Here is a 144,179-nt window from a genome sequence, read left to right on the forward strand (position 1 = left end):
GGTCTATTAGTTTCATAAACAATACTTGTAAGAAATGTACCCAGCCTTAAGATCTGTATAATTCTTGTCCTGAAGTCTATGAGCACATGAAAGACACCAGGTTGAGAACTGTTTGGCTCAAGCTGCTTTATAAACTCTCTGAAATGGCTGGAAGTTTTAAGGTATATAAGCACTGGCAGAACACCAGAACTGCCATTAAAAGCATTGCTCAAATGGACCGTATAGCAGATTCTACCCTTTAAACCAGGCGAGATGCTACATGTGAGAGTTCTGGGCTGTCTGCTATTGGGCTGATTTGTGAATGTTCAAAAAACCACCAATTTAGCAAAGAACCCAGCATGCATTAAACATTATGCTACTGTACATTGTAATTATTTGACACCTCTGCATTCTGGAAATTTGCTTTTAAACACATTTTATTCAGACTGAAAACAGCCTAGAGCTCCATTTTAACAATACATTATGTGATGAATGCAGTTAAAGTTCTTATACAAAAGAGCTTATACAAATGGGCTCAAACCCATAAGCTGGGAACAAATAAGAAAAATATTTAAGTGGCTGGCAATAAATGATAAAATCAAGTATTTTTTTATTCTGAACTTGAATAACTAAATTATATTTTGGAAAATAATATCTGTTTCTAAATCTACTGTATAAATTCATAAGTTGTATTTTACTACTTTTTCAGATGTTGCTGTCAAGAGATTGGGCTGCAAAAGATCCTTACTTTGACAGAACAACCGGGCAAAATTTTCAGTCAATCCTTATTTTTAACTTAAAATGAGTTGCCAGCTGTTGAACTTTTTGTAACATGAAAAGGCAACCTGGCACTGTGGTCTTGCGACTTTAACAATACTTACATCATATATGCCACTTTCTTTTATCTTCGCGAAATGCCTGGCCAGTTTTTAAAGGCTGTAAAAACTATATTTTCTCTTTTTAGCATCGCAGAACTGATCCCTTTTAGCATTTGGTAAATCAGGGATCAAGGCAAGCTAACTTTTTGAAAACTAATGACAAAAAAACTTGAATGACCTGTTGATATTTTCTAATAAAACATTTTATGTATGGAAAACAGCCGTTTTAAAATTCTTTTTTAAAGTTGCAGCATACGGGTTTAGAATGTTCTGAGGACAAATGACTGGATTGTGTTTCTTGGGTGAACTATCCCTTTAAGAATAGGCTAGTTTATACACTTAAACGGTAACGTTGTGTTCTTTATCCGAATCATATAAAGATATTTTGGACTCACTGAAGCATGATTTTGTGCAACAAAACTATATCGTTTATTTTTAGTGAACAGCAATACAACAAGCACTTATTTGACTCATATGTAAGCTGTGCCATTTCAATACAGTGCTCTCGTCACTTGCCTTCTTAGAACTAGTTTAGAGCTAAAGATTTGGTTCATCCATGATGTCACTAAGAAGTGACATCACTACTACCGGAGAATTCAGCGTGGCTCCAGATTCACGTCTCGGTACTGAGACCGCGCGCAGTGCAATCGATGGGATGAAATGCGAATGACGCATACAGGTTAAGGGTTTCCTCCCCGCACAGTGAAGTGTGACGTCTGCCCCTCCGCACCTTTAACTTTCACAACACGCGAAACCTTGTTACCTACGTTGGGCGTCCGACGGGCTTCTTTCACGACTTCAGCTTTTGCGCATGATACTGCGGTTCCGACGCCACTTCACGCTCCAACTCACCTTGAAACGCGGTGCTCTCGGTTTTTACAAGGAGAGCGACGGAGAGGCGACCAATCCCCGCCCCGACGCCTCCCCCACCGGCCAATGAAATTCGAGCGGGGGCGGAGCTAACAGCTAAATTGTCATGCTTGGTTTCACGCAGGCATTGCCATCAAGCCGCGTCTGGCTGCCGTGCGCTGGTGCAGGTGCTCTATTTCATCGAGAGAGGATGCGAAAGGAAAGAAGGGGAGGGAAAGAATGAAGGGAACCGTCGGAGAAAAGTATGCAGGGCAGGAATAAAAGGGTATCAGCAGCTGACAGTGTGTCTAACGTCCAGGGGCTCGGCTAAGAATGATTTATTGAAAGGGGCACTTTGAGATATGATGAGGTTTCTCTCTGGTTGGCAATAGTACTATGATTTGGTATGTGGCCACTTTGATAGCAAGTGTATTCAGCACCAGAGGAACAGCTGCTCAAGGTGAGTTGAAGTGCAATTTATTATATACAGCCTTAAGTTTGCTGAGTTATTTTCTTCTTCTCCAGTATTTAGCTAATATATAAATATATGTTTCTGGGATTGGGTCATTATGGGTTATATTTAAAAAATATATTTATTTAAATGCTATTTTATTCATGTTGAATATTTTCTATATGAATGACATAGCAGTTCTGTTTTTTTATATTATTTTGTATCATAATTTTGTATTTATTTAAACATATTAATGCTGTGTCATCATTGCTTAGTGGCATTTCTTTTTAAGTGCTAGTTTTAAGTAATTTGGTCTCGCAAAACTGAAGGGTTTGAGCCGGTGCTCTCTTTTCCATCCATTTTCAGTAGTTTTTAATCCCATGAGCAACTTTGAGCTTGTGTACTTAAACATATTAAGTGTGTTTTATCAAATTAAGGGATTGATCACCCCTAAAATGAACATTTTGTCATGACTTACCCGCCAAAAGGAGATGGTATCATTGCATATGTATCTAAGGCTGTCATTTAGACTAGCATGGTTTGCATCCTCAGGATATTGAGTAAATTGTGACAAAATGGGTGAAATATCAATTTAAGCTCTGAAAATATACATGGTGAACTTTAATTACACATCTTAACATGCTTTTTATGGAGATGCTGTTATGTATAACTGGTATGTGCTCGATACTGATTATTATGCAGCATAAGTGTTTTTGGCTGTATGCAGTTTTGGTTATTCACTTTTTGAATAGTATGCCTTTTTTTTGACCTTGCAGACCTTTTTAAACGTGAGAGCGCTCCAAATGAGCCGTTATAATTGCAACTTAAAAAAAAGTGTTCTGTGAATCTGATTGCCTTTCAGACTAGTTTAAACAAGTGGCGTGTCTTTGTTTTAAATGTTAGGTTCATGGACTCACATAGCCCTGCAAATTCCAACTCGACCACAAGAGGGCTGCTAGTCGGATGGCAAGGAGCATCCAATCTAGAATCGCAAGAGAACTTTCTCATTGCATGAACTATGAATAATTACACATTGCCAGAGTGACCTATACCTGCTTCAATATAGGGCTGTAGATGTAGGTGTTATTTAACCCTGATGTTTTACATATATAAAGCATAACGCGATCGTCTTGCCTTGCTAAACTTGAGCTGTATCATCTGTTTAATCTGACAGCGAGACGTCTTTCACCTTGCTGTACTGACTGTGCACTTTGCTACGCACGCTCAGTGTCTCCCTCCTGTGTGTCAGGAGTCACGCTGCACTATCCCAGCCCCAATGCAGCTCTCTCCCTGCCCTCACCCTCCCGTCTCAAGCTGTCAGCTGGCAAACATGCCGGCAATCACTAGATACAAACCTGGCCTAGTGCCAGATCTCTACTTTGTTGCTCTGTCTAAACAGAGGGCTGGGAGACGGCAGACTGAGAGCCATGAGCTGATGCGCCCGCCCGGGTAGGCCCTCGAGGCTCAATGCTAGCTGACCGCACTGAACTTGTTGAGACCTCCAGCAGTCCACCTCAGGAACAGACCTACTTCCCTCATGATAAGAGCTTGTGCCTAACATCTGTCCCCTCTAAACACGTTTGTCTGTTCGAATGTCATTTTGGCAGGTGCTCAAATTGATCTTTTGTCTAAATTTTTCTAGATTGGCACCAAGGAGGTTTATACTAGAGAGAGTCGTCAGACAGCATTTCAGTTTATGTCTAGAGCTTTGAGCCAATCACCTGAGCCCTAAATGACATGTGACAATATAATATAATATAATATAATTAGTGCTGTCAAACGATTCATTGTGATTAATCACATTTAAAATAAAAGTTTACATAGTATATGTGTATATACTTTCTATATTAATTATGCATTTATGTGTTTAAGAAAAATATGTTGTTTATTATTAAATACACTTAATATATAAAATATAAGAATATACATGTATACATTTAAATATTTTCAAAACACATGCATGTGTTTTATTTATATATACATTATAAATATCCACAGTACACATACATGTATTATGTAAACAAAAACTTCACGATTAATAGTTTGATAGCACTAAATAATATAATATAATATAATCTATGAGCATGAGTAGCTGAGCAATAGCTGTGATTTTGCCTTTGGCACACTGTATATTAGTTATATAAAAATATTATTTATTGAACAATAATATATAAGTGAATAACAATAGCCATTATAAAAGTATAGTAAGTTTGTAAATAAACACAAGCAAACAATTCAGTCAAAAGTAGAAAAATATGCTCTAATACAGAATTTAATTACATAAAAATGAAAAAGATAACTGTAATGCCAAATTGATTTGCTCTGCTACAGGTAATAGATTAATAAGACCAGGAAACAGACCTTGGCTGTTTAATGCAACTAAAATGAATAAAACCTTGCATAACACCATCAACATAAGAGCCAGCATCAAATTCCCGAAGGACAAAATAAAACTATATATAATTGTTTTATCAATATGTGAATAATATTATTCTCAGTGGGTTTATGTGCCCCAAATGGCCGTTGTTTGGCTTGAAGCTTACATCTCCCAGAATTTCTAAACAAATTGTCAAATATTTGCTTAATCTATATATACGAGGACACCAAAAATCTCTTAAAACTACATTCTGTAATGCAAAAACAGTAATAATATTGTAAAATTATAAGTATATATTTTAGAAGTATCCATTTTTCTTTAAAAAGTTTGACCAATTTTGTGACATTTTCCATATGTATATTATATTGTATTATATTATCATTTTATCCTCCACAATGCCATAGTTACAGCGTCTACCAGAAGGTGGTAACAGGCCGGAGTAAGCAGCCAAATCTTCACTCTTTGATTTGAGCAGACAGGATGTGATTTGAGCTGATGTGGGTACATGCAAAATGATGGTGATTTGTTTTAGCAGTTAGCACCTGCTAGCAGACTAGATACTGCCGGGTTCTTAACCCTTAGGCGTTGTTGATGTAGCTGCCAGCTGGAAATGGGGAATCTAAAGAAAGCTTGCACTGGAGGTTTGTACCGGAGTCTATGTTTCATGGAAAGCCTGTTAGAGGAGGGCCAGCGGGGACCTGACAGCTGCTCATTTTTAAGCGGTGTTGGATAACATTGGATGTGTTTTCCAACAGTCATCATCACTTCTCTTTCATCCTCAGGCTGTGATGGCTTGATCCTCATCCAGCGGAATGATAAGCGTGTAGGCCTCTCTTCCTGTGGAAAAATTAAAATTGTTTATATAACAAACAAGCAGCCTGTCATCACATCTGGAGCAGTTTCCAACACCACTCACACGAGCATGCTGTTTTCATGTCATTTCTCTGTCTTGGTAATACAGAAAAAAAAAAAAAAAAAAAGAACTCTCAGATTGCTGTATTTCAACTCATTGGCTCTCTTGACCGATACTTTGATGTCTTGTAATTATGATTTATAATGTCAGCCATAATCCAGCCAAATCCATGGCAGGCGTTCCAATCAAACAATGAAAAGCAGCTGACTTGCACTGATTGCATGGAAAGCTGCAGAATGCGAACCACAGAGGGCACAGCTGAGGCAGCCAATTTCCAAATGCATTTTGTTGGCTCCAGTGATTCTGAGTGAGGCGTAATGCTTTGGGCAATAAAGAACAAAGTGGAGTTACAACTATAAGAATTTTTTTACAGTTACTTTTTATTTGTTTCTGGGCTTTTGCCCTTTATATATACACACACACACACACACACACACACACACACACACACACACACACAATGTTAACATTTTTAATAGTATAGAAAGAGAGAGTCCAACTTGCCTGCCCTTTTACTTTTAAATTATTAAATAAATAAATGAATTGTGTGTGTATATATGTGTATATATATATATATATATATATATATATATATATATATATATATATATATTTATATATATATATATATGTGTGTGTGTGTGCATGTGTGCTGTGTATATTTTTCATGTATACATAAATACAAACACATGCATGTATATATTTGAGAATTTTTTATATATTTTAAATATAATTATATATAACATATAAGAATATAAAACACTCTACACACACTATAATAAGAATATGGTCATCTTAGATATATTTTAGGGCACTGGAAAGTGCTATAGGTTGTGAATCATCAGGTTTTGTCATATTGAATATACATTTGGGATGTCTTGTTCAGTTTTAAACAGTAAAAACTGACAAAAATCTTCAAATAGCTCCCCAGCACTGTAGATTCTGATGTGAATGTCTTATCTATGTCTGTGGCTGGATTCCATTTCTACTTTCTCAGCACTTCAAAGGCTGTTTCTGTCTCTGATACTCTCTCTCCTCAACACTATCAGTCTAGTCCGGTACCACAGCCAGATATAAAGCATGTGCCCAAACAGACTCTACTGAGCAATAGAAGACTTTGTCTCATTCAGAAATTTGTGTTTCAGATCTAGATGTTTCTATTATCCACAGACCCGTTGAGCTGTTTGGAACTTGGATATAAAATCTGGCCATTATCTGAGCTTCAGTCTTTTGGGGAGAATAATGAAAGTATAAAATGATTTCTCTAACTTTGCTACCGAGCTTCAGCCTCTGTTGTTGGTATGATATTGTTGGTAAAATATTGTGATTCTAAAAAATGTTTGAAAGATTTTTTCTTAAATATATTTGTACAATTTTGTAATGCAAACATTTTAACTAAAATGCTTAATTTGTTGTATAAAAATATTAAAACCTTTACGTGCTGTAAAATATTATATTACTAGTTAAAAATATAATGTGCATATTTGTATATTTATGTGCATGTTATAGAACTATATAATATAATATAATATAATATAATATAATATAATATAATATAATATAATATAATATTTACAAGGCACAAACTGTTGATCACAGTTTTTAAAAGGTTTCAACACTTTTTTTTATATGGAGTTTTGTCTATTTAGTAATTGTTTTTTTCTGTAACAATATTTCATCAGTTTAACAATTGAACACCCTGGACATCTCTATCCTCACGGCTATGTTTTTATTACAGTCAGAAATTAAATATTGCTCTACCCTTAGATCTAAAACTTAAATTCCTGGTCTGTTAAGTTTTTTTCCCTTAATATCTTCCTCAATGAAATCACTCATCAAACACATTCTGCAGATACCCTGTGAACCTTGCATCAATTTTTCACCATGGGCAGACCTGTGTCCTGATTGATGTGAATAGGAAGTAACAGGCCACCGATGGCCCAGGGTGAAGGGCTCGTTCCATAAAAGTCACTAACCCTTATATGTCAATCAGCTGGTATTTGGGCCAGCATTGACTCAGGTCCCCCTCCCCCAAATACAATCTTCCTCTTCCTCTTCCTCTGTCTGTTAAATGCATGCAAGACAACACTAGTGGAAGATGTTCCATATATAGATACCTTCAAAAGAGCCCTGTGGAATTTGGTTAATTATGCATGACTTAGCTCTGACGTCGAAGTAAAGACAGTATGTTTCTAATTCAAGCTCATCAACAGATGAAAACCTCCCCTCCCATGTTGGAGAACATGCCAGATGACTGTTTTATTTATGTCTAAGTACTCACTGGCTCCATTTAAGTGTCATCAAAGATCTAGACTTTAAACAGCAGTGTAAAACAATCAAGCTTACATGTATGCATTCGGTAGACACTATTATCCAATGTGACTTTTACATCGCTACTTCCACTTAAAAAAACCTAGTTTACCTTTTAACCTTCTTGTTGGGTATTTTATGTATCGTCCACACTGGGAATGGAAGAACTGGGTTTTTTTCTATGCACTGTTCGTTTAGTCAATGAAAAGCAGACTCCTGGTCTAAATAAAAGCTACAGCTTAACATCTGGCTTTGATCGTTAAAGAATTGAGAGCATGGGCCTATTGATCGATACACTCTTTGCTCTTGTTCAGATCTGCATCTGTGATGCAGCCACAGCCTTCAGCACACCCTAAATATCATCAGTCATCTCAGAGGGCCGTCGTGTGTGGAGTACTGGTGTATTTTGTGGACGATGCTGTAATGCAGTGGTATCTTGAAACACTTCTTGATTTCAGAAACAGAAATGTTTCTTTTTGATTGGCACAACTGAAAGTGATGACACTCAAGGACGCTTGGAAGATGGTACTCCAGCAGTGCGGTTAGAGTGCTGACTAATGGAGGAGTGATGCTGGGCGGAGGTGTTTAGTCTGAGTCAGCGTCGGGAGAGCAGAGGAAGAATCATGATTCAGCACGTGGTAGAAACGTAGTTCAGAGTTTGAGACAGTGGAATATTAGGATAGCAATAGGCGCCAACGCTGATGAAAAAATACACACAAAAAAGCTGTATATGCTGGTTAGGTATGTTTGTTGCAAGTTCTGTTCATATTTTCTTGGGCCAGGATTTTGCAGATAAAGAGCATTTTGTGATATTTTGAACTTTTTATGTTTTATGTGGAGGCGGTGGATTTGTCTTGTAAATTCTGATTCTCAATTTCTCATATTGTCTGCTCATTGATGGCTAAGATATGAAAGCATGGTCAATATATCAGTATCGCATCTTGGCTAATTCGATTTTTATCAGCTTCCTTTTATCAGCTCATTTCCTAATCTAAGTTAAACTTTAAAACACTCAAACCCCTGGTTTCATAGAAAAGGCCTAGTCCCAGACTAAAATGTAAACCTGAGTTGTTCCAAGTGAAAGAAACTTGCACTGACTGATCTTAAAACATGTCAGTGCCTTTGTTTTGTCTCAAGATGCCCAACAATAATGCTGTTTTTCTAAGCCATATTTATAAAAATTGTTTAAATCTCCTAATTGAACTATGGCCTAATCCTGGCTTAGGCTAAGCCTTGTCTATGAAACTGGGCCATAATTTAATAACACTCTTAAATGTACATTATGGCAGATTTCAAAATTCATAACTACTTTTTATACTTTATAATGCTTAAACCTAAATTAATCTGCAGCATTGATGACTGTCACTTGTTAGTGATTTATTTTATTTAGTCAAAATATCGGTGACTCCCTAATAAGGAATGTTAGTTTTGCCCAGTGATATTTCAGTATGGGTGGGGCTTCTCAACACAAGGCTGCAGAAACAGTAGTTGATTAGAATAAAAAGTCTGAGAAACATGCCTTTTACCATGTTTCCACTTCACGTCTGCACAGCGTAACACAGACACTATCATCATCAGTCAGCGCTGAGATCGAGATGCCAGACTAAGCGTACGGTTTCAGATCCCGCTGTATCGTGTGTGTCAGGAAAGGCTGCTGGACTTCACAATGAATTGACAGAGATGTAGAGAGCATGTGTGAGCGTGTGACTCCTTTGACGTGCGTGGGCCCGGCAGGCAGCCAAGCAGCGTGCTGATCTCCTCTCTCCTTCCCCTGACTGGACCGCTTCCCCCCCATGTCTCATTTTTCAACTGTCCATTGATGCAGAGCACTCGGCTTCCTCCTGCCCGGCTCCACCATGTCCATTAAACATTCATACTCTGGCCATGAGATACTTCAGTACTGTACCCCAGGCTCTCTGCCCAGGATACTCTATCGCCGCCCCTCTCGCTTTTCTCTCCGGCCCTCGTTTTCCTCTCCTCCTTCACCGCCATCCTTCAGAAGGCAATCAATTCTGAGCGCTCGCTATCTGTGCATCCATCTCTCTCAATCTGTCTGGCTGCGCTATAGATCTGTTAAAATTAGATTCATCATCCACCACGAGTCTATGTGTTTGCTCACTGTGTATCGCGGTGGATGCCTGGCACGGGACGTGACGCAGGCGGGATGCTGATTGGCTGTGATGAATCAGGCCCTCCTGAGCCGCCTCCTCTCCTTCTCGTGGCATGGCGCCTACCTTCGATCAACTTTTCCCTTTAAATCCAACTATCCGACCTTCCACCCCAATCATATCTGCCCTGCCTCTTTTACTCAGGGGTCAGCCAGACCATTAATAAGATTTAAAGGTATATTCCGGATGATAGAAATGACGTTAATTAAAGAGGCTATATACAGTATATGGGATTTTTCAACCACTAAATGCCGCATGAGAGCACTGCCTCTCAGAGTAAAACAAACATGGTCTTTGGTAACACCTCATCCCTTCAGATCCCTGTGTTGCCAGTTGGTGGAAAACAGAGCGCATTTCATTTCAGTCATTTAAGCTACTGAACGAAATGGGCCCGGTAACCTTCATGTGTGTCAAGTTTGATTAAGAGGGGCCCTTTGAGTTTTAGTTACGTGTTGGTGATTTAAGTTGTAAAATTTAATATATATTGCAATATAAGATATAGTTTTACAAAAGAGGTAAGTGAGCATTTTTTCACACTAAGACATTTATGGCTATACTCCTTTTATTAAAAGAGAAGTGAAAGGAGCTTAATTTGTTTATGGAACATTCCTTTAATGTAGAAATCTCCACCAGGCCGGCAAATTTAAGAGCAGCTGACATACTAGACTGTGATAGTTTTTCTGTTAAATTAATATTTTGGGCTGAATAAGTAATTTTGTGCCCGTGTTATATAAGGGAGCGACATGGGACATGACACTTTTATCTGCTTCTTCACAGTGCTGTGGAGCCAGAGGGAAAGAAATGTTGTCAGGAGACATTCGCTGTGCCATCTTGCCATGCACAAAGTGTAATATTCTGACAGACTGACAGCAAGTTATCTGTTAGCCCCTGTGTTTGGGAGATGAAAAGACCATGCTGTTTGTGTTTTAATTTTGAGCAGACTGGAACATATGTCTGTTGAACTATGCAGATGAGTACTCGCAATGCGCCAGGTTCAAAAAGAACCAACCAAGCATTAGCCAACCAGTCTGAAACTTTTACTACTATCATTGCACTAACAAACCATTTTGGTTGAAACATCTTAGTATTGACTGTTTAGACAGTCGCTGTTACAAATGAAAACAGTTTGCTGAGCTAGCTTGCTACTGTTAGCGTGTTTTCTGGGCTCTCCTGTTCTCCAGAGTGCAGTGGAATGAACTACAGCATGCGAAAAGCATACTAGGTGCACACCGCGAAAAGGTGAAGGGGAGGTACACAGGAATAGCTGTCAGATAGAAATAGAGAGATATATTGCCAGAGAATCCAATTGCTGCTTATATAATGCTAGGCAGCGCAGAGAATTGTAGGTGTCTTCTGCCATTGCCAAACGCAAATGTGCGTGTGTTTGGGAATATATTTAGATACAGATTCTGTTTTTGTCTCAGTTATTTTTATATTCGATAGGATTAATGACCTGATACCTTGAAAGCATGTTCCGGGAATTGCTGTAGCGACTAGTGTTGCTTTCTTTGAGTAAAAATGGGCCTGTCTTGTTCTTTTTAAATGAGTCTCTGTATTGTTGTAATCCACATTTTCCGGTCAAAATCCACATTCCAGCATGGCAATAAAATAATTACAACAACTATTGTAGTAAAATATGAATTTGGATTAGCTTAAAACTGAAATCCTGCTTTTGAGAATCATTCAAAACCAGTGAGATGGTGTTAGCGCGTGCAGGTTTTAGGGGACAATAGGTTTTAATTGTCCAATCCCAGAAGGACAGTTTTCCCTTTTTTTTTTCCTCAGTGCACAAAACTCGGATACTCTCTGTTGCTTTATTAAATCCATTTAAATGTCACATGGAAAACAATTGTTATGATATTATGCCATCAAATTTCGTTTCTTTATTGGACATTTTACCTCAGAATTTCCTTACAAGGAGTCATAACACAACACAATTATTCTCTCTGAAATCTTAGTTATGCTGCCAGGATACCTCATTCTGGCAAATATATTATTCTTTATGGAAATTCTAATTATAAATAAACATATTTGATTTAATATTAAAATGTATGAGAGTTAGCTTAGCAACATGCTAACATCAGAATCACTTGTAAGATGAGTTTCCCATGCAGAGTGCAATTTGTGAGGCTTACAAGGTTTCTGCCGATGTACTAGAGCTTTCAGAATCGATTATTTAAGAGGCAGCATGACACTTTGGATGTTGGCGAAAGTAACTGCCTATTAAAGTTTTGAAACAGTTAATGTTTCACTTCTATCCTGTTTGGTATACAGAGCATGTGTAATCAGTAATATGCACAGATTTTCCAGGGAATGATTTTTGGATCTGCAGTCTCGGTTGCAGAAGTGATGCTGGAAGGCTGCAGATTAATCACTGACTCTTCAGCCATGAAAAGTTGCAGACTAAGAGGATTGAATACAGTCAACATTTCCCCAACAATATAGGATTAGCAGCCGATTCCTGCCATAGATGCCTGAGTATATTCACAAGCTCATATATTACAGTGCGCCCACTATTGTCAGATTTGCTGTCTTTGCTGGCAAATGAGTATAGTTTAGTTTAATAGAATTTCACAAGTACTTGTAAAAATATACAGTTTTGCCTACTTTTGAAAGAAGAATTACTGAAATAATATTCTTTAAAATAATACATTTAGGTGCAAACTGAATGTATTATCTGAAAGTACTGTTTATATATATAATAATCTATCAACACTGGAACTATAATCACTCTCCACCTCACATCTAATTATTAAATTACTCCGATTCATCTAGCAAAGCAAACCAGTACAGTATTACTAGAGTTTTTGTTTTCAGCTATGAACTGTGCAAAGTAATGACCGCTATAGATGGTTAGAATGGAATTTAGCTATAACTCCCGAATCAAAATAGATGCAAGAAAGAAATCCAGTCACCAAAGGCAACCGTACTGTCTTTTAAACATTGTAGTTACCTGAAATATGATTGTATAACCAATCATTTGTCAGTCTGGCAGTCAGTTTTTGGTTACTTGCCAGGAATCAAAAAAAGGCAATTGTCACAGAAGCTTTAAGACCTCATTAGTGGAAACCAATATTTTGTTTCTGTTTCTGCCTAGCCTGTTGTTGAGTCAGCCTCTAACATCATTACTACACAGTCATTTACACACATGCCTAAATGAGGAGCGAACACTGCCTGGGAGAGTTAGGGAGGAAATCAGACTATCCTCGGAGGAGTTTGTGGAGCTGGATCTTAATCATGTGGCCCCTATCTGGAGGATAGATTAACCTCTGTAGCCCTGACAACGCAAGCTCACAACAGCTGCGGGATATTGAAAAGAGAATTGGCAGCGAAACGAGAAATGAAAGTCGTCTAACAGGTGACACATCAAAAAAATCAGGAGAATATTTTTTGACTTAACACATAAGATTTGCGTGTTATTTTTTCAGCGTTGAGCTTCTCATTCACAAATGTCAAAAAAGACCATTAAACCCATTGCATAAATTGACCATATGGTGCTCATGCACCATGTGACAACAGAATATCTGTGGATTATTTTAGCTTTGTATAGGGAGCGGTTTTGCTGTTTACTATACATTTTTAAGCTGATGAGACTTTTTGGCCCTCTACAGCACATGCTGAGCTTTCTAAAGATCAGGTTTCTCGACCTCACAGCCAGCTTGTCACTCTCAAGACACTCTTTACAATAAACACAAATCAGTTCTGTGCATATTTAGTGCTTTAGTAAAACCAAGGTGTTATGTAGACTAGCACATCCCTAAATAAGTCAGCTAAATTGAGTAGTTTTTATTTGCCTGAACCACTAGTTGACTTATCTCTCATGTGAACTCCTGAAAGGTTTTATAGTTTTAAGATGTTTTGAACTTGTTTTATTCAACTTGATCAGCTCATTTGCATATTTTTGCACAAGATGTTTATTCCACACATTTCTGTACAAGTCACATGGTACAAATGCATATTTAGTGGCATGTTATAAAATTGTTTTAATGTTGGATCGTATTCATTTTTGTGGCTGTTTCAATGGGGTTATAACAGAGATGCACAGCATACAATAAAGGTTTTTAAACTGTCCAGCTGTTGACTGTCACAATTCAAGCACAGTTATGTGCTTACTTAAAAAGTAAATAAAAGTCATAAGTCACATGGGTATATTTGTAGCAATAACCAAAAATACATTGTATGGTTCAAAACTATTGTTGGAAATTATTACATTTCCTACTGTAAATATATCCAAATTTCCCATTTTGATTTGTAAGATGCACTGGTAAGGACTTCATTTGGGCAACTCTTTTTTCCTCAATGTTTAGATTTAGTTTTTTACACATATTGTCCTATCCTAACAAACCATACATCAATGGAAAGCTTATTTATTCTTTTATCTTTGTTGTCCAGGGTAACATATTTAAACCTGGTAAAGTTGTCTTTGTTTTCTCCTGTGTTTTTCTCAACCGTTGACAAAGCCACCAGCCTGTCTAAAAAAGACCTCAGTGGTTGTGCCCCTGCAGAGAACGTTGTAGGAACACTATATTAATTATATTCTCAATTTCCATCTCTTTGAGAACACTGTGCTAGAGGGCTGAAGGAAACAGCCAATTAAGTGATTTCCTCTCATTGCATTTTAAGTGTTAGGTCTTTAGCATTGTTGTTTTTAATGGGAAGGAAAAGCATCCATTTAGCGTTTCTGAGACATAGTCTGGAGTTCTCATTGCAGGTCAAATGCAGATGAGATTTGCCGAAGTAATTTCTAGTCATTTGCTTTGATTTGCTTCTTACTTTGCACAGCCATTCAGATTCGATTGCCTTGAAAAACATGGTTTTAGGCATTACTGCGTCTACAGTGTAGTCATTTTGAATTGACTTACATTAAGCATAAAAAAGCAAACGTATTAGGGAATATTAAGCAATATGTGCTGGTCTACCATGAAAAGTGCTGTGTCGTTCAGTCTGAATCTAATGAAAGAAAATGGATTAAACCCTTAGTTTAGATTAACTGCTCTGTATATCTCTGATACTCTTGTGCCAATTGGCCTGTGGTACTAAAGCAGATCGAAAACCATATCAAATAGAAAGGAAAGTTAAATGTATTATGTTAAATCATTAATGTGTCTGTCATACTACTGTATTGCCTTATAATTTTTGGGGTACAGAACATTTTCTACAGACTGATAAGATCCCGAGTCCTGCCTCTTGTCAGAATATTCCAGAAATATTTGTAGCTAGCAATAGCGACAGTAGCTAGCTATTTTGATGCAGTGTATTTTTAAATCAAAACAAAAAAGACTTCAAGCCAGGGCTAAGAAAGAAAGTCATTTAGGGATTATATTCTAGTTTAAGTCTTAAACTCCAGCTGACCTATTAGGTTAATGTCATACGTGCAGGGGTAAAGCTCTAAATGTGGTTGGCATGCCATTACTGTTCTTTCAGGAGACCAAGAGTTTGCTGATCCATCCTTAGCCATCTGCCCCTAATACTAGCATTCAGCAGGGGGTAAGAAGCTTGGTTTGGGCCCACATCTGCAATGCCCTTTAAACCCCGAAAGGCCAGATTTGTCTAACATTTGCATAATAACGCCATTGCCAGTTCTAACTTTAGAAAGATATGTGAAATTATATGTTCTTAATAAGTAACTGAACCAGGGATGTGTCTCCTGCCAGCCTTTAACCCAAAATGACCCCGATCTGACTTTGTAAGTTTGACACAGAGCAACTTTTGCATGCATAAACATTGCATTTCTTTCTAGTGTGTGAACTCATAAGCATAAGTCGTTAACCAGACAACCATGAACAAACATTTTAAGTTTTCATGTCTGCACATGAAATTCCATCTCACAATTTTTTTTTTTTTTTTTTTTTTTTTTATCAAGTCGAGGTAACCAGGGAAACTATATGATCTGAGAAGTGTGGGGGATACATTCTAAACCTTATCAGTCTGGCTCATGAATATTAATTAGGTGATGTAACCAGCAGATATAAAATATGACTGAATATATACACAAAATCTATTTAAAAAATGAATTTCTACTGCTTGGATACATCTACAACATTACAAATATTTACATTTTTAGATAAAAGAGTATTTACTGTAACTAGTCGCTTATTAGCATGCATATTATTTATTAAATATTTGCTGTTTATAAGTACTTGTGAAGCACATATTCTGCATGACCATATTCTACATTCCTATCCGATACCTAAACTTTAAAACTTCCTTACTAACTACTAATAAGCAGCAAATTTGGAGCATATTAAGGCAAAACATGTACTTAATGGTTTGTTAATGGCGAGAATTGAACCGTAAAATGAAGTGTGACCAATATTGTTATTAAAAATGACGTAATGCACCTCAAAAGTGCGTGTGATATAAATCAGTGACATTAACATAATAAATGGTCACATTAAGTATCAATCAATCATCCGAAATCTTTTAGAGAGCTGTCAAATGTGATATTCACCTTGAAATATGGGAGTAGCTGTGGCAGGTTACTGTGCAGCGATCAGTGTATTCATTAAGGATCCTGCTCACGTGAGACAGAAAGTTATGCACTGCCCCCAGTTCCTCCTTTGCAATTAGAGGTCTATCAACTCTTACATCTTACTCTGTGGTCATTACTTAGGAGTAATTTATAGTTATTTATAGAAGCAGGCATAAGTAGGTTCATCCTTTGCAAAGCTAACCTCTCAGAGGGTTTTTTTACGAGGCCGGTCATTACAGCTCAGGACCTGTTCATAGAAACATTAATAAAGTGATTCAGGGCGAACTGAAATAAAAATTGTGGTGAAGTGGTCGTCTTTTATTGAGGTTGTTTCTTGGCTGTGACTTTCTGAGATATACTGACTTCACTCCCCATAGACAGTTTTTCATTTTTTTTTTTTAAAAGAAATCACTTATGAACACCAAGGCTGCATTTATTTGAAAAATATAAATAAAATACAGTCAAAACTGTAATATTATGAAATAGTTTTACAGTTTAAAATATTTGCTTGCATTCTAATATATCCTAAAATTCATTAATATTCCCTTTGCCTTTCTCTTCAGTACCACGTCTTCCAGAAATCATTCTGAATTGGTAGTCTATATAGTATATATATATATATATATATATATATATATATATATATATATATATATATATACAGTTACAGTAAATGGGTAAAAGGAGAAGGAATTTGAGTTATCTCTGGCCTGCACACAGAGTAGCATGAAATAATCTAATTATCCACATTTGATCATGAGCTGAAGAATCGTATGCTATTTAGCTCAAGAGTCTGTTTATTCCGCTCAAGCTGTAATCATACGGTTAAAGTCACCTGAAATCTGAGTGCAGCTCTGCTAGAGGAGACAGAAGCTAGTAGCCTGAACCTCTGAGGGTTCTGTGTGAACTCTGTGAGTGATCCATGGCATGGGTGGTGTGATCCAGCCGATCTAGGTCAAGTCCTTCCCTTCCATTAGAGCGTCATTAGTTTTCAAAGCCACCATGGTATTTCGGTTTTTATCAGCCTTTTCAGAATCGTCTGATGCAGATGAATGGGAAGCTGCAGTCTATTGTTCACCAAGGGAGGTAATGTCATTTAATTCGCACTGTACCGCTGAGCTTTTTATTCTTTCACTTTGTGTTTGCCCATTTGCAGTCTTTTCTCACCTTTTCTTTTCTTCCCAAGTCGTACACAAACCATCTTAACTTGTCGTCCGGTTGTTCTGCCAGGCGATACACTCTTCTAGATGTAATTGCACAGTCAGGAGCCATCCTGTTTAGTTGCTGTGTGTGTTTTTTTACACTGAAAATCAGAAATTCTCATCACCGCTCATTAAAGTTATGCAACACTGACAAGATTGCCTCTAAAATAGTCAGATGCTCGATGGATGCTCAAACAGATGCTTAATTCATTTTCTTGAGCACAGCAAACAAATATGTTTTAAAACTGCTTAATAGTAACAGTTAATTGTACAGGTGTGATTTTTTTATTCATTTATTTATTTATTTAATTTTATTTGGAATAGTTTTTAAAGGCCTGGCACGATTATGAAAAACCCCTTACTTGAGCATTTCCTGTATATAGATTTTTTCTTTAATTAAGATTTCTCATTTGTCTTGCCATATTGATTTTGTTACTTGCGGAAATAGATGACAATATTATGACTCTTGGGTGTTGATTCAGTGTTTTCAAAATGAAGCACACTGTCCTGAATCAAATCCTTCACAATCTCGAAGCACTTACGGGTTACTTTGACCTACTTTTCTAAGTGGGATTTTCAAAGGAAGCACGGTGCCTCCAGCCTTCCGCTACATTTATAATGTTGAGCAAGATCTGTGAAGATGATGATATGCTGCAAGATCATTAATGTATGCCTAATATATTGATGCTTTCCATCAGTATATTCGTGCAAATTTGATGAACCTTCGAAGGAGTCTGAAAACCAAAGTATATATTATATTATATTATATTATTTTATATGTGACCCTGGACCTCTTATGTTCTTATGCTGCAGCTATGTTTGCAGAAATAACCAAAAATACATTGTATGGGTCAAAATTAACAAATTTTCTTCAGTGTAAAGACCCTGTCCATGAAGATATTTTATACATTTCTTACCGTAAATATATCAGAATTATTTGGATAACTTTTAATGGTGATTTTTCACAGTATTTAGATTTTTGCACCTCAGATTCCAGATTTTCAGTTAGTTGTATATCAGCCAAATATTGTTCTATAATAACATCAATGGAAAACTGATTTCTCAGATGATGTTTAAATTATATCAACCGATTAATCATGATTAATCACATCCAAAATAAACTGTTTTGTTTCCATAACAAACACACAAACATATATTATGTAAACAAAAACTTAATCATGATTATATTATATTTGGTTGCGTTACAATGATTTCCTAATTTGAAATATGATCAAGGCTGCTGGAAATATAACAAAAATATAAAAACCACTCTATTTTATTTGGGTGCACAAAACATTCCCATGATTATTTGTACTACTGCTATAATTACAATAATAATAATCACACACTGATATGTAAATACAAATGTAAATAATTAAGCAACTTTTACGTTTATTTTAAGTTTAGGGGCGCACGCTTCTGTCTTCTACCAAATAAATACTTTTGTGAAACAACAAGACTAAACAAATGATGTTTGGATTTGTAGTGCACAGAATGCTTAAGTCTCTCTGTTGTAAATGCACATCCTATTCTCTCAGGGCTCAAGTGGTTTGACTGGCTCAATCCCTTGTGTCTTTCATTGTAAACGGGAGTAAATCTGGAGGGGAGAGGAGAGAAGCTTGTTAACCGCTTGTTGCTCTCAGCCTTGCAAACAGTGAAGTCATACCTTCCAAGGCTTGTTTTGCTCTCGGTGATGTCACCAGCAGCCAATCAGCAGGCGCTGCTGCAGTAGGTAGTGGGAGCAGCGAGAGTCTTGGGGATACGCACGGGATCGCGCGCGGCGGCTCTCCGGCTCTCATCATCACATCATTACAGAGATGGAGAGAGAGAGAGAGATGGAGAGAGAGAGAGATGAGAGGGAGAGATGGAGAGGGAGAGAGAGAGAGAGAGAGAGAGAGAGAGAGAGAGAGAGAGAGAGAGAGAGAGAGAGAGAGGAAAAGCAGCAGCTGAGAATATCTAATCACAGTCGTGAGTCAGTCATTTGATTCCTCAGCTCTTTGTATGTGATGTGCCTCACAAAGGAAATTACATACTGAATAAATCAATTTTAGTTGACCTAGGTTTTGGATTAGGCCAGACTGTTTTATCTGTCTTATTAGGCACCTCTTAAAGAAGCTATCATACACTGATTATGCCAGTTTTCTTTGGCCAGTGACCTTAAGCCAAGGTCAGTTTTGCTCATGAGGAAGGCAAGACTTGGGTTTGTATCCCATATAATGCAAATATCATGTTTGATGAATCCTTTTTGATTGCCTGTTTATCTACTGCATGCAAGATAAGCTGGGATGTCATGGTTACTGTAGCGAAGGTTGAAAGGTTGATAGCAGTTTCTGATAGCAGTTAATACTGTGTCATTGCTTGTATAGCTTTCTGGAAAATTGTGATTTGATAAAACCTACTCATTTAAATCAATCTCAGTGTGGTTGTTGTTATTCACCTTTTCAGGTGTGTGCGTGACACACAGTGGGGTCTTACAATATGAGACACATTTTGAGAGGACTGAGAGATAATTGTTCAGAATCATTAAATGATACAGTTTACATTATAGTGTGTGTGTGTGCGTATATATATTTAATCTGACATAACTGTAACTCTAGTTTATTAATGGAGTCAGTTGTGAACACATGGCTCTAAATGATTCACTCATTTAGTGAATCTGATTCGAGACTGTTTCACAGAATCTTTTTGACTGCCTTATTAAAAAGAACAAAATATGTTTGTTGCCATGTAGAAACGATTTTTATTTTAAGCCTAATTATTATGATTTGAAAATAATCCAAAGAACATTTTATGCTTCAACGAAAGCAACAACTGAGTGACCATCTGTAAGAAATATATATATGATCAGTGTGAATTACAGAACACAGAATCATAAATATTTCTTATTTTATGTTTTACATTTTTAAAAACCTACAAAAACTTTTATTTCCAGCTATAATAAATATATAGGGACAAAAAAATCTATATTTTCTTTTGGAGTCCATTGACATTGTTGTTGTAGTTAATAGAGAATGAATGAGTGTGCGTATATTGATTAGTAAAATAGTTTCAGGAACCGGATATAGCTAATTTACACGGAATTGAACTTCAATCAATGCTTTAGTGCAGCACATAGTCTGCAGACTTACTTGATCTACTAACCAAAGTCTATTTTCAGCAGTCAGATGAATCATTGCTCCCTAGAGCAGTTTCAGTGTGCGGTTTGTACAGTCCTAAGTGTGTGTGATTGCTCATCAAAGTCCATATGTTTTCACAGGTGCCCACGGAGTCAGAGAAGAGCCCCAGTTTGTGACGGCCCGCGCAGGGGAGACCGTGATTCTGGGATGTGACGTGGCCCACCCACTCAACGGCCAGCCCTACGTGGTGGAGTGGTTTAAGTTTGGAGTGCCCATCCCCTTCTTCATCAACTTCCGCTTCTACCCTCCTCATGTGGACCCCGAATACGCCGGTGAGCTTGGATTTCCGTCTCACCGCCTTAAATTTTTCACATGAAAACAGCTACTTTTTATTATTTGGGCAGAATCGTAAGAATTGTTGAATGTTAATGATTCATTATTGCATTTAATACAGTAAACTCTATTTTATAAATCAGGTTTAGACTTGATTTATTTCAGGCAATGTTTTGCACTGAAAAATAAACGTCAAAGTGACATTTTTCTTTTTTTCCCGTTTCACATGACTTAAGCTTTTTCATGCCCCGATGTACTCATTAAATTGCACTGCAGCATAATTTGTGTTTTGTTTTTTCGGGTTCTGATTTGTCTCATGAAATTAGTGAACGGTAAAAGCGTGTTTGCTTCATTTGTAGTCTTTGTCAGATGAAAGAGTTTGTTTCAATATCCAGAAAACACTTGGATTGTTTAATCTGTTATATATATATATGAATTTAATTTACAATTTTTTTCAAGGTACTGTCTATACTAGCAGTCTGTACTAATTTGGTCAATCTTCACCTATTTAATTTTTTATTTTCATATGCATGGAATCACAGCAGGTCTCTCAGTCATGTGTTTGACTCACGGAAATGGAGATTACTCAGCCCAGTCCAGATCTCAGTACATTTAATCTCTCTCATAGAGGTTGAAAGCTTTATCACAGGGCAAGAGCCGGTCGTGGTCAACAGATTATGAATCGAAAAGTGCGGGTTGGTTTGAAGAAAGCTCTTATCTTTGCTCCGGTGTATCTGGCGGTCCAGATCTGTGGACAGGTAGAAGAGGTGCTGATCTCAAGAGCGAAGCACCAGCTTGATACATGAAAGAGGGGTGGAGGGAAGTGCAGAAGATCAAATATGATCCTTTTCTTCCTAATTGAGATTGGAAATTACATCATTGATAAGGAGTGGAAACAGAAAGGGCATAATTTAAGAGCATGTCAGATTTATAAAAGCAAAGAAACTGTGATAGTTTATCAGACGTGGCTCAGGGCAAGATATGCAATTTTAATGGATCTCACTCAGAGTGAATGGTAATGAGATTGGAAAGTTTTTAACTTTCTTCTCATCCTGAATCCTCAGCTGAATTTCCAGCAGTGATCTTAACACATTGTGCAGAGCTGAGCTGTATTTTTAAAACATTTTAAGATATCCAAAAAGTTGTTCTGTTGGTGCTTGAAACCTGAGATTATTATTTATTATTTTAAATAAAACGTTTGAAATATTACTTAACAATAGTTATAATTATAATAGTATTATAATTTGCATATATTTTATTTTCAACAATGCCCACTTATTGCTTTTCTAATATGCATGAAAAATACGAAGCTATTTAATATTTAAATTCAAATAATGATTTGTTGATTAGGCCAGTAACACGTCACGCTTTCTTTGCAGTAATAAGCTCTGTACATACTGTTGTATTTGTATGGTTCCACACAGGAAGCACAAGTTCCACATGTCTTTTATCTGCTCCACTGATCAGGATCCATAATTACCATAGATGGCCTTGTGACCTGTACATACATGAGTTCTTGCATGAGGCCTCATTCAGCAGTGTATTTCCTCTGACCTCTAGTCTTATATTGGTCATCGCCTCCTCCAGATAAATAGCTCTACTCAGCAAATATACAGTAGCTCTGTGTCTTAGCGTGTGAGACCCCTGCTGTAATGGCAACTGGTCCAGCATAACTCATATCTGATGTCCACCACAAAAAGCCTGCTTGTTACCAAATGACTCTATATGAATCTCATGTATTGGGTCTTTGTGTAAGCAAGATACTGAGAGAAGATAAAGTGGATACATATGTGAGAGTCAATGTATTATTCATTAATGCTAGATGGAGTTGAAATAGCGATGCTTCAAAAAAAGTTTTAGTATCGTTCAACAGTTTTTTGAAAGCAATTTTTTATGTTTTAGTTAACATTAATAACAATTCGTTATTTACTCTGCTTTTGTCTTCCGCGTACAAGTTTGAACTGTGCATTTATCTAATAAGAGAGAGAGAAAGAAAGAGAAAAAGTGAAAAGAATACGAAAGAAGGAGAGGAAGTTTCGTGCTTTCATTTTGTATTGACCTCCAGCGTGTCACTTCCTGAGGACTGTCTTTACCCTACATTGCGTGTCAGCATTGTTTCTCGTTCTCCCATCAACACTCTCTCACAGCTGTAAAAATAGGCCAGGCGTTTGACCGCTCTCGTTTCGCTTCTGGTTCTCCTTCAGTGTTATTGATCTGCGACACTGGTGTGGGCTAAATATCCAGCCGCAACAAAAGCGCTGCTTTCTGTTTGAATGAAGAATATCTGAAACAATTTGTGAATGTGATATTATTTCAAGCAAAGTAAATATGCTTCTTTAGCTCGACTTATTTTTTTCTGGCCATCCAACTAATGCACATTTTCCTATATTGATGCGTATGTTTGCTAAATATTTTTTTATTTTGTATACTGTGGGACGGATTCCTTTCAGACTGTGTATTGGCCGTGGCAATTCCATTTGATTTGGGAAAAAAAATGTTTTTTGAGGACAAACACAGGCCCTTAATAGCCTTTAACACTGCTGTCTTGCAATCCCTCTGCCTGTGCTGATATTGTTTCCTGCCATCTGTCCAGCACTGTTGCCAGAATATAGAGAAAAAGGCATAAATCCCCCTCTCTGTTTGACCCTTGAAGACAGCCAGCTAGCTATATCATAGTGTCATGATGGATTTGCCCACGTCTGGCACGGTTAGAGATGTGTTTCTCCATGTGCTCACGGGAGTGTCTGGAATTACCGTGGGCCACTTTGGCTCTCACTTCAGCCGTCACAGACCTCTGGACCTGACACTGCTGTCGCCAAAACAACATTCATGAGTGAAGCGGCTGTGGACCCAGGCTGTGTACATTATCGCAAGAGCAAAGATAAACAATTAGATTTAATTAACTTGAATTAAATGTGTAAATGACCTTTGGCTTTTTTTGTCTTTTTTTACGTACCAAACCAGAATGTATTAGGATTTTTTTAAAGTCCCTGTTGGAAAGACCAGCTTGGTGGTGGTGTGAATAAAAAAAGTATAAAGTATACAAATTATTATTATTAAAAGTATATATATTTTTTAAAACAAATTTAATTTAGAGAAAATTTAACTATAATTTTAAATGTTATTTGGAATGAAAAAATTCACCCAATAATTAATCTCTCACTCCTGTCGTTCCAAACCCTGACAAATCCTGACAAACCGTCCAAGACCTTTGTTCATCTTCTGGACACAAATTGAGATATTTCTGAAGAAATCCAAGAGTCTAACCCAGAGTAGACAGCAATGTTTCTGAAATGTTCCCAGGCCCATAAACATAGGAAAGACATCACTAAAATAGTCCATGGTCCAATGGTTCAACAGGACGGTGACTCCCAAGGAGCAGAATAGTTGAATAAAAATGTTATTTTGTAGCTTTGTTACATTACAATTGACCCACTGGTGTCACATGTACTAGAAAGCTCTTGGATGTCATCAGAAATATATATTAATTTGTGTTATGAAGATAAACTAAAGTCTCACAGGTTTGGAACAACACAAGGGTTAGTAATGACAGAATTCTCATTTTTGGGTGAACTGTCCATTTCAATAATATTTGTGTCTCCAACTGACTTCCTGTACACAGTTTACTTGATTTAAACAGTTGACTTGTTGTTTTGAGGTAGAGGGATGTTTTGGATCCCGTTAGAGCATCTCTCACATCTTCTGTATCTCTGTATCTTTGAACTCCGCAGGCCGAGCCAGCCTGCATGGCAAGTCATCTCTACGCATTGAGAGGGTTCGCCGGAAGACCAGGGCTGGTATGAGTGCAAGGTCCTGATGCTGGAACAACAGTACCACACCTTTCACAACGGCAGCTGGGTGCACCTCACAGTCAACGGTGAGTCTCTGACGTAAGATCAGAAGTCACTCAGAGGAGTTAGTTTTTGTTTTTAGGCCGAGGAAGATGAGCCTGGATAAGGCTGAGAAAGGCAGGTTCGTGACAGAACATCCTGGAAATGTCTTTTCCAGATATGATACGATAAAGTCCATGCGCTGTTCTGATTGGCTTTTGCTGCCGGATCATGCCTCATGCGACACAGTGTCTGTCTTCCTGTGAATGCATCATGTCACTGTGCCTTCTAGATTCCGTTGCCTAGGTAGCAGACACCCAAATCCCCAAACCGGTTACAGCACATTAACTCCAGCTCATTGCTGTGTGATATACTCTCAGCCTCTTCTAATAGACAACAGCTGTGAATCAGATCACCCTTGTGCATCATTTCATTTGACTCTCAAGTTTTTAAAAGATGAAAAGCATCGCCTTCTGCAGTGTCTCTCCCACATTGTGTGTGTGTGTATCCGTTTGTGTTGTTGCTAGTCTCAAATCCAGCAGCTCAGCACACAAGTTGGAGTGTTGACAGGCCAGTTTATCAGCCGCGTGTGGATGTGTGTGTGTGACTGTGTGCCTTGCGGCCCTTTGTGACTAACACACTAATATCAGCAGTGTTTCTTCTATGAGACCATGACCAATCGGTCTAGCACTGGGAAAAGCAGCAGCATACTAGTCTCTTTACACAGTTTAATCAGAGACTAAACTGTACTTTAGGTGTACTGTAATATGTTTTATGTCTCATCTGTGTGTGAGGGGCAGGTCTTCACCCCTAGTTAGCAATTCCTGCTCTCTCAAAGGTTTTTCTGCAGGCTTTTTGAAAAAAAAAAAAAAAAAACTTCACAAGCATAAAGCTTTTTGCATATCTCTATGAATATATGCATGGGGACGGCTGATTAAGTGCTTTCTGAAGGGTATTGTGTGGAGTGCTGGCGTATTTGGGGCCATTTAAGGGGCGGTTAGCGCTTGTGGCGAGAGTGAGTGGCTCTCAGGAAAGAAATTAGCTCTATGTTAGCTGCTGTCGCTGTGTGCCTCAGAGCTGTTGTTTTACAGCTCTTGTGATATTTTCACACACACACACTCACACTTGTGTCGCTCGAGGTGCGAGGCACATGTCAAAAGTGCTAAGCAGGGGGAGAGGAAGTGATGTAATGGTTAATCAATCCAGCAGGGTTGAGCGCTCACTCATACAGGTGATTTTTGAAGCGACACACTGGAGTGCACCTCTTTTGGTCTGGCGTGTTTAAAGCAGTAACTCAAGCAGAAATCTAAATTCATTCTGCTGTGTAACACACCATAAGAAAGAAATAGGTGGCACTATATTTCAAGCCTTCAGAAAAACACTACTAGAAAAAAATGAAATAGGAAATTTCTCAATATGATGGAATCTCCTAGTGTTTTTTTTAAACAGGTTTTTTTTAACCTGTATTTATATATACATTTATACATTTTTTTATACTACAATAATATAGACAATAACAATAATAATGTAAAAAGTTGCTTTGTAATGTTGTTGTTATACATTTATTTAAATAATAGTTTGGGCTGTGTGTTCTCAGTTAAGCATTAAAGGAATAGTTCACCCAAAAATGAAAATTACCCCATATTTTACTCATCCAGAAGCCGTCCTAGGGGTATATGACGTTCTTCTTTCAGACAAACGCAGTTGGAGTTTTTATAACATTTATCCTGGCTCTTCTTCCAATTTTCATTTTCGAGTGAACTATTCCTTTGATGCTGTCTCTTATTCGTACACTCTTTCCTCCTTTCTCTCTTTAATTAATTAATGAATTAAATATATATATATATATATATATATATATATATATATATATATATATATATATATATATATATAATAACAAAAATACACAAAATAACAAATACATTTTAAATAACAAATAAATTAAAAAGCACACTGTTTCAGAATGGCCTGAGGGAATGATGACTACATAGGGAACTATTTAAAGTAACTAAGATCTACTAAAGGTGCCTGACTCTTTAAATAGAGAGTCTCCTCTGCAGTGCTGAACGTCTGTGGAGAGAATAAACTCCAGCACAGGGCAACACTGGAGATCCTCTGCTTTCTCTGTGATCTTACAGCAGATTTACACTCCACTGCTGGTTAGCACTAATCCTTTGGGTTTCAGATTAAACTTCTTGCAAAGTTGGAGAGGGGAAGCACAAAACTCTCATTGAAATCCAAACAGAAAATCGGAAATGTTCAGCATTGCCCTTTTTGGAATTATTTAATGTTTAATTTAGCCTTTGATTTCCAATGTTAGCCAGTTTCATCATCAAAAGCCTAGTCAGTGTGAGGCTAAAAATACATTTTCACAGGTAATGTGTGTATGGTTCTTTCCTATCCATGAGACATTTCTAAGGATTCTAGGGTGTTAGTATTTACATTCCTCATCAAGTACACTTAAACAACTTTTCTATGGAGCCTATTCTGTGATCAGTGACAGCTATTCAGCCCTAATTTGACATCACATACATGCCCTTAAGCTCAGTAGATGCTCCGCCTCTTTCAGTTTGAATGACAGCTGCACCCTGTATTCTGGGTTGTGATGTATACAGAATGGACACACGGTTATTTGTTTATTTCACCTTGTGGTGACTGTTATTGAAGTTAACTAGACTCTTAGAAGCTAGGAGGTCATGTCCTGGCCACAAGGTGAGAGGCTGGGTTGTCGTAGCATCTCGTTAATACTCAGATCTCTATGGCAGGGTCAGAGAGGAGAACAGAGCGGTTAAATCTATTCCAAACTGACTGTGAGCTAACGCTAATCCTGTGGGATTTAATGGGATACCCGCATGAGGAGAGAACGTCTGTTGCTTAGTCTCAGGGCAGTCCAAAAATCATATTGCATTTCCGCCACATCCTGTGACTTTGCATGATTGCTGGTGGCAGATTGCTTGCTGTGAATACAGTCAAGCCATACGGTTCACATATTCACCCGAATATCTAATGTTTGAACATATTAAGGAATGCATTTCTTTTAAGTGCTTCATCATGTTTTAAAGAATTTAAAAGAATTTAAAGAATATTTATTTAGTTGTTGGTTTGTTTATTTATTTTATGTATATATGTCTTTGTGTAATGCTACATTAATAATAATATACAAATAATGTTTTTATTTTAATTTTTATTTATTTTACATTTATTTTACACTTAATATAAGGCTGAATTCATTAAAATATAAAAACTAAATTGAATCATTAAAGTCATTTTTTGAGTTTTAGTTCTTTGTAAATGTATTTATATTTATTTATTTTAAATTAAGTATATAAACATTGATATATAAACAAATTTGGAACAATTTTGGCTTTGTTTCCTTTTCAGTGGTTATGAGATGTGACCAAATGTCTGTGATTTTATTTATTTGTTAGTTTATTTTAAATGTACAAATTTTGTCTCAATATGAGGTGCATGCACAATAATTATACACTGCATGCATAATAATTATAAACACACCTGATATAGCTGTTTACAACATCTTAGATTTAACATGGCATGTCAGCCTTCCAGTAGTTTGGCTAATGATCCATCTTACCGTTTTATATATTTTTTTTTTTATTTTTATTATTTTTTAAAAAAAAAACACATTTTAAAGCATTTCAAATGACTTACTTGCATCTACATTGTTCCTCTGTAGACTGAAATGAAAAGCAAAAGGATATAAGCATGATGACATTACCCTGACTCTTATGTTCAGCCTCAAAGATGAAGTCATTGTCATTTTAAACAGGTGCTAATTGCCTGCTAGACATCTTTGTGTTTAATTAAGAGCGTGCATTGTTGGTTTAGAGACTTGTGAAATAAAAGCTCATTCCTTTTCGAGCAGGTGAATTCATCCACAGCTTAGAAGTTAGAGTTCAAAAAAGCGCTGTTATATCAATCGGCTTAAATGAACCGCAATTTTGATAATGCCATTACAAATCTTCTTTCCCACAAAGCTTGTTAAGCGAATGAAGTTGCAGCCCCTTCGGATAGAGCACAAACCCTGATAAAGCCACAGAGACAAACGAGCACAGCAATTTTGGAGGTTTTCTGTTGGACTTCATTGACCTTCAGGGTGAAGTGTGGCTGTTTGGATGATACTGTTGCCTATGCTGCCATTCTAATTGGCTCATTATCAGGTTTGTGATGATTCAGACTGAGCCTATAGCAGAATCACTACAGGGCCGAGTTAGGAGCTGTCCGTGGTGCTGATGTTCTCGGGCCAGGAGCTGTCCAGGGTACTGATGGCCTGGTAATCTCATGTGGGCGCTAAATGCTCAGCACCACAAGGCCATATGCTTCAGAAACACTGCAGATGGCATCATGGCATGGGATAAAGGCTTTTAAACGATAGCGGCAGTAGGCACAAAATTCTAGAACTGGCAGAATTGATATTTGCAGCTCCGATTGTGACAGTCTGTTGACCTGCAGCATGTTTGTTGGTTTGTTAATGGGAATGGGAAGTGTGGGTTTAGCCACAGGCAGCCGACAGGCCTGGTTTTACAATTTTAGTTGAGGGATGGCCCTTGGTGTGTTGTCATTGGGTGTAAATAAAGCTGACAGCATGCTAACCCCTCGGGTGCCATATTGTTAAGAATGGTGCCATTGTGCACTACACTTACTAATAATGACTTACTGTGCTTATTTCGGTCTGTTCACTCATTTTATTGACAAATGTGTTGCGTGTTTGTGAGCGAATGTTTGATGGTTGAACTTCAGCCATTTCTATTGATTCTCTGACTTTTAAGCTATTGATAATTTCACTAATTAAAAACAGGAGACACCAACAACTTCTGCAGGATTTACACGGAATGGCAGCATTATTTCAAGACCCAGACTTTACGTTAGACATCAAGTTTTTTATGTGATTATTGTGATGTTTCATGCTCATATCAACGTTGTTGTTGTTAACTAAAGAAGTTTCGTTGATTAATTTTATGTTAGTTGAAACTAAATTAAACTAAATATTAAATTAAACACTTGAATTAAAAACAAGAAAATAAATATCACCTTGGCACTTAACTAAAATAAAAAGTACTAAATCATTTAAATGAAAAAATAAATGAATAAAACTATTGATTAAAAAAGTCACAGAATAACAGAGTTACTAAAACTTAAATGAAAATTGAAATATACAAATAAATTTAATGGGGTATTCAAATATTATAATTCACACATTTAGGCTTCATAACATTATAATGTATAAAAGATAGATTAAATTTGAGATTTGCTAAAGATTACATTAAATTGTATAGTGAAATGAGCTTGAACATCCAATACAGATTAATTAATAATATCAGCTGATGGTCAGTGCATCCCCACTGGAATCCTCTGCCCTATATCATGTTTACTTAACCTGAAACGGAATTGCATAATTAGCCATAAACTATACATCATGAACAATAACCAAGGAGGACAAAAGCCATGGATTACATGTGTAAGCAGATCAAAGTGTGTAAGGTGATTATATATGTCTGTAATATGAAAAAGGAGAATTAAAGCCTGAAATCTGCACGAGTCATTCTCTCATGCGTGTGTGAACTAGATACAGGAGCCAGGGGCCATTAGCTTCTAGAGCCTTTTGGATCATCTTCTAGATTTCCATCAGTGTGAGATAAAGAGTATTTTTACATTATGATTAGTGTTTCAGAATAGTGGTCTGGGGGATGGTTCTGGCTTTTATGTTTGTGCTTAATTAGCTTTGGGTATCAGTCCCTTTAAACTCCTCACCGGCTCTGTTTTGCTGATTTCTTTCATGTTGTAACAGGTTTCACAGTTGCACCATCATAACATAAACACACAATATGAACTGAGGGAAATTTGCCCTGCGGTTTAATATTACAAATCTCTACCTCAGGCTTCTTTGTTAGTTTACTGCAATGTGAGCAAGATTCTATATTTTTTTATAAATGGCCCACTGGATAAATTTTACTCTGTATAAATAAAGATAAACCTGAATGAAGTTCATAGCTGGAGTGGTTTATGTAACCTTTCCTTATTAGCTACTTTGAAACACACTCACACACTAATAGAAAACACACTCATTTACTGTACATAACAGAGTAGAACGGTGATGGCGAGCAATATTAAACTAAATGTTTTGCTTCAAGAAAAGACCCAGTGACTTAATGGTCTAATTTTTGTTTGAACTCTCATTCTGACGGCACCCATTCACTGCAGTGGATCCATTGGTGAACGATGTAATGACAAGTTCACCAAAATTCTACATCTAGGAAGTAAATATTCGGTAAATGTTCATTTCTGTGTGAACCATTCCCTTACTGCAATCTCTCGATGATTTTCACTGAGAATCATTAATTGCAGTGAACAAACTGATTCACTTAAATGAATCAAACTCACCATAGCTATGTATACAGATGCGAGAATAAAACACGTCCGCTTGCTGTAGCAGTGAGGAGAGATAAGTCTCAGCATTTGACACGGAAGGAAGTAACAGAGACAGAGAAACAGGAAGTGAGGGTCAGTTCTCTGGGCTAACTGAATCAGTGTTTTTTTTTTAGTACGGACAGAAGGGTTGGTTAGCAGAAAGAGCAGTGATACTCAGTTCTTTGTATTCGTTTTTGGGTTCTGTTGAAAAGCCTTCGTCCACCAGGCTTTCAGTTTCCTCTTCCAGCCTCCGGTGAGGCTCCTCTCTTCTCAGTATGCATCGCTCACATTTAATCTGTGTTTGACCAAGAGTGTTTGGGAGATAAGAAAATAGGTTTGCTCACCGATGGGCCCTCCGTATGTGACAGGACTTAAAATTTGGTTGCATTCACGTAACCTCTTATATATAAAAAATAAGAGTTTTCTTTTATGGAAAAGTGCTTTGCTGCTGCTATAATTGGCTCTTTGAATGGCCTCTTATCTTCCATCGTTAACAAAGACACTACATTTGTTTGAGCCGTTACAATTTGATGCTTTTGTTCAAGTGTGTTTTTTTGTTAAATATTAGAAATGAATCATAAAGAGGGATCTGTTAAGCGAATAAAATCTCAGCTGCTTAAAAAGCTTTTCGAAGGAGCATATGAGCAGCATGATCTAACGGTACGGGTCTGTCAGAGTTTGCAAGCTTCCGCATAGACGTAATATGTAATAATGACGTGAAGTGCTGTATTGAATGTCTCTATTGATTCACTTGAGTAGATCATGTGACCTTGATAGCGGCAACATCCCTTGAATTAAACTTAGCTTCCTGTCAAGGTCACATGACTACAGCGTGCATTTTAAACACAAATCGATTCATTGTTGAGTGGGCAGTTTTGCTACTAATGTTTCCCAGATAAAAACTAGATAGATAGATAGATAGATAGATAGATAGATAGATAGATAGATAGATAGATAGATAGAAATTAAAATTAGACCTGTTAAATGTACCATTATTACGCTGTACAAAAATTGGTTATAAAGTAATAAATAAAAATTGCAGAATAACATTATTTACAGAATAATACAGAATAAATAATAATTAATATTTGACATATTATTTGTGGAACTCTGGATTTTTATTTTTATACTGTGCTTTTTATTTTATTATCCTGACATTCTGTACAATGTATGACATGTGCATTCATACTAAAAGTACATTCCGTCTCATTTCAGACCTTTCTGCATTCAAAACTATCACTTAGCTTTGGATTCTCCCTGCGGTTGAGATATGTGACAGATAACAGCTTCATGCCGGTGTGTACAGCTGGTGCTGCTCACGATACTTGCATGTGTGTAAACGCTGCCTCACAAAGTGTAATCCAGCGAGCAGCGCTCACACAGATGCTCGACTTTGTACAGGATTCTAAGAGGAAGACGAGGAGGATGAAGATGTTCCTGTGGGACTAGCTCCACGCATCCCTCTCCACGCTTCTCCTGCCAATTAGCTCTCACTGGTGCAATGCGTGTGTTGTTAGTGTGTATGTGCACTAAAACATCTGCCCGTGTGGCCGGTGTAACCACAGAGCCTTATTATAGCTGAATTCTTCTCACAATCTGTGCCTGTGATAAGAGCTTGTGATTTTATCAGCGGCTGCCGGCTGACACACACGCTCGGTGCAAAAGAGGTGATGTCATCTTTCCTGCAAGCACTGGAAATATCGAAGGGATTATTATCCAGCAACGAAGACAAAACGTGTGTATGTGTGTTTCCGTAAAGGTGTGTGTGTGTGTACGTGCAGAGGATGAGCAGGTGATCGTTTGGCAAATTCGACAGTTCTATTCCAGGACTCTCACTATATAGGGACATAATTATGAAGACACAACCTCATGCTGTAACGGGGTTCAGTGAGAGGCTCTTGTTTGCTTCGCTCACAGATGAAACTGCCCCTGTTATGAACGCACAGATAAACACAACCTGTTGAAGGGCTCTGTTATGTCCACTTAGTGCTTCTCAAGGCTAGCAGGACTAACACTATAGCTAGGCAATACTACAAGCTCCCCTCTTAACCCACCCTTATACTTACCATATCACCAAACCTGTCCCTAACAATATCCATATCCCACCTCGATAGAAGTACACTATAAAAAAATGAAAAGTTGGCAACTCACTGTGCAGCTTTTTTGAGTTTACTCAACATTGAACCAAGTTGTTGACTCAACCCAAGTCACCCAAGTCGCATGTGTCTTTTTTGATCAGTTAACACACTTCATTATCTTGGCTGTTGATGAATGTTTTTTTTCTGTTCCTGGAAGTTCCTTTTGTAAGTTAGTCTAGCATTGTCTTTGTTTGTAGGACAAGATACAAGACTAAGGTATCCAGAAAAAGGACATAAGTCAGCATATTGGAAAGATTATGTGACACTGAAATCTGTAATGACTGCTCAAAACTCTGCTTTGCCATCACAGAAAAAAAATAGAAATAGAAAAATATTATTAAATATTATTATATTGATACGATTTTTTTAATTAAATGAAAACCAGTATTTCATTTTTGCTATTCAAGTTCACATAAAAATTAATTTTACTGATGACAAAATCAAAACATAAATACTAACTTTCTCCACTTGTAAAATTAAATCATTGATTACTCAGTGATAAAACAAGTCCTCACCTAAATAATTTACAAAAATGTTATTGGCTGTCCTCTGAAATGCATCACACACAAGCATGTCCTACAGCTCTATTATTTTAGCAACCAACCTTGATGGCTAAATAAAACACCACTGCAGTAATTTCACACTGACAGAATAAAAAGATTAAACAAATTCGGGATTATTCAGTAAATCACACAGTATTTTTTTCAGTCTGGCGAGACTTATTCTGAGTGATTTGTATACACAGCAGGTGTTGGGCAGTTGCTCTCCCTCCGTTTGGTGTGCTGTGGCAGGCATTTAGCTAATGTCAAGTAGATTCGCCTGAATGTTTAGCCACTAATGGGAATTTAGATTGAAAAGCAGAGGCAAACTTAGACGTCCATATCAATTAACATTGCTCTCAGTGACTATGAAACATGAAACAATCACAGATGAGGCTGTTTTTTTTAATGTCTTTTCAAGGCACACACATCCTCATCTTTAGCCTATAGAGAGCTTGTGCCTTCAGCATTTTTGTGTGTGTGTGTGTGTGTGTGTTTATGTTTAATCAACATCACAGGTCAGCAGTGTGTCAGAGTGTGTAAGGCAGTAAATGGAGACTCGCAGCAGATGGAGGCGTGTTTTGCACAGATGTCTCAGCGGCTGGCCTCAGAAATGTTGCCTTCAGCACTCTGGTCATGTGCCATCAAATCTGGGGGTTCTTCAAAACTGAAAACGCTTAGGTTTTAATTAACAGAATAAAGGAGTGCTAAAAATGGCATAACAAGGTATAGAATTGGTATTATAATCTGACCAGTTCAAATCCAGAAGGCTGGATCGAGGTGGTTTCACAGACAGTGACATTTAGAGCCGTGTATAATAGATGCTTGGCTGAAGAAGGTTCAGTCCAGGTCTCTGTAAGTGCAGAGATATCGCTAAACCCATATCTCCTGAGAGAGCAAGATGTTCCTGTGATCTGTGTGGTAATGTGTGACCCTTTTGTCTCAGTGCTGTCTTAAATATTTGAACATGTCTGAGATAAAAAAAAAAAGCTTCTGCCTAGTGTTCTTGCTCAAACGTCTATCATTGTGCATAGAAATAATTGAGTAACCACCAAATTAATTTCAAGAGACACAACAAGAAAATGATCAGTTATGCGACAAGTCGCTAGTATTTTGATGGTTTTAAATAAAATATTATGCAGCACAACATAATTCCCCCTTGTGTGTCACAAAACTAGACCCATTTCAAGTTATTGCACACAGGAGATGCGTTGAGCTGCAAACTGTAATCAGACAGTCTAACAAAATATGGTTGTGGTGCCACTTTATGCTCGCTTTACTCCATATTTATGCCTTATGCCTGAACTTTATAATTATCTGTGCATGTGTATAATTGTGTCAATTATTTGTCATTTTAAAATTAATATGAAATATTTTGTGAAATAATCACTTCTATCTATATGTGTGTGTATGTGTGTATACATATGTATATATATGGCCATCCCTTCTTCATCCTGATTTATGGATAATGAAAGGGAGATTTTAGCTTCTAAACCAACTAGCTGTGAACTAGCTGTAAATCAACATATACTGTATACTAAGAGCTCATAAATGAGCGCTTATGTATGCAGGAGGCAGATCCATAACCAGGAGTCCCTCTTATTCACAGCTCCGATGACCTTCAGAACTCCTATGGCTCCTATTAGCCATGAAGGGTCTATAAAAAAGAAACGTATATCATAGGACAAAATATTGTTATGAATGAACCTGTCTTATTTCAGAGAATAATGGAGAATTTTCACACGTTTCTCTGTGTCGCAGCTCCCCCAACTTTCACGGACACACCACCCCAGTATGTGGAGGCCAAAGAGGGTGGCAGCATCACTCTGAGCTGCACGGCCTTCGGGAATCCCAAACCTTCAGTCAGCTGGCTCAGGGAGGGAGATCCTGTACAGGACAGCAGCAAGTATAAGGTGAGCAAGCACATCTCTGATTTAGGAACTTGAACAGTTTGGCCGCCAGGCGTCTATTCTAAAGCTGTTATTTATTTTTACACATTTCTCAAACTTTGTTACAGCCTTCATCGGGGCAGATTAATAATAAATATGACAAATGCTGTTGCCCTATTCTCTTAGAATAAATGTTTTTTTCTGTGTTTTTAAGCACTTATGGATCTGTCCTTATATACATTATACATTTATTCAAATTAAACTACACTTCTTAATTATTGCAATCTGTTGCTTTGTCTTAGTTATGCAAAGTGCTGCAATAAGATTAATGAAATCAAGCCATTTAATTTACATACATATTCATTAAACTAGTTTTGGTGTGAAAAGACACTTCATTTGAGCCTGTTTTTTTTTTTTTATAATGAGATCTGGCAACACTGCTCTCTCTGTTTAAATTGTTCACCTTTTTTTCAAAGTTTGGGGTTGTTGAGGTTTGAAGTCTCTTATACTCACTAAGGTGGCATTAATTAAATAAAATACCATAAAAACAGTAATATCTGAAATAGTTTAAATAACAGTTTTATAGTTTGAATGGATTTTACATGCTAGTTATTACTGTAAATTCAGTAAAAGTTAAAAAAAACATCTTTTATAACCATATAAATGTCTACATTGACACTTTTTTGATTAAGAAAAAACCCCCATCTTTTAAATGGTACATTTTGGTTGTGCCCCTTTTTACAAATGCAGAAAAAAACATGCAATAAATGAAGATAAGCAGATGTTATTGTTCGCTTGTTAGCTTTAGACTCATAGATATTAGCTGCAATTGTTAAAACTAAATACAGGGACCATCATTAGTGCATTTTTTTTAATGATAAATTTTCCATTAAAACATCATGAGATAATGCAGCCAATTTAGATATAAAGATCATAGTTTCAAGCATTAGTAATGTGCCAGAGCCGAGGCTGGCTTCAAAAAAGCACACTGTCAGTCAGTTATCTAATTGAGTGAACAGGACAGTGAAGTTATACACGACAGACAGAGGCTATGTTCAGAATCCAGCGCTCTGACAGATGAAAAAATGATACATGTTTGTACCATCGACTCCGGGAGAAGAAAACATCGTACTATTATCTGCTCACTTCCTCTCAGCTGGGACAGTTCTGCCTGTGTGTCTGCTGAAGATACCAGCGCTTCAGTGGTCCAGCAAACCATTAGTGTCAGTGTAGTCAGTGAGTCACTTCTAACTGTGTTTAAGCTCTCTTAGTAGTAGAGTATAGACTAGTAAATAGTGTAACATCTTGTAAAAAGTCATTTTTAATGAAATGAGACGTAATTGCAATATGGCTTTATGTAAGCTTTTAGGTATTTGTATTAAAGCATATTTAGTTTTGCTGTGGTACATGAAATCGTGAAACTTTAGTATGTGACAGACATTAAGACAGAGTTCCTGTGGTGATTGATATCCTTCTCCGCACAAATAGAGGGTTGGAGTTGTCACTGTGAGGGCTCAGAATATTTGATGGCAGTGGAAATGACAGGTCAAAGGCACTTTGTCATTTTTTTTACTTGTTCCTGCCTTTGTCTGTCCCATTTACCACTGTCACAGCCCTAAATCCAGCCCTGCATGAGGTTATCAGCGGCACACCAGCTCAATAAATGTGCTGCTTCTCTGTCTAAACTCTAAAGAAGATCCACATGCAGCTCTCACTTACAGTTTCAAAGATTTTTGTTTAGGTTTGATTTAATTGTTGTTCATTTAAAACTTACAGAATGAATATTTCTTAAGAAATTTGCTCACCCCCATGTTCTCATATTTCTTTCTTCAGTTGAAAAGAAGCGTTTTGAGGAAAAACGTGGCAGGATTTTCCTTCATATAGTGGACTTCAGTGTTAGCCAGGCTGAGGAAACAGAAAAAACTGTCTAAGACAAATGCAAACTTTTATAAAACTGTTTGGACCTTCAACTCATTTTATTCCACTATTATATTCTATTAAGTCTATTATATGGAGAAATTCCTGAAATGTTTTTCCGCAAAGAAAATGATTTCTTTTGACTAAAGTAAGAAAGACATGAACATCTTGAATTTTTGCTCCATAATTTGCTAATCTCTAACATTGACAGGAGGAAAAATATTCTCTAGTCTATCAGTTCAGGTTTTTTGTATTCTGCAAGGATACTGTCACGGTTGTGTGGTAAGCACGAGAGCACACAACGAGATTAAATGAAAATAAAAGGGTTTAATTCCAAAATGGCAAAATAAAGGATATACAGACAGGCAGGTCGAACAGGCAGGCAGGATAAACACAGGTAAAGACATTAGGTAAGGACCTCGACGCTCGGACCAACAGAACTCAAAACACAGGACTTAAATACACAGGGTAATTGACGAGACACAGCTGATGACAATAACATAATTAACACAGAGGGAAGGTAGGGCACAGGGAGCACATGGCATGAAACAAAAACATAAACACAGAGTCCAGAGATGTGACATTACCCCCCCCCTCCCGGAAGGTGCGTCCTCGCACCTAAAGGGTAACAAATGAAAACAAACAAAACCAAAATGACTAGGATTTGGGGATACCGGGTCTTGGGAGGAGGTTCTGGTGGAGGACGGATCCCCAGGAGGGGGCAGGCAGAAGGCAGAAGGGTCCAAGGAGGTGTAGATGGAGGAAGGAGCCAGAAAGGAGACAGGAGGAGTCCGGAGCAGGAGGAGATCCAGAGCCCAGCTATGGTGGTCCACGGTGGAGCCGACGGAGGGAGGAGCCATGGAGGAGGAGCAGCCATCGACTCCATGGGGGCCGACGGCGGCGGCGGAGCAGGTGGTGGAGGAGACTGAGGCGGAGACGGAGAGCCAAGAGCCAGGGTGACGCCGAGGCGCTGGAGGTCAAGCGCGACGCCGCAGGCTTCGCGACTGACACGGAGACGGGGACGGGAAGGGACGGCGGAGCCAGAGCGACTGAGGACTGAGGAGAAGCCGGAGGGAAGGAGGAGCCTGACAGAGCCGGTGGGATGGAGTGACGAGGCAAAGCCGGAGGAGAGGAATCCAGAGGCGACGGATGGTCGACGACAGACCAAGGCGGAGCCGGAGGGACGATGGAGCCTGGTGGAGCTGGTGGACTGACGGACCACGGTGTAGAGGAGGGAGCTAGGAGCCCAGGGGGAGCCGACGGGTCTACGAGCCGAGGAGGAGTCTGGGTCTCGGAGGCAGGACGGTGAGGCGAGGGATCCTTCAACCTCGATGGCGATGGAGACCGGCAGACCCGTGGCGAGCTCCAGATGGTTTGCTGAGGATGAGCGCAGGGGCTGCTGGGATCCATCGACGTCGTGTGGCATGGGTGGGAGGGTGGGAAAACTTGAGGCGGCACTGGAGGAAGCGCACGGGGCGCGGGCACAGGAACGGGACGGAGCGCACGGGCGCGGGCACAGGAACGGGACGGAGCGCACGGGGCGCGGGCACAGGAACGGGACGGAGCGCACGGGGCGCGGGCACAGGAACGGGACAGAGCGCACGGGCGCGGGCACTGAACGGGACAGAGCGCACGGGCGCGGGCACTGAACAGGACAGAAGCGCACGCGGGCGCCGGGCACTGAACGGGACAGAGCGCGCGTGCGCGGGCACTGGAACGGGACAGACAAGCGCGCGCGGCGCGGGCACTGAACGGGACAGAGCGCGACGCGGGCGCGGGCACTGAACGGGACAGAAGCGCGCGGGCGCGGGCACTGGAACGGGACAGAGCGCACGTGGCGCGGGCACTGGAACGGGACAGAGCGCACGTGGCGCGGGCACTGGAACGGGACAGAGCGCACGTGGCGCGGGCACTGGAACGGGACAGCGCACGCGGCGCGCGGCACTGGAACGGGACGGCGCGCGCACGCGGCGCGCGGGCACTGGAACGGGGCGCGCGCGCACGTGGCGCGGGCACTGGAACGGGACGGCTGGGCGGAACCAGCGGGCTAACGGGACGGCTGGGCGGAACCAGCGGGCTAACGGGACGGCTGGGCGGAACCAGCGGGCTAACGGGACGGCTGGGCGGAACCAGCGGGCTAACGGGACGGCTGGGCGGAACCAGCGGGCTAACGGGACGGCTGGGCGGAACCAGCGGGCTAACGGGACGGCTGGGCGGAACCAGCGGGCTTACTGGGTAGCTGAACGGGAACAGGAACTCAGGATACAGGGGAGGTGCCCAGTCTAAGTCCAAGTCCAAGTCTACATCATCCAGCTCCCTTTGCAGATCCAGCAGCCCCAGGTGGATGATCAGCTCATCCTCAGCCGATGTGCAGTAGGCGGAGCTCCACCGCGCCTCATCGCAGTCGGCTGTCTCCACCGCGGGAGCTCCGTTGCTGGCTCGCGCACCTGGTCTGGACGATACGGCTCGGGTCCTGTTACGCTCCACGGCTCTGTCGCTCTCTCTGGCGATGGGTCCGTGGTCGCGCCGACTCCGCCCCGTGTCAGCAGTGGGCTCAGGCTGGGGCTCGACCATGCGGTGAAGGGATGGGCTAGGCTCTGGATCTGGAGTGGGGCTGGTGTCGTTGTCCTCAGGCGCAACCATCATGGTTGATTTGCAGGACACCAGCACCCACTCGACGTACGCGGCGAGGCTCTCTCGAGGACCGCTCCCGGACAGCTGCGCTTGGCTGGAGGTGTTAAGTCCGCGGAAATAGAGTTCGAGCAGAGAGCAGTCCGGGTAGCGAGAGTCGTTGGCCAGTTCGAGGAATAGTTCTGTATAGTCCTCGAGAGAGCAATCCCCCTGCTCCAGCAGGCGGATGAGGAAGTTTGGATCTTTAAACTGGGCAAACATGGCAAAAAAACAAAAAAAAAATAAGGGGGAAAATACGCCGCTATTTACACTTCTGTGGGTCCGAGCGTTCTGTCACGGTTGTGTGGTAAGCACGAGAGCACACAACGAGATTAAATGAAAATAAAAGGGTTTAATTCCAAAATGGCAAAATAAAGGATATACAGACAGGCAGGTCGAACAGGCAGGCAGGATAAACACAGGTAAAGACATTAGGTAAGGACCTCGACGCTCGGACCAACAAAACTCAAAACACAGGACTTAAATACACAGGGTAATTGACGAGACACAGCTGATGACAATAACATAATTAACACAGAGGGAAGGTAGGGCACAGGGAGCACATGGCATGAAACAAAAACATAAACACAGAGTCCAGAGATGTGACAGATACATTCATTTGATAAACGTGATAAAAAAGGTGGTATTTCAAACGCATGCTATTTTGAATGTTTCAGCTTTTGAGCTAAATTCTCCACAACATTAATAATAATTAGAAATGTTTCTTGAGAAGCAAACTGCATACTAGAATGCTTTCCGAAGAGCACTTTCAGCACCAATGGTGCAGAAAATTCAGTTATTAAAGCTTTCATAAAATGACTGTTTTACAGTATTCAAATAAATACAGTTTTGGTTGGCATAGGAGACTTTCTAAAACGTTACACAACTTTTTGACCTGTTGGGGTCACTAGAGAGTTTGACTTACTGACCATTAAAATTGCTACCAGTTCCATTTAAGCTGTCCCTAATAAGCTTGTCATATTTCAGATGGTTTTTGATGCTTTTGTCTAAAAGTGCCTTTAAGCAAAGCAGTTTGAATTTCCCTGCTGTATGTTTTAAGCCTCCTCTGTCAGATTGGAAAAAAATCAAGCAGCAGTTTTAACACGGTAATCGCACAGCTAATGAATCCCCCCTCAACCCTGTCATATTCCCTAGTCATTTAGCAGTAGCCCTCTGTCCATCCCGATGTTCGTAACTGTGCCCGTTTTAACTATATGTCGTATAGGCATCCCTTGGGCCTGTTATGTTAACAGTGATGTGCAATTAGGAACCAAATAAACCATCCTAGTATTTTTAATACTAGTGGAATTTCTAGACTTGAGTGGCGTCTTTTATATTTCATCCATTGAGCCAGCCGTGATATGAAACAGACTTTTAGATTTCCTTGTCAAAAACGGCGACTTAAAAAACACAAACGATCCTTTGATTGTGGCTCATCAAAACCGGCAAACCAAACATACTGAACCTAACCATCAAACGCTTCCAGAATATAAACCATCTGCTCGCTGAAGACTAAACGAAGAGATTCCTACAGGAACGGATGGCTCACTTCTCTCCCTGAAAAGAGTTTGATTTACAAGAGCCCATCGAGAGATCTCCATCTCCTCACACACAGCAGAGAAATGACAGCCTGTCAGCGACGAGCTTTGCTTAGTGATTGAACACTTTTGAAGTAAGGTGAGATAACATCAGGAGAGGAACAACAGTATTCGTTGCTTGTTAATTTGAATGATGGTGAGCTCTTTGTTCAGTCACAATAGAGCGCTGTTCTGACTGATTAGATCTCTAATGTTGTTTACAGAGGCAAGAAGACGAGTTCTAGTTGCAGTTGGTGAGGGTTTTTGCTGGATGTGTTTGAAGCTGAACCTTCTTTGGAAGGGTAAATACAGACTCGCCTCTTTTAGAAGCATTTAAAATAGAGGAATCCCGTCCTAAAGCAGTGTTTAACAGCTGTTTTCGTCACATGTCATTTTATAAAGTTCAACAGAGCTGGCCCATTTTTTCAGGCCATTATTTTCCTATTCCTATAGAGATTTTAAAAAATGTCTTTGTGAAAGAGTAATAAGCCATGAAACAAAGAAAGTAACGAAAAGGCAAATAGAAGAATGTCTGAAAGTTTGGTTTAAATCCACAAAATTTTAGATCAAAACTGCAAGAGTGATGTTCAAGTATCGTTTTACTGACTTATCGTTTTACAGCAACTTTTTTTTTTAAGTGATGCCCTAAAAAAGAGAGACAGTATCAGGGTTATTTATGAATGGAAGGTTGGGGTGGAGTCTTTGAATAATGCTAAATAATAGATATCGATCATAAAAAATATTTTTTTAATGACCCTAAAATGGTGTGCTATGATTTATTAGACACGTGTGTTGTTGTTGGGTCTGCCGTAGCCTGGCCGTGCATCTCCGTCTATGTAATTAGCGTAATTATGGAGTCTGGGATCCACAGTGGAGTCCCAGACTGCTTGCGTTTGTGGAGCAAATTAGCCGCTTACCATCATTTGTAGACTGAAGGCATGTATGTTCAATCTGTAAAAGAGGAGGAGTGTGTTTCTACATGTCAAGGGGTCAAGGTTTGGCTGGTTAGTATGGTCCTGTTAACATCTGCTGGGTAAATATTATAACTACAAATAAAAGCATCTTTCTCCATTGATGAGCATTCTAATGTAGTTTTTTACTGATGAAATACATTAATTGTAAGTTGCTTTTACCCATGTTACAATTGTAGTATATATTAATACTTTTGAACTTTTATATATTTTTTCAATTTTAACGGTTAATTAGTCTCTTTTTTTACATATTGTAGCTTAAATTTATATATTTATTTAATTTTATTAAAATGAATTCATTCAATCAAAGTTTTAGTATTATTTAACTGGTTCTTAGCAGTGCACACGTTTTGGGATTTTTTTCAAATCTAGAACTAAAGTCTAACATTTAACATCTAAGATGCGTGTAAGTCTTATATGGAGAAAGTCACACATGCTTGATATCACATGAACTGCGATGATAATGCTTGCTATTACACCGTATGATGGAACACTGAATAATTCATCAGAGAGCCCCCTCAGCAAAGCCTTTACTTTACCATGATTCAATGTCATCCGTCTGCACTTTTGCACTTTTTTTTTCCTCAAAGCACTCTTCACCTGCTTGGCCGGCAGCAGTAAAGTGACCCTCATGTATCGTTAACCGTCCAGTTCTGACAGGCCGGGGAGAAAAGATGCTCTGTCGAGTCCCTTACCTGTCAGGTCCGTCTACGGAGAGCAGCGGAACTGTTATGCTGTTCCAAGACTAGTAGTACCCGGTCACATACTTCCCATGAGATTGGCAGCAAATTGCATTCAAAATTGAATAAAGGTTTTTTTTTTCCCTTCCCTTGCTGACTTATAGTGTAATAGTGAATAGACTATTCATTTTAAATACAGTTTAGATTTTCTTTAAAGTGGTTTACTAATTGCCTATATTAATAAATTTGCTGCTTGTTATTAGCTTGTATGCTAGCTGTTAAGTTTAGGTGTTGTGTAGGAGCAGGGATGTAGAACGAGGTCATGTAGAATCAACCTTTAATATGTGCTTAATTACTACTTATAAATGGCTAATATTCTAGTAATATGTATGCCAATAAGCAACTAGATCTGAAAAAAGAGGTTTCAATAATAATAATAATCATATTTTTTATAATTATTTAATAAAACATTTTGGTAAATATTTTTATTTTCTTGTAATTCTAGCTTTTCACGTATGCAATGTGACATTTATTTCAGTTGCATTTTTTAAAGATGTCCTCGTTACAGTGTAATTATACATTTAATTACTAAGTGACTTTAATTAAGTACATGTACTTAGTATAGGGTTTGTTTTAGGGTTACTTTCATGCAGTTATGCATAATTTATTGTTATTACAATAGTAAGTACATGTACCTTGAAACAAGGACACCTTAAAATAGCGTTACCCAAAAATGTTTTGTAATGAGTTTGCTCGTAACAAAAACAAGAATATGAGAAATGGTTCTTAAAATGAGAATGAACTGTTGTTCTCCTGATACTTGACGGTAATGCCAGAAATCTTATTGCCATAACCTATATTGCACGAACAATTAAAATCTACAAAAGGCGGCATTATTTCATTGCTCAGTGATGTCAGCTAAAAAGAAACTTATTTCAAAGGTGAAGCAAGGTATTGCATTTTGATGAAAATTACAACGACAAACATTGGTGTTGTTGTTTTTTTTCTTTTGCAATAACATGCACTGATGAATCATGCATAGTGAGTACCCCGTCCCATACCTGCCCCTCTGCCACCAAACACACACTCTTGTACAGATTGAATCAATTATTCAGCTCACTCTCTGAGAGCATGTGCATGATTCAAGGCCAAAAAACAAGCAGAGACACTCTCCTCTCCTAAGTGCGGCCTTGTCTCGAAAGGATAATTGTGAAACCGAGCCAGCAAGCTAACCATCGCAGCTTGAAAGAGCTTCGGAGTTCATACAGGATCCTATTAATGAATTATGACTTGCATGTTTTATATCATTTCAAAATAAAGACGGGACGCTAAGCAGGCTGGACTAGTATTTTACTAAAAGCCTGCCCAAAAGAAAACTTCTTTGCTGTGCAAAAGGCTTAGCTCATGAATATTAACGAGCTTATCCGCAAATAATTTGAAATGACTTACGTAAATCAAACTAATAAATAAATAAGAAATGTAGACGTTCCCTCTGCATTAGAGACATCCCAGAAATTTAATAAAGCACAAAATTGGCCATTTCTAAAACTGGGAAATCCCTCTTATGGATGATGCTTTTGTATCCAAATTTCTAAAATGTTTTATAAAAATACCAAACCTTCCTCGGTCCACATGGCACGGATCATCTATCCAAGAAAAATCCAGAGCATATTAGATAAATGCAAGAACTGCTCTACAATTGGTAAAATGGAAATAACGCATGTGTGGGCGCAGAAAGAGAGATGCACATTGATCTGTAAGTCTCTGTTGGAGTGGCCTGGTTTGTTTGATCTCTCCTACGCAGTCTCTGCCTCTCTGTCTCCGGTTCACAACGCTTTCACTGCAAAGCGCTTTTGTTTGTACTGTGTACAAGACAATTTGTTTCGTCAAATTGTTTTAATCATTATGAGTTGTTTTGTAAGAGTAGCCCGTGTCATGATACATGGGTTGAATGTGGGTTTGGCAGCGGGAAAAATGGATGTCTCGTGGGATGCTGAGCATGGTTCCCCCAGCACATCATTTCTACTGATCTGTGTGTTCATATAAGAAAAAAGCCAAATCTGTCACAGAGATAAAAAAAAAAAGAAGAAGTTGCTCAAGACTTAAGGCGCTACTTTTCACTTGAAGCAAACAGACTTAAAAAAATACCTGAGCTGTTTAATAAGCAAAAAGGAGATTTACATCGACTTATTGATTGATTGATTGATTATTTTAATATATTTAAGTTTCAGAGACATCTTTCTGCAAAAAGCAATTTTCTCCAACCGTATTGGTGTCTTGTTTTCCAGAATACACACTGAATAATTGAAAAAAATCCTGAAAAGTATTTTATAATAATGTTTACAGACATTTAGGATAAAAACGGTGTGCGTAGAAATTTGCGTCCTGTGTCAGAATGTGTGTTTTTATGTTTTGATCTGTGTGATTCACCCCACTGCCAATTTAACCAGCAGTATTTTGACCCGGGTTGCCCAGTGGGGGAAAACATAGCGTATTACAGCTATGGAAGCAAACCGGTCGGGTCAGAGATTGCAGATCCCACCCAACATAAAAAGCCTTGAAAACTATCGAAAAAGCTTTATGACCAGAAGCATATTAAAAATCTACTTAAAGTGTAAGCTTGTCACCTTCCATTTTCAGTTGCACTCATTCACGACGTATGTCCTCAATCTTTTGCTTTATCGGTTTACAGTTCTGATCATTCATTTTGCCTAATAACCCATTTTTGTTTTCACAAGGAGCCTAACAACAGCCAGATCTCCACACAGAGATCCAGTCTGTGTAGAATGGTGCAGAAACGGAGTGGCAACATTTCAAAGATCCCTTAAGAGGCCTGACTGCAAAGCTACAGTACTGTTAAAAGATGCTGTCAAAAATTATGTCATAAATAGATTTTCATTATCAGTTAATTTTTAAATTGTTGCCATCCTTTGCGTTTAAAGCAGCTTTTGCCCTTGCGCACTTGCACATATTTATTCAGGTAGCTTTGCAGGGAGGTTTCTTGAAGCAGTTGGAGTAGTTGCCACAGTTCTTCTGGATTTTGTCTAGATAAAAATGCTGTTTTTTTTTTTTTTCTGAAGTATGTGACTGGAGTAATGATGCTATAATGTTACGACTAATAATATTATTTAATCAAAAATAGCTTCATTTGTGTTTAGAAGATGAACAGGTCTTGTGGCTTTGGGAACGACACGAGGAAGAGTAATTCATGACAGAGTTTTCATTTAGAATTGTGAACTTTAATGAGATTTATTTATGAATTTGGATGTCAGCGTGTAATGTTTTGACCTCTCTCCACAGGTGAGTGATGGCAGCCTGACGATCGTTTCCATCAGCCGCGAGGACAGGGGAGCGTACACATGCCGAGCGTACAGCGAGCAGGGAGAGGCCGTCCATACCACACGCCTACTCGTCCAAGGTAACTGCTCCAGGACCTTATCGATTGCTATTAACTGAATGACTCTACTATCATGTTGTTGGAGTGCTGTGTGATGTGTTTGTGTCTATGTATGTGTGTACAGTCATGCTTGCAAAGCCGCGTGCTGCATGGCACCCATGCTGTAGAGCTACAGAGATAATTGGACTCCATATGTTGGCTGTCTGGTACAGTATGAAGAAGTAATGGGTTCACTGTCAGAGAGATTTTTCTCCATAGTGCTGCCAAAAGCTTTTTTCCTGTTGGGATCCCTAATCTGCTCTGCGCCTGCCGCTTTTAGCATGCCATGTTAGCATGTAACCCGATAACACAGTGGATTTATAACTTTTATTGTCTATTTGTTAACGTTTTTTGGTGTGTGACTGTGGCCTACCCATAAGCATAAATACACTTTACTTGGAGAGATTTTTATACAAATGTAAGAGCTGTCAAAAGATTAAAATTAGATTTCAGTGCAATAGTGTTCTTTATTCACCCTTTTCACACTTCTAAACAACAATAAAGCACACATTCCTATTTTTGTCCCATCAAATGCCAATCAAACTAGTATCAAAAACTCAATGCAGTCATAAAATGACATTCCATTTTTTTTCTAAAACCACTTCTTTTGAATTTCTTTCTCACCCACTGTATGTAATGGTTCAAAAGTGAAACGTTATTTCGTGATTGTAGCCATTTCATTCTAATAACTATAATGCCAAATGATTTCATGTCACTGATTTGGTGTTGTTGGAGGCCTGTTTCTGCCACAGTTAAGTAAAAATTAATTTTAATTCTGCAATTTAAGGTAATGAGAATAATAATAGCCTGCCATTTCACAATAACGCAAAACTTTCACAGAAAAAGAGAAACTTTCTTGTTATAATGACTTTACAATTCACACAAATAACAATAAACATGAATCATTATTACAAGATACTAAATATTAATTATAGTTATAAGTTTCCCATTAATATGATACTGTGCCTTGATCATGAGTAAGTTTATCATTACTTCGACAATCATGATAACGTTTCTCATTATTATGAGATGCTTTGCATTAATCATGATAAATTAGTTATATTTTTATCTTATTTTATATCACTTAGTCATTACTCAAGAGATAACATCTTATTAGATATTAAGCATTAATTATAATACTTTTTGTGATTATTATGTAAAAGCAATATTATTATTATTTAAATACTGTAACTAAACATTAATTATAAGAAAGTTTCTGTTTATTATGAGATACTATGCAATTATCATGAAACATGAGACTTTCTTTTATGAACATAAAACCTCTGGTTACTTCACGTTGATCATTTAGTTGCTGGTCCTTTGCCAGAATGAGCATTGTGAACCAGATCAGGTAGGGCAGGAAACTTTGCCTGGTCTAGACTAGACTCTCATATTAAAAGATAAAGTGCGTAGTAAAAAAAAAGTGTGTTCATAAAAAGCAGATAAGTATTTAAAAAAATCAATGAGTGAAAGAATTTCCATTTTAATAAGACCTTCACTTAACAAAAGAGAAAGAAAGTTTTCTGTTAGTTTAAACAAAATCAACGGCTGAGTCATAAAAGTGGCAAGTTGCAGAAACACGATTGGTTTTGTAGACACGTTGGCTGTCTAGCGAGTTTGTTTTTGTACTGTAATGTGTGTGTGTGTGTGTGTGTGTGTGTGCTGTCGAGTAGGACAGAGAGCATCTGTAGAGTCCGTGCCTGCACGGGGAGCTCTCTGCAGGCTTTCTCCACAGAAGAGCCCTCTCTTTACACTGGCACTGCCAGCTGAAGCAATGCCCACAGTGGGCGGTAGAGTGAGATCTGTGGGTAGGCCGCTGGGTAAAATTCTTATCATCTTGGCCAACGATATTCAGATGAGACTGCTGATCCAAATATGTACGTTACAGCGGAGTGGTACCTTTATTAACTCGTTCAGTATGATATCATTCTTTATTCAGTCTGTACACTGCTGTAAATGTGGTATTGAATACAAATAAGTAATATTGTTGAATAGACAAACAGTATATATATATATATATATATATATATATATATATATATATATAGAGCTGAGAGATTGGAAACACTTACATTAAATGTTTTTTTTCAGTATTGTTGTCTTTAACCTTGAAGAGGACTGAGATTGCTATATGCTTCAATAGGATGTGACACATCCTGATACGTAATGCTGATTTATGATGCGTCTCATTTCTATTTCAGGACCCCCATTTATTGTCTCACCGCCAGAGAACATAACCGTAAACATATCCCAGGATGCATTCTTCACTTGTCAGGCTGAGGCGTATCCTGGCAACCTAACGTACACCTGGTTCTGGGAGGAAGATAACGTCTTCTTCAAGAAGTAAAGTTATGATCGGGTTCATTACTGTACCATACCCCCACTGTCCTGTGTCCATGTGGAGTTTGTCACAGTCCATGTAGTTTCGTCATCATCATTGAGGCATCAGTGAGTTTTAGGGACTATGGCCATTGTGATACTGTTTTAGGCTTTGGTTAAACATTTTGTAAACCCTTGTGTTGTGACATTTTTGTAGAAAACTGAAATGTTTTCATAGGTGCACAAAATGTAACTAAATAAACCACCACTACTGATTTTCTGCACACTACCGTTCAATAGTTCGGCGTCAGTTCGATTTTTTTTTTTTTTTTTATTGAGTTTTTTTAAGATATTTTATTATAATTAGTGATGTCAAACTATTAATCGTGAATATCTGCATCCACAATGAAAGTTTTTGTGTATGTAATATGTTTGCATATATTTTTATGTATATATAAATACAGACACATACAGCGTATTTTTTCGAAAACAAAACAAAAACTTTTGGATGCGATTAATTGCAAATTACTCATTTGACAGCACTAGCTATAATAATACAAATAAATTAAATGCTGTTCTTTTGAAAGAATCATGAAAAATATTACATCAGCGTTTACCCAGAAATATTAAGCAGCACTGTTTTCAGCTTAGAATTTTGACCTTTTCTTGTTTTTTTTTTATTCTGTTTATATCTCACCTCATTTTTTTCTACCATAGAGAAAAAAAGGAATTAGTCAGAACTGTGAGATAAAAACCCAGGATTATAAAAAAAACATAATTGTGTTATAAAAGTTTTTTTATTATTTATTTTTATTATCATTTATTTATTTTAATGATAGAAATAAGCTTTCATAGAAAACAGTTCTTTTAAATTCTCAAACCAGGGCTGAATTTATCTGATCAAAAATCTTACCGACCCCAAATATTTGAATGGTAGTGTTCATCTTTTGATAAACGGATGCATTTTTTAAAATTTACATTTGACCCATTTACACAAGGAGTTGTCGGTCAAAAAAGGATACACAAGTATGCATGCTCTCAACCCCATGCAGTTGCAAATAGGATTGGCAAAACAAGCTGAAATTTTGCTTGGGAAATTGCTTTTGCAAATTTTTCACTATATGTTTTTTACTTGTGTTTCCATTGTGTGCATGTGTCAGTGTCATTACACTTGCTTAGAGGTTCACACACCAGATAAAGTCTCATTTGTGTTTTGTTTGCTGTGTTCGAACAATCTGACGGACTGAAACACTTCGATGCCTTATAAGTGACTAAACTGGAATGCTAAAAAGCAACTCCTCACCTGAAGACCAATAGATTTAATTCCTCACTAATAGCATGGTACTCTAATAAGCATTAAAACACATACCACACACAAATATTACATAATACAGTGTGTCCTTCGTGGTAACCTTGAATAAGAAAGGGCACAAAATGATTTCCCACTATCGTCACTATAAACGACAAATGCAGCTTGGTCATACACCCTCTCGGGTTCTCATGGTCCACGCTTCTCCTTCTCTCCACCATGACAAGAATACCTAGCGACACGGCGCTTGTGTCATCATACGCTCCACTAGCACTGATTAGAAGTAGCAGTGCTCTAAGCCATCCAAGATGCCCTCATGCGTGGCCTGTACACTCTATAGAAAAAGGATATTATGTTTTTTCTCTTCTTTCTTTTTAATAGAGGCTCTGTGCAGCAGGACAGGTGGAAGCACAGGCAAGAATAGAGGCCACGCAGGCATTTTGTCCACTGGAGCGTTTTTTTCCTCTGATCTCTGCCTCGGACACTCCATCTGTTCTCGTTGAAAGAGTAGACCATAATTCACAAGGCTTTAAACTGTGCTTTTTTTTTTTCCTCTGGCTTTAAATTTATTTACTTGGACATGCATATTTATAGGGATAGCTTAGAAAAAATGTCAGTACTTACAAACTTTTATTTCGTTTCTGTAAGCGGAGTGTAAAAAAATATTTTGTTCACTATCTTTCAAAAGTTTGGGGTTGGTAAGATTATTTGTTAACACTTTACAATAAGGTGTTGTTTGTTAACATTAGTTAATGTGTTATCTAATATAAAAAAATACATTTATTACATTGTTTATTCATCATTTATTTATATAAGCTGTTAACATTAGTTAAATGCAATAATTAATTGTTCACGTTAGCATTAACTAATGTTAACAGACACAATCTGTGATTTTACTAATGCATTAGTAATGCTGAAATTAGCATTAACTAAGATGAATAAATGCTGTAGAAGTATTGCTTATTTTTAGTTCATGTTAACTAATGTAACTAATGTCTCGTACACTCTCCAAACTTGTGCTTATTTTATGTGAAATAATGAACATCGGAAAGCTGAAAATTGTTTTTCAAGAGAACAACATTTAATTGACAATTTTATAACATTACAAACATATTTACTATCATTTTTCCTTGCCGAATAAAATATTAATTTCTTTAAAATAAAACCTACTGACCCTAACCTTTTTAACTTGATTTATGTAGTAGTATTATGTAGACCGTTGGTATCATGACTACTATCGATTCTAATTCAACTTCTTCTTTTCTCTCTCTTCAGTGATCTGAAGCGCAGAGTGAGTATTCTGATCGACGGTTCACTCATCATCTCCCAGGTGAAACCTGAGGATGCTGGGAAATACACCTGCAGCCCGAGTAACAGCCTTGGGCGCCCACCTTCTGCATCAGCGTACCTGACCGTGCATTGTGAGTCAGTTTGCTGATACACAACTAGAGACGCTACATCTTTGTCTTTTCTGATGCCCCTAAAAATTCTCACTGCCTTGCACGGTGCAGATGCTAAACTACAGCTGCAGTATGTAGGCGAGAAACAACCAGAATAGAATCCGTTTGGTATTTGTTACAGTACTCTGCTGATCAGTGGAGTTGTCCAAAAAGCTTTTGTTTTGTTGAATGTGGTGATCATGTGTGTTATTATTCAGCATCTTGTGAGAATGACCTAAAGCATGCTTCTAAAACTAAGGGCATCTGACCTTTTGTGCACACGATCAGTGTCGCAAATGTGCTTATGTCAGTTTAGTTAGCTGGTAATCGTAATGAAGTAATTGTACAATTAGTTGTAAATAGTTCAAAATAGTATTTGATCAAAAATACAGAAAAAGAATGAATTTTGTTAAATAATATTGCAATTTACAATAACAGTTTTCTATTTGAATACACTTTGAAATATAATTTGTAGAGAAAAAAATATTTTCAGCATCATTACTCTAGTCTTCAGCGTCACTTGTTGCTTCAGACATAATTTGAATATGTTGATTTTTAATCAATGTTGGAAACCTGGACCTGTGATACTTTTATTTAGGGTCCTTTAATAGAACCGCGATTATTAAAAATTGTGTGTTACAACGTAACACTGCTATTCAGCGCTGCTTCACAGAAATGAGTTATATTTTAAAGTATAAAAATAAGAAACTTTTTTTGATCAAATACATACAGCCTTGTTTAAAAGATCTTACTGATCCCAAACCTTTAAATGTTAGTGATTTGCTGAAATGAAACCGAACGGTGGTGATGTCCTACATTACTTATGATACAATGACAACCTTTCACTGTAACAAATTCTTTTTAGATAAAGCCCAATTCCCAGTTGCCTATTGTATTACGTAATGTCATGACATAATAGAGGAGGAATTCTCCTTCATCCTGAATCTGTGACATTGGTCTCACTGGATTGAGCGTGAAAACTCAGTAACAACCTTCACTACTGGATTATGCCTTTTCATCACAGGCCAAATCATTATTGTGTTTTCACATTGAGACCATGTATGCAGAATAATGCGGTATAACAGTTTTTCTTACAGTGTGATCATTTATAATTGATGAAAGGGTTACTTTAGTCTCCCGGCGTATTCCGTCTCAGTACATTGGCACGAGGGTGTATTAGCTTCAACTGCCGCTGTTGGGCAGGCTGACGCTTTCTATTTGCAGCCGAGAGATTGGAATGGCCTTCTGTCCCCGGAGTCTGGAGCTGAATTGAAACAGTGACCTTGAGTCAGTAAGCTAGCAGATCACTCAGTCACGGCTCACATCCTCCACGCCAATAGACTGATGCAAAGACCATGGTTTTTCTAGACGATGTTGAGAAAAAAAAACACCAACAAAACCCAAACATGTTGCATTTGCAGTTAATAGTGACAGGGATGAATGCTGCAGAAGTGGCTGTGGTATCCAAGGCAACAGACATTTCATATTCCCTTGCTCAGAGGAAGCCTGTGTCGGACCAGTTCGAAGTGGCGGAAAGGGATTACATCATAGAATTCCCAGGCCGCGGGAATTTTCACCCGTCTTCCGAATCAGTCTCACTTGGTCTGGCCGCCCATGTGTGTAGCGAGCAGAGGCGCGGAGAAAGTGTATTTGACAGTAAGTGTGAAAAAAGGAGGGGGGTGTAAAAGGATGACATCATCCTGTGTGGAAACCCTCTTCTCTGCAGTGACGTCATCTGCAGACGCTCCGGCGGGCTGGAAGCGTGGGCGACGGCGGCCTCGTTGGACGGCTGACGGCATTGCAGGTCCAATCTGTGCGTCGAGATTGCCTGATTATTTTCCTTGCTTTTCGTTGGCAGCCCTGTGCTCCGTCCTCGCGGCTCGCTTTTCTTCTGTTGTGTTCTCAACTCTGGTCCACTCCTCCCATCGTCCCGTCCCTCAGCTCCACTTGTGCTAAAAATAGACCCGGGCTCTTTGCTAAGCGTTGAGATGGAGCAGTGGGTTTCTTCAAAGCGTTCGTTTCGGAACGCCGCTCCCTCTCGTTCTACGGCGTACTGCGGTTGGCTGATGTCTTCACTAACGAGAGGCTGTGATTTATGAGTCACACACAATTGAATCTCTTTTACAGCATTATTGATAGTCTTTGCTTTAGATGTTGTTCATGCAATATAAAGAAGGGAAATGTCATCAGAAATTATACTGTTGTTTATGCTTTGTGGCACAAAGGATCTAATGGGATAATTCACCCAGAAATGAACATCTTTAATCTCTCATCCTCGTGTCACGTTCCAAAACAGTAAGCCCTCGGTTCATCTTCAGAACACAAATTGAGATTTTTTTTTTATGAAACCTTTGAGCTGTCTGACCATCCCATACACAGCAATGGATCTTGCTCACAAAAAGTATTCTCAAAACTTCATAAAATCAAGTTTGAACCACTGACGTCACATGGGACTATTTTAATAATGTCCTTACTGCCTTTCTGTGACAGATGCGTTGCTATCTATGCAGGGTCAGAAAGCCAGAGGATTTCAGAAATATCTTAATTTGTGTTACTATGATGATTAAAGACCTTATGATATGTTTGGAATGACACAATATGTGTTTATTTTCTCTATTTATGTATTCACATTTCTTTCAAAAGGTTGGGGTTGTTATTAGATTATAAGACTGCATTTATTTGATTAAAAAAAAGTACAGTTAAAAGTAATTTTCATGTATTTTAAAATGCATTTTATTCCTGTGATGCTGAATTTTAACATGATCTTTCAGAAATCATTGTAATAAGCTGATTTGGTGATCAAGAAAGTGTTGTGAGATTTTAGTGGTAATTAAAAAAAAAAAAAAAATTGATGTAAAAGTTTAGCATGGGAAAAATTTGTACAAATTTTGCATTAATTTCCATTATTTTGACTTTAGCTATTGTTTCCAAGGCACTTATTGTGCTGTACTACTATTAGCTGAGTAATAGTCTCAATGTGAGTTAGTTCAGGCTATGTGAGAGCAAAAAGTTCTTTATAGTGTACTTCTCAATCGGTAGTTGACTTATTCAGAGGATTTGTGTTAATGTTCCAGACTAATGACTCAGAGAGACATCCGGAACAAACTCCTCTCATCTGTCTGACAGTTTAACAATGCACAAGAGCGTCACTCAGATATTTCAACATTTATGCCGTATCTCGTTTCTACTCTTCTTGTGTCTCATAGACCCTGCCCGTGTGGTAAACATGCCGCCCGTTATTTACGTGGCCATTGGACTGCCGGGGTACATCCGCTGCCCGGTGGATGCCAACCCGCCTGTCACTTCAGTGAAGTGGAAAAAAGACGGCCTGCCTCTGCGGATAGAGAAGGTGAGTCCAGCAGGACAGTGATCTGAGTGTTTTCACAGATGCTGTCGCTTGGGCCTGTGTGAGATGGGTTTCATTCACAGTTCACACTGATCTCATAGTCTCACACAGACAAAGATCGCTGGCTCCTCTACAACTATAAAGTCAAACTGAGAATAACTGACCTTACAGTGAAGAAACAGGATATCTGTTTCATTCATTCGAACCTTGGTCTTCCTCTGTGCAGTTGGCTCTCAAGAGTAGTGTCCATGCAGCTGAAAATATGTAGGCTTTTAAGGTACATAACAACAATTATCACAAAAGGATTTTAATCAATTCGAAAGCCTTTTAGACACTTTTTGTGAAAAAAATTGAAAGATATAGAAATTTAGGATGCATTATAAAGAAATAATCGTAGCCAGCCATGTAAAACGATAACCTACTAGAGACAGTCTGCTGGTTGGTTATGGTCTACTCCCACTTAGTGTGTCTGCTTTTCAGCAAATTAATTATGTGATTTAGAGATTGCTAATCACCTAATTAATATTCATTATTCAAGCTGATATGGTGTATAAAATGGCCCCTTCCCTTTTTTATTTTATTCATACATAAGTGATTTTATCCATTGTGTCTATTAGCTTCAAACTAATTGCATATCATTCTCAGATGAGAGACAATTTGCAGTTTATATAATTTCTTACATGTATGTAATTTTCTTACAGTAATATAAATGCTTTTACACAAAGCAATTTACTTATTAAAGAACTACTACTGCCCCAAACTGTAAAACGTTTATAATGCTAAGATTAATTCTGTTCATTTGAATATGTTATCACAAAAAAGTGGACATATCTCTCTCCTCTCTCTCTCCTTCAGAGACACACACACACACATTAACATACCTGCTAATGTTGCTAGTGCTACTCTTGATGACTTTATCTCTAACATCAACGGCGTTTCACGATTAGCCAAACACTTTTAAGAGATGCACAGACTCTGAGATAATTCACACACTTTCTCACTCTCTCTCTCCATAGTATAAGTGCAATAATTGACTCCAGACTGTTCAATTATTTGAAAAATAATTCACACTCGAGGTGGTGATGCGGCCATGAAATGAAGCTAGTTATTTTTCCAATAATAATCCTTACTTGAAACAGAAAAGTAACCAATGAAATTTTAATAGTATTTTAAAATAAAAATGTAGCTTTTGTAGATATAAGACTTAAAAAACAAATATCTTACTGACCACAAATTTTGAATGGTATTCTACAAAACATCTTGTTCAATACGTTCAGTAAAGAATCAAACATTGCAATGCTCTACTCTCTGAGATACAGGAATCGATTTCCCTGATTGTGTGTGTGCTGTTTCTGTTCCTGTTGCAGTACCCTGGCTGGAGCCAAATGGAAGATGGGAGCATTCGAGTGTCTGAGGTGACAGAGGACTCTCTCGGCACCTACACCTGCGTGCCTTACAATAGCCTCGGTACAATGGGACAGTCCCCTCCCGCCCCTCTGGTGCTAAAGGTAAAGAATGAAACATGGAGTTTCTTTTCAAGCTTATTTATCTCTTATGATATCATCTTTTTGCATTAATAAAACATGCTGTTTGGTGGTGTATAGGACCCACCCAAATTTCTGGTGGTTCCTGGAGGGGAGTACAGGCAGGAGGCTGGTCGAGAGCTGGTCATCCCCTGTGAGGCAGAAGGAGACCCATTCCCCAACATTACATGGAGAAAGGTAGAAAGCATCCTTATGGATCCTTAAATTGGACTCTGTATCATTGTCAACCCAACTGCAGCATTTGTTAGAGTTGTTTTCTTTTATTGGAGAAGGTAGGGAAGCCCAGCAGAAGCAAGCACAACGTCCTACCGAGAGGCAGCTTACAGTTCAAATCTCTCAGCAAGGAGGACCATGGGGAGTGGGAGTGTGTCGCCTCCAATGTCGCCACGAGCATCACTGCCAGCACGCACCTCCTAGTAATCGGTAGGAGGCGTTGAGACAAATGGCGCTACTCCATGACGCACAAACACGACTTGAGATAAAGTGTTTTTTTCATACAGCGGTGAATTTTGATCATGTTAGATTAAAGATTGTTGTTTTCGTTAAAGGTGCACAAAAACTTTAGTTCATATTTGCAGGACAACAGCGGTCTTCTGCATAACCTAAAATATCTGAATTATTTAAAAGTCATTGAAATTTCTATATAATTTTATAGATTATACTTTTTGGCTAATTACTATGTCTGTGCTCTTTTATTACTCATTTTCATTAGTTTCGTTTTCTTTAGCAACATTTCTGATATTCAGTTTTTTTAGAATATTTTATGAATACTAATATTTTATTTCAGCTTAATGCACTGCATTCGTTTTAGCTACATTTAAACTATGTTGAAAGTTAGTCAACTAAATATAATTTTTTTTTAGCTAAACTAAATTGATTGCAACCACTTTGCAACCAAAATTGTTAATTCACTTTTTTTTCTTTACACAGTGTATTGTTTAAACAAAACTGCTGTGCACTAAATCTTTGTAAAGTATTTCTCATTTATAATTACAGTATTGCGAACAAATAAGGGTGGATTTTATGAGAAAGAGTTAGTTATGATGTCCCTAATCATCCTTTTATATTAATGTAGCTCATTCCAGGGCACTGATATGACTTATCTCTTCATTTCATGTGAAGTCACATTAATAGCACATACCTGAATAGATTTTAGTTTAAAGATTACTTGCTTCGATACTTTGAAGTATATTCATACGCAGTATTAATAAGTATGTAATCTTATAGGATATAGCTTATAAATTCAGTAGAGAAAGGTAGCACAAATGCTAACATCCACATTGCCTCTTTCTATTAGTGAGTAGTGCAGCTGTGAACAAACCCTGCCAGCTTAGTCTTTATATTGCTCCCTGCTGTTTTGGCATGTACACCATTTTCTTGGGCACTGTTTGCATTTGTCTGACTGCAGTGAAACTGTCAGTTAAAGAAACTTTCTGATTAGCCGCCAAGCAGCAGCTGCTAGGCTAAACTGTTAGCTATTCAGTGAGTTCCTCTCAGAAAGCTTACTGTAGAAAAGTCCTTTAGTAGGTTGGATTTCTGTGGTGATATTATATGCTGTGAGCGGACTGCTACAAATGGTTTAGTGTCTTAGTATAAAGGGATTTTCCATAGGCTAACAGTTAGCTGCTAAATAAGAGATAAAGGATAAATGATGCACACGGAGTCTGTTTGTTTGTGTTAGCGCTAGTGTTTGTGTGAAGACAAGTGAGCTAATTGCTCTGACCGAGGGCTTTTTCACAGACAACATTTTAGGGAAATAAATGCGTGTGGCCTTAGCATTTGCGTACAAGTGTGTTTGTATTGAGCGTGACACAAGTTGTCGTCCTCCCACAGGCACAAGCCCACACGCCCCCGCCAAAGTCCACGTTTCGGTCTCGACGACCTCGGCCAACGTCTCGTGGGAACCCGGTTACGACGGCGGCTTTGAGCAGACATTCTCAGTCTGGTACGGCCATGTGTGAGTCATCCCAGCATGCTTTGCTTTCAGCTTCTTTTCCTAACTGTTGACCTGAGCTCTGCTGCTGCTGTGAGGCTGCTACATTTGGGGGCAATGGGTGGGATGGGGCAAAACCTTTATAGGGGTGAGGTGGCCAGGAGGTCACTCCAATATTGAGCTGGAAACACCGTTAATGTCAGTTGTTAAGTGTTATGGTCAGGACTTTGAATTAATGAGAGAACAGTCTAAGTCTTATTCATAACTTCCAAATAACTTCATAGTGAGAAGTCTTGAACAAAGATAATCATTCCGTGAGTAATACAGACCCACTGTTTTCTTTATTTAGTTTTTTTTTTTTTTTTTGTTCTGCGAGCGGTTAGCTAACATGTTGGCCTTGTTAATCTGGCTCATAACGATAGAATTGGAATGGAGTGATCAGGCAGTAAAATCCCTCCACAGAGTCGTTATGAGTCGAGCTGCATGCAAAGTACCTTATTAAGTTGACAAGACAATCTTGGTGTTGTGTGCAGTTTTAAACACTTCAGCACAATAAAAATAATGACATATATATGGGATTCGGAAGAAACAGTCTGCTGCTGAGTGTTTAACATCAGTTGTAACATTTGTTATGGAAAATGCATTTATGACTGTGTAAGATTTTTTTATTATTATAGTCTAAAACTCTCTCTAAAACTACTCTCTCAAGAACCCCTAAACTAAACTAAAATATAAAAGCAGCTTTATATATTTTCTTTTACATTCATGCACACAGACCCATTCAAAATCAATAGTATTGTTATCCATTGTTTATCAATTAATTGCATTTTATTGTTTATGTACTACTATATGTTTATTTTTTATTTTAGTTTGTCGCAATAATTATTTTATGTGCTTTTGTCAATTTTATTATAATTTACAAGTCCCTATTTAGCTTTTTATTTTAACTTAGTTTTTATTTTATTTTAGCTTTAATTTAATTTTAAAGTTGAGTCATTTTAGTTTAACTTATTTCAGTTAGTTCCCAAGAAAACATTTGCAAGTTCTTTTCATTGAATGTCCTTCAAATCATCTATGACTTTTCGGTGTAACAAGCATTTTCTTTCTGGATATTTTTTTTTTTGTGTGTGTGCGTAGAATAGAGTGACGTGAGTGTAAGTAAATGATGACAAAACTTTCATGGAAGCAACATATAATAGATATTAATCCTTATAATATAGAAAATAAGAAATTACACTGCAATGTTTAGAAATACTTCTCGGATGTGAACCTGGAGTTTATACATACAGTACAGTGGGAAGCCCTGAGAGATTACGGTGATTCTTATGCATTATACAGTATTTATTAATGCAAAGACTTTGACTTGTGCCTTCTCGCAGTTCAGTGCTAAAACGTTTGTGGTATTTTAACCGTACACAGAGAGCCAACTATTGCAAGTAAGTATTTACTGTATTATAATTTGAAAAGTTTTTATTACTTGCTTCAGTAAGGTGACATCCACAGTTTAAGGAGGTGCCCCTGAGGTACTTGATCCATAACGGCAACCTCTCGCTTCTGGCTTAATCAGCAGCACGTTCGTCTCCTCCGCCTCTCTTCATCTCTCTGCAGCCCATGCCAGCGCTTCTGCATCCCTGTGATTCTGCTCCCTGTGTGGTGCTGTCCTCTGCGATATTCACCCGGAATATCAGCATTCTATAGCTTTCTGTGCTCCTGCTCCTATAGAATGACACATGCTTCGCAGTAACCTTTGTATGTTTGCTTCGGTGGATACGAGCAAGAACATTTCAATCGTATGTCTTTTAAGGGTATGATTACTTGGGACTCACTCGTTTTAAAACATATTTCTGAATGTCACACCAGGTAACAGATGGCAGCAGTGTTTCGTGGGAATGTAGCATGAACAGGTTTAGCCCGTTGCGAGCCCTGGAGACAGATTTCACTTCTTTTTGAGCTATTAATAGTCATGAAATGTGGTTTTGCGTTTAGAGACACACATAGCTGTTATGGAGAAAACATAAGGGAAAGAGTAAGGATTATTTGGCCTGAGATAACTGTTTATTTTTAACACATTTTAATACATTTGATATTTACTCCTGTTTTTTTTTCTTTAATCAGTCATTACTTTATGCTTCAGTGTCACATGGTCCTTCAATTCTAACATGCTGGTTTTATACTTAAGAAACTTTTGTTATCATCACCATTGAAAGCAGTTGTAATGCTTAATATTTCTAGTAAAACATGGCTTAATATTGCTGTATTCTTTGAATAGAAAGAACATCATTGATTTGAAACAGAAATATTTTATGACAATTTATGTATTTATTCTTGTTTTGTAACTAAGTTGTTAATGCATATTTTTCTGGATAAAAATATTAATTCAATTAAAAAAATAAATAAATGAATCAAAATGTAATTTAATTTATGATTTTCTTCCTCATATAACGGAACCCTGTCTCTATGCGCTCAGTATTTCCTCACAGTTTGTACCTGGTACTAACTTGAGTCCTTCCGCTAACGCTGCAGTCCACACATGCAAAAGCTAAAGAAGAATAAAGCGCCCCATGGAGGATGAAAGCATGTTAATCCTCACCCAAGGGCCAGACCTTCCTCACGTTCCGCTTCCGACTTCTTCTTAGATCATCATTATCCTCTGGCCTGATGTGTCCACCACGGGTGCCGAGCAAACCTGTGCCAAGAGCTGACTAAAGGTGTCATTTGAAACATTGGGCAGTGTGACTCATGCTTTAAAGGTTGTGTATGAATGGCCTTTAAAGGTGACCCACGTGAGATTAAACAACAGCTCCCGTCAGCCTCATTGACGCAGATAGTTGGCGTGTTCCTGCTACTTCCTGTGCATTGCAGGAGAGGTGCCGAGCGACCGCTGAGATGCTGTGAATAACACACATCTCAAGAGCCTGTGAACTCTCAAGCTACAAGGGCACGAAGGAAGTAATCAATTAGACCTCAGTGGAATATTATGACTCACAAATAGGAACGGGGCGAAGAATGATGTATACACCCGATTCCTGACTGTTTTTTGTTTGAAAGTCATTAATATTCCAAACGCAGTGTCATTTCAATAACTCAAAGGATGCCTGGGGTTTAGGACAGCGATCTGTAAGAGAATTATATATGGATGATATGATTGATATAATAGTATATATTGTTACTTTAAATATTTAAACATTTTTAAGGAAAAATACATTTCACATTTAAGGAAAAAAACAACCTTTTCTCTCATGATGTATATGAATATTTTTCTTAGTTGCAAGTTTGCGTCTCACAATTAATTTATTCCCTAATAACGTAATACAAACTTGCAATTCTGAGACTCGTAATTGCGAAGAAGAAAAAAAAATGAATTGTGAGATAAAAGTTTATATATATTTATATATATATAAAGGTAATTGCAACTTTTATCTCACAATTCAGTTTTTTTATATATTTTAATATATTTTAATATATTTAATGTATTTAATATAACATTCATTATTATTATATTAGTTTCTATATTATACATATTACTTAATATGATTTACTTCTTGTTTAGGTGATCAGCGTTTTTAACATATATTCTTATTTTTGTGATGGATTTTCATATTTTAAGACTAGTTTGAATAGTCCTTAAAGGGGCAGTTTATTGCATGGTGTCCTTGCTTGCGTACAATGAAGGTCGAAGAAATTCAGCTTGAATTTAGTCGGGACGTCCAGTGGGAGTCGTTTCATGCATGCCAAGGGCAGCAGTTTATCAGAATGAAGCATGCTGGCTGTAAGTACAGCTACACAAAGTTTTGAGCATGCAAAACTACTTGCGATTTCTATCCGCAACAGGCCATGATGCGACAGTCCAGGGTTTCTGTAGTTAAAAAAAACAATTCATTATTAGCATAAAACATTGCAACCATTCTAGCGGTTTCTAGAGATAGAGATGTATTGTCCACAAGGCTCATTTCAAGCCATAGGTCATTCTCAAGAGATCCAGGGAAAAGGGCTGCAAGGCGTACAAGGCACACTGAAGATCGACGGGGATATTCTTGTAAAGATCAGCGGTCGAAAATGCATTCTTCAGAATTTCCTCTGGGAAACCGTGAGACAGTTTTGTGTTATTGGATATCACTGAGCATTCACACTGAGCCAAACAAGCAGTCTTTTTACGTTTAGCTGCAGGCAGTGCTCTCATCAGTATTGTGAGCGACATGGCGATCATTATAGGAGCGTATGCGCATGCGCATGTACGCTTGTGCCGTGCTGAACTCTTTCCATCTGTGACTCCTCCTGCAGGGTGAAGAGGGAGCAGTTAGGACCGCATGACTGGCTGTCCATGCCTGTGCCCAGCGGGCAGCACTGGCTCCTGGTGCAAGGCCTGGAGCCCGAGACGGCCTACCAATTCAGCGTCCTGGCCCAGAACAAGCTGGGGACGGGCCCGTTCAGCGAGGTCGTCACTGTGAACACACTAGGTTGGCCACCAGCACGATACAACTTACGACAACAAGATCGTCTCTGCCTGACAGAAATGCATTTCTTAGTAGGGACGGGAATGGGAGGGAATTTAAGGATTACAGTAGTTTTGATCCATGTTAGGATGATTATTTTAGTAAATCTGGCTGATACTGATAAGCTGACAATTTTAATGGTTTTGTAAAAACTTCTACATGGATATTAGTATTGGAAATACTACAAAATAGTATTGAAATAATATTTTGCCAAAATAAATGGGAAAGAATGCACTAAAATCTGAACTAGTTAAAACAGTTTAAATTTAGGCACCATAACTTTATATGTAAATATTAATTTAGAGATTTTTTCAGTTATTTGAAATTTACATTTAACGGTAAAATTAATAATGGTTTTAAGATTGTCTTGAACTGAGCAGTAGATACCAATAAATCTAAACGTTTAATACAATGATAAAAAACATCTAATATGATAATAATATTGTATATAATAAATGATATGGTAGGGTAATACTAAAATCATTACATATATCACTACAGTTCAGATGTTTGAACTGCATACAGATGTTTATTTTAATTTCTGTTAAATTTATAATACTATTTATATGAAAGAATTTTATTTAGCTAAGATGAATCAAGTTAACCAAAAGTGAACGTAGAGCAGTGCTTTGTACGTGCAATCATGATACTATTATAGTTTTTTATTAAAATTGTAGTAATTGTATTCATTTTAATTTTAGATCAGGTTTTAGTCATTTTGTTATCTATCTATCTATCTATCTATCTATCTATCTATCTATCTATCTATCTATCTATCTATCTATCTATCTATCTATCTCTATCTATCTATCTATCTATCTATCTATTAATACTATACTATTTAACTATTATAGCCCTGCTTTGAAGACATTTGCATTTATAATGCAACAAAAATGTCTAATAAATGCTGCTCTTTTTAATCTCCCGAAAAACATCATGTTTAAATGATCCAGTGGTTTACTTTGTTTCCCTAGTATTTCCTATAAGTACCCCAGAACCACTGGTGCTGCTTACCCCACCACGGTGCCTCACAGCCAACCGGACACAGCAGGGAGTCCTACTCACATGGATCCCTCCAGCCAATCACACGTCGCCAATTGATCACTACATCATGGAGTTCCGCCTCGGGGAGAGGTGGGATGTTCTTGATGATGCAATCCCTGCTGGAGAGACAGAGCTATTGGCTAGAGACCTGGTTCAGGTATGCCTGTGATAACCACTTCAAAAGATTGACATAATTGACATAATTTCTGCAGGTGAAAAAGTGTTTGAGCGTAAACTATGAACTTGCGTTTTCATGCTGTAGATCTAGAAGTATAATTCACTCGACAATCATCATTCGGTTTGTTAAGTGTTCATTCGGAGGGGAAAAAGCAAAGGTGGGAGGATCTCCCTCAAGGTTTTACACTAATGAAAGATTACAGTGTCTCTCTTTCTTCTATTTTTGTATATTTGTGACATTTTGCAAATGTGCTTAAATTACTTCACACTCCTTCAGAGTTTTCTAGCCATCTATTTAAAGGAAACATGCTGCACGTGTCATTGTTTTGCAGGAGGCCTGGTATGAGTTCAGAGTGATGGCAGTTATGGAGGACCTTGTCAGTGAGCCCAGTAATGTAGTGGGAGTCTCTAGCACAGGTCAGTGCTCTGAGGATTTTTATAGTCCATATGGGTTTTGAAAATGTACAGTGAGATTTATTGCACATAATATCATGTTATACTGTTATATTTCTGTGTAGGCCCACACAAGCATTAATGGAGTGAGTTGATTCTGGTCTGATGAGATTCTGCTGCCATCTTCTGGATTTAATATGAATTTGTCTGAAAGAGCAATGTGCTCTTTTTTTGTTTTAATATATATATATATATATATATATATATATATATATATATATATATATAGTCTCTATCTACTTCAGTGACTCTATTATTAGTCTAGTTGTATTGAAATGTTTCAATGTCTCAAACCTTCACATCAAAGAATAAATACTGTCCAAAGAAAGTATGTTAAATTTTGGAAGAATGCTTAGAATTTTGTGAAGAAGTCTCTTACGCTTTCCAAGACTGAATTTATTTATAACAGTAATATTATGAAATATTATAAAACAACTGCTCTCTTTTAATATATTTCTTGGATGCAAAAAAGCAGCTTTGATGCAGCTATTACTTTTGAAATCATTTTCAATGTTGTGCTGGCTGATCATTTTGTAGAAATGTATGCTTTTTCAGGTCTTCTTCAATTAAGTGTTTATTTGAAATAGATTTTTTTAACATATGTAAATGTAACATAAATATATATTACTGTCACTTTTTCATCAGTTTATTATACATTTATTATTATTATTTTATTTTATTTTCAATTTTACTAACAATCCTTATTCTGTCACCACTTTCCAGGGACTGACAGTTACCTCTGAATGACTGAATTTACTAAATAGATAGTTTGTGCTCTTCAGTCAGAATTCAATCACTACTTAAAGTCAAAATAAACACGAGGCTGCCATTCAGGCTTTGCTTTCATCTCTCAAAGCATCCCACAGTGAGTTTGAATGTATTTTGAATGTCTTTATGGATCAAGATAGGCGACTATTTCATTCTATTTCAATCTTTCAAATCGTCCCTCCTATTAAATAAATCATTCGGAACGAGCTGTATGGTTTATTGTTGAAACAGCCCACACTAAGAATGAAAGCTCTTGTGTGTGTGCGTGCTGAAGGCGAGCTTGTTTGTGTCTTTCAGACTACTTCCCGCCGCCTGAGGTGCCAGACGAGGGGCTGGCGCGGCCGGTGGTGGCAGGCATTGTGGCCACCATCTGTTTCCTGGCAGCAGCCATCCTCTTCAGCACGCTAGCGGCCTGCTTCGTCAACAAACAGAGACGGCGTAAGCTCAAGCGGAGACGAGGTCAGTGGTGCCCTCGCGGTCAGAATGCCCTCCTCTTTCTCATCCAACCCCATGCCCTTCACATCTGTTAATTTTTTTGAAAACACTAGAAGATTAAATAGCAGAAGATTAAATAACATCTACCAAAGTAGATTTTGTTTGAGCGCCGTGAGCGTTTCTGAGAAGCGTTTGAACTCACCACTAGATAAATTAACATTTCTGCGAGATGCGTTTAAATTCTATACAGAAATCTCTGTTGAACTCAAAAATTTAAAAATACGTCAAATCACCATTATAAAACCTGTAGATGGCAGCAGAGGAGCACTTTTCTTATTAACTTATTATTCATTCATTTCTACCTTTTACTTTATATTTTAAAATTTGTTTATAAAATATCAATATGTATTTTCTGTGTTTATTTTCTTTTTATCTATAAAGTTTTTGGTCAGGTCTATATAACACCATAGAAGAATAATGGTGAAATATGTAATAAGTACAAAATATAATGTTTCTGCATGAAAAAATACATTTTGCAGATGTTACTGTTGTTAATAAAATATATTTTTATAAGCTTCTCACTTTAAGCTTAGTGTTTTTCTATCAAATGTGTGTATGTATATATATATATATATATATATATATATATATATATATATATATATATATATATATATATATATATATATATAAATACTGTATATACACATAAAATAAATAAGAAATTAATTTGTATTATTACTAATTGCTGCACTTAGTAATGCAAAACTATAGAAATTATATATTTAAATTATTTATATTTTTAATACTCCCACACAGTACGCCCCTGCATTATTCAATCTGCTCCTGGTGCCACCATCTGCAGAATTTATATAATTTATAAGAATACTGCATATTGTAATTTCTATAAATTTAATCTATTTATTATCAAAGCATGTGGCAATAATACATTTAAAACAGGGAAATAATTTAACGATTGCATCGGCGGCTAATTTAAGGTATGCCCCTAAATTCTCTGCTTGTGCTCCTAAAAAAATGAAGTCAGGGGTTACAGTGCTCCTAGTAAAAATCATTAGCCTGGAGCCCTGAAATGAGTCTTTTTATGCATGTCTGAAGTCTGTAATCTGGTTTTCTCTTCAACAGATCCCCCTCTGTCTATAACACACTGCAGAAAGAGCGTGGAGACTCCGTAAGTAATGTCTTTTAAGAACTTCCCCCTTCTCCCCTCGCACCTCAGTTTATTCAGACAGAGAGTGGAGTGCGCTTCATAAATCAAGGCACCCGACAGAAACGCCCTCTCGTTTAAAGATCCTATTAGAAGAGCCATTAATTACTGCTCAGTGATAGGCCAGTGATGTAGTGTGTTCATGGACTAGACGGTCTAAGTTAATTTCATCAAAGAGCGGTTTCTTCATTTTTTCATTATTCAGGATTTCTAAATACTTCTCTTCCGTGTTTGCCTTGACGTGCTCTTTAGATCGATGGCTCCCCTATTGTCTACAACAAAATGTAGTAAATCTAGCTTATTTTCTGTAACTGTAATAATTACCGTATGATTAAAATTAAAAGTGATATGTGTATGTATATGTATGTATGACCGTTCCACGTCGGGAAATCACATCTTTAAAATTAGGCTTCTGGATTTAAACCCTGTTAGAATCCGATTCTTCAAATGAAAGAAAGAGGTATTGAGGGGCAAATTCAATAATACATTTCTTGATAATATAGCTTATTATAATGCTTGTTTTGTCTTATTTAAATCATTTTAAGTCTTCTGAAGCCTCTTTGAAATTAGCCCTGGCCACCTGCTAGAGATTTGCTGCTTTTGTGCATTCTTGTACTGGCTTATTCAAATCTTAGACACTAATCTAATTCTCTATATTCAGGTTTTGTGGTTATAGAGAATTAAAGCCAACTAAATGTAACATAAGCTACGCATTTTTGGAGGTTTAAAGATTTTAAATACTCAATTTAAAGACACGTTTTCTGCTTGCACATTGTCAGAAAATCTATCTGCCACTTTTATTACCAAATGAGAGGTGACAGAAAAATACAACCAAAGCTGCATCATTATCGGTGCATTACAGCATTTATTAACAGCGTTGGAGGTGATGCATTACGAATAACACATTTGATCCCATTTTAATTAACCAGTGTCTTCACTACTGACCTTCAATGGTCCAGTTCAACCTCACTACGCAAAAATGACACGTTCGTGTTTCATTTTTGTTATTTTGGAATAGTGTTGAATTTTCTTCTCCTGCGTCATGTTCTTCATGCAATTTGTTTGAGCTGTGCCCTCTGCTGTCCAGATATGAATTTACACTTTCTTCAGCCTGTGGTGTATTCATTTCACTTTTGTTGTGAAAGTTCTTTTACATTTGTAAGTTAATTTGTTATATAAAAAAACAAGCAGATTTAATATGTAACACATTAGTTTGCATTAAAAGTAAATAAGTAATGCATTTACTTTCATTTATTAATGACATTTGACATTCATTTCTATTTTTTCAGCAACTGACCTTGAGTTTTTTGGCTATTAATTGGCAGTTTAAGTTATTGTAGGGATAAAGTGCTGTTTGTGTGTTCCTGCTTGATAAATTGACTGGGGTTTTGGCCTGCTGTCTATGAATCTATATGGTTTCGATGACACTTACTACATTGGCAAAAGTACTGTAGAATTAGGGTCAGGTTCATCCTCATAGTAATTGGTTTCTGCACAGACAATGATTTAAAGTGACCTGCTGCTTTTGAGTTCCCATGGCAACAATCAGAAACCGAAAAGAAAAGAGTGTAAAACATGCTAGTACGGTACAAGCACTGTAAGCACTGTAAATGATATAAAACATTCATGATTTAAGTGTTTTTTAAAATCATTTTGTTTGCTATAATCCAATCGCATAGAATATCAGTTTATTGTAAAGATGAATATTGATCACATATGGAGTCTACATAATGATGTAGTCTCTGTAGTTCACCCAAAATGTGTTCTTGTGTGTCTCAAAACTGATAGAGACTGTATATACAATTTTTCATTGAATATTAACCTTGAACTGCTTATAAGCACATGGAGCATTTCAAGCATTGAGGATTTTGTGATTTTTTTTTCCTGAACGTTAAGCAGTATTTCATAATTTACCATTAAAAGCAGTGCTAATCGCCTTTCAAAATGACTAGTGCAACATGTAGCTTAACCCAGCATCAAAACCGTTTTTTTTTTTTAAAAAGCGATAATCCAGAGTTAATGTAGTATGAAAAGACCAGATGACTGATTTTTTTTTTTTTTTGTGAACTGTAATGACTTTGGCTGATAACAACAATATCTGTGGATTTTGTGCCATGGTAAATGTGCATGCTGTGCTGTCTCTGCTTCAAAGATTGTTTTTACAATGCTATCATGTATTTCTTTTGCATTTACCATGGTATACTAACACACTGCTCAAAAACAGGGAGGGTATTTTACTTTATTTCTCCGGTATACTACTGCAACAATCTCAACTTGTCTTAATTTACATTATACACTAACTCTGTTGTTTGTCTTTCTTCCCAGTGCTAATAACAGTGGACATCGGTGACTAGGAGTTTTGTATTTATATATTCAATAGTATTCATATTATTTCTTTATAATCTAATATTTAAAGTATTATCCTATTACAAGACTGCATACTGCTTTAATGAAGCGTAAAGAAGCTAATTTACTTGCATCCTTTGAAGTTCTCTAATGTTTCAGAAACACAAACGATGACATTTAAGTGAACAGAGGGCACGTAACAGTGCTTCTCTATAATAATACATATTAGACTAGTGATGTCTTAGATATTACATTTATAGTACTTGATCCTACACGCATCTTTCAGTAATCTAAAGCTAAGTGGGTTAACTCTGGTATGCTGTCAGTCATGTAAATTCCATAGTCGTGACATTTTAAAACATGCTGCCGTTTTCAGTTCACTTTATTTTATGATATGCTGGCATATAACATCTCTTCAGTGCTTTGGTTTTGAATTGAGCATTTTAGCTACTTATGTAACTGCTTTTATCTGCAGTATCGTTATGGCATCACGTATGCATTTTTCATAAAATACTCTTTGAGTTATTGTACTTATTTTTACATAGGCTTTTGATTTGCAAAATTATACAGTGGAGGCGAAAAGTCTGATATTGTTACAAAATGTGGTGTTCGGTGCCTAGATAGACAGACAGATGGGAAATGGCATTTCAGTAAATAAGCTAATTTATGTAATAATGAGCATTGTTTCCGCTGAGGAACAAGATGGTCTTTGCAGCATCAAATCATACTGGAGAACAAAGCTCACAAGTTTGTTTAAAGCCTGCTCATGCATTTTGACTCAGTTATTATTAAAGCAACCTTATTTATTTTTTCATCGTTCTTCATCAATTTTGTCGAAATTGGGAATACAATTATTTAAAAATGCAGACCCGAAAGAATTTATTCTCGGTCTTTGCACTCCACTGTATATCATCTGCTTTTGTCAGGAAACTCAAATAAACCACGAAATGTCTACTTGTATATCAAAACAAGGACACTGCATGGATCCAAGCTGGCCTTGACGTCCCTGCATGCATAGGCACTAAAATGAGTGAAAAATGATAAACTGTGTCATTTAAGAAATGAACAATCCAGTGCCCTCGATCATTATCCTTTCTTATGTCCTTAAGCTCTCCCTTGCTCTTTCCTTCACTTCTGTCTCTCCATGTCACAGTTTTTTTTTTTTCTCCTGCAATGTTATTTGTGGAAAGCAGCCTCGTTAATTGCCGACATGACCCTCCTCCCCATCCTTCCCATCTCTATTGTGTTTCCTGCCGCAGGAGTCCTCTTACCCCTCTACCTGGCATAGAACCCTACTGGGAAGGCCAGGAAAGGAGCAGCTACAGGCCTCCGCCCTCCAGTCCTCTGTGAGTGCCTGCACCTTGTTCAGCAGTGTGCACTGCCTTATGTCGCATGCGTCCCATGTGCGCTGCTGGGCACGGTTGTTTTGGCAGGCTGTGAACCCATGCGCTATACACACACACAGGAGACCCAAAGCTTAAGACTTTAAGTCACCTGCTGACTCGCACATTTACACTTAGGACCGTGAAATTAAAGGTGCTTTCTGGGTTATTTTTAACGTAATTTTAAAGTTTTAGCGTGTGTGACTATTTGTGTGAAGAAACCTTTACATTAATACACTTACAATGGAAGCAGAAAAGTGCGCCAGAGGGTTTCGCAGCAGAAATGTAAAGCTTTTTAATACATAACCAGCAACTGGTTATGCATTACAAAAATAATTATTCTATTTGGTTAAGGGATAGTTACATGGAGAAAAAAAAAACTGTATTATCGCACCGCTCGCTCTGTTTGTTTGGTTCTCTCTATAAAAATATGTGAACCCAATAGAATTGGTTGGTTTTTTGCTGCATTAATTGGTCATAAAATAGCAAAGGCAGCACACACTAAGCACATTGTTGTTGACAGGACTTGTGACTTTGCTGAAGATCAGATGGCATCCTATGACCAATTAATGCAGAGAGCAAATCCCAAAGATTTCACATACTTTTTCTGACCACTGTATTATATCCAACTTTGATCACATGCATACAGTATATTCTTATGAAATGGTATATACTACCGCGTACGGCAAAGCCTCCTTTTTAATTTCCTCACAAAATATAAATTAGCACATTTTGTGCAGTCATTTTGGAAATAAAAGAAGAAAATAGTTTCATAAGGATACACTACACACACCTGTTTGCCTCCTAGGCTTTCATTCTAGGTGTATTTATTTATTACTTTTATAAATTAAGGGAACTGTTTGTGAGAACCGAAAGCATACCAAACTTGCAGTCCGTAGGCTTTAGGTTGTAAATAACCTGGTGTGCACCTTTAATGTGATTAAAGCCTCAGTTTGTTTTCAGGTGCCCTGCAGAGGGCGACACAGCACCTTTAATTTGATTACGAGGCAGCGCATTAAAAGCCGAGGGATCCTTGTCACAGAACTGGGTCAAGTATGTCATGAACGCTTTTCATAACGCTTGCTTTATATGAAATTAAGCAGGCAACCAGACTTTAAATCAAATTTAGCCCTTTTTTGACATTTCACAAAAATATTTCACACACACAATCATCTCTGAATCAAATTTAACACAGCTCCTCAAACTCTCATCAAGTCACCCATTACATGGCTGGAAGTTTGCTGTCAGATGAAGGTGTGGATGTGAGTTTTGATTCTCTTGTGATGCAGTCACTTTCCCATTTAGTTAAGCCACTCCAGTTTACTCTTAGTTCTTCTTAGCATTATTTTAACTCCTGATGGGTCTCTCTGAGTGATCTGTTACTTTTTATCTCTCTCTGCCAATTACTTTTTTCTCCACAGGTACATATTAGTCTATCTATCTATCTATCTATCTATCTATCTATCTATCTATCTATATAGTAGTCTATCTATCTGTCTATCTATCTATCTATCTAGTAGTCTATCTATCTATCTATATAGTAGTCTATCTATCTATCTATCTATCTATCTGACTATATATCTACATCTGTGTCCGTCTGTCATGCATTTATAACATTCATGACAAACACACTACCAATGTTAAAATTTGAATGTATATATATTATAGTTTCAGTTTTGTAATAGTATTAGAACCTTTTATTTGCCGTATTCTACATAATGCATTGCATGTAAACTTTGTGCTTCCACACATTTACGGTAGTTTAAATAATATTGCCCACATTAAGCCCACTGGCTGCCGAGGGCTGGCTTGCACTCTCTTTCATGTGTCTTAACCACCCCCATAATGTTTGTTTCAGATTTCTCCCTCGCAAGCACCTGAACCACTGCCTGTATGTCACCAACACACCCTTGCACACCAGAGGTTAACGTGCAGAAGCTAAGCGTTCCTGCGTTCAGATTGTTGTTTTTTTCGTTGTTGTTTATAGTTTTGTTAGTGGATTTATCTTATATAAATGGTAAACATCACACGATCCTGGTATATTGTGAAGCTTATGCACTTTGTGTTGTTATTTTTAATTACTTTCACAGTGAGTGGTAACAGTAGATTGAGCTTTTAATGAGATATTCTGTGCCAAAAAACTGTATTAACTGTGGTATTACTGTATATTGCCAGACAATCATTCTTAAATGCTCAGCGTGATTAGTCCAGGACGATTTTGAATATTGTGACCTAAAAAAAGAACAACATGTTTGCATGTATTTTCCATGTGCCGTAGAAACTTGGTCTCAGTTTGAAGATTGTATTATGAGGTTTTAGGAGAATTAGAATGGAAGGCCAAGTAAAGCCAGAAAAGGTTTATTTTGGTGGCCCATCTTTCTGTCGGCAATCCTGAGGTCGTTATCGTTCGTCACAACATTTAGCAGGACAACAGCTTGACGTGATCAGCTGATAAGGAAAATTATAACTAAAACACAATGGATCTTTGATGTTTTATCAATGTTTTTAATAAAAACATGTTTACTCTAGCAAAATGTAAGCACAGCCTTGAGCCAGTAACCAATTAAACCTGTCTGTGTGTTTAGTTTTCTTTTCATTCTCTTAACAGACGTGTTGTGTATTATGCCTCTAAACATTTGTGAAAACAATTGTGGGAAGTTTCTTTGGTGACTGTCTTTTGCTAAAGAGTGTGTATTGTGTGTTACCTTCGCTTGGCTGGGGAAAAGCCTGCTTTACGGTGCACTGTATTGTTGCTTGGAGCAGGCATAACGTCATTGCACCTGAATGGTGGTCATCAATAGGCAGTTGCCATGGAAACCAAGCTCCGTCACCGCAGCCATTACAAGTGAAAGTGCATGGTGTAATGATTCAGCAAAAACAAAGCTTCAGCCATTACATGTATATTTGTTACTGAATAAAGTATTATGGCTCAACATTTTCTGATTTTCTCTCTTCTTTTCTGGACTATGCTTGTTATTTCTCGTTGTTTGGTCACATAAATACTCTCAGTTGAATATCTTGGAAAATGTCACCATCTATGATTAATGAGCCCACACACACTAAACACATTTCTTAAGAAAACAGTACTGTTAAAACAAAATTAGCTGTGATGTTCAAACACTGGTGACTGGAGAGTATAAGGCCTTAACAAGGATGAGTTATGACAAGATATATCCAGAAAAAAACAGTGAAAATTACAACCAACAACCAAACTCATTGTAATCATATGTAGTCCATATGTAGGGTGCTGCTTTATGGGGCCTTAAGTAATCTTATAATTTATCATTTTCAAACTGATTTGAAGATAACTGATTTGTAAGGTAGCACAACTAAATAAAGCACTTCAGCAATCATTCTGGTTAATGTTAAAAGAGCATGTTGCACTGAAAGCTTGAGGACAACTGAATATCTTAAGAACTTTTACAAATATATGTCAGAAAAGTTTCAGAAAACAATTCTTTGACTTATTAACAACGATAGCTGTCATTTTAAATAAATAAACAGTTCCTGGGGTGTATATGCACTGTTGGATTTCATAGCATGCTCACCTTACCTGTCACTTTGAGAGTCGTAGGTGTGATAAGATATCTTGAAGTACTTTGGGTGCTGAGACTGTCAGAGAATCTTTAACAGTACATGTTGGTCTGTTAGTGGTGTAATAAAAGTATATTTGAATCACTGGTATCATTAAATGAGAGCATTAAAATGAGTGCTATACAGCATCAGATTTATAACCAGTTGCCTAAGATTTATTTTTACTACAGTGACCGTGATGTTACTCATTATTTATTTTTCTTCTTTTTTTTCTTTCCCATTTTTATAGATCATCTTCTGGAAAGGTTAGTCCAGAAAGTGTCCGCTCCATAGGACCTCCTTCAGAATCCTCAGAGGATGGTTTGCGAGCCAAGAAGTTTCCTCAAAGTCCTGCCAAGGAGAAGGAGCTGTCTTTATACAAGAAGACCAAGAGAGCAATAATTAGCAAGAAATACAGCGTCTCTAAGCACGAGGCGGAGGCTACCACGCCAATCGAATTGATTAGTCGTGGCCCAGATGGGCGCTTTGTCATGGAACCTACAGATGCGGAAACTCCAGTTAAGGCAAGGCGCATCGAGGGCTTCCCCTTCGTGGAGGAGTCTGACCTCTATCCTGAATTTCGACAGTCAGATGAGGAGAATGATGATCCGGGGCCCATGCCGCCTATGATGGCTACCCTCAGACCCCATCAGATCTCGCCCATTTCTTCTAGCCAGGAGTCTTACTTGCAGCCCCCAGCCTACAGTCCCCGCTTCCAGAGGCCCATGGAAGGCATGACTATCATGGAAACTAGTCGACTCCAGGCTACAGGACAGATTCGTGGTGCTCCTCACTTCCGAGCCTTTTCCCATGGCCAGTTCTACAGCTACTTGGGAAGTCCAGGGGAACCTGAGCCTCCGCCTCCCTTCTACATGCCAGACACCAGCCCTCTCAGCTCAGTAATGTCTTCTCCTCCTTACCACCTGGAGGACCTTTTCGGTCATCCCACCATCCCGGAGGAAATCGGTGAGGGAGAGATTCAGCATTATGCAGTCTCTGGCTACACCCTTCCCTTGGCTCACCCCTCCACCTCACGCTCTCCAGACATCTGGCAGCGACCCGATTTTACCTTTGCCACAATCGAGGGTCCTCACTTTATTTTTCCACCCCCCCACCCTTTGCATCTTCATCCGGAACCTCCCCTTCCTCCCCCTCTTGTTCTTCCTCCTAGTGCACTCCAGCCCTCTGCCCTTCAAGTATCTCCGTACCCTGGTATCCTGCAGCTGGAGGCCCCAAAGAGCCGCCCAGGCAAGTCTCCCAGCAAGGTCAAGCCTCAGGGCCTTCCAGCCAAGCGTTTACCTATGCAAGAGGCACAGAGTCTAGGGCAGCTAAGACACACAAGCCACGGTATGGGTGTACCGGTATTGCCTTACCCTGACCCGGTGTCTCACATGGTTGGCCCAAGCTCGTTTGGAAGCCTGGATACGCGATGGTACGAGCTTACACCCAGGCTTAGCCCAAGGCAGCCCCGCAGGATGGAGCCCGGCATGGTAGTTCTACAGCCTTCCCGCCTCTCTCCTCTAACTCAAAGCCCGATTAGCTCTCACGAAGGCTCACCGGAGATTGTAGTGCGCCCCAGGCCCCGTCCCAGTGTCATCCAACCCCCGATCCCTCCTGAGATGTCTGAGATCACTCTTCAACCTCCTTCTTCAGCTAGTTTCTCTAGAAGGTCCTCCCCCTCCTCCTCTCCTGCTCAAGGCCAAGGCAGCCGAAGGGCAAGTCCCAGCTACCGATCCCACATGGCATTTGCCACCTCAGCAGCAAGCTATCCGTCACAGTCCCCTTCACCTCCTGTAGAAAGCAGCAACATTTTCGGGCAGATGCCAACTCAGAGGAGGACTGAGGAGGAGATCCTTCCGTCAGAACCCTCTCCACCCCAGTTATCAGCTTCAGGGTAGGTGCACTAGGCCTGTAGAGTGTGGATTGATCAACCATGTACCATCTGGCCTAAGTGTAACATCTAGGACCCTTCAGGGGGTCTTCTCAGTGCAGAAATAACCACACTTATTCTAAAGCTACTGTTTGTCCACATGGGCAAAATTATGTTTGCTGCTTGCCTTAAGCTGGTTTTAGTGATCATGAGATCATGTTAGAGATCATGCTTTCATAGAGACACTGCCCCAGATGTCTTGCATTATTCAAAACCATTCAAAGCCATTTTCTACATAGACAAGTTGTGCTATAGTTTTCTATGCCACTGATTCTGCTTTTCATGTCAGACATCCAATTTCATTCATAAGGTCTGTGAAGCACTTTAAAGCACTTGTCTTAGATCAAAAGCGAGCAACTATAACCAAATGTGGTTGTGGGGTAACAGATTCCAAGTCAAGATGAATTATTTGCTTCACAGACATGGTGACAGACCTTTTAGGGCTACGTGTCTGGAGAAGTTCCATTTTAAGTTGATTTAAAATGCAATAACGAAGCCCCTAAAAAGCCTGGAATCAGAGGTACACCGCCACAGGATCTCAGCCTTTCCATTCACTGTCATGCTTTACCCTGCCTTTCACCCAACAGGAGGAACCCCACATGTGCAATAAAATTGACCAATCCCAGTCCAAATGAAGCCCACCGTTTTGACTAACTCCAGGCTTTTTAGGATGACTCTCAGAATGTATGATGTGGAGGCTGAGGTTGGTGTGTCCGGCACAACAGGGACAGGGCTCTTCTCCTGTTCCAAAGTAACCTGACCGCATGATTGCCTTTTCCACACTCCCCCCTCTCTCCTGCCTCCTGTCACCCAGGTCACCCCAGCTCTGACTGCCAGGGTGAGGCTTGTTGGGCGAATCGTGTTGCAGGGACTGTCTGCTCTCATCTGTTGCAATGTCGCCATCATCTTAAATAGGGCATTTGGTCATTCTTGATGACTCCTCGAGTCTTACCTGCTTTGTTTTTGATTGATCTCAGCTATCTGGGCAGCGTTGTTGTGACCAGGTCCTCTACACCGCAATAGGTAAGGGTTGGATCCATGTCTGAAAGGGGGCAGCAGGTGGGGCTTTTATTCACCTCGTCCTTTAAAGGGAATACAAGTCTTTGGGTCTTGCTTTCCTTTCGTTTATTACCAAGTTTACAGATTTTTCTTTTTATATTTATTTTCAGATAGCCACATTTTTTTAGTTCTGCAGTCTTGAATCCTATATGCATTCTGGTTTTAGTATGCATATGTACGTTTCCCAGTTATTGATTAGGAAACCAGCACATTTCATTTAATCAACACAACCTCATGCTTGAGACGCAATAAAAATAAGATATGACAAGAACCTAGCTTTAATATTGATTTTATGAGAATCTGCCATTTAAAAAATACCTCACGGTTTGATTCATGGTAACCTTCTCAGTAAAAGTGCTGTTTATAAAATAAATGTGCTTTTAAATGAAGGTTTACATTAAATGACAACACAAACACTACTTGCAGTGCCTGGGAATTTGAACTCACCCTGGATCAAGTTCACCAGTTGCTAGGGATCGTCTCAAGCAGGAGTTGCATGTTATACTTCATTTTAGGTAGGTGCTTTTTATTACTTGAAACCAGTTCAAGTGATTTAAAAACCATGAGCCTTGTACGGACACCTTGTATGATAAAATGCTGCATTTTTTGTATAATCATGATTGATCTAGTGTACACACAGTATATGCATAAAACTGCACTTGTTTGGACTGCAGAACACATTTCACAATCATGCGAAGCAAGTTTTCTTCCAAAACAGTTCTTGCACTTCCTTTTCAATGGGGAAAGCACTATTAACACCAGAAAATGCTTCTTTTTAAGTTGTTGCTTTCACCCGATGAAGTGCTTTTCCAGAGTATTCCCCTTTAAAGTTCTGTTCCATGTGCAAATTGCCATGCATGCCATTGCTAAATATTGCTCTTCAGTTGAAAAACCAACAAATATCTGATTAAATTCTTGTTACATTTGTTGTCCAAGTGCTTTGTTTTATTTTTCATTATGTGACTGTTCCCAAGTAGCCATTTCCCCTCCCGCCATCTCTCCCCCTGTCAGCATGGTGAAGCCCATTGTAGACAGTATTCATGTCTATGAGCACATTTCTGACAATGCTTTGTCGCTGAGCTGTGATTTTCCCCCTCTACTAATGGCCTTTAATTTCTCTCAGCAGCCTCAACAGAAGGACTGCCCTCTATAATGCTATTTCTATTATTTTATTGTGCCTCATGAGAGTTGTGTGTGTGTGCGTGTGAGTGTGTGGGGCAGAGTATGCAGGCTGCCGGTTTAAGTGCCTCCATACTGTATTTGGATGGGAAGACTGTACATACAAACTTAAATGTCTGAGAATGAATTTGATAAAGTATTACATATATACGTATATAGAAATGTTTTCATAAGTAACATTTAAAGTACTTTACAGTTTTATTCTAATATGTATTTAAGTATGCTCATCCATTGTAATTACCCCAATCTATGTCATGATTCTCAAAATTTCTCTTTAAACAGATAATGTTGCCATATTGAGGTATTGTATACATTTTAAAACTAAATTCTTATTTTTCTGTTTAAATGTTGATTTGATCTCTAACTATTGAAAAACGTGCAGTTATAAATGTAATTCTGGGCAAGACATTTCTGAAAAACCTTTGAGTATACCTTTCTTTCCACTCAAATAAATGTTTTGCATCATACGTATCATGCTAAACTGGACCATGCCTGGTTTCAGATCATTTTGAGTGTAAGAGATTCATGGGTAATCTGAGTTGCCTGTAGGCCTGTACTAGCAGCAGTAGCAAACAAAGGCCATGTGATCACTACTATAATCAGTTTAACTCACATGGCGAGCCACTGCACTACCCTACCCCTGTGTGATGGCTTTGCCTCTCTTTGCTTCCTGCACAGAAAACGTCGAGGTGCACCAAGTGGCTCTGCAGGGTCTGAGAGGATAGAAGCACTGAGATATCAACGAGTGAAAAAGCCAAGAAAATCGGCATCAACAATAACAACTCCAAGACTAGACGAAGAGCGGGTGAGGAGCAAGTCACAAGCTACTCTAGTTCATATACTATACACCTGTTGTACTAAATATTAAGGTACATTTTCTCATAAACGTACTGTGAGCTCTGTTTTGTTGTATACTACCTTCTGTAGAAGAATGCTAACTGAAATGGAACATTGTAAATGACTGATTTGGGTCGCGATGGAGCAGCCTTCATGTCAGTAGCATATCTGTGATGGCTTAAAATGCTGTTTATGGAGACATTGGGACATTGACCTCACAAGTTGTTTAAAATATACCAGTTATGCATTTTATATTTGTAGGGCACTGAGGTGTGAGAAGGTGGTGTTAAGATACACTCTTCAAAACACATTAAAAGTGCTCTCTGTGCTTCTTTTAACACTATAGAACCTTTTCCTAGAATACAAGTGATCACTGGTACTGTAGTGATGAAAATTGCTGTATGCTGCTTTTTTAACAGAATTATCCACTTTTATTTATATTTATCCTGACCCATGATTGTTTATACCATACTTTATGCTCACATTGCAACATTTCATTATTACTTAGCATGTAGTGTGCAAGAAAAGACTTGACAAAAGTGTTTTTTTTTGTTTTGTTTTGATAAAATTTTTGTAGATGTAATACATTTTTTTTTTTTTACTGGATCTGCTTCATATTCCTGGCATGCAACACGTTTAGTTCATTATTGTGGATAAATGTAAGATATTATACACACACAAACACACACATACATATATATACATACATGCAGTGGCGACTAAAATTGACAGATTTGAAAACATTGTACTTTTTGCCTACAAAACTTGATTTAATTTTTATAATGTTCATAAAACATGCAGGCAGTTGTTCTGAGCACATCAAATATCAGATAAAGTGAGTCATGCTGTTTTTATCCACTTTTAAATTTAATATTTGACATATCCATCCTCTGCTGAAATAATATCAGCAAATGTCTCTAGTGTAGTGTCAATATATTTCCTGAGAACTTCAACATTAATATTATCCATACCTTCTACAACTCAGGCTTTCCATTGAATGTACAATGATGATTTTTGTCAACTACCTAAATTTGCTCAATAGGGTTGAGGATTTTGAGGAAGTCAGTCATTCATTTCCAATGTTCCAGCAGATTCCTTCTATAGCAGAGTAGTTCCAACGATAATTCATTTTTATGGGTATTATAATGGCTAATTCAACAAATACAACTGAATATACCAAGTGTTCTAACAATTTTTGGCCACCACTGTTTATGTAAGTTTGGGAGGGTAAGTAAGATTGTGACATTAGTAAAGTGACAAATAAAGACTTTTGTGTTGCAAAAGATTTATATTTAAAAATATTTGATTTATATTTTAAAAGCAAAAATTTGTATTCTTTAAAGAATCCTGAGAAAAAAATCTAGCTAAAAATTTTTTTAAGCATGCATTTTCTTTCAACATTGATAATAAAAAATAATTTTTTAACACAAAATCATCATATTAGAATGATTTCTGAGGAATCAAGTGACAGAAAGTGTCAGGAATGTTGGCTACAGAAAATTCAGCTTGTCATCACAGGAGTAAAGTTACATATATTTATGTAAGTTTACATATATTTCATGATGTTAATACTGTATTACACAGTGTATTTTGAAATAATTCTGGCTTAGTGAAAACCTTGCAACTCAAAATGTTTAAATTTAGTATAAAATACTATAATATTGCTTCAACTAAGAAAAAAATGATAGCAACTGTAACAATAGCTGGTGATAAATCTCAGAAATTTTCACTGCAACAATAAATGAGACACAAGATATTGAGAACCAGTTGCATTTACTGTTTTTATATTATGAAGAACTCTCAGTGTGATAAAGGGGCATGAAAGTAGAGTTGGTTTCCAGTTAAATTAAGACATTCAGAGAGATCTCAAATGTTTGCTACTTGTTTCTCCACCTTTAGCATCTTGCCTTACTTTTCAGCACACTTATGCGTCATCAGTTTTCTCTCTGTACAGGTGTGCCCCCTCTCAGACCCAGCAGCCCACCTCTCAGGTCCTCCAGCCAGGGAAGAAGCTCTCTACCTCGCCAAGAAGAAAAGAAAAAGTTGACTAACTGCAGGACCGATACGCCGCTTCTCCGCTCTGCTGTACACTTCGCCCGACCGAGAAGACCAGAAAGCCATTTTGGCTAGTATGGACCTGTGAGACCCAGACCCGCCACTCTCCTCTGAAGTCCCAGAGATTACAGGCCACCTCTCCCCAAACTCCAGGCTCTTCCACCTGCTCCCAGCCAGCCAGCGTCTTCACGTCCACACCCCCTCAATAGTTTACTCCTCTTTTCTTTTTAAGTAACGCTCAATGTATCACAAGAAAATGCTTGTGTTCAAAGTTTTGCTCTAGTCCATTTTACCTCCAAAGGATGGTCATTTTAAGATTAGAAGATTAAAAAAAATATCTTATAGTGCCTCAATTTATCTTTGGGTTAGTGACTCTTATCGGATGATGCAAGTCAGATAAGAGCACAGCTATCAAACTTCTGTTTCATCCTGCCAACAGTCTTGACCATATCTAGCAGATCCTGGGGTTTCACAGGTATACCTCCGGACACCACAATCTCAATTGCTGCTATGCCTTTTACGCAAACACAATAAGCGTTAACAATCCAAATATTTGTTTGTATTTATCAAATATGACATTCCACAGTGCGCGTTTCGGACATATTAACAAACCATCCGTAAGAAAAGTGCAATGGACACCTACCATTCAAAAAATGGAAGTCAGTATGATTTTCAAGTGTTTTTAAAATGAATATGCTTACTGCATTTATTTGATCAAAAATACAGTAAAAACAAAAATATTATTACAATTTGTATTTTAGTATATTTTATAATGCTGTTTATTCCTGTGATTGCAAAGTTGAATTTTCAGCTGCTATTAATGCAGTGTTCAGTGCCATATGACCTTTCTTAAATCATTTTAGTATGTGGATTTGGTGTAGAAACCTTTCTTATTGTTGTACTCCAATTGTACTCAATTGAAATCCAAGATTTTTGATGATAGAAAAGAACAGCATTTGTTTAAAGTACATTTAAAATTATCCATACTAAATAAAGTATTGATTTCCTTCACAAAATCTTACTGAGGCACTTTATTTTTTAAATGGTAGCATTTTTAAATATATTTTACCGTGGCTGTTATTGATGGTATTTGAGAAGCTGCAAAAAAGTATTGTCTACTCTCACACTAATGCTAATACTCCTTCTCTACATTTGAGGAGAAAATGGGAAACACTCATACAAAGCACAACAATTTTTCTGTTAATGCTACAGTGCAGGCAGAGACACTATAGAGCTTGGATGGCAATGGCAGCCATTTGAATAAAAGGGAACATTTCACCAATGCCATTTTCGATAAACATGCGTACCGAAGCTGCTATACTTTTCTGGCCACGCTTGAACACAAACTCGTACTGAAGAAAACCCCGTGATTACGAGTTATCGCCATTTGCCGCGACCACTTTTTCATTAAGTTTATTCGTAGGTAATGCCAAACATTACAGCTTCTTTAATCAATAAGCACTATAAACGTGTCGTACTACGTGAGGAGGATAGATTGTGCCATAATAAACTATAGTAGCTTTTGTCAAAACGCATGCCCTCACATAAAAGATACTGCCTTAATGTGCTCTCATCGTTATTCTCGTTGCGTTTTATTTGTTTGTTCATTTATGCCTGATTATGACAAAAATGAAATTACCGCTTGTAGTTACGATGCCTTTGTTTTTTGTTGTAAACAGAAATGTCAATTAGCGCCAGTCTTCTCCTTATGTGAAGACTCGGGGGAAAATTCGGGATGAGAGGAAGAGCTCAGTGCCAAAGCAGCTTTATTGTGTTTGTCATTCAACGGGCAAGCTTCTTTACAGAAAGACATGTATTATCACTCGAACAGTATACTGGCAAATGCAAGATTTTAAGATACAGCAGCAGCCATTACCAGGGATGGTTTGTTTGCCAGATGAGAGGTGGTATAAACCTGTGTTCATCATTTGTAATAGAGCTGTGAAGTCAGCTTGTACATTTGAAAATGTTCAGTCTCTAATAGTCGCTGAGTTGTAATAAACAGCCTGGGAAATAAAACTGGTTCTAGCAAGTAGGTGAATTCCCGACTTCAGACGCAAGTGTGCGGGGCGTGCGCGTGTTCAAGCTCCAAATGGCCGATCATCACATTGGAAGGCATTTTAACAGCCCACGTAGCGTTATAAGTCTTCAGATCGAATCCCGCAATACTCAATTTGATCTTTCACCGCAGATACGGCCGCCAGCGCCGTCATGCCTAATATTTATTTGGGCGAAAGCAAAATGGTTTGCCGTTCATTATCAATAAGTGCTGACCTACGGTTACTACCAAGCAGCTTTCGTTATACAGTGGCCGCATTTCAATGCCGTTCGTCATTTCAACACGCTCACACGCTTGGCAGTACTCGCATTTGCTCACGCAGCAGATCGCGTTGACCAAACTAAAGTTGCCTGCTTGAAAGCGATTTTCACGCTGGTATCATTACAGCATAGACAAGAATTTCTCACCGAAATTTGCCAACTAATGTGACACACCATACTTCTTCCCGAATAATTGCATTTGATGTTTGTGATTAACACCATCTTTCGAAGTTTTCGCGCGTCACACAGTCATTAGCCTGCGAATTTAGCTGGTGAATCTCGTCATTGCAACGAAACCATAAACCAGAATGCTCGATGACGACGCATTTGCAATGATTTCGACGTTTCAGGTTCATCGCACATATCGCTTGGTTGAAAGCTTACGTTTTTTCGAGATGCGCCATACAATGCGTTACTATTGTCAATGTAACAATGTTTTCACCGCAAAATACGTACCACTAATGCGACCATTACTTTTGCTGCCTAAGCGTGGCGTTGAGGTCTTCAATTATATCGGCATTATCTGGCTAGCTGACCAGTATCGAGCCGCCAGCGTAGCCACAGCTTGAGCTGGGAAGTTATGTTGACGGTTGAAGCCACGCTGTTGTCGCAGCTGCCATATAGTGAGATTTTATTAATTTGCTTGATGTGCAGGTAGCTTATATTGACGACTGAGACCAGCCAAAGATCAAGCTGTAGTTTTAGCAACACTAGCAGTCGCCTCAGGAAGATGTTGATTTTAACAGATTGATTGTCGAAGAGTCAGACAACATTTTGCTTTACGAGCTCCTGAAAGCCGATTACGTCGCAGTCGCGAGCTCGCTCACAGATTTTCAAATCATGATTATCGCCATTGTTAAACGCGGTGAATGGCCTTTACATTTTGATAAAGACTTGATTGTTCATGCTTCTTGTACCTTGTTTTATTTGTGAATCAAGGTTCAGACAGACCTGTTATTTCATTGTTAAAGTTAGTTTTCTATTAGTGCAGATCAAACACACCGTTTAGGAAGAGGCGCGACGATCGCTCGCTCGAGATGCTTGTCTCAGCATTTTGGGATTCATTTTCACTGGGCAATGTCAAATATGGTAAGCTTCTTAAAAATATAAAATTGTTTAATTATCTAAATATTTGTCTCCTTTATTTGAAGTCATACAAGAGAATAATGAAATGAATATTCAAAATGCTAGAATAACAGAACATGTAAAACTAAACAAAAAATGTATATATATATCAAAGATATATTGCAATAATGTATTATGGGTTCTTAGTACTTTAATAAAATTCGGCCACATGCGACGCAACAGAATATATTGATATAAAATATATTGTCATATTTTAAATTCAGTTTTTAATAAGTTACTACGAGGATTAAATGCATGAGAGTGATGGAATAAAATGCTGTAAATGATCTGAGTTCACTTCAGCATTCACTGACTTTTGCAACTTGTTTATTTTGTTGCGAACGCTTTTTGGGATATTTGTCAGTCACTGCTTTCGCAGGGGACTTCTTCGTTGGCTGCAGCATCAATTGCCGAACAGATTGCCAATTTCTAGATGCCAGATAAATGAAAGGTTTCGGGGATTTTATAATCACGCCACTACCGATTTTACGCGAGATTGATTCTGAAATGAACTTTATCTTTTAGTAGCATTATAAAGCCATAGTAGAGACGCATTCAAATACGGGCAAGTTTATTTATTGTGCCATATCGTACTGTTCTTATTCAAATAATACGAAAACATTCTTTTGACAGAATATTTCAGAGGCCAGTTATTTTTTCTGTCTTCAACATTTTCGAGGCATTGTTTTTAATAAAATAACATCTCTAGTAAATTATTTCTTGTTTTGGTTTAGTTTTATTATTATCTTATGTCTCAGCAGCATGTATCTTCTGTGTTTTACACAACACGTTTACACTCAGGTGATTCGCTTACTAAAATGTAACTTACAGAAAGCAATTGGCAAATACTATTGGTTCACTGTCTTCTAACGCATTGTTGCATTTATTAGATAGCTGGAGTTTGTTATATGTTGATTTACAGTTTCGCAAAACATCTGCTTCAATTGCTTGCATGCTTAAATTTTGGCAGTTTGCTTTGCTAGCAGATAGCTTAGTAAACCCAACAAGATGAAGGTTTAGAGTCGCTTTGAGAGTCTAACCTCGTTTCATATATTACATGTTTACATAAGAAAGTTAGTCAGGGATTTGTGAGCTTATTATCTTTTTTAAAGAGCGATTTTAATTTTAAGCTGAATGTTATTGAATTCAGTCAGTTAGTTATAATGAAGATAATGAAATATTATTATTTGATTAGTATACTGTTTATTATTTCATTTCAACAGAGTAGTGAACATTGTGCAAAATGTTCTCTACACATAGCAATTCTGTCATTTACCTTCATGTTAAATTTCCAGTAAACAAGGTATTTGAGGAATAAAAAAAGCCACAAAAACTAAAATATGCCAGTCTCATTCAGAGTTATTCTATGCCAGAAGAAAGTAAAACATGACATGGCTAAATGTTTTAACATCACAGTGACATTACTATCACTCAAAAGAGCCAAATATCTTATGCATGACAGTTTGATGAATAGAGCAGTGACGTGATTCATGTGCACTTCTAAAAACGAAAGAAAACGATGAACACACAGTAAGGGTCATTTAAGGGTTAAAGGCCTAATTTCATCTGTCTAGACTGTTAAAACTGAATTAAAGGCATGCGCGGCAATGCATTGTGTTTAGGCCATTTTACAATTATTTTTAAAAGGCACATGAATCACGCCACTGCTCTATCTATCAAACTATCATACATAAGAGATATTATTTCTTTTAGGTGATGAAGAAATATTTTTTAAGTGGTGTCACTGTGATGTTAAAAACATTTAGCCAAGTGTCATGCTTTTACTTTCTTCTGAGAAAGCATAGGATATCTGGAAAAATGCTGATGGAGTTTGACGAATTTTGATTTTGTACAGAAGCATTCTCAAAATACCTTGTTTTTTTACTGAACAATATGAAGGTGAGTAAATGACAGAATTCATGTATGTAAGAGGCAGTTTTGCACAATGTTCCTCTCTGTTGAAAATGAAATAATAAATAAATATACTAACTAAATAATATTTCATTATCTTGTTGCACCCATATTATAACTGACTGGTTCAGTAACATCTAGCAAAAATCCCAAAAATCATGCTAAAAAGATACAAATACAAATCTATCTCTTTCTATAAAACACGTATATAATAAAACAGGACAGACTCCTCAAAACGACTCTAGACCTTCATAACTTTAACGCTTTAGCTCTTTTCTGTGACTGGAAGCAAACTGCTCCACTTTACTAAATCAGCATTCAAACAGATTTTGCAATTCAAATAATCAACATACCAGCTAAAACCGGTTTGCTCCATGAGTAAAGCATCTTTCATTCCAAGATGAAGTGAATATTCGTACATTTGCCAATTCTGCACTTTCTTGTAAGTTGCTTTGCAAGCAAGTGTCCACCTGAACGAACGCGAATGGCGTCATGAAAAAACTAGAAGATACATGCTGCCAGGGACATAAGATGAGGATAACAAAACAAACCAAAATAAAGAAATGAAGATTTACTAGACGTTGTTTTATTAAAAATAATGCGCTCAGAGAATGATCCAGAACGGGAAAAAATGCTATAATCTTGAGATATTCTCAATAAAAGAAATGTTTTCATTGTTGTTTGATATAAAATTGGTACAGTGTAACAAATAAATAAACTAACCAACGTTTGAATGCGTCTCACTATGGCTATAATGCTACCAAAAAGATAAAGGTTCATTTCAGAATCTAATCCACGCGCTCAAGAGTCGGTAACTGGCTAGCATTAATTACTCTCAAAACTCCCAAACAGCTCATTTATCTGGCCGCCTAGATAGCTAATCTGTTCAACAATTGATGCTACAGAAGTCCCCTGCAAAGCAGAATTTGAGCTAGACTGGCATCCAAAAAACGTTTCACCGACACAAAATAAAACAAGCTAAAGTCCAACGTGAGTGAATGCAAGTGGACTGAATTCATTTATAACACATTTTTTACTCAAAAATGCTCTCATGCATTTCTATCCCTTATGAAAAAGTAATCATTAAAACTGGAATCTAAAATATGACAATATGTTTTAGTATCAATATATTCTGTTGCGTGTATATATTGGCCACTTATTCAAAATTACTAAAATTTTATAATACATTGTGCAATATATGCTATTATATTATATACATTTTTTTTTGTTTTTAGTTTTTACATGTTACAGTACATTTTAGCATTTTGGATATTCACTGATATTATTCTCTTGTATGAAGGGCTTCAAATAAAAAAAGGAACAAAATATTTAGATAATTAAATAGTTTTATATATTTTTTTAGAAAGCACTATATTTGGACAATTGCCCAGTGAAAATGGATCAAAATACTTAGGATAAGCACTGAGTGAACGAGACGATCAGTCGCCTTCTATCTAAAACAGTGTGTTTTGATACACTAATAGAAACTTAACTTTAGCAAGTAGGTCTCTGGCTCTAATCTGGTTACTTGATCTACAAATAAAACAAATTACAAGTATGAACAATCAAGTCTTTGCTCAAAATGTAAAGCCATTCACACGGCATACAAATGACGGCCCAATCACGGGTTCGAATCTGGAGTAGGCCTCACGCACGACGCGCGGTCGAGCCCAGAATCGCTTAAAAGCTTAAAATGGTGTCTGACTCTTTGACAATCAATCCTCTGATCCAAATCAACATCTTCCACAAGGTTGACCTTTAGTGATGCCTCTCAAAAGGTGCACTTGATGCGCCTGGTCCGTCAGGTATAAGCCACCGCTACATCCAAGCAAATTAATAAATTCCACTATATGGCAGCTACGATAACAGCAATAGCTTCTCCAACTGTGCCAAGCATGCTTCCCAGCTCAAAACTCGCGCCGCGCAATATTTAACGCTCCGATGCTGGGCTCAAGTATGGATGTCGGAGAGTAATTGAAGACCCTCAAACGCCTACAGCAGACAGCAAAGATACTGCATTTAGTGAAATTTTGGCGAAATTTGCAGGGAGAAAGTATTATTTTAGTGACATAGTAGCATTGTATGAAGCGATCTCAGAAAACATCGCTTAACTAAGACAACGCTGTGAATGGAAAACGTCAAAATAAAACGTCCTTTGCAAAATCGGTCATCATCGAGCGAAATTTCTGGAACATGAGGATTTCAAGTACAATGACAGGATTCCACCAGCTAAAATTCACCAAACAATGGCTAATGTGACCGCACTGAAGGCTTATCAGAAAGATGGGTGTTGAAATCCTAAATATCAAACACTGAGGTGTTCAGGATATGAGGTAGTCACATTATTTAGCAAAAATTTCGTGAAATTTTCATTCATCGGCAATAGTGATACTCAACGTAAAGAAGTCACTTTCAAATCCAAACAACTTTTTTGGTTTGGTCAACACGATCTACTGTGGGCAAATGCAAATTACTGTACTAAACGCAAATTTGTGTTAAATGACCTAACAACATTAAATGCAAACTACACCTTAACAGAGCCGTTTAATCGAAAGCAACTTCCATAGGTCAACACTATTGATAATAGACAACAAACCATTTTTGCTCACAAAAACTGCCTAAATGTGACAGCACCTACAAGCAGCAGCCATTATCTGCCGGAAGATCAAATTAATGATATATTATTAATAGAGTTCAGTCTGAAGACTTTACACTACGAGGCTGCTAAAATGCCTGCACGTGGTGATCGGCCATTTAGGGGCTTAGCCATGAACCACGCACTCCATAACCCCTTTACCTGCGATCTGGAGGCATGGGTTCACTCACTTGCTTTTTCTGGATTTGGAATTTGTTTCAGGCTACAAGAAATATTGGCAATGCTCAGCTAGATTTGTTGCAGTTTTAGACATTTTTCAAATGTACAAGCTGACTGCACATCTGTACAAGTGATAAGACACAGAACATGCCACTTCTCTCATCTGGACGGCTATTACATCCCCTGACAATGGCTAGCACGCTAAAATGTACATTTGCCCAGGTATGTCTGTTCAGACAGTGAAAATACATGTCTTTCTGTATAAAAAGAAGCACCGCTGGATGATAGAAACACAATAAAAACCCTTTGGCTGCTAAGGAATAGCCTCTCATCCCAGAGATTTTCTCTCAAGGGTCTCACAGAGGAGAGAGACTGGCGCTGGGTTAGCGTTTCTGGTTTAACCTAAAAACAAAAAGGCTCGAAAATGGTCCTACAAAGGTAGAATTTCATTTTTTGTCACTTAATCGAAAAATAAAATGAATAAACTAAATAAAACACAACAGGAATAAGCATTAATGAGCCCTATTAAGGCCAATGTATGCCTTTTTATGTAAGGGGCATCGTGATTTTGATGACAAAAATACTATAGTTTATTATGGCACAAATCCTATCCTCCTCACAGTACAGTACATTTTATAGTCTTATTGATTAAGGAAGCTGTAGTATTTTTTGGCATTACTTATAGTACTTTCTGAATAGAGCTCTGAAAACTGCGAAAAAGTGAGGTTGGCTTAAATGAAAAACGTCACTCACAGTAGTCACCAAGGTTTTGCTTCAGTACAAGTTTGTGTTCAAAAAGCGTTTGTAGAAGGATATAGCAGCTTCAGTACACATGTTTATCAAAAATGGCATTGGAATGAAATGTTCCTTTATTCAAATGGCTGCCATTGCCATCCAAGCCTATGTCTCTGCCTGTACTGTAGCATTAACAGAAAATTGTTGTGCTTTGTAGAAAAAGTGTTTCCATTTTCTCCTCAAATGTAGAGAAGGAGTATTAGCATTAGTGTGAGAGTAGACAATACTTGCAGCTTCTCAAATACCATCAATAACAGCCACGTGTGCAAATATATTTAAAAATGCTACCATTTAAAAAAATGTGCGGTCAGTAAGATTTTGTGAAGGAAATCAATACTTTTATTTAGTATGGATACACTTAAAATGTACTTTAAAACAAATGCTGTTCTTTCTATCATCAAAAATCTTGGATTTCAAATTGAGTACAATTGAGCACAACAATAAGAAAGGTTTCTAAGCACCAAATCCATATACTAAAATGATTTAAGAAAGGTCATGTGGCACTGAACACTGCATTAATAGCAGCTGAAAATTCAACTTTGCAATCACAGGAATAAACAGCATTATAAAATATACTAAAATACAAATTGTAATAATATTTTTGTTTTTACTGTATTTTTGATCAAATAAAATGCAGTAAGCACATTCATTTTGAAAAACACTTGAAAATCATACTGACCTCCATTTTTTGAATGGTAGTGTCCATTGCACTTTCACGGATGGTTTGTTAATATGTCCGAAATGCACTGTGGAATGTCATATTTGATAAACACAAACAAATATTTGGATTGTTAACGTCTATTGTGTTTGTCAGTATAGCAGCACTGAGATTGTGGTGTGTTTGAGGTATACCTGTGAAAACCCTGTGATCTGCTAGATATGGTCAAGACTGTTTGGCAGGATGAAACAGAAGCTTGAAAGCTGTGCTCTTATCTGACGCACCATCTGATAAGAGTCACTAAATCCCAAAGATAAGTTGAGGCATATAAGATATTCTTTTAATCTTCTAATCTTAAAATGACCGATCCTTTGAGTGTAAATGGACTAGAGCAAAACCTTGGAACATAAGCATTTTCTTGTGACACATTGAGCGTTACTAAAAAAGAAAGAGGAGTAAAACCATTGGAGGGGGTGTGGACGTGAAGACGTTGGCTGGCTGGAGCATAGGTGGAAGAGCTCAGGAGTTTGGGGAGAGTGTGGCCTGTAATCTCTGGGACTTCCAGAGGAGAGTGGCGTGGTCTGGGTCTGCTGTGTCCATACTTAGCCAAAATGGCTTTCTGGTCTTCTCGGTCGGGCGGCGGGTACAGCAGAGCGGAGAAGCCGGGCGTACGGGTCCTGGCGAGCCAACTTTTTCTTCTTCTTGGCGGAGGTAGAGAGCTTCTTCTGGCTGGAGGACCTGAGAGGTGTGGGGCTGTTGGTCTGAGGAGGGGGCACACCTGTACAGAGAGAAAACTGATGACGACAAGTGTGCTGAAAGTAAGGCAAGATGCTAAAGGTGGAGAAACAAGTAGCAAAACATTTGAGATCTCTCTGAATGTCTTAATTTAACTGAAACCAACTCTACTTTCATGCCCCTTTATCACACTGGAGAGTTCTACGAGCAAAAACATAAATGCAAACTGGTTTCATCTTGTGTCTCATTTATTGCTTGCAGTGAAAATTTTGAGATTTAATCGCTATTGTTACAGTTGCTATCATTATTTTTTCTTAGTTGAAGCAATATTATAGTATTTTATACTAAATTTAAACATTTTGAGTTGGTAAGTCAGTAGGTTTTCACCAAGCCAGAATTATTTCAAAAATATATTGTGTAATACAGTATTAACATCATGAAATATATGTAAACTTACATAAATATATGTAACTTACTCCTGTGATGACAAGCTGAATTTTCTGTAGCCAACATTCCTGACACTTTCTGTCACATGATTCCTCAGAAATCATTCTAATATGATGATTTTGTGTTAAAAAATTATTCTTTATTATCAATGTTGAAATCAGCAGTGGCTGCTTAAAAAAATTTTTTTAGCTAGATTTTTTTTCTCAGGATTCTTTAAAGAATACAAAGTTTTGCTTTTAAAATATAAATGAAATATTTTAAAATATAAATCTTTGCAAACACAAAGTCTTTATTTTGTCACTTTCACTAATGTCACAATCTTACTTTACCCCAAACTTACATAACAGATGGTGGCCAAAATTCTTAGAACACTTGGTATATTCAGTTGTTTTTGTTGAATTAGCCATTACAATACCCTATAAAATGAATTATCGTTGGAACTACTCATGACAGAAGGAATCTACTGTTGAACATTGGAAATGAATGACTGACTCTCCTCAAAATCCTCAACCCCATTGAGCAAATTTGGGGCGAGTTGGACAAAAATCATCATTGTACATTCAATGGAAAGTTCTGAGTTGTAGAAGGCATGGGATAATATTAATGTTGAAGTTCTCAGAAAATATATTGACACTACACCAGAGACATTTGCTGATATTATTTCAGCAGAGGATGGACATGTCAAATATTAAATTTAAAGTGGATAAAAACAGCATGACTCACTTTATCTGATATTTGATGTGCTCAGAACAACTGCCTGCATGTTTTATGAACATTATAAAATTAAATCATGCGTTTTGTAGGCAAAAAGCATAATGTTTTCAAATCTGTCAATTTTAGTCGCCACTGCATGTATATATATATATATACAGACGTGGACAAAATTGTTGGTACCTTTTGTCAATGAAAGAAAAAGTCACAATGGTCACAGAAATAACTGTTATCTGACAAAAGTAATAATAAATAAAAATTCTATAAATGTTAATCCAATGAAAGTCAGACATTGTTTTTTCAACCATGCTTCAACAGAATTATTTAAAAAATAAACTCATGAAACAGACCTGGACAAAAATGATGGTACCCTTAACTTAATATTTTGTTGCGCAATCCCTTTGAGGCAATCACTGCAATCAAACGCTTTCCTGTAACTGTCAATGAGACTTCTGCACCTCTCAGCAGGTATTTTGCCCACCTCAATGAGCAAACTGCTCCAGTTGTGTCCGGTTTGAAGGGTGCCTTTTCCAGACTGGGTATGTTTCAGCTCCTTCCAAAGATGCTCAATAGGATTGAGGTCAGGGCTCAGAAGGCCACTCTACAATAGCAGTCCAATTTTTTCCTCTTAGCCATTCTTGGGTGTTTTTAGCGTGTGTTTTGGGTCATTGTCCTGTTGCAAGACCCATGACCCAAGCGACTGAGACCAAGCTTTCTGACACTGGCTAGTACATTTCTCTCTAGAATTCCTTGATAGTCTTGAGATTTCATTGTACTCCTGCACAGATTCAAGACACCCCTGTGCCAGACGCAGCAAAGCAGCCCCAGAACATAACAGAGCCTCCTCCATGCCTTTCACAGTAGGGACAGTGTTCTTTTTCTTGATATGCTTCATTTTTCGGCCTGTGAACATACAGCTGATGTGCCTTGGCAAAAACTTCGATTTTTTGTCTCATCTGTCCACAGGACATTCTCCCAGAAGCTTTGTGGCTTGTCAACATGTAGTTTGGCATATTCCAGTCTTGCTTTTATGATTCGTTTTCAACAATGGTGTCCTCCTTGGTCGCTCTCCCATGTAAAGTCCACTTTGGCTCAAACATCGACGGATGGGTGCGATCTGACACTGATGTTCCTTGAGCATGAAGTTCACCTTGAATCTCTTTAGAAGTCTTTCTAGGCTCTTTTGTTACCATTCGGATTATCCGTCTCTTAGATTTGTCTTAACTAATTTTCCTCCCTGGCTGCCACGTCCAGGGAGGTTGGCTACAGTCCCATGGATCTTAAACTTCTGAATAATATGTGCAACTGTAGTCACAGGAACATCTAGTTGCTTGGAGATGGTCTTATAGCCTTTACCTTTAACATGCTTGTCTATAATTTTCTTTCTGATCTCTTGAGACAACTCTTTCCTTTGCTTCCTCTGGTCCATGTTGAGTGTGGTACACCATATCACCAAACAACACAGTGATTACCTGGAGCCATATATATAGGCCCAATGGCTGATTACAAGGTTGTAGACACCTGTGATGCTAATTAGTGGACACACCTTGAATTAACATGTCCCTTTGGTCACATTATTTTCAGTGTTTTCTAGGGTACCATCATTTTTGTCCATGCCTGTTTCGTGAGTTTATTTTTTTAAATAATTCTTGTTGAAGCATGGTTGAAAAACAATGTCTGACTTTCATTGGTTAACATTTATAGAATTTTATTTATTATTACTTTGTCAGATAACAGTTATTTCTGTGACCATTGTGACTTTTTCTTTCATTGACCAAAGGGTACCAAATAATTTTTTGTCCACGTCTGTATATATATATACATATAATATATATATATGTATGTGTGTGTTTGCAGATCCAGTAAAAAAAAAAAAATTACATCTACAAAACAAACAAACAAAAAAACACTTTTGTCAAGTCTTTTCTTGCACACTACATGCTAAGCAATAATGAAATGTTGCAATGTGGAGCATAAAGCACGGTATAAACAATCATGGGTCAGGATAAATATAAATAAAAGTGGATAATTCTGTTAAAAAGCAGCATACAGCAATGATTTTCTATCACTACAGTACCAGTGATCACTTGTATTCTAGGAAAAGGTTCTATAGTGTTAAAAAAAGAAGAAGAAGAGAAGAAGAGAAGAAGAGAGCACTTTTAATGTGTTTTAAAGAGTGTATCTTAACACCACCTCTCTCACACCTCAGTGCCCTACAAATATAAAATGCATAACTGGTATATTTTAAAACAACTTATGAGGTCAATGTCCCAATGTCTCCATAAACAGCATTTTAAGCCATCACAGATATGCTACTGACATGAAGGCTGCTCCATCGCGACCCAAATCAGTCATTTACGTTAATATGTTCCATTTCAGTTAGCATTCTTCTACAGAAGGTAGTATACAACAAAACAGAGCTCACAGTACGTTTATGAGAAAATGTACCCTTAATATTTAGTACAACAGGTGTATAGCATTATATGAACTAGAGTAGCTTGTGACTTGCTCCTCACCCGTCCTTCGTCTAGTCTTGGAGTTGTTATTGTTGATGCCGATTTTCTGTGGCTTTTTCACTCGTTGATATCTCAGTGCTTCTATCCTCTCAGACCCTGCAGAGCCACTTGGTGCACTCTCGACGTTTTCTGTGCAGGAAGCAAAAGAGAGGCAAAGCCATCACACAGGGGTAGTAGGTAGTGCAGTGGCTCGCCATGTGAGTTAAACTGATTATAGTAGTGATCAAGGGCTGGCCTTTGTTTAAGATTACTGCTGCTAGTACAGGCCTACAGGCAACTCAGATTACCCATGAATCTCTCTTACACTAAATGATCTGAACCAGGCATGGTCCAGTTTAGCATGATACGTGATGATGTAAAAACATTTATTTGAGTGGAAAGAAAGGTATACTCAAAGTTTTTCAGAAATGTCTTGCCCAGAATTACATTTTTATAACTGCAGGTTTTCAATAGTTAGAGATCAAATCAACATTTTAAACAGAAAAATAAGAATTTAGTTTTAAAATGTATACAATAACCTCAATGGCAACATTATCTGTTTAAAGAGAAATTTTGAGAATCATGACATAGATTGGGGTAATTACAATGGATGAGCATACTTTAAATACATATTAGAATAAAACTGTAAAGTACTTTAAATGTTACTTATGAAAACATTTCTATATACGTATATATGTAATACTTTATCAAATTCATTCTCAGACATTTAAGTTTGTATGTACAGTCTTCCCATCCAAATACAGTATGGAGGCACTTAAACCGGCAGCCTGCATACTCTGCCCCACACACTCACACGCACACACACACAACTCTCATGAGGCACAATAAAATAATAGAAATAGCATTATAGAGGGGGCCGTCCTTCTGTTGAGGCTGCTGAGAGAAAATTAAAGGCCATTAGTAGAGGGGAAAATCACAGCTCAGCGACAAAGCATTGTCAGAAATGTGCTCATAGATATGAATACTGTCTACAATGGCCTCACCATGCTGACAGGGGAGAGATGGCGGGAGGGGAAAATGGCTGCTTGGGAACAGTCACATAATGAAAAATAAAACAAAGCACTTGGACAACAAATGTAACAAGAATTTAATCAGATATTTGTTGGTTTTTCAACTGAAGAGCAATATTTAGCAATGGCATGCATGGCAATTTGCACATGGAACAGAACTTTAAAGGGGAATACTCTGGAAAAGCACTTCATCGGGTGAAAGCAACAACTTAAAAAGAAGCATTTTCTGGTGTTAATAGTGCTTTCCCCATTGAAAAGGAAGTGCAAGAACTGTTTTGAAGAAAACTGCTTTGCATGATTGTGAAATGTGTTCTGCAGTCCAAACAAGTGCAGTTTTATGCATATACTGTGTGTACACTAGATCAATCATGATTATACAAAAAATGCAGCATTTTATCATACAAGGTGTCCGTACAAGGCTCATGGTTTTTAAATCACTTGAACTGGTTTCAAGTAATAAAAAGCACCTACCTAAAATGAAGTATAACATGCAACTCCTGCTTGAGACGATCCCTAGCAACTGGTGAACTTGATCCAGGGTGAGTTCAAATTCCCAGGCACTGCAAGTAGTGTTTGTGTTGTCATTTAATGTAAACCTTCATTTAAAAGCACATTTATTTTATAAACAGCACTTTTACCGAGAAGGTTACCATGAATCAAACCGTGAGGTATTTTTTTAAATGGCAGATTCTCATAAAATCAATATTAAAGCTAGGTTCTTGTCATATCTTATTTTTATTGCGTCTCAAGCATGAGGTTGTGTTGATTAAATGAAATGTGCTGGGTTTCCTAATCAATAACTGGGAAACGTACATATGCATACTAAAACCAGAATGCATATAGGATTCAAGACTGCAGAACTAAAAAAATGTGGCTATCTGAAAATAAATATAAAAAAAGAAAAATCTGTAAACTTGGTAATAAACTAAAAGGAAAGCAAGACCCAAAGACTTGTATTCCCTTTAAAGGACGAGGTGAATAAAGCCCCACCTGCTGCCCCCTTTCAGACATGGATCCAACCCTTACCTATTGCGGTGTAGAGGACCTGGTCACAATAACGCTGCCCAGATAGCTGAGATCAATCAAAAAACAAAGCAGGTAAGACTCGAGGTCATCAAGAATGACCAAATGCCCTATTTAAGATGATGGCGACATTGCAACAGATGAGAGCAGACAGTCCCTGCAACACGATTCGCCCAACAAGCCTCACCCTGGCAGTCAGAGCTGGGGTGACCTGGGTGACAGGAGGCAGGAGAGAGGGGGAGTGTGGAAAAGGCAATCATGCTGGTCAGGTTACTTTGGAACAGGAGAAGAGCCCTGTCCCTGTTGTGCCGACACACCAACCTCAGCCTCCACATCATACATTCTGAGAGTCATCCTAAAAAGCCTGGAGTTAGTCAAAACGGTGGGCTTCATTTGAACTGGGATTGGTCAATTTTATTGCACATGTGGGGTTCCTCCTGTTGGGTGGAAAGGCAGGTAAAGCATGACAGTGAATGGAAAGGCTGAGATCCTGTGGCGTGTGTACCTCTGATTCCAGGCTTTTAGGGGTTTCTAATATTGCATTTTAAATCAACTTAAAATGGAACTTCTCCAGACACGTAGCCCTAAAAAGGTCTGTCACCATGTCTGTGAAGCAAATAATTCATCTTGACTTGAATCTGTTACCCCACAACCACATTTGGTTATAGTTGCTCGCTTTTTGATCTAAGACAAGTGCTTTAAAAAGTGCTTCACAGACCTTATGAATGAAATTGGATGTCTGACATGAAAAGCAGAATCAGTGGCATAGAAAACTATAGCACAACTTGTCTATGTAGAAAATGGCTTTGAATGGTTTTGAATAATGCAAGACATCTGGGGCAGTGTCTCTATGAAAGCATGATCTCTAACATGATCTCATGATCACTAAAACCAGCTTAAGGCAAGCAGCAAACATAATTTTGCCCATGTGGACAAACAGTAGCTTTAGAATAAGTGTGGTTATTTCTGCACTGAGAAGACCCCTGAAGGGTCCTAGATGTTACACTTAGGCCAGATGGTACATGGTTGATCAATCCACACTCTACAGGCCTAGTGCACCTACCCTGAAGCTGATAACTGGGGTGAGAGGGTTCTGACGGAAGGATCTCCTCCTCAGTCCTCCTCTGAGTTGGCATCTGCCCGTTCAAAAATGTTGCTGCTTTCTACAGGAGGTGAAGGGGACTGTGACGGATAGCTTGCTGCTGAGGTGGCAAATGCCATGTGGGATCGGTAGCTGGGACTTGCCCTTCGGCTGCCTTGGCCTTGAGCAGGAGAGGAGGAGGAGGACCTTCTAGAGAAACTGAGCTGAAGAAGGAGGTTGAAGAGTGATCTCAGACATCTCAGGAGGATCGGGGGTTGGATGACACTGGGGGACGGGGCCTGGGGCGCACTACAATCTCCGGTGAGCCTTCGTGAGAGCTAATCGGGCTTTGAGTTAGAGGAGAGAGGCGGGAAGGCTGTAGAACTACCATGCCGGGCTCCATCCTGCGGGGCTGCCTTGGGCTAAGCCTGGGTGTAAGCTCGTACCATCGCGTATCCAGGCTTCCAAACGAGCTTGGGCCAACCATGTGAGACACCGGGTCAGGGTAAGGCAATACCGGTACACCCATGGCACGTGGCTTGTGTGTCTTAGCTGCCCTAGACTCTGTGCCTCTTGCATAGGTAAACGCTTGGCTGGAAGGCCCTGAGGCTTGACCTTGCTGGGAGACTTGCCTGGGCGGCTCTTTGGGGCCTCCAGCTGCAGGATACCAGGGTACGGAGATACTTGAAGGCAGAGGCTGGGAGTGCACTAGGAGGAAGAACAAGAGGGGGAGGAAGGAGGTTCCGGATGAAGATGCAAAGGGTGGGGGTGGAAAATAAAGTGAGGACCCTCGATTGTGGCAAAGGTAAAATCGCGGTCGCTGCCAGATGTCTGAGAGCGCGTGAGGTGGAGGGGTGAGCCAAGGGAAGGGTGTAGCCAGAGACTGCATAATGCTGAATCTCTCCCTCACCGATTTCCTCCGGGATGGTGGGATGACCGAAAGGTCCCTCCAGGTGGTAAGGAGGAGAAGACATTACTGAGCTGGAGAGGGCTGGTGTCTGGCATGTAGAAGGGAGGCGGAGGCTCAGGTTCCCTGGACTTCCCAAGTAGCTGTAGAACTGGCCATGGGAAAAGGCTCGGAAGTGAGGAGCACCACGAATCTGTCCCAGCCTGGAGTCGACTAGTTTCATGATAGTCATGCCTTCCATGGGCCTCTGGAAGCCGGGACTGTAGGCTGGGGCTGCAAGTAAGACTCCTGGCTAGAAGAAATGGGCGAGATCTGATGGGGTCTGAGGGTAGCCATCATAGGCGGCATGGGCCCCGGATCATCATTCTCCTCATCTGACTGTCGGAAATTCAGGATAGAGGTCAGACTCCTCCACGAAGGAAGCCCTCGATGCGCCTTGCCTTAACTGGAGTTTCCGCATCTGTAGGTTCCATGACAAAGCGCCCATCTGGGCCACGACTAATCAATTCGATTGGCGTGGTAGCCTCCGCCTCGTGCTTAGAGACGCTGTATTTCTTGCTAATTATTGCTCTCTTGGTCTTCTTGTATAAAGACAGCTCCTTCTCCTTGGCAGGACTTTGAGGAAACTTGGCTCGCAAACCATCCTCTGAGGATTCTGAAGGAGGTCCTATGGAGCGGACACTTTCTGGACTAACCTTTCCAGAAGATGATCTATAAAAATGGAAAGAAAAAAAAAGAAAAATAAATAATGAGTAACATCACGGTCACTGTAGTAAAAATAAATCTTAGGCAACTGGTTATAAATCTGATGCTGTATAGCACTCATTTTAATGCTCTCATTTAATGATACCAGTGATTCAAATATACTTTTATTACACCACTAACAGACCAACATGTACTGTTAAAGATTCTCTGACAGTCTCTGTACCCAAAGTACTTCAAGATATCTTATCACACCCACGACTCTCAAAGTGACAGGTAAGGTGAGCATGCTATGAAATCCAACAGTGCATATACACCCCAGGAACTGTTTATTTATTTAAAATGACAGCTATCGTTGTTAATAAGTCAAAGAATTGTTTTCTGAAACTTTTCTGACATATATTTGTAAAAGTTCTTAAGATATTCAGTTGTCCTCAAGCTTTCAGTGCAACATGCTCTTTTAACATTAACCAGAATGATTGCTGAAGTGCTTTATTTAGTTGTGCTACCTTACAAATCAGTTATCTTCAAATCAGTTTGAAAATGATAAATTATAAGATTACTTAAGGCCCCATAAAGCAGCACCCTACATATGGACTACATATGATTACAATGAGTTTGGTTGTTGGTTGTAATTTTCACTGTTTTTTTCTGGATATATCTTGTCATAACTCATCCTTGTTAAGGCCTTATACTCTCCAGTCACCAGTGTTTGAACATCACAGCTAATTTTGTTTTAACAGTACTGTTTTCTTAAGAAATGTGTTTAGTGTGTGTGGGCTCATTAATCATAGATGGTGACATTTTCCAAGATATTCAACTGAGAGTATTTATGTGACCAAACAACGAGAAATAACAAGCATAGTCCAGAAAGAGAGAGAAAATCAGAAAATGTTGGAGCCATAATACTTTATTCAGTAACAAATATACATGTAATGGCTGAAGCTTTGTTTTGCTGAATCATTACACCATGCACTTTCACTTGTAATGGCTGCGGTGACGGAGCTTGGTTTCATGGCAACTGCCTATTGATGACCACCATTCCAGGTGCAATGACGTTATGCCTGCTCCAAGCAACAATACAGTGCACCGTAAAGCAGGCTTTTCCCAGCCAAGCGAAGGTAACACACAATACACACTCTTTAGCAAAAGACAGTCACCAAAGAAACTTCCCACAATTGTTTTTCACAAATGTTTAGAGGCATAATACACAACATGTCTGTTAAGAGAATGAAAAGAAAACTAAACACACAGACAGGTTTAATTGGTTACTGGCTCAAGGCTGTGCTTACATTTTGCTAGAGTAAACATGTTTTTATTAAAAACATTGATAAAACATCAAAGATCCATTGTGTTTTAGTTATAATTTTCCTTATCAGCTGATCACGTCAAGCTGTTGTCCTGCTAAATGTTGTGACGAACGATAACGACCTCAGGATTGCCGACAGAAAGATGGGCCACCAAAATAAACCTTTTCTGGCTTTACTTGGCCTTCCATTCTAATTTCTCCTAAAACCTCATAATACAATCTTCAAACTGAGACCAAGTTTCTACGGCACATGGAAAATACATGCAAACATGTTGTTCTTTTTAGGTCACAATATTCAAAATCGTCCTGGACTAATCACGCTGAGCATTTAAGAATGATTGTCTGGCAATATACAGTAATACCACAGTTAATACAGTTTTTTGGCACAGAATATCTCATTAAAAGCTCAATCTACTGTTACCACTCACTGTGAAAGTAATTAAAAATAACAACACAAAGTGCATAAGCTTCACAATATACCAGGATCGTGCGATGTTTACCATTTATATAAGATAAATCCACTAACAAAACTATAAACAACAACGAAAAAAAAACAACAATCTGAACGCAGGAACGCTAGCTTCTGCACGTTAACCTCTGGTGTGCAAGGGTGTGTTGGTGACATACAGGCAGTGGTTCAGGTGCTTGCGAGGGAGAAATCTGAAACAAACATTATGGGGGTGGTTAAGACACATGAAAGAGAGTGCAAGCCAGCCCTCGGCAGCCAGTGGGCTTAATGTGGGCAATATTATTTAAACTACCGTAAATGTGTGGAAGCACAAAGTTTACATGCAATGCATTATGTAGAATACGGCAAATAAAAGGTTCTAATACTATTACAAAACTGAAACTATAATATATATACATTCAAATTTTAACATTGGTAGTGTGTTTGTCATGAATGTTATAAATGCATGACAGACGGACACAGATGTAGATATATAGTCAGATAGATAGATAGATAGATAGATAGACTACTATATAGATAGATAGATAGACTACTAGATAGATAGATAGATAGACAGATAGATAGACTACTATATAGATAGATAGATAGATAGATAGATAGATAGATAGATAGATAGACTAATATGTACCTGTGGAGAAAAAAGTAATTGGCAGAGAGAGATAAAAAGTAACAGATCACTCAGAGAGACCCATCAGGAGTTAAAATAATGCTAAGAAGAACTAAGAGTAAACTGGAGTGGCTTAACTAAATGGGAAAGTGACTGCATCACAAGAGAATCAAAACTCACATCCACACCTTCATCTGACAGCAAACTTCCAGCCATGTAATGGGTGACTTGATGAGAGTTTGAGGAGCTGTGTTAAATTTGATTCAGAGATGATTGTGTGTGTGAAATATTTTTTGAAATGTCAAAAAGGGCTAAATTTGATTTAAAGTCTGGTTGCCTGCTTAATTTCATATAAAGCAAGCGTTATGAAAAGCGTTCATGACATACTTGACCCAGTTCTGTGACAAGGATCCCTCGGCTTTTAATGCGCTGCCTCGTAATCAAATTAAAGGTGCTGTGTCGCCCTCTGCAGGGCACCTGAAAACAAACTGAGGCTTTAATCACATTAAAGGTGCACACCAGGTTATTTACAACCTAAAGCCTACGGACTGCAAGTTTGGTATGCTTTCAGTTCTCTAAACAGTTCCTTAATTTATAAAAGTAATAAATAAATACACCTAGAATGAAAGCCTAGGAGGCAAACAGGTGTGTGTAGTGTATCCTTATGAAACTATTTTCTTCTTTTATTTCCAAAATGACTGCACAAAATGTGCTAATTTATATTTTGTGAGGAAATTAAAAGGAGGCTTTGCCGCACTGTGAGTAGTATATACCATTTCATAAGAATATACTGTATGCATGTGATCAAAGTTGGATATAATACAGTGGTCAGAAAAAGTATGTGAAATCTTTGGGATTTGCTCTCTGCATTAATTGGTCATAGGATGCCATCTGATCTTCAGCAAAGTCACAAGTCCTGTCAACAACAATGTGCTTAGTGTGTGCTGCCTTTGCTATTTTATGACCAATTAATGCAGCAAAAACCAACCAATTCTATTGGGTTCACATATTTTATAGAGAGAACCAAACAAACAGAGCGAAAATGCGGTGCGATAATACAGTTTTTTTCTCCATGTAACTATCCTTAACCAAATAGAATAATTATTTTTGTAATGCATAACCAGTTGCTGGTTATGTATTAAAAAGCTTTACATTTCTGCACGAAACCCTCTGGCGCACTTTTCTGCTTCCATTGTAAGTGTATATTAATGTAAAGGTTTCTTCACACAAATAGTCACACACGCTAAAACTTTAAAATTACGTTAAAAATAACCCAGAAAGCACCTTTAATTTCACGGTCCTAAGTGTAAATGTGCGAGTCAGCAGGTGACTTAAAGTCTTAAGCTTTGGGTCTCCTGTGTGTGTGTATAGCGCATGGGTTCACAGCCTGCCAAAACAACCGTGCCCAGCAGCGCACATGGGACGCATGCGACATAAGGCAGTGCACACTGCTGAACAAGGTGCAGGCACTCACAGAGGACTGGAGGGCGGAGGCCTGTAGCTGCTCCTTTCCTGGCCTTCCCAGTAGGGTTCTATGCCAGGTAGAGGGGTAAGAGGACTCCTGCGGCAGGAAACACAATAGAGATGGGAAGGATGGGGAGGGGAGGGGTCATGTCGGCAATTAACGAGGCTGCTTTCCACAAATAACATTGCAGGAGAAAAAAAAAAAAACTGTGACATGGAGAGACAGAAGTGAAGGAAAGAGCAAGGAGAGCTTAAGGACATAAGAAAGGATAATGATCGAGGGCACTGGATTGTTCATTTCTTAAATGACACAGTTTATCATTTTCACTCATTTTAGTGCCTATGCATGCAGGGACGTCAAGGCCAGCTTGGATCCATGCAGTGTCCTTGTTTTGATATACAAGTAGACATTTCGTGGTTTATTTGAGTTTCTGACAAAAGCAGATGATATACAGTGGAGTGCAAAGACCGAGAATAAATTCTTCGGGTCTGCATTTTTTTAAATAATTGTATTCCCAATTTCGACAAAATTGATGAAGAACGATGAAAAAATAAAATAAGGTTGCTTTAATAATAACTGAGTCAAAATGCATGAGCAGGCTTTAAACAAACTTGTGAGCTTTGTTCTCAGTATGATTTGATGCTGCAAAGACCATCTTGTTCCTCAGCTGAAACAATGCTCATTATTACATAAATTAGCTTATTTACTGAAATGCCATTTCCCATCTGTCTGTCTATCTAGGCACCGAACACCACATTTTGTAACAATATCAGACTTTTCGCCTCCACTGTATAATTTTGCAAATCAAAAAGCCTATGTAAAAATAAGTACAATAACTCAAAGAGTATTTTATGAAAAATGCATACGTGATGCCATAACGATACTGCAGATAAAAGCAGTTACATAAGTAGCTAAAATGCTCAATTCAAAACCAAAGCACTGAAGAGATGTTATATGCCAGCATATCATAAAATAAAGTGAACTGAAACGGCAGCATGTTTTAAAATGTCACGACTATGGAATTTACATGACTGACAGCATACCAGAGTTAACCCACTTAGCTTTAGATTACTGAAAGATCGTGTAGGATCAAGTACTATAAATGTAATATCTAAGACATCACTAGTCTAATATGTATTATTATAGAGAAGCACTGTTACGTGCCCTCTGTTCACTTAAATGTCATCGTTTGTGTTTCTGAAACATTAGAGAACTTCAAAGGATGCAAGTAAATTAGCTTCTTTACGCTTCATTAAAGCAGTATGCAGTCTTGTAATAGGATAATACTTTAAATATTAGATTATAAAGAAATAATATGAATACTATTGAATATATAAATACAAAACTCCTAGTCACCGATGTCCACTGTTATTAGCACTGGGAAGAAAGACAAACAACAGAGTTAGTGTATAATGTAAATTAAGACAAGTTGAGATTGTTGCAGTAGTATACCGGAGAAATAAAGTAAAATACCTCCCCTGTTTTTGAGCAGTGTGTTAGTATACCATGGTAAATGCAAAAGAAATACATGATAGCATTGTAAAAAACAATCTTTGAAGCAGAGACAGCACAGCATGCACATTTACCATGGCACAAAATCCACAGATATTGTTGTTATCAGCCAAAGTCATTACAGTTCACAAAAAAAAAAATCAGTCATCTGGTCTTTTCATACTACATTAACTCTGGATTATCGTTTTTAAAAAAAAAAAAAAACGGTTTTGATGCTGGGTTAAGCTACATGTTGCACTAGTCATTTTGAAAGGCGATTAGCACTGCTTTTAATGGTAAATTATGAAATACTGCTTAACGTTCAGGAAAAAAAAATCACAAAATCCTCAATGCTTGAAATGCTCCATGTGCTTATAAGCAGTTCAAGGTTAATATTCAATGAAAATTGTATATACAGTCTCTATCAGTTTTGAGACACACAAGAACACATTTTGGGTGAACTACAGAGACTACATCATTATGTAGACTCCATATGTGATCAATATTCATCTTTACAATAAACTGATATTCTATGCGATTGGATTATAGCAAACAAAATGATTTTAAAAACACTTAAATCATGAATGTTTTATATCATTTACAGTGCTTACAGTTGTACCGTACTAGCATGTTTTACACTCTCTTTTCGGTTTCTGATTGTTGCCATGGGAACTCAAAAGCAGCAGGTCACTTTAAATCATTGTCTGTGCAGAAACCAATTACTATGAGGATGAACCTGACCCTAATTCTACAGTACTTTTGCCAATGTAGTAAGTGTCATCGAAACCATATAGATTCATAGACAGCAGGCCAAAACCCCAGTCAATTTATCAAGCAGGAACACACAAACAGCACTTTATCCCTACAATAACTTAAACTGCCAATTAATAGCCAAAAACTCAAGGTCAGTTGCTGAAAAATAGAAATGAATGTCAAATGTCATTAATAAATGAAAGTAAATGCATTACTTATTTACTTTTAATGCAAACTAATGTGTTACATATTAAATCTGCTTGTTTTTATATAACAAATTAACTTACAAATGTAAAAGAACTTTCACAACAAAAGTGAAATGAATACACCACAGGCTGAAGAAAGTGTAAATTCATATCTGGACAGCAGAGGCACAGCTCAAACAAATTGCATGAAGAACATGACGCAGGAGAAGAAAATTCAACACTATTCCAAAATAACAAAAATGAAACACGAACGTGTCATTTTTGCGTAGTGAGGTTGAACTGGACCATTGAAGGTCAGTAGTGAAGACACTGGTTAATTAAAATGGGATCAAATGTGTTATTCGTAATGCATCACCTCCAACGCTGTTAATAAATGCTGTAATGCACCGATAATGATGCAGCTTTGGTTGTATTTTTCTGTCACCTCTCATTTGGTAATAAAAGTGGCAGATAGATTTTCTGACAATGTGCAAGCAGAAAACGTGTCTTTAAATTGAGTATTTAAAATCTTTAAACCTCCAAAAATGCGTAGCTTATGTTACATTTAGTTGGCTTTAATTCTCTATAACCACAAAACCTGAATATAGAGAATTAGATTAGTGTCTAAGATTTGAATAAGCCAGTACAAGAATGCACAAAAGCAGCAAATCTCTAGCAGGTGGCCAGGGCTAATTTCCAAAGAGGCTTCGAGAAGACTTAAAATGATTTAAATAAGACAAAACAAGCATTATAATAAGCTATATTATCAAGAAATGTATTATTGGAATTTGCCCCCTCAATACCTCTTTCTTTCATTTGAAGAATCGGGATTCCTAACAGGGTTTAAATCCAGAAGCCTAATTTTAAAGATGTGATTTCCCGACGTGGAACGGTCATACATACATATACATACACATATCACTTTTAATTTTAATCATACGGTAATTATTACAGTTACAGAAAATAAGCTAGATTTACTACATTTTGTTGTAGACAATAGGGGAGCCATCGATCTAAAGAAAACACGTCAAGGCAAACACGGAAGAGAAGTATTTAGAAATCCTGAATAATGAAAAAATGAAGAAACCGCTCTTTGATGAAATTAACTTAGACCGTCTAGTCCATGAACACACTACATCACTGGCCTATCACTGAGCAGTAATTAATGGCTCTTCTAATAGGATCTTTAAACGAGAGGCGTTTCTGTCGGGTGCCTTGATTTATGAAGCGCACTCCACTCTCTGTCTGAATAAACTGAGGTGCGAGGGGAGAAGGGGAAGTTCTTAAAAGACATTACTTACGGAGTCTCCACGCTCTTTCTGCAGTGTGTTATAGACAGAGGGGATCTGTTGAAGAGAAAACCAGATTACAGACTTCAGACATGCATAAAAGACTCATTTCAGGGCTCCAGGCTAATGATTTTTACTAGAGCACTGTAACCCCTGACTTCATTTTTTTAGGAGCACAAGCAGAGAATTTAGGGCATACCTTAAATTAGCACGCCGATGCAATCGTTAAATTATTTCCCTGTTTTAAATGTATTATTGCCACATGCTTTGATAATAAATAGATTAAATTTATAGAAATTACAATATGCAGTATTCTTATAAATTATATAAATTCTGCAGATGGTGGCACCAGGAGCAGATTGAATAATGCAGGGGCGTACTGTGTGGGAGTATTAAAAATATAAATAATTTAAATATATAATTTCTATAGTTTTGCATTACTAAGTGCAGCAATTAGTAATAATACAAATTAATTTCTTATTTATTTTATGTGTATATAGTATTTATATATATATATATATATATATATATATATATATATATATATATATATATATATATATATATATATATATATATATATATATACACACATTTGATAGAAAAACACTAAGCTTAAAGTGAGAAGCTTATAAAAATATATTTTATTAACAACAGTAACATCTGCAAAATGTATTTTTCATGCAGAAACATTATATTTTGTACTTATTACATATTTCACCATTATTCTTCTATGGTGTTATATAGACCTGACCAAAAACTTTATAGATAAAAAGAAAATAAACACAGAAAACACATATTGATATTTTATAAACAAATTTTAAAATATAAAGTAAAAGGTAGAAATGAATGAATAATAAGTTAATAAGAAAAGTGCTCCTCTGCTGCCATCTACAGGTTTTATAATGGTGATTTGACGTATTTTTAAATTTTTGAGTTCAACAGAGATTTCTGTATAGAATTTAAACATCTCGCAGAAATGTTAATTTATCTAGTGGTGAGTTCAAACGCTTCTCAGAAACGCTCACGGCGCTCAAACAAAATCTACTTTGGTAGATGTTATTTAATCTTCTGCTATTTAATCTTCTAGTGTTTTCAAAAAAATTAACAGATGTGAAGGGCATGGGGTTGGATGAGAAAGAGGAGGGCATTCTGACCGCGAGGGCACCACTGACCTCGTCTCCGCTTGAGCTTACGCCGTCTCTGTTTGTTGACGAAGCAGGCCGCTAGCGTGCTGAAGAGGATGGCTGCTGCCAGGAAACAGATGGTGGCCACAATGCCTGCCACCACCGGCCGCGCCAGCCCTCGTCTGGCACCTCAGGCGGCGGGAAGTAGTCTGAAAGACACAAACAAGCTCGCCTTCAGCACGCACACACACAAGAGCTTTCATTCTTAGTGTGGGCTGTTTCAACAATAAACCATACAGCTCGTTCCGAATGATTTATTTAATAGGAGGACGATTTGAAAGATTGAAATAGAATGAAATAGTCGCCTATCTTGATCCATAAAGACATTCAAAATACATTCAAACTCACTGTGGGATGCTTTGAGAGATGAAAGCAAAGCCTGAATGGCAGCCTCGTGTTTATTTTGACTTTAAGTAGTGATTGAATTCTGACTGAAGAGCACAAACTATCTATTTAGTAAATTCAGTCATTCAGAGGTAACTGTCAGTCCCTGGAAAGTGGTGACAGAATAAGGATTGTTAGTAAAATTGAAAATAAAATAAAATAATAATAATAAATGTATAATAAACTGATGAAAAAGTGACAGTAATATATATTTATGTTACATTTACATATGTTAAAAAAATCTATTTCAAATAAACACTTAATTGAAGAAGACCTGAAAAAAGCATACATTTCTACAAAATGATCAGCCAGCACAACATTGAAAATGATTTCAAAAGTAATAGCTGCATCAAAGCTGCTTTTTGCATCCAAGAAATATATTAAAAGAGAGCAGTTGTTTTATAATATTTCAAATATTTTATAAATAAATTCAGTCTTGAAAGCGTAAGAGACTTCTTCACAAAATTCTAAGCATTCTTCCAAAATTTAACATACTTTCTTTGGACAGTATTTATTCTTTGATGTGAAGGTTTGAGACATTGAAACATTTCAATACAACTAGACTAATAATAGAGTCACTGAAGTAGATAGAAACTATATATATATAGAATATATATATATATATATATATATTAAAAAATATTAAAACAAAAAGAGCACATTGCTCTTTCAGACAAATTCATATTAAATCCAGAAGATGGCAGCAGAATCTCATCAGACCAGAATCAACTCACTCCATTAATGCTTGTGTGGGCCTACACAGAAATATAACAGTATAACATGATATTATGTGCAATAAATCTCACTGTACATTTTCAAAACCCATATGGACTATAAAAATCCTCAGAGCACTGACCTGTGCTAGAGACTCCCACTACATTACTGGGCTCACTGACAAGGTCCTCCATAACTGCCATCACTCTGAACTCATACCAGGCCTCCTGCAAAACAATGACACGTGCAGCATGTTTCCTTTAAATAGATGGCTAGAAAACTCTGAAGGAGTGTTTAAGTAATTTAATCACATTTGACAAAATGTCACAAATATACAAAAATAGAAGAAAGAGAGACACTGTAATCTTTCATTAGTGTAAAACCTTGAGGGAGATCCTCCCACCTTTGCTTTTTCCCCTCCGAATGAACACTTAACAAACCGAATGATGATTGTCGAGTGAATTATACTTCTAGATCTACAGCATGAAAACGCAAGTTCATAGTTTACGCTCAAACACTTTTTCACCTGCAGAAATTATGTCAATTATGTCAATCTTTTGAAGTGGTTATCACAGGCATACCTGAACCAGGTCTCTAGCCAATAGCTCTGTCTCTCCAGCAGGGATTGCATCATCAAGAACATCCCACCTCTCCCCGAGGCGGAACTCCATGATGTAGTGATCAATTGGCGACGTGTGATTGGCTGGAGGGATCCATGTGAGTAGGACTCCCTGCTGTGTCCGGTTGGCTGTGAGGCACCGTGGTGGGGTAAGCAGCACCAGTGGTTCTGGGGTACTTATAGGAAATACTAGGGGAAACAAAGTAAACCACTGGATCATTTAAACATGATGTTTTTCGGGAGATTAAAAAGAGCAGCATTTATTAGACATTTTTGTTGCATTATAAATGCAAATGTCTTCAAAGCAGGGCTATAATAGTTAAATAGTATAGTATTAATAGATAGATAGATAGATAGATAGATAGATAGATAGATAGATAGATAGATAGATAGATAGATAGATAGATAGATAGATAGATAGATAGATAGATAGATAGATAACAAAATGACTAAAACCTGATCTAAAATTAAAATGAATACAATTACTACAATTTTAATAAAAACTATAATAGTATCATGATTGCACGTACAAAGCACACTGCTCTACGTTCACTTTTTGGTTAACTTGATTCATCTTAGCTAAATAAAATTCTTTCATATAAATAGTATTATAAATTTAATAGAAATTAAAATAAACATCTGTATGCAGTTCAAACATCTGAACTGTAGTGATATATGTAATGATTTTAGTATTACCCTACCATATCATTTATTATATACAATATTATTATCATATTAGATGTTTTTATCATTGTATTAAACGTTTAGATTTATTGGTATCTACTGCTCAGTTCAAGACAATCTTAAAACCATTATTAATTTTACCGTTAAATGTAAATTTCAAATAACTGAAAAAATCTCTAAATTAATATTTACATATAAAGTTATGGTGCCTAAATTTAAACTGTTTTAACTAGTTCAGATTTTAGTGCATTCTTTCCCATTTATTTTGGCAAAATATTATTTCAATACTATTTTGTAGTATTTCCAATACTAATATCCATGTAGAAGTTTTACAAAACCATTAAAATTGTCAGCTTATCAGTATCAGCCAGATTTACTAAAATAATCATCCTAACATGGATCAAAACTACTGTAATCCTTAAATTCCCTCCCATTCCCGTCCCTACTAAGAAATGCATTTCTGTCAGGCAGAGACGATCTTGTTGTCGTAAGTTGTATCGTGCTGGTGGCCAACCTAGTGTGTTCACAGTGACGACCTCGCTGAACGGGCCCGTCCCCAGCTTGTTCTGGGCCAGGACGCTGAATTGGTAGGCCGTCTCGGGCTCCAGGCCTTGCACCAGGAGCCAGTGCTGCCCGCTGGGCACAGGCATGGACAGCCAGTCATGCGGTCCTAACTGCTCCCTCTTCACCCTGCAGGAGGAGTCACAGATGGAAAGAGTTCAGCACGGCACAAGCGTACATGCGCATGCGCATACGCTCCTATAATGATCGCCATGTCGCTCACAATACTGATGAGAGCACTGCCTGCAGCTAAACGTAAAAAGACTGCTTGTTTGGCTCAGTGTGAATGCTCAGTGATATCCAATAACACAAAACTGTCTCACGGTTTCCCAGAGGAAATTCTGAAGAATGCATTTTCGACCGCTGATCTTTACAAGAATATCCCCGTCGATCTTCAGTGTGCCTTGTACGCCTTGCAGCCCTTTTCCCTGGATCTCTTGAGAATGACCTATGGCTTGAAATGAGCCTTGTGGACAATACATCTCTATCTCTAGAAACCGCTAGAATGGTTGCAATGTTTTATGCTAATAATGAATTGTTTTTTTTAACTACAGAAACCCTGGACTGTCGCATCATGGCCTGTTGCGGATAGAAATCGCAAGTAGTTTTGCATGCTCAAAACTTTGTGTAGCTGTACTTACAGCCAGCATGCTTCATTCTGATAAACTGCTGCCCTTGGCATGCATGAAACGACTCCCACTGGACGTCCCGACTAAATTCAAGCTGAATTTCTTCGACCTTCATTGTACGCAAGCAAGGACACCATGCAATAAACTGCCCCTTTAAGGACTATTCAAACTAGTCTTAAAATATGAAAATCCATCACAAAAATAAGAATATATGTTAAAAACGCATTTGATCACCTAAACAAGAAGTAAATCATATTAAGTAATATGTATAATATAGAAACTAATATAATAATAAGAATGTTATATTAAATACATTAAATATATTAAAATATATTAAAATATATAAAAAAACTGAATTGTGAGATAAAAGTTGCAATTGCTTTATATATATATAAATATATATAAACTTTTTATCTCACAATTCATTTTTTCTTCTTTACAAGTCTCAGAATTGCAAGTTTGTATTACGTTATTAGGGGAATAAATTAATTGTGAGACATAAACTTGCAACTAAGAAAAATATTCATATACATCATGAGAGAAAAGGTTGTTTTTTTTCCTTAAATGTGAAATGTATTTTTTCCCTTAAAAATGTTTAAATATTTAAAGTAACAATATATACTATTATATCAATCATATCATCCATATATAATTCTCTTACAGATCGCTGTCCTAAACCCCAGGCATCCTTTGAGTTATTGAAATGACACTGCGTTTGGAATATTAATGACTTTCAAACAAAAAAACAGTCAGGAATCGGGTGTATACATCATTCTTCGCCCCGTTCCTATTTGTGAGTCATAATATTCCACTGAGGTCTAATTGATTACTTCCTTCGTGCCCTTGTAGCTTGAGAGTTCACAGGCTCTTGAGATGTGTGTTATTCACAGCATCTCAGCGGTCGCTCGGCACCTCTCCTGCAATGCACAGGAAGTAGCAGGAACACGCCAACTATCTGCGTCAATGAGGCTGACGGGAGCTGTTGTTTAATCTCACGTGGGTCACCTTTAAAGGCCATTCATACACAACCTTTAAAGCATGAGTCACACTGCCCAATGTTTCAAATGACACCTTTAGTCAGCTCTTGGCACAGGTTTGCTCGGGCACCCGTGGTGGACACATCAGGCCAGAGGATAATGATGATCTAAGAAGAAGTCGGAAGCGGAACGTGAGGAAGGTCTGGCCCTTGGGTGAGGATTAACATGCTTTCATCCTCCATGGGGCGCTTTATTCTTCTTTAGCTTTTGCATGTGTGGACTGCAGCGTTAGCGGAAGGACTCAAAGTTAGTACCAGGTACAAACTGTGAGGAAATACTGAGCGCATAGAGACAGGGTTCCGTTATATGAGGAAGAAAATCATAAATTAAATTACATTTTGATTCATTTATTTATTTTTTTAATTGAATTAATATTTTTATCCAGAAAAATATGCATTAACAACTTAGTTACAAAACAAGAATAAATACATAAATTGTCATAAAATATTTCTGTTTCAAATCAATGATGTTCTTTCTATTCAAAGAATACAGCAATATTAAGCCATGTTTTACTAGAAATATTAAGCATTACAACTGCTTTCAATGGTGATGATAACAAAAGTTTCTTAAGTATAAAACCAGCATGTTAGAATTGAAGGACCATGTGACACTGAAGCATAAAGTAATGACTGATTAAAGAAAAAAAAACAGGAGTAAATATCAAATGTATTAAAATGTGTTAAAAATAAACAGTTATCTCAGGCCAAATAATCCTTACTCTTTCCCTTATGTTTTCTCCATAACAGCTATGTGTGTCTCTAAACATAAAACCACATTTCATGACTATTAATAGCTCAAAAAGAAGTGAAATCTGTCTCCAGGGCTCGCACTTAACGGGCTAAACCTGTTCATGCTACATTCCCACGAAACACTGCTGCCATCTGTTACCTGGTGTGACATTCAGAAATATGTTTTAAAACGAGTGAGTCCCAAGTAATCATACCCTTAAAAGACATACGATTGAAATGTTCTTGCTCGTATCCACCGAAGCAAACATACAAAGGTTACTGCGAAGCATGTGTCATTCTATAGGAGCAGGAGCACAGAAAGCTATAGAATGCTGATATTCGGGTGAATATCGCAGAGGACAGCACCACACAGGGAGCAGAATCACAGGGATGCAGAAAGCGCTGGCATGGGCTGCAGAGAGATGAAGAGAGGCGAGAGAGACGAGCGTGCTGCTGATTAAGCCAGAAGCGAGAGGTTGCCGTTATGGATCAAGTACCTCAGGGCACCTCCTTAAACTGTGGATGTCACCTTACTGAAGCAAGTAATAAAAACTTTTCAAATTATAATACAGTAAATACTTACTTGCAATAGTTGGCTCTCTGTGTACGGTTAAAATACCACAAACGTTTTAGCACTGAACTGCGAGAAGGCACAAGTCAAAGTCTTTGCATTAATAAATACTGTATAATGCATAAAGTAATTCTCAGGGCTTCCCACTGTACTGTATGTATAAACTCCAGGTTCACATCCGAGAAGTATTTCTAAACATTGCAGTGTAATTTCTTATTTTCTATATTATAAGGATTAATATCTATTATATGTTGCTTCCATGAAAGTTTTGTCATCATTTACTTACACTCACGTCACTCTATTCTCTACGCACACACAAAAAAAAATATATCCAGAAAGAAAATGCTTGTTACACGAAAAAAGAAAAGTCATAGATGATTTGAAGGACATTAAATTAAAAGAACTTGCAAATGTTTTCTTGGGAACTAACTGAAATAAGTTAAACTAAAATGACTCAACTTTAAAATTAAATTAAAGCTAAAATAAAATAAAAACTAAGTTAAAATAAAAAGCTAAATAGGGACTTGTAAATTATAATAAAATTGACAAAAGCACATAAAATAATTATTGCGACAAACTAAAATAAAAAATAAACATATAGTAGTACATAAACAATAAAATGCAATTAATTGATAAACAATGGATAACAATACTATTGATTTTGAATGGGTCTGTGTGCATGAATGTAAAAGAAAATATATAAAGCTGCTTTTATATTTTAGTTTAGTTTAGGGGTTCTTGAGAGAGTAGTTTTAGAGAGAGTTTTAGACTATAATAATAAAAAAATCTTACACAGTCATAAATGCATTTTCCATAACAAATGTTACAACTGATGTTAAACACTCAGCAGCAGACTGTTTCTTCCGAATCCCATATATATGTCATTATTTTTATTGTGCTGAAGTGTTTAAAACTGCACACAACACCAAGATTGTCTTGTCAACTTAATAAGGTACTTTGCATGCAGCTCGACTCATAACGACTCTGTGGAGGGATTTTACTGCCTGATCACTCCATTCCAATTCTATCGTTATGAGCCAGATTAACAAGGCCAACATGTTAGCTAACCGCTCGCAGAACAAAAAAAAAAAAAAAACTAAATAAAGAAAACAGTGGGTCTGTATTACTCACGGAATGATTATCTTTGTTCAAGACTTCTCACTATGAAGTTATTTGGAAGTTATGAATAAGACTTAGACTGTTCTCTCATTAATTCAAAGTCCTGACCATAACACTTAACAAGCTCAAACATTAACGGTGTTTCCAGCTCAATATTGGAGTGACCTCCTGGCCACCTCACCCCTATAAAGGTTTTGCCCCATCCCACCCATTGCCCCCAAATGTAGCAGCCTCACAGCAGCAGCAGAGCTCAGGTCAACAGTTAGGAAAAGAAGCTGAAAGCAAAGCATGCTGGGATGACTCACACATGGCCGTACCAGACTGAGAATGTCTGCTCAAAGCCGCCGTCGTAACCGGGTTCCCACGAGACGTTGGCCGAGGTCGTCGAGACCGAAACGTGGACTTTTGGCGGGGCGTGTGGGCTTGTGCCTGTGGGAGGACGACAACTTGTCACGCTCAATACAAACACACTTGTACGCAAATGCTAAGGCCACACGCATTTATTTCCCTAAAATGTTGTCTGTGAAAAAGCCCTCGGTCAGAGCAATTAGCTCACTTGTCTTCACACAAACACTAGCGCTAACACAAACAAACAGACTCCGTGTGCATCATTTATCCTTTATCTCTTATTTAGCAGCTAACTGTTAGCCTATGGAAAATCCCTTTATACTAAGACACTAAACCATTTGTAGCAGTCCGCTCACAGCATATAATATCACCACAGAAATCCAACCTACTAAAGGACTTTTCTACAGTAAGCTTTCTGAGAGGAACTCACTGAATAGCTAACAGTTTAGCCTAGCAGCTGCTGCTTGGCGGCTAATCAGAAAGTTTCTTTAACTGACAGTTTCACTGCAGTCAGACAAATGCAAACAGTGCCCAAGAAAATGGTGTACATGCCAAAACAGCAGGGAGCAATATAAAGACTAAGCTGGCAGGGTTTGTTCACAGCTGCACTACTCACTAATAGAAAGAGGCAATGTGGATGTTAGCATTTGTGCTACCTTTCTCTACTGAATTTATAAGCTATATCCTATAAGATTACATACTTATTAATACTGCGTATGAATATACTTCAAAGTATCAAGCAAGTAATCTTTAAACTAAAATCTATTCAGGTATGTGCTATTAATGTGACTTCACATGAAATGAAGAGATAAGTCATATCAGTGCCCTGGAATGAGCTACATTAATATAAAAGGATGATTAGGGACATCATAACTAACTCTTTCTCATAAAATCCACCCTTATTTGTTCGCAATACTGTAATTATAAATGAGAAATACTTTACAAAGATTTAGTGCACAGCAGTTTTGTTTAAACAATACACTGTGTAAAAAAAAAAATGAATTAACAATTTTGGTTGCAAAGTGGTTGCAATCAATTTAGTTTAGCTAAAAAAAAATTATATTTAGTTGACTAACTTTCAACATAGTTTAAATGTAGCTAAAACGAATGCAGTGCATTAAGCTGAAATAAAATATTAGTATTCATAAAATATTCTAAAAAAACTGAATATCAGAAATGTTGCTAAAGAAAACGAAACTAATGAAAATGACAAAGGTAATAAAAGAGCACAGACATAGTAATTAGCCAAAAGTATAATCTATAAAATTATATAGAAATTTCAATGACTTTTAAATAATTCAGATATTTTAGGTTATGCAGAAGACCGCTGTTGTCCTGCAAAATATGAACTAAAGTTTTTGTGCACCTTTACTTGAAAACAACAATCTTTAATCTAACATGATCAAAATTCACGCTGTATGAAAAAAACACTTTATCTCAAGTCGTGTTTGTGCGTCATGGGGTAGCGCCATTTGTCTCAACGCCTCCTACCGATTACTAGGAGGTGCGCGTGCTGGCAGTGATGCTCGTGGCGACATTGAGGCGACACACTCCACTCCCCATGGTCCTCCTTGCTGAGAGATTTGAACTGTAAGCTGCCTCTCGGTAGGACGTTGTGCTTGCTTCTGCTGGGCTTCCCTACCTTCTCCAATAAAAGAAAACAACTCTAACAAATGCTGCAGTTGGGTTGACAATGATACAGAGTCCAATTTAAGGATCCATAAGGATGCTTTCTACCTTTCTCCATGTAATGTTGGGGAATGGGTCTCCTTCTGCCTCACAGGGGATGACCAGCTCTCGACCAGCCTCCTGCCTGTACTCCCCTCCAGGAACCACCAGAAATTTGGGTGGGTCCTATACACCACCAAACAGCATGTTTTATTAATGCAAAAAGATGATATCATAAGAGATAAATAAGCTTGAAAAGAAACTCCATGTTTCATTCTTTACCTTTAGCACCAGAGGGGCGGGAGGGGACTGTCCCATTGTACCGAGGCTATTGTAAGGCACGCAGGTGTAGGTGCCGAGAGAGTCCTCTGTCACCTCAGACACTCGAATGCTCCCATCTTCCATTTGGCTCCAGCCAGAAGTACTGCAACAGGAACAGAAACAGCACACACACAATCAGGGAAATCGATTCCTGTATCTCAGAGAGTAGAGCATTGCAATGTTTGATTCTTTACTGAACGTATTGAACAAGATGTTTTGTAGAATACCATTCAAAATTTGTGGTCAGTAAGATATTTGTTTTTTAAGTCTTATATCTACAAAAGCTACATTTTTATTTTAAAATACTATTAAAATTTCATTGGTTACTTTTCTGTTTCAAGTAAGGATTATTATTGGAAAAATAACTAGCTTCATTTCATGGCCGCATCACCACCTCGAGTGTGAATTATTTTTCAAATAATTGAACAGTCTGGAGTCAATTATTGCACTTATACTATGGAGAGAGAGAGTGAGAAAGTGTGTGAATTATCTCAGAGTCTGTGCATCTCTTAAAAGTGTTTGGCTAATCGTGAAACGCCGTTGATGTTAGAGATAAAGTCATCAAGAGTAGCACTAGCAACATTAGCAGGTATGTTAATGTGTGTGTGTGTCTCTGAAGGAGAGAGAGAGGGAGAGATATGTCCACTTTTTTTGTGATAACATATTCAAATGAACAGAATTAATCTTAGCATTATAAACGTTTTACAGTTTGGGGCAGTAGTAGTTCTTTAATAAGTAAATTGCTTTGTGTAAAAGCATTTATATTACTGTAAGAAAATTACATACATGTAAGAAATTATATAAACTGCAAATTGTCTCTCATCTGAGAATGATATGCAATTAGTTTGAAGCTAATAGACACAATGGATAAAATCACTTATGTATGAATAAAATAAAAAAGGGAAGGGGCCATTTTATACACCATATCAGCTTGAATAATGAATATTAATTAGGTGATTAGCAATCTCTAAATCACATAATTAATTTGCTGAAAAGCAGACACACTAAGTGGGAGTAGACCATAACCAACCAGCAGACTGTCTCTAGTAGGTTATCGTTTTACATGGCTGGCTACGATTATTTCTTTATAATGCATCCTAAATTTCTATATCTTTCAATTTTTTCACAAAAAAGTGTCTAAAAGGCTTTCGAATTGATTAAAATCCTTTTGTGATAATTGTTGTTATGTACCTTAAAAGCCTACATATTTTCAGCTGCATGGACACTACTCTTGAGAGCCAACTGCACAGAGGAAGACCAAGGTTCGAATGAATGAAACAGATATCCTGTTTCTTCACTGTAAGGTCAGTTATTCTCAGTTTGACTTTATAGTTGTAGAGGAGCCAGCGATCTTTGTCTGTGTGAGACTATGAGATCAGTGTGAACTGTGAATGAAACCCATCTCACACAGGCCCAAGCGACAGCATCTGTGAAAACACTCAGATCACTGTCCTGCTGGACTCACCTTCTCTATCCGCAGAGGCAGGCCGTCTTTTTTCCACTTCACTGAAGTGACAGGCGGGGTTGGCATCCACCGGGCAGCGGATGTACCCCGGCAGTCCAATGGCCACGTAAATAACGGGCGGCATGTTTACCACACGGGCAGGGGTCTATGAGACACAAGAAGAGTAGAAACGAGATACGGCATAAATGTTGAAATATCTGAGTGACGCTCTTGTGCATTGTTAAACTGTCAGACAGATGAGAGGAGTTTGTTCGGATGTCTCTCTGAGTCATTAGTCTGGAACATTAACACAAATCCTCTGAATAAGTCAACTACCGATTGAGAAGTACACTATAAAGAACTTTTTGCTCTCACATAGCCTGAACTAACTCACATTGAGACTATTACTCAGCTAATAGTAGTACAGCACAATAAGTGCCTTGGAAACAATAGCTAAAGTCAAAATAATGGAAATTAATGCAAAATTTGTACAAATTTTCCCATGCTAAACTTTTACATCAATTTTTTTTTTTTTTTAATTACCACTAAAATCTCACAACACTTTCTTGATCACCAAATCAGCTTATTACAATGATTTCTGAAAGATCATGTTAAAATTCAGCATCACAGGAATAAAATGCATTTTAAAATACATGAAAATTACTTTTAACTGTACTTTTTTTTAATCAAATAAATGCAGTCTTATAATCTAATAACAACCCCAACCTTTTGAAAGAAATGTGAATACATAAATAGAGAAAATAAACACATATTGTGTCATTCCAAACATATCATAAGGTCTTTAATCATCATAGTAACACAAATTAAGATATTTCTGAAATCCTCTGGCTTTCTGACCCTGCATAGATAGCAACGCATCTGTCACAGAAAGGCAGTAAGGACATTATTAAAATAGTCCCATGTGACGTCAGTGGTTCAAACTTGATTTTATGAAGTTTTGAGAATACTTTTTGTGAGCAAGATCCATTGCTGTGTATGGGATGGTCAGACAGCTCAAAGGTTTCATAAAAAAAAATCTCAATTTGTGTTCTGAAGATGAACCGAGGGCTTACTGTTTTGGAACGTGACACGAGGATGAGAGATTAAAGATGTTCATTTCTGGGTGAATTATCCCATTAGATCCTTTGTGCCACAAAGCATAAACAACAGTATAATTTCTGATGACATTTCCCTTCTTTATATTGCATGAACAACATCTAAAGCAAAGACTATCAATAATGCTGTAAAAGAGATTCAATTGTGTGTGACTCATAAATCACAGCCTCTCGTTAGTGAAGACATCAGCCAACCGCAGTACGCCGTAGAACGAGAGGGAGCGGCGTTCCGAAACGAACGCTTTGAAGAAACCCACTGCTCCATCTCAGCAGCAGCAAAGTGCCGGGTCTATTTTTAGCACAAGTGGAGCTGAGGGACGGGACGATGGGAGGAGTGGACTGGAGTTGAGAACACAACAGAAGAAAAGCGAGCCGCGAGGACGGAGCACAGGGCTGCCAACGAAAAGCAAGGAAAATAATCAGGCAATCTCGACGCACAGATTGGACCTGCAATGCCGTCAGCCGTCCAACGAGGCCGCCGTCGCCCACGCTTCCAGCCCGCCGGAGCGTCTGCAGATGACGTCACTGCAGAGAAGAGGGTTTCCACACAGGATGATGTCATCCTTTACACCCCTCCTTTTTCACACTTACTGTCAAATACACTTTCTCCGCGCCTCTGCTCGCTACACACATGGGCGGCCAGACCAAGTGAGACTGATTCGGAAGACGGGTGAAAATTCCCGCGGCCTGGGAATTCTATGATGTAATCCCTTTCCGCCACTTCGAACTGGTCCGACACAGGCTTCCTCTGAGCAAGGGAATATGAAATGTCTGTTGCCTTGGATACCACAGCCACTTCTGCAGCATTCATCCCTGTCACTATTAACTGCAAATGCAACATGTTTGGGTTTTGTTGGTGTTTTTTTTTCTCAACATCGTCTAGAAAAACCATGGTCTTTGCATCAGTCTATTGGCGTGGAGGATGTGAGCCGTGACTGAGTGATCTGCTAGCTTACTGACTCAAGGTCACTGTTTCAATTCAGCTCCAGACTCCGGGGACAGAAGGCCATTCCAATCTCTCGGCTGCAAATAGAAAGCGTCAGCCTGCCCAACAGCGGCAGTTGAAGCTAATACACCCTCGTGCCAATGTACTGAGACGGAATACGCCGGGAGACTAAAGTAACCCTTTCATCAATTATAAATGATCACACTGTAAGAAAAACTGTTATACCGCATTATTCTGCATACATGGTCTCAATGTGAAAACACAATAATGATTTGGCCTGTGATGAAAAGGCATAATCCAGTAGTGAAGGTTGTTACTGAGTTTTCACGCTCAATCCAGTGAGACCAATGTCACAGATTCAGGATGAAGGAGAATTCCTCCTCTATTATGTCATGACATTACGTAATACAATAGGCAACTGGGAATTGGGCTTTATCTAAAAGAATTTGTTACAGTGAAAGGTTGTCATTGTATCATAAGTAATGTAGGACATCACCACCGTTCGGTTTCATTTCAGCAAATCACTAACATTTAAAGGTTTGGGATCAGTAAGATCTTTTAAACAAGGCTGTATGTATTTGATCAAAAAAAGTTTCTTATTTTTATACTTTAAAATATAACTCATTTCTGTGAAGCAGCGCTGAATAGCAGTGTTACGTTGTAACACAAAATTTTTAATAATCGCGGTTCTATTAAAGGACCTAAATAAAAGTATCACAGGTCCAGGTTTCCAACATTGATTAAAAATCAACATATTCAAATTATGTATGAAACAACAAGTGACGCTGAAGACTAGAGTAATGATGCTGAAAATATTTTTTCTCTACAAATTATATTTCAAAGTGTATTCAAATAGAAAACTGTTATTGTAAATTGCAATATTATTTAACAAAATTCATTCTTTTTCTGTATTTTTGATCAAATACTATTTTGAACTATTTACAACTAATTGTACAATTACTTCATTACGATTACCAGCTAACTAAACTGACATAAGCACATTTGCGACACTGATCGTGTGCACAAAAGGTCAGATGCCCTTAGTTTTAGAAGCATGCTTTAGGTCATTCTCACAAGATGCTGAATAATAACACACATGATCACCACATTCAACAAAACAAAAGCTTTTTGGACAACTCCACTGATCAGCAGAGTACTGTAACAAATACCAAACGGATTCTATTCTGGTTGTTTCTCGCCTACATACTGCAGCTGTAGTTTAGCATCTGCACCGTGCAAGGCAGTGAGAATTTTTAGGGGCATCAGAAAAGACAAAGATGTAGCGTCTCTAGTTGTGTATCAGCAAACTGACTCACAATGCACGGTCAGGTACGCTGATGCAGAAGGTGGGCGCCCAAGGCTGTTACTCGGGCTGCAGGTGTATTTCCCAGCATCCTCAGGTTTCACCTGGGAGATGATGAGTGAACCGTCGATCAGAATACTCACTCTGCGCTTCAGATCACTGAAGAGAGAGAAAAGAAGAAGTTGAATTAGAATCGATAGTAGTCATGATACCAACGGTCCACATAATACTACTACATAAATCAAGTTAAAAAGGTTAGGGTCAGTAGGTTTTATTTTAAAGAAATTAATATTTTATTCGGCAAGGAAAAATGATAGTAAATATGTTTGTAATGTTATAAAATTGTCAATTAAATGTTGTTCTCTTGAAAAACAATTTTCAGCTTTCCGATGTTCATTATTTCACATAAAATAAGCACAAGTTTGGAGAGTGTACGAGACATTAGTTACATTAGTTAACATGAACTAAAAATAAGCAATACTTCTACAGCATTTATTCATCTTAGTTAATGCTAATTTCAGCATTACTAATGCATTAGTAAAATCACAGATTGTGTCTGTTAACATTAGTTAATGCTAACGTGAACAATTAATTATTGCATTTAACTAATGTTAACAGCTTATATAAATAAATGATGAATAAACAATGTAATAAATGTATTTTTTTATATTAGATAACACATTAACTAATGTTAACAAACAACACCTTATTGTAAAGTGTTAACAAATAATCTTACCAACCCCAAACTTTTGAAAGATAGTGAACAAAATATTTTTTTTACACTCCGCTTACAGAAACGAAATAAAAAGTTTGTAAGTACTGACATTTTTTTCTAAGCTATCCCTATAAATATGCATGTCCAAGTAAATAAATTTAAAGCCAGAGGAAAAAAAAAAAAGCACAGTTTAAAGCCTTGTGAATTATGGTCTACTCTTTCAACGAGAACAGATGGAGTGTCCGAGGCAGAGATCAGAGGAAAAAAAAAAAAAACGCTCCAGTGGACAAAATGCCTGCGTGGCCTCTATTCTTGCCTGTGCTTCCACCTGTCCTGCTGCACAGAGCCTCTATTAAAAAGAAAGAAGAGAAAAAACATAATATCCTTTTTCTATAGAGTGTACAGGCCACGCATGAGGGCATCTTGGATGGCTTAGAGCACTGCTACTTCTAATCAGTGCTAGTGGAGCGTATGATGACACAAGCGCCGTGTCGCTAGGTATTCTTGTCATGGTGGAGAGAAGGAGAAGCGTGGACCATGAGAACCCGAGAGGGTGTATGACCAAGCTGCATTTGTCGTTTATAGTGACGATAGTGGGAAATCATTTTGTGCCCTTTCTTATTCAAGGTTACCACGAAGGACACACTGTATTATGTAATATTTGTGTGTGGTATGTGTTTTAATGCTTATTAGAGTACCATGCTATTAGTGAGGAATTAAATCTATTGGTCTTCAGGTGAGGAGTTGCTTTTAGCATTCCAGTTTAGTCACTTATAAGGCATCGAAGTGTTTCAGTCCGTCAGATTGTTCGAACACAGCAAACAAAACACAAATGAGACTTTATCTGGTGTGTGAACCTCTAAGCAAGTGTAATGACACTGACACATGCACACAATGGAAACACAAGTAAAAAACATATAGTGAAAAATTTGCAAAAGCAATTTCCCAAGCAAAATTTCAGCTTGTTTTGCCAATCCTATTTGCAACTGCATGGGGTTGAGAGCATGCATACTTGTGTATCCTTTTTTGACCGACAACTCCTTGTGTAAATGGGTCAAATGTAAATTTTAAAAAATGCATCCGTTTATCAAAAGATGAACACTACCATTCAAATATTTGGGGTCGGTAAGATTTTTGATCAGATAAATTCAGCCCTGGTTTGAGAATTTAAAAGAACTGTTTTCTATGAAAGCTTATTTCTATCATTAAAATAAATAAATGATAATAAAAATAAATAATAAAAAACTTTTTATAACACAATTATGTTTTTTTTTGGCAATCCTGGGTTTTTATCTCACAGTTCTGACCAATTCCTTTTTTTCTCTATGGTAGAAAAAAATGAGGTGAGATATAAACAGAATAAAAAAAAACAACAAAAAGGTCAAAATTCTAAGCTGAAAACAGTGCTGCTTAATATTTCTGGGTAAACGCTGATGTAATATTTTTCATGATTCTTTCAAAAGAACAGCATTTAATTTATTTGTATTATTATAGCTAGTGCTGTCAAATGAGTAATTTGCAATTAATCGCATCCAAAATAAAAGTTTTGTTTTGTTTTCGAAAAAATACGCTGTATGTGTCTGTATTTATATATACATAAAAATATATGCAAACATATTACATACACAAAAACTTTCATTGTGGATGCAGATATTCACGATTAATAGTTTGACATCACTAATTATAATAAAATATCTTAAAAAAACTCAATAAAAAAAAAAAAAAAAACTGAACTGACGCCTTGAACTATTGAACGGTAGTGTGCAGAAAATCAGTAGTGGTGGTTTATTTAGTTACATTTTGTGCACCTATGAAAACATTTCAGTTTTCTACAAAAATGTCACAACACAAGGGTTTACAAAATGTTTAACCAAAGCCTAAAACAGTATCACAATGGCCATAGTCCCTAAAACTCACTGATGCCTCAATGATGATGACGAAACTACATGGACTGTGACAAACTCCACATGGACACAGGACAGTGGGGGTATGGTACAGTAATGAACCCGATCATAACTTTACTTCTTGAAGAAGACGTTATCTTCCTCCCAGAACCAGGTGTACGTTAGGTTGCCAGGATACGCCTCAGCCTGACAAGTGAAGAATGCATCCTGGGATATGTTTACGGTTATGTTCTCTGGCGGTGAGACAATAAATGGGGTCCTGAAATAGAAATGAGACGCATCATAAATCAGCATTACGTATCAGGATGTGTCACATCCTATTGAAGCATATAGCAATCTCAGTCCTCTTCAAGGTTAAAGACAACAATACTGAAAAAAACATTTAATGTAAGTGTTTCCAATCTCTCGCTCTATATATATATATATATATATATATATATATATATATATATATATATATATATATATATATATATATATATATATTCATACTGTTTGTCTATTCAACAATATTACTTATTTGTATTCAATACCACATTTACAGCAGTGTACAGACTGAATAAAGAATGATATCATACTGAACGAGTTAATAAAGGTACCACTCCGCTGTAACGTACATATTTGGATCAGCAGTCTCATCTGAATATCGTTGGCCAAGATGATAAGAATTTTACCCAGCGGCCTACCCACAGATCTCACTCTACCGCCCACTGTGGGCATTGCTTCAGCTGGCAGTGCCAGTGTAAAGAGAGGGCTCTTCTGTGGAGAAAGCCTGCAGAGAGCTCCCCGTGCAGGCACGGACTCTACAGATGCTCTCTGTCCTACTCGACAGCACACACACACACACACACACACACACACATTACAGTACAAAAACAAACTCGCTAGACAGCCAACGTGTCTACAAAACCAATCGTGTTTCTGCAACTTGCCACTTTTATGACTCAGCCGTTGATTTTTGTTTAAACTAACAGAAAACTTTCTTTCTCTTTTGTTAAGTGAAGGTCTTATTAAAATGGAAATTCTTTCACTCATTGATTTTTTTAAATACTTATCTGCTTTTTATGAACACACTTTTTTTACTACGCACTTTATCTTTTAATATGAGAGTCTAGTCTAGACCAGGCAAAGTTTCCTGCCCTACCTGATCTGGTTCACAATGCTCATTCTGGCAAAGGACCAGCAACTAAATGATCAACGTGAAGTAACCAGAGGTTTTATGTTCATAAAAGAAAGTCTCATGTTTCATGATAATTGCATAGTATCTCATAATAAACAGAAACTTTCTTATAATTAATGTTTAGTTACAGTATTTAAATAATAATAATATTGCTTTTACATAATAATCACAAAAGTATTATAATTAATGCTTAATATCTAATAAGATGTTATCTCTTGAGTAATGACTAAGTGATATAAAATAAGATAAAAATATAACTAATTTATCATGATTAATGCAAAGCATCTCATAATAATGAGAAACGTTATCATGATTGTCGAAGTAATGATAAACTTACTCATGATCAAGGCACAGTATCATATTAATGGGAAACTTATAACTATAATTAATATTTAGTATCTTGTAATAATGATTCATGTTTATTGTTATTTGTGTGAATTGTAAAGTCATTATAACAAGAAAGTTTCTCTTTTTCTGTGAAAGTTTTGCGTTATTGTGAAATGGCAGGCTATTATTATTCTCATTACCTTAAATTGCAGAATTAAAATTAATTTTTACTTAACTGTGGCAGAAACAGGCCTCCAACAACACCAAATCAGTGACATGAAATCATTTGGCATTATAGTTATTAGAATGAAATGGCTACAATCACGAAATAACGTTTCACTTTTGAACCATTACATACAGTGGGTGAGAAAGAAATTCAAAAGAAGTGGTTTTAGAAAAAAAATGGAATGTCATTTTATGACTGCATTGAGTTTTTGATACTAGTTTGATTGGCATTTGATGGGACAAAAATAGGAATGTGTGCTTTATTGTTGTTTAGAAGTGTGAAAAGGGTGAATAAAGAACACTATTGCACTGAAATCTAATTTTAATCTTTTGACAGCTCTTACATTTGTATAAAAATCTCTCCAAGTAAAGTGTATTTATGCTTATGGGTAGGCCACAGTCACACACCAAAAAACGTTAACAAATAGACAATAAAAGTTATAAATCCACTGTGTTATCGGGTTACATGCTAACATGGCATGCTAAAAGCGGCAGGCGCAGAGCAGATTAGGGATCCCAACAGGAAAAAAAGCTTCTTTGGCAGCACTATGGAGAAAAATCTCTCTGACAGTGAACCCATTACTTCTTCATACTGTACCAGACAGCCAACATATGGAGTCCAATTATCTCTGTAGCTCTACAGCATGGGTGCCATGCAGCACGCGGCTTTGCAAGCATGACTGTACACACATACATAGACACAAACACATCACACAGCACTCCAACAACATGATAGTAGAGTCATTCAGTTAATAGCAATCGATAAGGTCCTGGAGCAGTTACCTTGGACGAGTAGGCGTGTGGTATGGACGGCCTCTCCCTGCTCGCTGTACGCTCGGCATGTGTACGCTCCCCTGTCCTCGCGGCTGATGGAAACGATCGTCAGGCTGCCATCACTCACCTGTGGAGAGAGGTCAAAACATTACACGCTGACATCCAAATTCATAAATAATCTCATTAAAGTTCACAATTCTAAATGAAAATTCTGTCATGAATTACTCTTCCTCGTGTCGTTCCCAAAGCCACAAGACCTGTTCATCTTCTAAACACAAATGAAGCTATTTTTGATTAAATAATATTATTAGTCGTAACATTATAGCATCATTACTCCAGTCACATACTTCAGAAATCATAAAAAATATATATATATATATATATATATATATATATATATATATATATATATATATATATTTTTTTTTTTTTTTTTTTTTCAGGTTTCTTTGATAAACAGAAAGTTCAGCAGAACAGCATTTATCTAGACAAAATCCAGAAGAACTGTGGCAACTACTCCAACTGCTTCAAGAAACCTCCTGCAAAGCTACCTGAATAAATATGTGCAAGTGCGCAAGGGCAAAAGCTGCTTTAAGCGCAAAGGACGGCTGAGAATAACTGATAATGAAAATCTATTTATGACATAATTTTTGACAGCATCTTTTAACAGTACTGTAGCTTTGCAGTCAGGCCTCTTAAGGGATCTTTGAAATGTTGCCACTCCGTTTCTGCACCATTCTACACAGACTGGATCTCTGTGTGGAGATCTGGCTGTTGTTAGGCTCCTTGTGAAAACAAAAATGGGTTATTAGGCAAAATGAATGATCAGAACTGTAAACCGATAAAGCAAAAGATTGAGGACATACGTCGTGAATGAGTGCAACTGAAAATGGAAGGTGACAAGCTTACACTTTAAGTAGATTTTTAATATGCTTCTGGTCATAAAGCTTTTTCGATAGTTTTCAAGGCTTTTTATGTTGGGTGGGATCTGCAATCTCTGACCCGACCGGTTTGCTTCCATAGCTGTAATACGCTATGTTTTCCCCCACTGGGCAACCCGGGGTCAAAATACTGCTGGTTAAATTGGCAGTGGGGTGAATCACACAGATCAAAACATAAAAACACACATTCTGACACAGGACGCAAATTTCTACGCACACCGTTTTTATCCTAAATGTCTGTAAACATTATTATAAAATACTTTTCAGGATTTTTTTCAATTATTCAGTGTGTATTCTGGAAAACAAGACACCAATACGGTTGGAGAAAATTGCTTTTTGCAGAAAGATGTCTCTGAAACTTAAATATATTAAAATAATAAATCAATCAATCAATCAATCAATCAATAAGTCGATGTAAATCTCCTTTTGCTTATTAAACAGCTCAGGTATTTTTTAAGTCTGTTTGCTTCAAGTGAAAAGTAGCGCCTTAAGTCTTGAGCAACTTCTTCTTTTTTTTTTATCTCTGTGACAGATTTGGCTTTTTTCTTATATGAACACACAGATCAGTAGAAATGATGTGCTGGGGGAACCATGCTCAGCATCCCACGAGACATCCATTTTTCCCGCTGCCAAACCCACATTCAACCCATGTATCATGACACGGGCTACTCTTACAAAACAACTCATAATGATTAAAACAATTTGTCGAAACAAATTGTCTTGTACACAGTACAAACAAAAGCGCTTTGCAGTGAAAGCGTTGTGAACCGGAGACAGAGAGGCAGAGACTGCGTAGGAGAGATCAAACAAACCAGGCCACTCCAACAGAGACTTACAGATCAATGTGCATCTCTCTTTCTGCGCCCACACATGCGTTATTTCCATTTTACCAATTGTAGAGCAGTTCTTGCATTTATCTAATATGCTCTGGATTTTTCTTGGATAGATGATCCGTGCCATGTGGACCGAGGAAGGTTTGGTATTTTTATAAAACATTTTAGAAATTTGGATACAAAAGCATCATCCATAAGAGGGATTTCCCAGTTTTAGAAATGGCCAATTTTGTGCTTTATTAAATTTCTGGGATGTCTCTAATGCAGAGGGAACGTCTACATTTCTTATTTATTTATTAGTTTGATTTACGTAAGTCATTTCAAATTATTTGCGGATAAGCTCGTTAATATTCATGAGCTAAGCCTTTTGCACAGCAAAGAAGTTTTCTTTTGGGCAGGCTTTTAGTAAAATACTAGTCCAGCCTGCTTAGCGTCCCGTCTTTATTTTGAAATGATATAAAACATGCAAGTCATAATTCATTAATAGGATCCTGTATGAACTCCGAAGCTCTTTCAAGCTGCGATGGTTAGCTTGCTGGCTCGGTTTCACAATTATCCTTTCGAGACAAGGCCGCACTTAGGAGAGGAGAGTGTCTCTGCTTGTTTTTTGGCCTTGAATCATGCACATGCTCTCAGAGAGTGAGCTGAATAATTGATTCAATCTGTACAAGAGTGTGTGTTTGGTGGCAGAGGGGCAGGTATGGGACGGGGTACTCACTATGCATGATTCATCAGTGCATGTTATTGCAAAAGAAAAAAAACAACAACACCAATGTTTGTCGTTGTAATTTTCATCAAAATGCAATACCTTGCTTCACCTTTGAAATAAGTTTCTTTTTAGCTGACATCACTGAGCAATGAAATAATGCCGCCTTTTGTAGATTTTAATTGTTCGTGCAATATAGGTTATGGCAATAAGATTTCTGGCATTACCGTCAAGTATCAGGAGAACAACAGTTCATTCTCATTTTAAGAACCATTTCTCATATTCTTGTTTTTGTTACGAGCAAACTCATTACAAAACATTTTTGGGTAACGCTATTTTAAGGTGTCCTTGTTTCAAGGTACATGTACTTACTATTGTAATAACAATAAATTATGCATAACTGCATGAAAGTAACCCTAAAACAAACCCTATACTAAGTACATGTACTTAATTAAAGTCACTTAGTAATTAAATGTATAATTACACTGTAACGAGGACATCTTTAAAAAAATGCAACTGAAATAAATGTCACATTGCATACGTGAAAAGCTAGAATTACAAGAAAATAAAAATATTTACCAAAATGTTTTATTAAATAATTATAAAAATATGATTATTATTATTATTGAAACCTCTTTTTCAGATCTAGTTGCTTATTGGCATACATATTACTAGAATATTAGCCATTTATAAGTAGTAATTAAGCACATATTAAAGGTTGATTCTACATGACCTCGTTCTACATCCCTGCTCCTACACAACACCTAAACTTAACAGCTAGCATACAAGCTAATAACAAGCAGCAAATTTATTAATATAGGCAATTAGTAAACCACTTTAAAGAAAATCTAAACTGTATTTAAAATGAATAGTCTATTCACTATTACACTATAAGTCAGCAAGGGAAGGGAAAAAAAAAACCTTTATTCAATTTTGAATGCAATTTGCTGCCAATCTCATGGGAAGTATGTGACCGGGTACTACTAGTCTTGGAACAGCATAACAGTTCCGCTGCTCTCCGTAGACGGACCTGACAGGTAAGGGACTCGACAGAGCATCTTTTCTCCCCGGCCTGTCAGAACTGGACGGTTAACGATACATGAGGGTCACTTTACTGCTGCCGGCCAAGCAGGTGAAGAGTGCTTTGAGGAAAAAAAAAGTGCAAAAGTGCAGACGGATGACATTGAATCATGGTAAAGTAAAGGCTTTGCTGAGGGGGCTCTCTGATGAATTATTCAGTGTTCCATCATACGGTGTAATAGCAAGCATTATCATCGCAGTTCATGTGATATCAAGCATGTGTGACTTTCTCCATATAAGACTTAGACACGCATATTAGATGTTAAATGTTAGACTTTAGTTCTAGATTTGAAAAAAATCCCAAAACGTGTGCACTGCTAAGAACCAGTTAAATAATACTAAAACTTTGATTGAATGAATTCATTTTAATAAAATTAAATAAATATATAAATTTAAGCTACAATATGTAAAAAAAAGAGACTAATTAACCGTTAAAATTGAAAAAATATATAAAAGTTCAAAAGTATTAATATATACTACAATTGTAACATGGGTAAAAGCAACTTACAATTAATGTATTTCATCAGTAAAAAACTACATTAGAATGCTCATCAATGGAGAAAGATGCTTTTATTTGTAGTTATAATATTTACCCAGCAGATGTTAACAGGACCATACTAACCAGCCAAACCTTGACCCCTTGACATGTAGAAACACACTCCTCCTCTTTTACAGATTGAACATACATGCCTTCAGTCTACAAATGATGGTAAGCGGCTAATTTGCTCCTAAGCGCAAGCAGTCTGGGACTCCACTGTGGATCCCAGACTCCATAATTACGCTAATTACATAGACGGAGATGCACGGCCAGGCTACGGCAGACCCAACAACAACACACGTGTCTAATAAATCATAGCACACCATTTTAGGGTCATTAAAAAAATATTTTTTATGATCGATATCTATTATTTAGCATTATTCAAAGACTTCACCCCAACCTTCCATTCATAAATAACCTGATACTGTCTCTCTTTTTGGGCATCACTTAAAAAAAAAAAAAGTTAAATCTCTGAAATATATTGCATTAGGAAAGTAAAGCATGCTTTAAACTGCACTTTGACTTCAAAAGAACATTATCCTTGTTTCCTTGTCAGTAAAACGATACTTGAACGTCACTCTTGCAGTTTTGTATGATTTAAAATGTTGTGGATTTAAACCAAACTTTCAGACATTCTTCTATTTGCCTTTTCGTTACTTTCTTTGTTTCATGGCTTATTACTCTTTCACAAAGACATTTTTTAAAATCTCTATAGGAATAGGAAAATAATGGCCTGAAAAAATGGGCCAGCTCTGTTGAACTTTATAAAACTACCTATGACGAAAACAGCTGTTAAACACTGATTTAGGACAGGATTCCTCTATTTTAAATGCTTCTAAAAGAGGCGAGTCTGTATTTACCCTTCCAAAGAAGGTTCAGCTTCAAACACATCCAGCAAAAACCCTCACCAACTGCAACTAGAACTCGTCTTCTTGCCTCTGTAAACAACATTAGAGATCTAATCAGTCAGAACAGCGCTCTATTGTGACTGAACAAAGAGCTCACCATCATTCAAATTAACAAGCAACGAATACTGTTGTTCCTCTCCTGATGTTATCTCACCTTACTTCAAAAGTGTTCAATCACTAAGCAAAGCTCGTCGCTGACAGGCTGTCATTTCTCTGCTGTGTGTGAGGAGATGGAGATCTCTCGATGGGCTCTTGTAAATCAAACTCTTTTCAGGGAGAGAAGTGAGCCATCCGTTCCTGTAGGAATCTCTTCGTTTAGTCTTCAGCGAGCAGATGGTTTATATTCTGGAAGCGTTTGATGGTTAGGTTCAGTATGTTTGGTTTGCCGGTTTTGATGAGCCACAATCAAAGGATCGTTTGTGTTTTTTAAGTCGCCGTTTTTGACAAGGAAATCTAAAAGTCTGTTTCATATCACGGCTGGCTCAATGGATGAAATATAAAAGACGCCACTCAAGTCTAGAAATTCCACTAGTATTAAAAATACTAGGATGGTTTATTTGGTTCCTAATTGCACATCACTGTTAACATAACAGGCCCAAGGGATGCCTATACGACATATAGTTAAAACGGGCACAGTTACGAACATCGGGATGGACAGAGGGCTACTGCTAAATGACTAGGGAATATGACAGGGTTGAGGGGGGATTCATTAGCTGTGCGATTACCGTGTTAAAACTGCTGCTTGATTTTTTTCCAATCTGACAGAGGAGGCTTAAAACATACAGCAGGGAAATTCAAACTGCTTTGCTTAAAGGCACTTTTAGACAAAAGCATCAAAAACCATCTGAAATATGACAAGCTTATTAGGGACAGCTTAAATGGAACTGGTAGCAATTTTAATGGTCAGTAAGTCAAACTCTCTAGTGACCCCAACAGGTCAAAAGTTGTGTAACGTTTTAGAAAGTCTCCTATGCCAACCAAAACTGTATTTATTTGAATACTGTAAAACAGTCATTTTATGAAAGCTTTAATAACTGAATTTTCTGCACCATTAGTGCTGAAAGTGTTCTTCGGAAAGCATTCTAATATGCAGTTTGCTTCTCAAGAAACATTTCTAATTATTATTAATGTTGTGGAGAATTTAGCTCAAAAGCTGAAACATTCAAAATAGCATGCGTTGAAATACCACCTTTTTTATCACGTTTATCAAATGAATGTATCCTTGCAGAATACAAAAAACCTGAACTGATAAACTAGAGAATATTTTTCCTCCTGTCAATGTTAGAGATTAGCAAATTATGGAGCAAAAATTCAAGATGTTCATGTCTTTCTTACTTTAGTCAAAAGAAATCATTTTCTTTATGGAAAAACATTTCAGGAATTTCTCCATATAATAGACTTCAGTGGAATAAAATGAGTTGAAGGTCCAAACAGTTTTATAAAAGTTTGCATTTGTCTTAGACAGTTTTTTCTGTTTCCTCAGCCTGGCTAACACTGAAGTCCACTATATGAAGGAAAATCCTGCCACGTTTTTCCTCAAAACGCTTCTTTTCAACTGAAGAAAGAAATATGAGAACATGGGGGTGAGCAAATTTCTTAAGAAATATTCATTCTGTAAGTTTTAAATGAACAACAATTAAATCAAACCTAAACAAAAATCTTTGAAACTGTAAGTGAGAGCTGCATGTGGATCTTCTTTAGAGTTTAGACAGAGAAGCAGCACATTTATTGAGCTGGTGTGCCGCTGATAACCTCATGCAGGGCTGGATTTAGGGCTGTGACAGTGGTAAATGGGACAGACAAAGGCAGGAACAAGTAAAAAAAAAATGACAAAGTGCCTTTGACCTGTCATTTCCACTGCCATCAAATATTCTGAGCCCTCACAGTGACAACTCCAACCCTCTATTTGTGCGGAGAAGGATATCAATCACCACAGGAACTCTGTCTTAATGTCTGTCACATACTAAAGTTTCACGATTTCATGTACCACAGCAAAACTAAATATGCTTTAATACAAATACCTAAAAGCTTACATAAAGCCATATTGCAATTACGTCTCATTTCATTAAAAATGACTTTTTACAAGATGTTACACTATTTACTAGTCTATACTCTACTACTAAGAGAGCTTAAACACAGTTAGAAGTGACTCACTGACTACACTGACACTAATGGTTTGCTGGACCACTGAAGCGCTGGTATCTTCAGCAGACACACAGGCAGAACTGTCCCAGCTGAGAGGAAGTGAGCAGATAATAGTACAATGTTTTCTTCTCCCGGAGTCGATGGTACAAACATGTATCATTTTTTCATCTGTCAGAGCGCTGGATTCTGAACATAGCCTCTGTCTGTCGTGTATAACTTCACTGTCCTGTTCACTCAATTAGATAACTGACTGACAGTGTGCTTTTTGAAGCCAGCCTCGGCTCTGGCACATTACTAATGCTTGAAACTATGATCTTTATATCTAAATTGGCTGCATTATCTCATGATGTTTTAATGGAAAATTTATCATTAAAAAAAATGCACTAATGATGGTCCCTGTATTTAGTTTTAACAATTGCAGCTAATATCTATGAGTCTAAAGCTAACAAGCGAACAATAACATCTGCTTATCTTCATTTATTGCATGTTTTTTCTGCATTTGTAAAAGGGGCACAACCAAAATGATGGGGTTTAAAAGATGGGGTTTTTCTTAATCAAAAAGTGTCAATGTAGACATTTATATGGTTATAAAAGATGTTTTTTTTAACTTTTACTGAATTTACAGTAATAACTAGCATGTAAAATCCATTCAAACTATAAAACTGTTATTTAAACTATTTCAGATATTACTGTTTTTATGGTATTTTATTTAATTAATGCCACCTTAGTGAGTATAAGAGACTTCAAACCTCAACAACCCCAAACTTTGAAAAAAAAGGTGAACAATTTAAACAGAGAGAGCAGTGTTGCCAGATCTCATTATAAAAAAAAAAAAAAAAACAGGCTCAAATGAAGTGTCTTTTCACACCAAAACTAGTTTAATGAATATGTATGTAAATTAAATGGCTTGATTTCATTAATCTTATTGCAGCACTTTGCATAACTAAGACAAAGCAACAGATTGCAATAATTAAGAAGTGTAGTTTAATTTGAATAAATGTATAATGTATATAAGGACAGATCCATAAGTGCTTAAAAACACAGAAAAAACATTTATTCTAAGAGAATAGGGCAACAGCATTTGTCATATTTATTATTAATCTGCCCCGATGAAGGCTGTAACAAAGTTTGAGAAATGTGTAAAAATAAATAACAGCTTTAGAATAGACGCGCCTGGCGCAAACTGTTCAAGTTCCTAAATCAGAGATGTGCTTGCTCACCTTATACTTGCTGCTGTCCTGTACAGGATCTCCCTCCCTGAGCCAGCTGACTGAAGGTTTGGGATTCCCGAAGGCCGTGCAGCTCAGAGTGATGCTGCCACCCTCTTTGGCCTCCACATACTGGGGTGGTGTGTCCGTGAAAGTTGGGGGAGCTGCGACACAGAGAAACGTGTGAAAATTCTCCATTATTCTCTGAAATAAGACAGGTTCATTCATAACAATATTTTGTCCTATGATATACGTTTCTTTTTATAGACCCTTCATGGCTAATAGGAGCCATAGGAGTTCTGAAGGTCATCGGAGCTGTGAATAAGAGGACTCCTGGTCATGGATCTGCCTCCTGAATACATAAGCGCTCATTTATGAGCTCTTAGTATACAGTATATGTTGATTTACAGCTAGTTCACAGCTAGTTGGTTTAGAAGCTAAAATGAAGGATGAAGAAGGGATGGCCATATATATACATATATATACACACATACACACACATATAGATAGATAGATAGATAGATAGATAGATAGATAGATAGATAGATAGATAGATAGATAGATAGATAGATAGATAGATAGATAGATAGATAGATAGATCAGTAGATACATTGGGACACAATAATCAGTGATGTTCCTGAGATCATTGGGTGTTTCGGGTCATTCAACATCAGACACCCTCCCTCAGATGACCCAGCTGGGGTTAATAAGGCCCCAACTTGTGGTTTGGACCTTTTCTCTCGAGCTGTCACTGCGTCTCCAGTTGTCACCAAATATATAATATATAATTACCACTTCTCAAGTGATTATTTCACAAAATATTTCATATTAATTTTAAAATGACAAATAATTGACACAATTATACACATGCACAGATAATTATAAAGTTCAGTCAACAGGCTATCAAGCATAAATATGGAGTAAAGCGAGCATAAAGTGGCACCATAACCATATTTTGTTAGACTGTCTGATTACAGTTGCAGCTCAACGCATCTCCTGTGTGTAATAACTTGAAATGGGTTTAGTTTTGTGACACACAAGGGGGAATTATGTTGTGCTGCATAATATCTTATTTAAAATCATCAAAATACTAGTGACTTGTCGCATAACTGATCATTTTCTTGTTGTGTCTCTTGAAATTAATTTGGTGGTTACTCAATTATTTCTATGCACAATGATAGACGTTTGAGCAAGAACACTAGGCAGAAGCTTTTTTTTTTTATCTCAGACATGTTCAAATATTTAAGACAGCACTGAGACAAAAGGGTCACACATTACCACACAGATCACAGGAACATCTTGCTCTCTCAGGAGATATGGGTTTAGCGATATCTCTGCACTTACAGAGACCTGGACTGAACCTTCTTCAGCCAAGCATCTATTATACACGGCTCTAAATGTCACTGTCTGTGAAACCACCTCGATCCAGCCTTCTGGATTTGAACTGGTCAGATTATAATACCAATTCTATACCTTGTTATGCCATTTTTAGCACTCCTTTATTCTGCTTAATTAAAACCTAAGCGTTTTCAGTTTTTGAAGGAACCCCCCCAGATTTGATGGCACATGACCAGAGTGCTGAAGGCAACATTTCTGAGGCCAGCCGCTGAGACATCTGTGCAAAACACGCCTCCATCTGCTGCGAGTCTCCATTTACTGCCTTACACACTCTGACACACTGCTGACCTGTGATGTTGATTAAACATAAACACACACACACACACACACACAAAAATGCTGAAGGCACAAGCTCTCTATAGGCTAAAGATGAGGATGTGTGTGCCTTGAAAAGACATTAAAAAAAACAGCCTCATCTGTGATTGTTTCATGTTTCATAGTCACTGAGAGCAGTTAATTGATATGGACGTCTAAGTTTGCCTCTGCTTTTCAATCTAAATTCCCATTAGTGGCTAAACATTCAGGCGAATCTACTTGACATTAGCTAAATGCCTGCCACAGCACACCAAACGGAGGGAGAGCAACTGCCCAACACCTGCTGTGTATACAAATCACTCAGAATAAGTCTCGCCAGACTGAAAAAAATACTGTGTGATTTACTGAATAATCCCGAATTTGTTTAATCTTTTTATTCTGTCAGTGTGAAATTACTGCAGTGGTGTTTTATTTAGCCATCAAGGTTGGTTGCTAAAATAATAGAGCTGTAGGACATGCTTGTGTGTGATGCATTTCAGAGGACAGCCAATAACATTTTTGTAAATTATTTAGGTGAGGACTTGTTTTATCACTGAGTAATCAATGATTTAATTTTACAAGTGGAGAAAGTTAGTATTTATGTTTTGATTTTGTCATCAGTAAAATTAATTTTTATGTGAACTTGAATAGCAAAAATGAAATACTGGTTTTCATTTAATAGAAAAAAATCGTATCAATATAATAATATTTAATAATATTTTTCTATTTCTATTTTTTTTCTGTGATGGCAAAGCAGAGTTTTCAGTTTACAGATTTCAGTGTCACATAATCTTTCCAATATGCTGACTTATGTCCTTTTTCTGGATACCTTAGTCTTGTATCTTGTCCTACAAACAAAGACAATGCTAGACTAACTTACAAGGAACTTCCAAGGAACAGAAAAAAAAACATTCATCAACAGCCAAGATAATGAAGTGTGTTAACTGATCAAAAAAGACACATGCGACTTGGGTGACTTGGGTTGAGTCAACAACTTGGTTCAATGTTGAGTAAACTCAAAAAAGCTGCACAGTGAGTTGCCAACTTTTCATTTTTTTATAGTGTACTTCTATCGAGGTGGGATATGGATATTGTTAGGGACAGGTTTGGTGATATGGTAAGTATAAGGGTGGGTTAAGAGGGGAGCTTGTAGTATTGCCTAGCTATAGTGTTAGTCCTGCTAGCCTTGAGAAGCACTAAGTGGACATAACAGAGCCCTTCAACAGGTTGTGTTTATCTGTGCGTTCATAACAGGGGCAGTTTCATCTGTGAGCGAAGCAAACAAGAGCCTCTCACTGAACCCCGTTACAGCATGAGGTTGTGTCTTCATAATTATGTCCCTATATAGTGAGAGTCCTGGAATAGAACTGTCGAATTTGCCAAACGATCACCTGCTCATCCTCTGCACGTACACACACACACACCTTTACGGAAACACACATACACACGTTTTGTCTTCGTTGCTGGATAATAATCCCTTCGATATTTCCAGTGCTTGCAGGAAAGATGACATCACCTCTTTTGCACCGAGCGTGTGTGTCAGCCGGCAGCCGCTGATAAAATCACAAGCTCTTATCACAGGCACAGATTGTGAGAAGAATTCAGCTATAATAAGGCTCTGTGGTTACACCGGCCACACGGGCAGATGTTTTAGTGCACATACACACTAACAACACACGCATTGCACCAGTGAGAGCTAATTGGCAGGAGAAGCGTGGAGAGAGGGATGCGTGGAGCTAGTCCCACAGGAACATCTTCATCCTCCTCGTCTTCCTCTTAGAATCCTGTACAAAGTCGAGCATCTGTGTGAACGCTGCTCGCTGGATTACACCTTGTGAGACGCGTTTACACACATGCAAGTATACGTGAGCAGCACCAGCTGTACACACCGGCATGAAGCTGTTATCTGTCACATATCTCAACCGCAGGGAGAATCCAAAGCTAAGTGATAGTTTTGAATGCAGAAAGGTCTGAAATGAGACGGAATGTACTTTTAGTATGAATGCACATGTCATACATTGTACAGAATGTCAGGATAATAAAATAAAAAGCACAGTATAAAAATAAAAATCCAGAGTTCCACAAATAATATGTCAAATATTAATTATTATTTATTCTGTATTATTCTGTAAATAATGTTATTCTGCAATTTTTTATTTATTACTTTATAACCAATTTTTGTACAGCGTAATAATGGTACATTTAACAGGTCTAATTTTAATTTCTATCTATCTATCTATCTATCTATCTATCTATCTATCTATCTATCTATCTATCTATCTATCTATCTATCTATCTATCTAGTTTTTATCTGGGAAACATTAGTAGCAAAACTGCCCACTCAACAATGAATCGATTTGTGTTTAAAATGCACGCTGTAGTCATGTGACCTTGACAGGAAGCTAAGTTTAATTCAAGGGATGTTGCCGCTATCAAGGTCACATGATCTACTCAAGTGAATCAATAGAGACATTCAATACAGCACTTCACGTCATTATTACATATTACGTCTATGCGGAAGCTTGCAAACTCTGACAGACCCGTACCGTTAGATCATGCTGCTCATATGCTCCTTCGAAAAGCTTTTTAAGCAGCTGAGATTTTATTCGCTTAACAGATCCCTCTTTATGATTCATTTCTAATATTTAACAAAAGAAACACACTTGAACAAAAGCATCAAATTGTAACGGCTCAAACAAATGTAGTGTCTTTGTTAACGATGGAAGATAAGAGGCCATTCAAAGAGCCAATTATAGCAGCAGCAAAGCACTTTTCCATAAAAGAAAACTCTTATTTTTATATATAAGAGGTTACGTGAATGCAACCAAATTTTAAGTCCTGTCACATACGGAGGGCCCATCGGTGAGCAAACCTATTTTCTTATCTCCCAAACACTCTTGGTCAAACACAGATTAAATGTGAGCGATGCATACTGAGAAGAGAGGAGCCTCACCGGAGGCTGGAAGAGGAAACTGAAAGCCTGGTGGACGAAGGTTTTCAACAGAACCCAAAAACGAATACAAAGAACTGAGTATCACTGCTCTTTCTGCTAACCAACCCTTCTGTCCGTACTGAAAAAAACACTGATTCAGTTTGCCCAGAGAACTGACCCTCACTTCCTGTTTCTCTGTCTCTGTTACTTCCTTCCGTGTCAAATGCTGAGAGTTAGCTCTCCTCACTGCTACAGCAAGCGGACGTGTTTTATTCTTGCATCTGTATACATAGCTGTGGTGAGTTTGATTCATTTAAGTGAATCAGTTTGTTCACTGAAATTAATGATTCTCAGTGAAAATCATCGAGATATTGAGTAAGGGAATGGTTCACACAGAAATGAACATTTACCGAATATTTACTTCCTAGATGTAGAATTTTGGTGAACTTGTCATTACATCGTTCACCAATGGATCCACTGCAGTGAATGGGTGCCGTCAGAATGAGAGTTCAAACAAAAATTAGACCATTAAGTCACTGGGTCTTTTCTTGAAGCAAAACATTTAGTTTAATATTGCTCGCCATCACCGTTCTACTCTGTTATGTACAGTAAATGAGTGTGTTTTCTATTAGTGTGTGAGTGTGTTTCAAAGTAGCTAATAAGGAAAGGTTACATAAACCACTCCAGCTATGAACTTCATTCAGGTTTATCTTTATTTATACAGAGTAAAATTTATCCAGTGGGCCATTTATAAAAAAATATAGAATCTTGCTCACATTGCAGTAAACTAACAAAGAAGCCTGAGGTAGAGATTTGTAATATTAAACCGCAGGGGCAAATTTCCCTCAGTTCATATTGTGTGTTTATGTTATGATGGTGCAACTGTGAAACCTGTTACAACATGAAAGAAATCAGCAAAACAGAGCCGGTGAGGAGTTTAAAGGGACTGATACCCAAAGCTAATTAAGCACAAACATAAAAGCCAGAACCATCCCCAGACCACTATTCTGAAACACTAATCATAATGTAAAAATACTCTTTATCTCACACTGATGGAAATCTAGAAGATGATCCAAAAGGCTCTAGAAGCTAATGGCCCCTGGCTCCTGTATCTAGTTCACACACGCATGAGAGAATGACTCGTGCAGATTTCAGGCTTTAATTCTCCTTTTTCATATTACAGACATATATAATCACCTTACACACTTTGATCTGCTTACACATGTAATCCATGGCTTTTGTCCTCCTTGGTTATTGTTCATGATGTATAGTTTATGGCTAATTATGCAATTCCGTTTCAGGTTAAGTAAACATGATATAGGGCAGAGGATTCCAGTGGGGATGCACTGACCATCAGCTGATATTATTAATTAATCTGTATTGGATGTTCAAGCTCATTTCACTATACAATTTAATGTAATCTTTAGCAAATCTCAAATTTAATCTATCTTTTATACATTATAATGTTATGAAGCCTAAATGTGTGAATTATAATATTTGAATACCCCATTAAATTTATTTGTATATTTCAATTTTCATTTAAGTTTTAGTAACTCTGTTATTCTGTGACTTTTTTTAATCAATAGTTTTATTCATTTATTTTTTTCATTTAAATGATTTAGTACTTTTATTTTAGTTAAGTGCCAAGGTGATATTTATTTTCTTGTTTTTAATTCAAGTGTTTAATTTAATATTTAGTTTAATTTAGTTTCAACTAACATAAAATTAATCAACGAAACTTCTTTAGTTAACAACAACAACGTTGATATGAGCATGAAACATCACAATAATCACATAAAAAACTTGATGTCTAACGTAAAGTCTGGGTCTTGAAATAATGCTGCCATTCCGTGTAAATCCTGCAGAAGTTGTTGGTGTCTCCTGTTTTTAATTAGTGAAATTATCAATAGCTTAAAAGTCAGAGAATCAATAGAAATGGCTGAAGTTCAACCATCAAACATTCGCTCACAAACACGCAACACATTTGTCAATAAAATGAGTGAACAGACCGAAATAAGCACAGTAAGTCATTATTAGTAAGTGTAGTGCACAATGGCACCATTCTTAACAATATGGCACCCGAGGGTTAGCATGCTGTCAGCTTTATTTACACCCAATGACAACACACCAAGGGCCATCCTCAACTAAAATTGTAAAACCAGGCCTGTCGGCTGCCTGTGGCTAAACCCACACTTCCCATTCCCATTAACAAACCAACAAACATGCTGCAGGTCAACAGACTGTCACAATCGGAGCTGCAAATATCAATTCTGCCAGTTCTAGAATTTTGTGCCTACTGCCGCGCTATCGTTTAAAAGCCTTTATCCCATGCCATGATGCCATCTGCAGTGTTTCTGAAGCATATGGCCTTGTGGTGCTGAGCATTTAGCGCCCACATGA

At 37.6% G+C, this 144,179-nt stretch overlaps 1 protein-coding gene and 1 pseudogene across 1 annotated transcript; one reads left to right on the forward strand and one right to left on the reverse strand.

Moving 5' to 3' along the window:
- Positions 1-1,860: 1,860 nt before the first annotated feature.
- Positions 1,861-79,831, forward strand: LOC122326095 (protein turtle homolog B-like). Its single transcript, XM_043220786.1, is given in 22 exon segments — positions 1,861-2,166; positions 20,856-21,047; positions 24,780-24,827; positions 24,830-24,925; positions 35,746-35,897; positions 46,989-47,106; positions 49,326-49,467; positions 52,028-52,173; positions 55,398-55,540; positions 56,905-57,045; positions 57,142-57,258; positions 57,354-57,504; positions 58,915-59,038; positions 63,296-63,471; positions 64,482-64,708; positions 65,061-65,145; positions 66,247-66,408; positions 67,528-67,573; positions 71,215-71,301; positions 75,161-76,804; positions 77,818-77,863; positions 79,757-79,831. Coding segments are annotated over 21 exon segments (4,107 nt in total). The 5' UTR covers positions 1,861-2,102; the 3' UTR covers positions 79,757-79,831.
- Positions 79,832-92,112: 12,281 nt separating this feature from the next.
- Positions 92,113-144,179, reverse strand: part of LOC122326997 — a 79,240-nt pseudogene continuing 27,173 nt past the window's right edge.

The sequence above is a fragment of the Puntigrus tetrazona genome, chromosome 21 (genome assembly GCF_018831695.1).
Source record: "Puntigrus tetrazona isolate hp1 chromosome 21, ASM1883169v1, whole genome shotgun sequence".
Taxonomy (NCBI): Eukaryota; Metazoa; Chordata; class Actinopteri; order Cypriniformes; family Cyprinidae; genus Puntigrus; species Puntigrus tetrazona.